The sequence below is a fragment of the Aulostomus chinensis genome, chromosome 24, assembly GCF_037954235.1.
Source record: "Aulostomus chinensis isolate RoL2024-O1b breed Wild chromosome 24, RoL_Achi_v1.0, whole genome shotgun sequence".
In the NCBI taxonomy this organism is placed as follows: Eukaryota; Metazoa; Chordata; class Actinopteri; order Syngnathiformes; family Aulostomidae; genus Aulostomus; species Aulostomus chinensis.
The window spans coordinates 15,794,767-15,897,262 of record NC_141343.1 but is presented as its reverse complement, the minus strand read 5'-3'; the positions used below and the strand labels follow the sequence as shown (position 1 = coordinate 15,897,262).

At 43.6% G+C, this 102,496-nt stretch overlaps 6 protein-coding genes and 2 long non-coding RNA genes across 13 annotated transcripts; 6 read left to right on the top strand and 2 right to left on the bottom strand.

The window, feature by feature from the left end:
* The first annotated feature begins 9,015 nt into the window (after window positions 1-9,015).
* Window positions 9,016-41,084, top strand: ndrg2 (NDRG family member 2). The gene is made up of 16 exons (XM_086196787.1): window positions 9,016-9,396; window positions 25,550-25,635; window positions 33,152-33,193; window positions 33,712-33,817; window positions 34,275-34,395; window positions 34,850-34,912; window positions 35,480-35,540; window positions 35,614-35,700; window positions 36,393-36,449; window positions 36,699-36,802; window positions 36,884-36,922; window positions 37,030-37,081; window positions 37,161-37,208; window positions 37,287-37,322; window positions 37,510-37,561; window positions 37,685-41,084. Exons 2-16 carry the CDS (start codon window positions 25,561-25,563, stop codon window positions 37,846-37,848), a joined length of 1,107 nt encoding a protein of 368 aa, XP_086052913.1. The 5' UTR covers window positions 9,016-9,396; window positions 25,550-25,560; the 3' UTR covers window positions 37,849-41,084.
* Window positions 33,013-39,934, bottom strand: LOC147238906 (uncharacterized). The gene is made up of 4 exons (XR_015111722.1): window positions 37,659-39,934; window positions 36,093-36,471; window positions 35,432-35,957; window positions 33,013-34,932 (listed from the first exon to the last, which is right to left on the bottom strand). It is a non-coding gene; the product is annotated as an uncharacterized LOC147238906 (long non-coding RNA).
* A 1,638-nt stretch (window positions 41,085-42,722) lies between the features above and the next one.
* LOC147238904 (uncharacterized) lies at window positions 42,723-47,918 on the bottom strand. Its single transcript, XM_086197322.1, has 2 exons — window positions 47,862-47,918; window positions 42,723-46,734 (listed from the first exon to the last, which is right to left on the bottom strand). The coding sequence occupies exon 2, from the start codon at window positions 46,673-46,675 to the stop codon at window positions 43,154-43,156; it is 3,522 nt and encodes a 1,173-aa protein (XP_086053448.1). The 5' UTR covers window positions 46,676-46,734; window positions 47,862-47,918; the 3' UTR covers window positions 42,723-43,153.
* Window positions 47,919-50,640: 2,722 nt separating this feature from the next.
* LOC147238903 (uncharacterized) lies at window positions 50,641-65,693 on the top strand. Of its 3 annotated transcripts, none has more exons than XM_086197294.1 (34): window positions 50,641-50,812; window positions 50,889-50,948; window positions 51,504-51,569; window positions 51,683-51,745; window positions 52,055-52,129; window positions 52,228-52,266; window positions 52,895-52,948; window positions 53,035-54,135; window positions 54,242-54,325; window positions 54,432-54,518; window positions 54,652-54,714; window positions 55,324-55,383; window positions 55,474-55,509; window positions 55,592-55,645; window positions 55,730-55,780; window positions 55,866-55,934; window positions 56,324-56,389; window positions 56,469-56,567; window positions 57,047-57,109; window positions 57,217-57,288; window positions 57,509-57,976; window positions 58,128-58,187; window positions 58,608-58,667; window positions 60,114-60,212; window positions 60,357-60,452; window positions 60,584-60,643; window positions 60,733-60,834; window positions 60,911-60,958; window positions 61,060-61,125; window positions 62,669-62,737; window positions 62,832-62,871; window positions 62,958-63,015; window positions 63,674-64,019; window positions 64,304-65,693. In XM_086197294.1, the coding sequence occupies exons 1-34, from the start codon at window positions 50,792-50,794 to the stop codon at window positions 64,706-64,708; spliced, it is 4,260 nt and encodes a 1,419-aa protein (XP_086053420.1). In that variant the 5' UTR covers window positions 50,641-50,791; the 3' UTR covers window positions 64,709-65,693. The 3 variants fall into 3 exon arrangements, with proteins under 3 accessions (XP_086053420.1, XP_086053418.1, XP_086053419.1); XM_086197292.1 differs by having other exon boundaries at window positions 50,642-50,812; window positions 60,536-60,643; XM_086197293.1 differs by having other exon boundaries at window positions 50,643-50,812; window positions 60,536-60,643; window positions 60,914-60,958.
* A 3,694-nt stretch (window positions 65,694-69,387) lies between these two features.
* On the top strand, window positions 69,388-69,890 carry LOC147238902 (uncharacterized). The gene is made up of 4 exons (XR_015111760.1): window positions 69,388-69,475; window positions 69,558-69,593; window positions 69,676-69,729; window positions 69,814-69,890. It is a non-coding gene; the product is annotated as an uncharacterized LOC147238902 (long non-coding RNA).
* A 182-nt stretch (window positions 69,891-70,072) lies between these two features.
* Window positions 70,073-75,512, top strand: LOC147238901 (uncharacterized). Its single transcript, XM_086196573.1, has 8 exons — window positions 70,073-70,158; window positions 70,383-70,443; window positions 70,530-70,604; window positions 72,925-72,996; window positions 73,075-73,114; window positions 73,203-73,260; window positions 73,920-74,244; window positions 74,516-75,512. The coding sequence occupies exons 1-8, from the start codon at window positions 70,073-70,075 to the stop codon at window positions 74,894-74,896; spliced, it is 1,098 nt and encodes a 365-aa protein (XP_086052699.1). The 3' UTR covers window positions 74,897-75,512.
* Window positions 75,513-75,639: 127 nt separating this feature from the next.
* apold1b (apolipoprotein L domain containing 1b) lies at window positions 75,640-84,979 on the top strand. 4 transcript variants are annotated; one of them, XM_086197118.1, is made up of 23 exons: window positions 75,640-75,824; window positions 76,528-76,607; window positions 76,677-76,736; window positions 76,801-76,833; window positions 76,915-76,971; window positions 77,057-77,113; window positions 77,567-77,626; window positions 77,700-77,765; window positions 78,604-78,663; window positions 78,811-78,882; window positions 79,007-79,069; window positions 79,202-79,279; window positions 80,187-80,246; window positions 80,332-80,385; window positions 80,475-80,546; window positions 80,728-80,805; window positions 80,896-80,949; window positions 81,047-81,079; window positions 82,695-82,772; window positions 82,864-82,903; window positions 82,991-83,036; window positions 83,301-83,715; window positions 84,300-84,979. In XM_086197118.1, exons 1-23 carry the CDS (start codon window positions 75,680-75,682, stop codon window positions 84,777-84,779), a joined length of 2,241 nt encoding a protein of 746 aa, XP_086053244.1. In that variant the 5' UTR covers window positions 75,640-75,679; the 3' UTR covers window positions 84,780-84,979. The 4 variants fall into 4 exon arrangements, with proteins under 4 accessions (XP_086053244.1, XP_086053243.1, XP_086053245.1 ...); XM_086197117.1 differs by having other exon boundaries at window positions 80,329-80,385; XM_086197119.1 differs by having other exon boundaries at window positions 75,683-75,945; window positions 80,329-80,385.
* A 6,888-nt stretch (window positions 84,980-91,867) lies between these two features.
* On the top strand, window positions 91,868-95,995 carry LOC147238899 (uncharacterized). The gene is made up of 7 exons (XM_086197256.1): window positions 91,868-91,994; window positions 92,774-93,294; window positions 93,382-93,573; window positions 93,660-93,755; window positions 94,129-94,273; window positions 94,387-94,512; window positions 94,637-95,995. Exons 2-7 carry the CDS (start codon window positions 92,776-92,778, stop codon window positions 94,678-94,680), a joined length of 1,122 nt encoding a protein of 373 aa, XP_086053382.1. The 5' UTR covers window positions 91,868-91,994; window positions 92,774-92,775; the 3' UTR covers window positions 94,681-95,995.
* The last annotated feature ends 6,501 nt before the right edge of the window (window positions 95,996-102,496 follow it).

The following is a 102,496-nucleotide window of genomic DNA, read 5'->3' as shown; positions in this document are numbered from 1 at the left end:
AGAGAGAGAGGGAAACAATAACGTGATTAAAAGGTTTCTGAAAAAGCAGCTGAAGATTTTATGAGCTTGAGTGAGTGAGAGAGAGAATGTTAAGAAAACAGAATCAAATGAGAGTCAAACATCAGTCTGTGGCCGGAGGGTGTAGCTACGTTAGCAGTTGGCTAACTATTGTTGAGCGAACTTATTTTCCTGTTTAACCCTAAACCAACAAAATGTGTAACTTTTGTCCATCAGAGCGCTGATTTTCTGCATTAAATCAAAATCCAATTGAAAAATCTGGAACTTCCAGTTGAACTACGAAAGTGCATTCTTCCTTTTCTTGTTGGACTACAAAAATACCTCATTCCAGCCATGCTAACAACCTGTTGGACTACAAAATTATGTCTGGCGGTGGTGGAGGTGGTAAAGTCCAGAAACAAAACAACACCAGTAGCTTGACACAAACAAAAGAACACGTTTGTGATGCTGGGTCTTGTTGCGGCCGCACTTCACTGACCTCGCTTTAGTCGTGCAAAGAAAAAGCCGAGTCGCACTCGTGTGTTTGTGTGCGAGCGAGTGTGAGCTTGGAGGAGTATTGTGCTCTGGGTGCCCTGTGACTAGCCCCATCGCTGGTGTGAATATTAATGAGACGGGACCCGGGACCAAGGGAACAGAGGAGGAGGAGGAGCTGTTGCTGCGGGCCTGGTTTCCTCTGCTCAGCCTTCCCCACCAGAAGGGAAGCTCTCGCTCTCCTATCTGCTAATCAAACACCAGTCTGGCACTTCCCGTCCGTCGTCTTGCTCCACGCAGTTTAGAGCCAGACACGGCGGGTGCCTCCCTCCCTCCGCCGTGCGTTTGTTGACAGGCTGTAGTTGGAGATTAGAGTCGACCTGCAGCTGTTATCAGCCCTCAGCATCCCTGCTCCTCACAGATAATCTGCTTGTGTTCATCAGCACAAAAATCCGTCAATACATCTGTTTTTCACCGCAATGCTTTTAAACATGTACGGGGAAAATACTGCTGTCCTGGGATCAGTGGTGTTTAGGCTTTCAAACAACCTCTTCTTTTACCCTGTAGCCATGAGGCCCAAACTGGGGTGCGAGCCCCCTGGGTTACATACCGTTACGTCAGGGGTAATAAATCTGTAGCATCCTCTCAAAATCCTCCATCACCACCGAGCGCATACTTTTAAGACCTGATCCTTCTCTTCCTCTGATTGGCGCCACATGCTTGAACAAGGACCAGCCAATCGGAGGCAGAACCGGCCGAGGGCAGGTCCTCCAGGGGCCATTATGGCTGGTTCTCCTGGGTTGGAAAAAAAATAGGCCTCGAATTTGAACGTGTATGAAGGGACGTTGCCCCACTTCTGCCCAGTGGACGTTAGCCACTGGTGGTGCTCGCGCCATCTTCGGTGGTGTTACACCTGGCCTCTTCCCCACTGGCCAAACAACCCTCTAACACCTGCTAGCGTCAAATCATGCAGCAGTAGACGAAGGTATTGAAGGATTTTGGGGCAAACTGCAGAGGTTTCAGGACTGTGGAGGCAACGAAAGCTTGTGGGCCTCCGCGACTCTCTTTCATGCCAAATCAATCCGTGTGCGTTCAGGCAGCACTTGTGATGGCAGTGAGTTTGGAACGACTAAAGATACAAAATCGCCAAACCACATTTAGCGCCCTGTTGTCCGCAACGCGGGGACGAATGCTGGGAAAACCCTTTTGTGACCTCCAGCTGTCCTTCACCAACTTTTAAATACCTAAATGTAAGAAAAATGCATCAGCCTGTTAAGATCCAACAGAAAATGACGGAAACTGTGCGAAGTCCCACTCACTGACATGGAGGGGGCAGGACTTCTAGCAACCACCAGGGGGCCGGTCACGATATTCTGCCCTCTGCTTTCAAAGCTGTCATGTCATCCATTCTGTACCTGCTCTCATCACTATGAAATTACAGTATCGATATCTCAGTCTTGTGTTCTCGTACCACCATTTCTTTTCACGCTTACTTGTACAACCGTCACAAACGTGACTCAATAAACGTAGAAAAACGCCGGCGATCAGCACCAAATCTGCTCTTTCCTCCCAGAGAGCCTCTCCGTCCATATGGCAGGAGCTTGTCTCCTCGTTTTGTCCTGTCACTGGTCCCGGCACTGCTTTCCAAGACATTAATATTCATTAGCCTGGCTTTAATCTTTGGAAATTGGGTTATGCCTCATTCTCCTATTCCTCTGATGGGGGAAGAGAAGGAGAGGGAAAAGAAAAAGAAAGAAAAAGCGGGTTGGAATGACTGAGACATGAAGAGGTTGTATAAGAGAGGGATAGAATGAAAGGAACAGATGTGACGTCATGGCCACTTTAAGTAGGTCAGGCATGAAGTTGTGATGTCACTTACACTGGAATCAGCCTGCCGGCCAATTCTGTGCAGAGTGAACCCCCCCCCCCCCCCCCCCAACCATCGCCACCTCAGGAAAATAACCCCCACCCCCTTTTTCTGCAGCTGTTTCAGTCTCACACATGCACACACCCAGTCACGAATGCAGCTAAGAGTAACAGTCTACCGTCCAGGAGGAGACGCGGTAACTTTTATTTTAACTCCTCGCCACCAAAGCCTCTGTAGCCGCTGAAGTGGAGCCGTTACTGCTGCTCGTCTGATTCGCAGCATCAAACAGATCCACTTGTCCTTCATCAGGACTTGATAGCGGCGCGTCTGAGTGTCTGAGCAGTGATGGGCTCAGGCGAGGCGACAACATGAGAGGAGAAGCAGGAAAACTCATCAACGTTAAAGCTCCACATGATCCGTGGGGACTGAAACGCTCCGTGAATTTGTTCTGTTGGATCCAGAGAGCTGGACTTCTCAATTAAGACTGTCTTTGGTATTCTCAGATGAAATATGCAATAATTACACCCTGACTGGGGTTACGGATGATCACATTTATACCTCACATGCAAAAAACATGGATTAATTGGGCCAGAGCACTGCAGGGATGAGGTATTTTTGTAGGCTAACAGGAAGTTAGCATCTCCATGGTTCCCTCCACCATAAACCAATAGAATCGTTACATTAGATTTTGGATTATGACAGGAAATCAGCTCTGTTGTGAGCGTTTTTATTCTGCACCACCATCTTCACGAATGACCACCACTTTAATGATTCTTAAATGCAATGGTTAGCAGTACCAAGCTGATGTTGTGCTAACGAACTTCACCATGACCTCAAGGTCACCAACACAAAACTTCCAGCTTATTGTGTTTCCCCAAAAGTATCGCCATTGGACAAGAAAATAGAAATCCTTCTCTGAGGGGCAGAAACCTAGGCTGGTTAGCTTAGCACAATGAGTGGTCGTGGGTAGGAAGTGTTGGCATCAGCGAGCTCAGGTCCAGGATGTTGTGTGCCTGGCAGTAGTCCTTATCATCCTCATGCATGCTAGTTAGCTTAGCACAATGGCTGGTAGTGGGTGGGAAGTGTTAGTATCAGCTTGCTCAGGTCCAGGCTAGTTAGCTTAGCCCAATGGCTGGTAGTGGGTGGGAAGTGTTAGCATCAGCTAGCTCAGGTCCAGGCTGGTTAGCTTAGCCCAATGGCTGGTAGTGGGTGGAAGTCTTAGCATCAGCTAGCTCAGGTCCAGGCTAGTTAGCTTAGCCCAATGGCTGGTAGTGGGTGTGAAGTGTTAGCTTCAGCTAGCTCAGGTCCAGGATGCTGGTGTGTCCAGCAGGAACCCTCCCCCTCATCATCATCAGTAGCAGCAGTCGCTCTTCTAGTCCTCAACAAACCTTTGGTTCTGTTGACCCAAGTTCCAATGGAGCTTTGGAGGTGCTGCGTCAAATCACTGCGCCCAGTCAGGAAAGTAGTTCCAGCTACGTGTCTGATTCTACCACTACAACGTCTCCTCATGTTAAACTGGTATTCATCACCAAGGTGACACACAACCCTCCTGATATTAATGCAGGCAGAGATGGAGCTACGCTAACACTTCCCACCCACTACCACTCATTGTGCTAAGCTAACACTGCATAGACAGAGAGAGAAGGCCGTCCATCTTTGTTTCACTACACAGGACGGTTAATTGAACCTCTTCTTCCAGCAACTCTCTGGCGATCCCCAGACATCAGTAGTCAAAGATCAATGATCATCTGGCATCAGTGAGAGTAATTAATGATTTAATTTAATGAATTTGTTGCGTTCAAGTGCAAGTCTTCACACTGCAGTTATGAGGCCTTGACTCCCCCACAGCGGCAGTATTGTTACTACATCTACTCTCCAGAGTGTAATCTCAGCAACGTAACGGCAGTTCGGCGTCTCCTAAATGTGGCTCTGTGAACGTGGAGGCTCAGCCACTCTGGATAAGAGAGTGGGCTCAACGCCTGATAATGCAAATGTCATTCTGGAGTGACGTGTGTGTGCACGCGTGCGCGTGTGTGTGTGTGTGTGTATTAGTGGGTTGTGCAGTGCAAGGGTTATTTTAGGATGGAGACCAGACCAAAGAGCACCAAATATCACTCCGCTGCATGAGCCTAACTCATTAATTGTACTCTATGGGATTTTAGGTGTATATTTTATTGATTATAAATGGTTCTTTATTAAGAAAACGGCTCTTACTTGCTGACATGTTAGAGAGCTTCGTTCGGGATTAAACGACTTTTGTCCCAGTTTGCTGATCTCTTGTTAAATGATGTTAAAAATCCTGGCGTGTAGATGTGTCTCCCTGACGGAGCACACGGCCTGCACACGCGTGGGCGACTGTGTGGAAACCAACGGGAAGCCAGACTGGTTTTGGACCATTAGCATGCAGCTATGTTCCACTCTGGTTTACCTCTCAGTCCATCAGAATCCAGATGGACCAGGAGAAATGGATTGAGATAATAAAAACAATTACAGATAACACAATTTAATTCAATTATTTCATATGTAATGTGTGTGTGTGTGTGTGTGTATGTGTGTGTGTGTGTGTGAATGGGAGAGAGATCAAGACGAGGTCACTGGGATCAATCATGGAGAAACAGACAAGTTTGGACTAAACAAGGAACGAAACTGACGTGGATTCGTCCAAAATCCTGAAGATCAAAGCCCCTGTAGCTTTGAAGTCTCTTATCTCTAAAATCTTACGATGATGATGATTGACATGGTGAACTTTAATGCTACTCCTCTCCTCCAAATGTACCTGCCACTCCGTCTCTGCCCTCAGTTTTTATCAGAAAACAAACATGAAATCATTTCCAGACCGGGAGAAACTGATTGTCTTGTGTGGGTCATGTGACTGGTTGTGTTGCGTTCAAGTAGCGTGTGACGCTCTCGCTAACAGTACAAAACACACTCCTGTGCTGGACTAAATGACATGTTTACACTGGGAGGTGTTCCGTCTGGTTGTTTGAGTGCTGGCTGCCTTGAGGAGTGCCAAAATTCCCCTCAGTTCACACACACACACACACACACACACACACACACACACACACACACACACACACACACAGAGTTCTCTGGTGACTGGTGTAACAGTTTGAGGACAGTTTCAACCTCTCCACGTCTTTCACAGGTGCTCCATCACAGATTGGAGTGGTGTCATGTTGGAGGTTGTTTCAGGTCCCGTGTCTCGCCGTACGTCCCTCCACGGTCCCGCGATGCGAGTCCCAAACTGTCTCCTATGTTCTGGAAAAGGCTGGAATTCAACATATGACAGAACAGAATGGAGCGGGAGATGAATTAGCATTATTGAATGTGCGAATGACTCTTGAAGCGTTAATGTATCTCGTAAAATACAGGAAGTTAGCTTGGTAGCCTGCCTGGCTGGCGAGATTCCTCCCCCCTCAAGCCAGGCCAGGCCAGGCCAGGCCAAGCCAGGCCAGGCCAGGCCAGCGACAGACAGCGCAGATAAAACAAAGGTCTCAGTTCTATCGAGGCCGTTCCTTCAATCAATCTGCTCAGTCGGTGCTGCTGCTTCAGTCTCCTGTTTGAGTCGCGCGAGTCAGCGACACGAGAGAGCTGCACTCACTTGGCTCGTTCGCATGATCGCCCCCTCCTGAAATATGTGGAAGGGTTGTGTGTGAAAGGGGTGGGTTCAGTGTGTGAGTGGGGGGGCACTGTCTGAACTGTGACGTCACACGTCAGCCAAAAACGCATCGGTCCATTTTCCCGGGGCGATTCAAAAAAGGGGAGCTACTTCAAACAGAGGTGATGACACTGCCTCACACTTGGTGTGTCTCCCCCACAACTGGGGGACGTTGAAGAAACACCAAGAACACCAACACGATGATTTTCATTCTAGGGGACCTTTAAAGACAGTCATTGATTTAGAAGCAAAGACACAATGCTAACCCTTTCCAGGTTTTAGGACTGGTTCCAGTGCTACAGGCTAAGGCTAATCCTAGCAAGTCCCACTGCACTACCTTTCTCACATTCGCTGCTTCATGAATTGTAACACGTATGTGGATTATTACTTTCCACCACGCTGCCCAGCTTCAGAGGGAGTTACTCTGTTCTTTTCATGAATATATATGGAAGTATGTCAGTGATGGAAGTTTATGTGGGACACCGGGGATCAGAACTGGGCTTCATGATGCTTGATGAGGCTGATCACATCCCAAGATTCACGCCTGGCAGATTCCTGTACGTTGACAGTGCGTAGCTACGAGGTGCTGACATGAAGGCGTTCACCAGGAGAGCGCTACATCCCTGAATGCTCATTAATCCGTCCGCGCCGGACAGCTGGCGCCCGTTTCAGCAACGGCCGCACCGATTCAGCAGCAGTTGCTGTGCATCCATGTTTTCGTTCTTGGATGTCAGCGGCTCTCAACGTCCCTCCGACTCGTCCTGCTGAGTTTATCAATCCCACGTTGGAGGCGGCTGATGGAGACGGTTGAATCTTGATAAAATAAAGGTCAGCAGGACAGAATCCGCCAGCTTGTGATGGCTTACTTCCCCCCACGTATTCATTCAGCTTGGTTACACGCCACTTTTCCCCCTGGTCATCCACACCCTTGGGTACTCGCCATGTTCGCTTGAATTAATTCAAGGTGACGCACTTCTGTGTTCTCGGTGGAACAAACTCAGCCAGACAGGAGGACCCTTACAGGACGGTTCCGTGTTCTACATTGTTCCGTATCTGGACTGAAGTGAGTCCAGCTGCTCCTACTGGGCCAGGCTGATCCACGGAGACGAGAAACAAAAGGCGTGTTGCTGACTTGGAGTCACAAGGTCACGTGACTTTGAAATGCTAATGAAGTAAATCACTGCGTTGCATGAAAATATTCATGTATAAAATAATCAGCCATTAAAGCTCGTCAGTCTGCTTGGGAGTGAGTTGGAGTCCTGAGGTCATGTGACGTGGAAGCCATTGACAACCAAACAATGATTTTTATGGTATATGGAGAGTGTATTTTGCTCTGAAATACTCCTTTGATACACAGCAGCCATTGAAGTACTGCTCAAGTTCTGTCCGATATCTTCTGATCAGTGGTGCTGAGGTCACATGACATAGAAGCTGCTGAAAAAACAGTAATTTTTGCACTAAATTATTTGTATAAAATACAGAGTAGAATAAACTTTTCCTCTCAGGGCCTCCAAAATAGAGACACCCTCATCCCAGGAGGCGGTTTACCCCCCCCCCCCCCCCCCCGCCAACACCTTGGGATGCAGGAAAAATAAAAAAATGAGGTCAATACAATCAGCACATGAGAAGGAAGGAATATTTCAGTCACGTCTCGTTCCTCTCCCCTGGAAGTGGAAAGAGCAGAAGGAGCTTAAGTGTGTCACTCGGGGAAACGATGGCGTTGTTACGTAACGCTGCAGCTGACGAGTGATGTTCTGGTTCTCAGCAGCTCTGCTCCCGGTCCGGAGAACAGTACAGTAGAGTTCTAGCCCGGATTAAAACGCGTCACGTTTGTTTTTCCTCCCGCCTCGGCATGAAAGAGCTTGTTTTATACTCCTCTGACAACTGGGTGATACAAATACACCAGCAAAGTGGAAGAATACAGTTTTAAAGCCGGAGGAGTGTGAGGATGAAGTATTTATACCTGAACACATAGTATTTGTATACATGTATATAAACTGTTTGATTGAGCTTGATTTGATAACTTTAACCACTGCTAATCAAGTGTACCTGCATTAGAAAAGCAAATAAGTTTAAATTTAAAAATTACCAGTAAAATACATAGCCTACAGAATTTGTATTAGCATCTTTTTAGCATGTTTTGTAGCTACATGGCAGCGTCTTGTTGCTAACCCACAGAAAATAAACGATCCAGTCAGACTATTGTCATGAGTCCGTTTCTCACATAATGAAAGATTGTGTTTTTTCATCTGACAGACCCGTCACATTTTATGTGAAACATTTCACATCATAAAATTGTTAGCTACTGTTGCCGTAGAACTGAGCGCCCTCTTGTCGTGCTTTCAGGTTGAAGCTATGATTTGGGAAAGGATATTTATTTTTATTAAAGAACGAGAATCTAAAATGGAAAGTAGATATTTACAACATATAAAGTTTACTTCAAACATTGAAATAATAATGACAGTACTTTTAATCCTCGAACTTGAATTTGAGTGGGACTGACAAGCCAACGCTAACGTTAGGCTATCGTGTAGATTTGTTTGTAGATTTGGGATCTCCTGTGTTATTAATGGGCAGTGACATGTTGTATTGTGAACCACTGGTCTGGAATCAGCTGTGGACCAACTTTTGGCCTCATTCATGAATGATTCACGTTCTTACACCCAAATGAGTTCCTAGCCACTCCAGGATTGTTGCAACCCTCAAGGTAGCCTCATGGACAAACAGAAGCCCAAGGAGAAGGGAGAGGAGGTACGAATGACCTTCAGACTTCCTGTCTGGAAGACTAAGGGTTCGAATCATCCTGGCGAGAGTAAGAAACTAATTTGTGGATAAGAAGGTTTCATGACTGAGGCCCAGGTGTGATCACACCTGCAGCCTCCAGCTCAGGCGGGAGAACTCGCAGCTCCACGAGTAGAACCAAGCTGGACCGTACCACTGAGAGCACCGGGAGGGGGGTCCAGACGAGACAAATGTCCTCCTCCGCCCTTAATGTATCACCTCAGCTCACACCGGAGATGCCATAACAAGTGTTTACTCGTTACTTACTCGTCGTGGTTTGAGTAAACAACTCGCACCTTCATTTATTGTGAGTAGCTCACAGCCCCCCCCCCCCATAACTCCAGCGCGCTCCTCCATCGAGCCCCCCGCATCAGAATCTTCCTCCTGCTGGAGAAACGGAGGAAAACCAACAGCAGAGGAACGTCAGGAAGAAGAAGAAGAAAATAAAAAAAGGAGGTGGAGGAAAAGTGAAAGAACAGATCCGCGGGAAGCTTGGAGGACAAAGAGAGGGAGAGCGCGAGAGGAAAGCACTCGTCCAGCTGCGCGTGAGAGACTCGGGAGGGAATTTTCGGCTTTTGTTCATCTGCAGATTTAAAAGGTGAGTTTGTGTTTGCTGCTCTGTGTCGCGTGCGTCGGTTTAATTAAAAATGAATTCCAGCTGCAGACAATTGAAGGAGGTTCAAACCTCTGAAGATGCGAGGAAGCCTTTGCACGACTGCATGATGCCCCACCATGTTTACCTCGTGCAAGACATGAAATAGCAATTTGCCTAATTAAGATAAAATGTTTGTTTACCGTATACAGCCTCATACGTGGGGGTGTGTGTGGGTGGGGGTTGTTTATTGAGGCGCACGTGTGGCATCGCCAGCGGGTCTTTGTCCTCCCCCCACCATGACAGCTCATTGTAATCCAGTATTGGCATTCACGTGGCGCATGAACCTGAATCATTAAGAACCCCCCCCCCCCCCCACACACACACACACACACACAAACCCTGAAGTGTCTCCTCTGTCAGCATCTTCCTGTATACCTGCTGCACTTTTACACTTTAAAACTTTGATTTTGAAAGGTTTGTTTGTGCCTCCTGTCTCTGAGTTGGTGGTGTGTGTGTGTGTGTGTGTGGGGGGGGGGGGGGGGGTCTCGTGGCGCCCAAGCAGCCCTGTGCCTCAATGTCAAATGGAGGTGTGTCCCCTCTGTCCCTGCAGCTGCTGCTGTCCTGCTGGATCCGGTGAAAACACAGAAAAACCCATAACAAAAAAGTGTTTGCTGTGTGTGTGTGTGTGTTGTGTGGAATAGCTTAATGTTTTGCCTGGTGTCACACACACACACACACACACACACACACACACATACATGCAGGGAACACACGTATTCTGTGAGTCATGCCGCATTTGGAGTCTCGCGGCCTTTTGAGTGAAGTGCTGTTGATAACGTGCTGGTGTGTGCGCATGTGGCGTGGTGCACGCGCGTCTGTGGTCTGCAGACTTTGTCGCCTCATCAGAAACGATAGTGAGGAAATTCGGTACCGCAGCTACACGCACACATACACACTGAGTCCTTCTTGGTTAGAAATGTGTGTATTGGTAGTTATTTGTGTAGTATTTTGGTAGTTTATTGTATCAGAAGGAGAGAAAATGAGCCTGCAGGAGTATTTCAGCTGGTTCGGGGAGGACAAAAGGTTCCCTTCACCCAAACCCTTCAAACCCTTGTTCTCACACTGCATCTGATGTGGTTTGGATGTTTCTGTCTCTGACATATTTACCTTCAAACCCACAATAACAGACTTGAAATGTAAATTTCACAAACTCAGCCACAGTGTGACTTCTCCAGAAATGTTTCGTTAATCTGCCAGCATGGACATTTTCTATGGGAGGGTTTCTTTGAAAGACTCGGTCCTGCTGTCTGCTTCATTTCAACTTCTTTCTCATCTCAACCAAGCACAGATGTAGGCATCTTAGGTGTCTCAGGAGAACCTTCATGGAAAACGCCATCTCTTAATGTTAATGTCAGAGCAAGGAGACGACCTAACCTCGGCCTGGGCGACCCAACCTCGGCCTGGGCCACCCAACCTCGGCCTGGGCGACCCAACCTCGGCCTGGGCCACCCAACCTCAACCTGGGCGACCCAACCTCGGCTTAGGCGACCCAACCTCGGCTTAGGCGACCCAACCTCGGCTTAGGCGACCCAACCTCGGTCTGGGCGACCCAACCTCAACCTGGGCGACCCAACCTCAACCTGGGCGACCCATCCTCGACTTAGGCGACCCAACCTCGGCCTTGGCGACCCAACCTCGACCTGGGCGACCCAACCTCGGCCTTGGCGACCCAACCTCGACCTGGGCAACCCAACATCAGCTTAGGCGACCCAACCTCGGCTTAGGCGACCCAACCTCGGCCTTGGCCACCCAACCTCGGCCTGGGCGACCCAACCTCGGCCTGGGCCACCCAACCTTGGCCTGGGCCACCCAACCTCGGCCTGGGCGTCCCAACCTCGACTTGGGCGATATTTCGCCTAAAATGTTACTTATTGATCAAGTACTTGCACCAGGATTTTGTCCTGCTTGACTTCTTTGTGAATGCAGAAGTCAGAAAATGCAAAATTCATATATGTTACTGGAAGCTCGAGGAGGCCGACAACCAACAACTGCAAAACTGCCCAAAATATCAGTTTATATACCCTCAAACGCATCATCCAGTGGAATCCAAGTCTTCCTTATCCAGTCGCGTGCTTGGTAATCATGTATTGGTAGAACCGCTAGTATTCAGGTAGAATTTAGCTCTCAACAAGGTGTTTGTGGAGTATTGAGTGTACGACTGGGTGACGGCAGTATTACTGTGAATGAGCATAGCCGCTGATGAGTCACAACAGTGATTTGTTGTGGGGGTTCTGGAACCATATCGTATTCATCTGCCGGGGCCAAAAATACACTCTTCTGCTGGAACAGTCGCCCTTCGGTCTTATACTACATCCCTGAGTTCTTGCGCTCTGGCCAGACTTATAATCCCAGGAGATCAACAAGTTGGCGGACAGGAGCCAACGGAGTTCAAGTCCTGGGGTGGGGGGGCATTTCTGAACCTTACAAGACGAAGCATCATTAAGTGATAGATGTGGAACGTGGTTTCTGACTTGTGTTTTTGTCATTGAATCGGTTTCTGAGGGTTCTATTGACCAAGCTGACCTCATTCCAGACCAGTTGCAGCATCATTGGACATCGCCTGTGTTCGCTCGGATTGTCTGTGACAGTTTGACCTTTTCCACTCCAGACAGAGCCAACCCAACATCAACTGGGACACATTTATTTCCTCTGATACTCCATGGCCACTTTTTCTCTTAAATTCAGTTTGTGTTTTCCTACGTTTTCCAGCTCCTGCCATCAGCTTTCAGCTTTTATGTCGTCTTTAAAAAGAACAGAGGAGACTTTTGAGTAAGAAATATTTTCAGCTTCTTTTTTCAACCATCTTCAAGCACAGTCACAGCTTGACGAAGTACCATATTAACTGTAATAGCTCTGCAGGTATTATGTAATAACAAATGTCCAGTAAATGCAGTAAGCGCATGGACTGACAGCTATTTAATACAACGATCAACCTGAATAAATCTTTGTCACACTATGCAACAGTTTAAATGTTTATTGAGTCCACAAACAGCATCGCAGGAATGAGTTCTTAAGCTAGGACGTACAGTAAGTCATCATTGTTAAATGCCTGGTTCCGTCTCCAAGTCCGTGGGTTTTTGTTGAGGTACTTGATACAAGGTCTGCGGTTGACATGAGCTGAAGATATTTTGTTCTACAGCTTGAAAAACATCTACAACACTTGTCCGTGGCTAACAAGCGCCTAAAGGAGACCACAGAGGTTGTTGAGAAAGTTGAACGGTGTTAAGACAAGAAGCACGGAGCTTAAATCTGGTGATGCCAAGTAACAGTGTAGTTTGTTAGCATAACGTTAGCTTTTTGCTGCTAATCATTTCATTTATGCTTCAGACATTTGTTTGTTAGTCGGATAACTTAAATGTTGTGGATAGATTTTGAATAAAACTGAAGAACAATTAATTACCGGTAGATGTTTTGAATTGATTTGTGATTGATCAGGTGATGGCAAATCTCTAGTGTGCGTTCTCCGTGTGACTTGGCGCTAAAAAATTTTGTAAACTCTTGACAAACACGTTTATGGCCGTCTTTATCAACCAAACATTATCAATCAGTATGTGTTTGTCACATTGGAAACCATATAAAGGGAGCATTTGGCGCTAAATATCATTTATATAATATGTTCAATAAAGTTACTGTATTTAATCAACAGTTCGATTCTGAATATGAATCAGCAAGCTCTGTTTCCAGATTAGCAAACATGCAGATTTTTGCTTTTCATTGGAAATTTTGTGTTCTATATGCACAAAAAACAATTTGTTGTAGTTTTAGCACCATCTTACTTACCTGACATTATCTCTTTTAAACATTTTCCTCATTTGCGCCATTTGTCAAAGTACAAATGCATTTCCGCAGGTATTGGGTGGCGGGGAGGTAGGAACTTACTCAAGCGCAGTCAGAGTGTCACCTTGCCTGTTGACTCGACCAATATTAACATTTACTCCCGCCGTGTTTGCTAATCCATCAGTGTTGACTGCAGGGAAATGCTTGACCTGTTAATCAGAAGCGAGGGATTATTCCCAAAATTCACACTGTTTCTTGATATTCATTCACCTGGGTTAGAGTAAAGCCTCTCGGCTAGTTTTGACAGTAAAATAGTTGGTATTGAATGTTAATTGTGTGGTACTTGGAGCTGAGAGCAGCCATGAAAGCAAACGCCGGTAACAGTGATGAAAGGTAGATGTGGATACGCAGCAAACTAGGCCAGTAAACAGCTATAATTGACTACTGCAGAGGTGAATGCAGGTCCCAGAAGCAGCGCTGCTCCTGCTCTCATCTCATCGGCCCAGAAATAGTCTTTTTTGTGTTATGTTGAGGTGTTGACGGCGCTGAAGTGATCCCACCAGCTGCTGGGCTAGCTGACCATGCCAATGTGAAGTATTGTGGTTGTAAATGGTGGTGTTGATGGTACAGACTTTGGGAACAGTTCTCTGAAGGCCTTGCGCTGTTGAGGATGAGATGTGTTGGAGGGAAAGGTGCCCAGTTGGATATTTTAGAACAAATAGCAGAAAAAAAACATAATAGGGTGAAGTAACTTCAGGCTCAGGCCCTAATAAATGATAGAAGCTGCATTAATGCTGACTTTTATGTCAATAGTGAACGACCCAACGACCAAAGGTACCTTTCCTTCACCTGGTACAAATAGAAACGAGAGAGAACCAAAGAAGCATCTTGCAAACACAAATGTACATAAATGGTCTTCCCAACTGTTAAACACAAACTCCTCTGGATCAGTTTTTCAGCCATATTGAGAGTTCTTAAGGGTTCAAATTATGATCAAGATAATTTCAGGAACCTGAATTGTTCTTCTGTCAACCACTTCATACGGGCTCAACGGAGCGAGGCTTCTACGCCACATCCAGAAAAATGTCGCCAATCTCTATCCTACTAATGACCTAGACCAGTCTCCTGGATCCAGGATCTACAATCCTGGATTGTGCCCAAAAGTTAATCACTTATTTTTTTCCCTTTTGTGTAGCCAGTATCTGATATGTCAAACTCGTTTGCCTAATAGCTGATACTGACTATGTCGTTTGCATTAACTTGTTGATAGGTAATTATCGTGTTGTACTATCGAAGAAACCTGTTAACATCGTGAAACGAAGCAAAGATGGAGAGACTTCATAAACAAGGAAGATTATTTGTTTTCGGGTCTTTGGACTGATGCGATACATGATATTCTTGTGCTCTCTTACATTTATTTAGCTTCATCTCAGGTTGACTCCTTTGTTGATGAAAGAGATTAAAGCTGCGGTGGACTTACTGTTTTGCAAGTGTGTCAAACAGTTCGTAATTGTGTTAATATTTGGCTCAAGAAGTCTGATATGAATAAAATGTGGAATTATCATAGTCGACCAGAGAGCTATTGAGAAGCGTGATGCCTTTTAATATCAATAAAATGTACTGGTGTGCAGTAACAAACTATCTTCCTGTCCTTTATTGACTCGCTCCAGTTGTGTCCTTGATGGCTCGGCGGCCGAGTGCTTTGACTAATGTTGCACGTCTGTTGGCACCGTATTGATTCCTCTCTGGTGACATGAGATTAAACTCGCGGTGTTAAAACCTGGATGACATGACACAAGACACTGTCAGAAATACAAAGCAAACACAGAAATTCACGCTCGCCGAGGTACAGACCAACGAGTGAAATCGTTGCAGATCACCATCTGCTGGTGAGGATCTTTTTTCAGATTGCCTTGTGGGTACTACGTCTATTTTTAAATTTCCTGACGTTTATATTCTGCAGTTTTATTTATTTATTTTTGTATTTTTTGAAACACCTTGTCCTTGGGCCATATCTTCACAAATTGATTGCGAGTGCAGAGACGTTTAAATACCAGCGATTGCTTTGGTTTGTACAGTGAACAACTTGATTTTCTGGATCACTTTACTTCCCAGAAACATACACAGAAATGTACTTCTTAAAACCCTGTAAGTGGAGATAGGTCAGCTATTTGGATACGATGCCTGCTGCCTCTGGTTGGTGTACTTGAGAATAGTTTTTTCGGGTAACATGATCTCAGATGTATTTTTACTTGGTGTACAGTGAAAAAGACGCCGTGCCACGCTGCGTAGGTACTTGACATCCGTCTGGTCTGCTGACCATGTGCGTAAGATTCTTGGTTGTATTTTTGTGTATATTAGTATTTATTGTATTGTGTGTGGGTGTTGGAGTGCAGCCTCAGTATCTGGGTCAGTGGATTTATCCTGTGTAGGTGTCCGAGGTTACATCAGTCTTAGAATCCAGTCCAGTGTGTTTGTTTTACAGGGAGACTGCATAGTCCTTCGCTGGATGGCTGGAGGCCAGATACAGATAGGCGAAGAAGCACAATGCCCCCGTCTGTTCCCACGAGTCCAAACAGCGCTTCACAACACCCTATTTATAGGCAGCGTTCCTGCTCAAGCTCCATTCATATTTGTCAGGTTGTATGTGTGGAGCAGAGTGCAAAGCCTCATCTCTTTTTCTAAAATAACGTCCAGCGTGGTGCACTAAAGTAGAGTCCTGAATGGTCTAAATATGCACGCGTTCTGGTGCCGTTAGAGGCGATGGTTTAGGAATTTTGTCATGAAAACGTCTTTGTGGAGGACAAATCAGTCCCCCTGCTGGGACGAACAATCCATCAGCAGTGTGTTTACAGGACGCAGATTACCTGCTATTGTGTCATACTTCTCCGAGCAACAGGGGCCGGTGCCGTCGTGGAGGTCAAAAGCCCGCAGGCTAGTAATGGATAAATATGTAACAGCAGGCTACCCGGTACTTAGCTCATTGGTTTTGTTTCTGTTTTTCCTATCGACCACTTAGTCTTAAAGATTCGTGCATCATAATTTAATTGAAGCGTTCACCAAACAGAATTCTCACAATGCTCATGGATCTGATCGCTGCAGGTTCACAGCCTGCTGCCAAGTTGAATGTGGATGGCACAGCACTTACAGTCTTCCCTAATGTTATCAGACCAAAGGGTTGAAGTGAGAGTGGAAAAACTCATTTTGCAGGCGCTGATTGATGCCCACCACAGTGTATCCAGTGTTTTCCAGCCGTAATGGTAACAGTATGACATCATCTTCCAGACAAGAGCTTTTAAACAATGGAAAGGAATATGGATCGGGAAAAAAACAGATTTTTCAATGTACCACCTCAGGGGGGTTCATTCTGAAGAGTCAGTGCCTCCAAGCAGGACGCCATGGTCGCTGGCTTTGGGCAGAGACCCAAAGAATGAGATCGGAGGTTCAAGTGCCCCTTCTGACGGACAGAAAATGGTCTCAAGTGCACTGAAGTGCACAATAGTCTTTCATATGGGTGCACCCCCCCGTGCACAGGCATTTGTACTCTTTTGGGTACATACCGGTACCTTTTTATTGCATTTGCATTTCTAAAGACAGAAGCCTGTTGATGATGCGCGCCAGAGATAGACCCGGTGTATTTAAGGTATTACCTTGCTCGGTCGGTTGCGACTGCGACCTGGATTAATACAACTGCTCTCCAGTAAATCCTCCCTTAAGGAGGATGATAATGTGCAGTTAGTGGTCATTTCAGAGGCTGTAATTTGTGGTGTTGATGAGCAGTACTGAGAGGTACTTCTAATGTACTTATTGTCGATCTTAAATCATATAAATGGGTTGTGTTACATTTGCTTTTGGAGGCCATACGTTGAAGAAGTTGCTGAAAAGCTGCAGCAGCAACCAGCACACTGTCGCCAGGACATTTATCTCTCTCAGCTTCGACATATCAGTTTACTCTGTTGCTGGAAGGTCAATTAGTTTGTGCGTACAATTGCGTGGGGTCATTGTCCGTCTCAGATTGCCTTTTCCCTTAAAATTCAATTCAGTCTGAGTCTCTTTCGTGGTCCTGTCACTAAAACGTGTCTGAATAAGAGCAGACCTGAACAAGAGGAAGCGCTTCTGTTTGTACATTCACGTAATTCCTGAAAGTCCATGACAGCTTCCTCTCATGTGTCACTTCATAACGTTTGAACAGCTATTTGGTGAGTCGGCCTGTGGGCCTTCAATCAGAGGCAGACGTCGGTGAAAACCAGATTTTGAATTTCATAGATACACAGATGATGTTCGAAATCATCCAAGTCCTTTGCTCCTCAGGACATCTTGGCTGCTCATGTAGTAACTACAAGTGTTGTCCTCTGTGAGTGCGATGGACTTATGAAGAATGGACCAGAGGTGAAGCTTGTGGAGATAGATCGCCCCCTGGTGGCTGGTTGCTCGAGAGGTCATAAATGTATCCATTTGTGACAAGACAAAAAAATAAAATCAAAACACACAACTGTGGCTTTCATTAGAATCTGATGTTATGCAATTGGACTTACAAATCCTCATGGATAGAACCTGTAATGGCATTTTCAGACTTCCCTCTAGGAATTGAAAGAGTAAAAATGTTGCATCGTGTTAAAGAAATCTTAAAATCTCATAAGTTGAATGACAGACTGTGTTGGACCAGCAGGTTTTGCATTTGTGTTTGTCAAGCTCATTCTGAAATGTTCCAGAAAAAGCAAACGTGAATTAGAAACATTTCCTTCTCTGATTTTCTTGAGCAGGTTCCATTGATGTGACCGTTACTACAATTACACACGCAAGTGCAACTAATCAAATTCTTCATGTTTGAAAAGCTGACAACAGAAAATGTGCAGTTGTCCTAACAAATGAAACAATAACCAACAATAAGGGTTGCTGGGGGACTCCTTTTGGAGTGGAGCCAAATGTGTTTGTCCATCAGAAACGTCTGTCCAAGGATATCTGCTCTTCCAGAGAATAAGCTTTTTCAGAGAGTGTTCTCGGCCTTCCTAGAGCCTGGATGTCTGAGTGGAGGTGATGAGGTCATGATGGAGAATGAAGGCTGGACCGCAGCGGACCGGCCGACACAAGGGGACAAAGTGATTTGCTGGGAGCCAGAGAGGGAGCTCTTGTCTGCCTCCATTCTTTGGTGGTTTGTGTGTCGTTTGGAGAGCCGAGATGATCTACGTATGCCCCATCCAAGATCTGATACTGTGGGAGGCAGCGGGAGGGAATACAGAGGGGAGCTTTGGCTCCTCTCTGGGTCTCCATGGTGGCTCCTTTCTTCCTTGCACACATTTAATCGCTCATTTTTTCCCTCTCATTTTCTGCTCTGTGCTTTGTCCTGCTGACACACCAACCCTGACCTCCACATTTGCAGGACTGTAGAGGTGCTTTGAAAGGTTCTGTAGCTGCTGCTGTTGTGAGCTTCAGTGTTTCTGATGGGCTGGGATTACCTGAGAGATAAACACTTGACACTTGAGGCAGGATTACAGTATGAGTACTTGTATCTTCATCACACTGAGACGTTAAAGATAAGTGGATAGGATAAATCCCTCTTGAGCTCCAAGAAGAAATAAAGTTGGCCCCATGCTACAGGATAGTCCAGTTGATTCAGGGTTTTATCCGGCAAAATGATCCTCTAGAGGGAGGGGTTTACTGATATAATCTTAATGTTTCTGAAGGGATTGGAGTCTTCCTGACTTTGAAATCCTGTGGTGTGAGAGGAACAGTTGTGGAAGGTCGGAAGAAACCCTGAATAGCCAGAGACGGCGAGAAGTCCAGGAGGTGTCACCAACCGGATGTTGCCTTTAGCTTATAGCAGTAACTAGCACCACCCCCACTGAGTGCTGCACGGATGACATGGCTTTGTTGTCCAAGAGGAAGTAAGCATTTCCATGGTTTCCCTCAACCGAAATCTAATGGGGGCATTTAATTTGTTTAATTATTGCTGAAAATAAACTCCAGCCATTGTGATTTCTGGGTTTCCATGTATGCGTTCCATTTTTTTCACTAAGCTCTTATCTCTGTTCAACCAAGTTTGAAGAAGGAGTTCCAAAGTTTCACTAAAGAACTGAAAACATGCTGGAGATCAAAGGGCAAGGTCACTCTTGCCTCACATGTATGTAATACTCTACCCGCTGTTTACCTGCGGAACACCTTGAAGTAATTTCTGCAAATTTGCCACAAACTTCCCGGGGACTTACGGTTGAATTAGAAAGATCCTGGTGGTCAAAGGTCACTGTGACAGGCAGACATCGCAAAGGCCTACAGCAAGAGATGTTGTTCTGCTTTTAGGTCAAACGTTTACGACTAAATGAAACAAACATGGAAGATGTTTCTGGTGTCGCGTTTGATCACGCAGGTTTGGTGGCGTGAAAAGCGAATGATGAGCTCTGTCTTGATAGTCTGATAGTAGTACAAGTTTTACAATATTTCCTACATTCAAAAAAAGCATAAATAGGCCCAGTGAGCAGCTGTGAGGCTTCCCACACAGGCTGCTTTTTATATCACCGATTAATCTTTGTTTTCCATCGTGGCTGTCCTGGATAATGCTTTTGACTAATGAGGTTTTGTCAATTTGTCTTATTTTTTTTCTTAAGGCAAACAAGTGTGGGTGCAAGCTTTTAACTCTTTTTTTTTTTTTTTTCTCCATGTGAGGCCTGCAAGGGGCTGGAAGGACAGCTCCATTTTATTAACTATCTACATCCTCCACCCTCGAAAGGGTCCAGCAGTTTTTAATGCTGCTTTACTATGATGCAATAGCAGTGCTGAACTTGAGGAGGTAAGGAAAAGTGTTGCTGTTAACGGCAAACATGAGGGATGAAATGTGAGTCGGTGGACGCTCCTCTTTGGATCTCTGCATTGTTTTGTTCCTAACCATCATGGACACACTCAACATTGCTGAAATGTGAAATATAATTCAGCCTCAGCAGTCTTTGTGTGGAGCTGCAGACTAAAAGGATTTCCTTCAGTTGAGAGCACAGATATGATCCAGAGAGAGTTTCTGTCCTCCCCACCTGGGTCTCTTCACTGTCGAAGGTGGGAGAACAACACTTCTGTTGTCAAATGAAAACTCTGGAGATTTCGTTTTGAAGTTTTGAACTGTACAAGACTTTCTTCCCTTTTAGAGTGAGAGAGAATCAGGTGGACGTTTGCATCATAAGCGGTTAAAAAAAGAACTCCTTGTTAGTTGCCTTTTATGATGACTTCAGAAAGTTGGAGCAGGAATGAGTCCTAACACCCGGATGTAGGTTAGCATGGATCAAGGCGCCGCAGCAGCAGGAGTCAGCTCCTGATTCCGCCTCACCAGTGATGAGTGTTGGCGTCCCATTTCTGTCAAAACAACCGTTTTGAACTGTAATCTCGCCCTCAGCCTAAACAAGTGTGTCTGTGCCTAAACCCAACCAGGCCGGGCTGAAACTGTTCCAAGTCAGAACTTGGACGCACTTGGCTCCTGTAAGTTCAGATGTAAAGAGTTGGCTCATCTGCAAACATGCATTTCTCCAGACCACTGCTGAGCTCATCTCACTTCCTTTGACAAACTGAAAGCATCGTTGCAAATCTTGAGTTTGACTCAGCGGCCACTGCAGCCCTCAGATTCTAGCCACAGGAAACACTGGGAATAATAATAATAAAGTGGATGTTTTCTCTGGTACCATTGTTAATACAAATATATGTTACTGAAATTCTTTTTTTTTTTTTTTTTTTTCAAACCTGTCCTGTTCAGCAGGTGGGGCAAGCAGTATCGATGTTCCTGGTGCCTTGCTGTACTGACGCAGTTTTACTCTGCAAAGGATGAATCTGATAAAGTCCTCCTATTGCCATTTGTGTTTCACTTTATTTGGAATGGTATTGGTTCATGGATAAAGCTACTGGACTGACTGACATTACTGAAATTCTGTTGGCAATGTCTTTTATTACTGCACCAGAGCTAAAGAAGCTAATATTGCAGGGTGAGATTTGTTGAAAAAATCCAGTTTCCTGTCTTAGATGATGATGATCTGCTTGGAATCCATCATTACAAAATATGATTCCAGTCTTGTAATCAGATACAGCACAAGCGGATGAATGTTACTGACCTGTTTCAGGTTTGAATCTGTGACATTTTAAAAAAAACACAAAAAAAACCAAGCAGAAATGAGTTCTGAAGACCTCCCACCTCCCGGTCTGCAACACTGAACACCTCAACATGGACGTCTAGGCGAGCGCCTCAGGTTTAACCTTTCAGCATTTCTGCCGCCAGACGACATTCTCAGTATAGGGGACCATAAACTCAGAGCACGACTTCAGGTTACCGTTCACGTGTCTTCAAATACAGCAGGAGAGAGTAAGAGACGGACTGAAAAAGGACAACGACCTGAAGGAGGAGCGGCCAGTGGAAGAGAACTCGAGAGAATGAAAAAAGTCAGCAGCGTGACAAAAGATAGATTAGAGAGAGAGAGATGGGGACGAGTGCCGAGCTGTGAGAAAGAGATTAAAGTAAAGAGAAGGAGGGCAGATGGAGATGGAGGGAGTTTTCTTGTGTGGCAGCAGCTTGTTACATCACGAGTTCCACTGTCCTTGTGTGGAGGGCCATGGCAACATAACAGTAGCAGGAAAATGGGCTTATTTTTATGACTGCTGCAGTGCTTTGAAGAGATCATTTCTAAGCTCTGCAACAACGTGGCAAGACAAGACGGGTGGTCTTGTCTTATAACGTGTCACTTCTACAAGCGCACTCCCCAAGTCTGAAAAATGTCATATCATACACAGTTTGAAGCCCCCACCTCCACCTCAGAGGCTAATTGGGTCAGCTTTGCTTGTCAGTTAGCAAGAAAATCTAACGGATTGATTTGAGTGAAATTGTTGGGATTACAGGACACTATTGATCGACTTTTGGAGGCAGTCTGGATCCAATTGTTGACCGTCCCAGGTCCTGGCAGGATGTCGCTGTTCTGGACGTGTCATGGATGAATTTCCATCAGATTCCTTGAGTCAGCCTGAAACAGTCGTAAGAAGAACGTTTTGTGTTGAATCTATGATCCCAGAGAAGAAAAGGCGTGAACACATTTTGACGGAACTCTATTCATGCTTTGTTTCCATGTAGCGTCCAAGATGGAAGTCTGGACTTTCTCATTTAGGGTGTCAGGTGATTTATGGTCATGTGACCCAACAAACTCTCCTCTCCTGTTACTGACGGACAAGTTGCCATAGTTACCTCTTGTGTCATTTATCTGTCAGCAGGATTACACCAAAACCTTTGGGACCAATTTTCACCGAACTTTGCGGTCAAATGAGTCATAGCGCCACCTCGTGGTTACAGGAAGTGATATTTGCATCTCAGCTGCTCCTTTATGTGAAATCCAAATACTCTCAGGTCTCACATCCCTCTCACTCTACAGAAGTTTAATCAGGGCCTGAAAGTGCCAGAGGCCAAGAAGTTTGTCTCCGCCCTCCAAGTGCCTTCGCATTAACAATTTATCACATTTGAATCACTCTCGCTGAAAAAATCCACCTTCACCGTATAATCACAACCTTTCTATGTTCATCAGCATGAAATCATCAGCTTAATCACATCCGAGCATCATCGTCATCATCCAGCAGCAGCCAATCCCCGCTCAGCCTTCTCAGCGAAACACCACCAGACCTGCAGACCTCTGGAGAGCCGACAGCAGCCGGGATCCAGAGGGAACGAGTGGTGACATTGCCCTGCATGAAAGGACAAAGAGATGGAGTCAGAGCAGCAGGGGGAGGAGAGAGAGAAAGAGGGTGAATAAATGGCAAGGAGGAGTGATGGAAACAGGGCCTGACACGTCACTAAGGGCCCAGATTGATTAAACCCCAAATGTTTTGCTGCATTAAACAAACTTGGATTCATTTATCAGCTCTCAGAGACAGTCGGTGCAACAGATGACATCCCTCTTTTTCTCAGCTTTTTCCCTCCTCTCCTGCTCTGTCTTTTTCTCCCATGTTTCTCTCCCCGTGGTGACAGACGGCGCCTCCTGTGCAGTTTGGCAGTTGTTACACTTGGCCGGATCAGAGCGGCCAAGGCAGAGATGATGGGAGATGGATGATGGAGGGAGTTAGGCCGATTAACCATGTTACAGCACAGGGGAAAGTGTGTGTGTGTGTGTGTGTGTGCGCGCGCATGCGAGCAAGCAAGCGTGAGCAGATTAAATATAATGATGGTGATACACAAGACCAGTATCAATTCTACTTTATACACAAAGGGGTCATGTGACTGTCTTTGCCATCACCTCGTTGGAGCGGATACAGACCGTTGATGCAGGCCCACAAAATGTTAAGGTCGCACCAGAAACCGTAATGCCGTGTGGGGGATACACGCCTCAGCGTGGCCGTCAAGTTGATTTCCAGAGAAGCTACACAACTAGATATCGAAGAGCTAATGAAGCGCAAGCCAGGATGCTTACAGCAGCCGAGCGGCAACGGCTGAGCAAGCCCAGGATTCGTTGCAGTTTTTGGGGCGATCCATTTTGGTTTATTCATCATGGTGAAGACAAACATGCCATCATGAGCTGAAATGATCACAGAACATAAAAGAAAAAAGAGGCCAGTGCCTGTACTGCAGAACCCCAAAAAAGCTGTGTTGCAAGGCTGGGTTGTGGATTTGTCAGAACTCAAGTCACTTTAGCTGGACAAACGTGGCTTGTTAACAAATCCCTGCCCTTAAATATCAGGCCAGACTTGTGTTACTAGGGAAGTCCTTCATGCAGGATCTCTGGTGTCACGCGTGTTACTTTCTCTGGAAGCTGGAACCCGAGGAGGGGGATCAGTAGACCAAACCAAGTTGCTACAGAGGCACCAAAATAACATAGTATTAGTGGAGATTTCTGCCTGATACGATGGGAGAGAAGCTGACGAATGAAATACATGTAAGACTAATGTGACAGTGTGTGGACGAGCAGAATGATAGACAATAGCAGCCATGAGGTGGGAGGAGCAAGTCAATCTATAGTTGGACTGGGGATGGGGGCTCAGTCTTTGCATTCAACATTGAGTTCAACAGGTTAAGAGGAACAGTTACTGTAAACCTCAGAGTATTTGACTAGCTTACTATGAACCATTTGATTAGCTAACCATTAACCATTTGACCAGCTTACTATGAACTGTTTGATTAGTGAACTATGAACCATTTGATTAGCTAACCATTAACCATTTGACCAGCTTACTATGAACTGTTTGATTAGTGAACTATTAACCATTTGATTAGCTAACTGTTACCCATTTGACCAGCTTACTATGAACCGTTTGATTAGCGAACTATTAACCATTTGATTAGCTAACTGTTACCCATTTGACCAGCTTACTATGAACTGTTTGATTAGTGAACTATTAACCATTTGATTAGCTAACTGTTACCCATTTGACCAGCTTACTATGAACCGTTTGATTAGCGAACTATTAACCATTTGATTAGCTAACTGTTACCCATTTGACCAGCTTACTATGAACTGTTTGATTAGTGAACTATTAACCATTTGATTAGCTAACTGTTACCCATTTGACCAGCTTACTATGAACTGTTTGATTCGGGAACTATTAACCATTTGATTAGCTAACTGTTACCCATTTGACCAGCTTACTATGAACCGTTTGATTAGCGAACTATTAACCATTTGATTAGCTAACTGTTACCCATTTGACCAGCTTACTATGAACCGTTTGATTAGCGAACTATTAACCATTTGATTAGCTTACTTCTAACCATTTGACTTGCTTGCTTTTAGCTCAAAAGAAAAATACAAATAAAATACAAAATACATAAAGATGTACTGTCTTTAAACTGTCTAGTAGAAATACTTTCTTCCTGCTTCTTTGAGTGGAATTCCTTCTGTAGATACACAGATACCACAATGTACTCTGGAGGAATTGTCTTGCAGTATATTGTTGATGGCAACCCCATCATGACACCGTGGTGATCCTTTGCTACCACCATGGTGTCAGTGACAGGTGCCTAGCATGGATTTCTCTGTGATACTCATTCCTGTTAGATATTGTATGGGGAAGGAAGTATTGCAGTATTGATTTTTCCTCCTGTTGTGTCCCAGCCCGTCTCGAGCTGAGCAGCCTTGCTATGTTTTGTCTTTATTTTGGTGTCCAGGCCATCTTGTCCTCTCTGTTCTGCCGTTCTTCCTGGCTCCTTCCAACTGCCACTAATAGCTAATTAACTTCCACAGGGTCCCGCTGGAAAACCACTACATGCACTCCTTTAATCACTTCCTCAGTGTGTGTGTGTGTGTGTGTGTGTGTGTGTGTGTGTGTGTGTCTACATCACATTAGAAGGTCTGAGATTGTTGCGTCTCTTCTACCTGTACAGGACGTGACACCATGACAACGGAAATGCAGGAGATCGCCATCACAGAGGACAAGCCTTTACTGACGGGTCAGGCCGACTCCAGCAAGGTCAGCGATGATGCCCCACACACACATACACACACACACACACACACACACACACACACACACACACACACACACACACAGTTTACCCATGATAATTGTATCACAGGCTGCGTGTAATTGAATTTAATCACAGAAACAGAAAACAGCACACTTGTGTCAACAAACTGTCATCAGTGTGTGTTACTCGTCTTTCATCACACATAAAGATAAGAGGCAAGTGTGTGTGGTGGCTGAGTCCTTTCTGTGTGTGTGTGTGTGTGTGTGTGTGTGTGTGTGTGTGTGTGTGTGTGTGACCAAAACCCATGTGTGACAGCGTGTGTTCCATTTGTGCATGAGTGTGAGAGTGTGTCAAGCGTGTGTGTGGTATGTGTGTTTGAGCACAGCTGCAGCAGAGCCGACTCAGATTTGCCAGCGTTGACGTCAAAGCCCCCCAGGAAAGTGTGTGTGTGTGTGTGTGTGTGTGTGTGTGTGTGTGTGAGAGAGAGAGTGGGGGGGTCTGCCATTCTGTTGTACCCTGCAGATGCAATACTGCAGAGCAGTTGGTCGCTCACTGCTGACACCTGGTGAAGAAAGAAGGAACTGGAGCTCTTGATTTAGACTGAATGAGTGCAGCGACCCTTAATGGGACCAGTTTAACTTGTTGAGAGGTGTTGATGGTTTCCCAGCCCCTCAGCCCATGCAGGCGGTGCTGGAACAGGGATTAGTGTTGACTTAGTGTTGACCTCATAGACTAAATGGAGGGGACAGGCTACATGTTGTGAGCACTGATTATTCAAATGAAGGGAACAAGTCCTTCCTTGTGGCCTCAAAATCTATTGCCCTGTGGCTGGTGCAGGGCTCGCACACTAGAACCAGGCCGCCCCTCCAGCCCGCGGCCCACCCATCCATCAGGTCCCTCCAGCTTGTCATTCATTAGAGGTAAATACATCTCCCATTACCCCCACACAGGCATCCTCCAGACAATTTGCAGCATCACGGGGGACTTAAGCTCCATAAATGACTACAACACCTGAGTGTAACGTGTGTGTGTGTGTGTGTGTGTGTGTGGGTGGGAGAGAGAAAGCAAAGCCGGCTGCAGACTTCTGCCTTCATATACACGTTCATATACACGTTCATGTACACGCTCGTATATGAGCTGATATACATGTATAAGAGCATGTACATGAACGTGTATATGAACACATATGAATATGTATGAGCACGTATATGAAAATGTTCATATACGTGCTCATAAACGTGTTCATATGCATGCTCACACGTTAATATACATGCACATATACATGCTCATATACATGTACATATACATGCTCATATACTTGTAAATATACATGCTCATATACATGTACATATACATGCTCATATACATATACATGCTCATATACATGTACATATACATGCTCATGTACTTGTTCATATGCATGCTCATATACATATACATGCTCATATACATGTACATATACATGCTCATATACTTGTTCATATGCATGCTCATACATATACATGCTCATATACATGTACATATACATGCTCATATAAATGTACATGCTCATATACTTGTCCTTATGCATGCTCGTAACATAAACATGCTCATATACGTGTACATATACATGCTCATATACATATACATGCTCATATACATGTACATATACATGCTCATATACATGCTCATATACATATACACGCTCATATACATGTACATATATATGCTCATGTACATGTACATATACATGCTCATATACATAAACATGCTCATATACTTGTTCATATGCATGCTCATATACATGTACATGCTCATATACATGTAAATATACATGCTCATGTACATATACATGCTCATATACATAAACATGCTCATATACATGCTCATATACTTGTTCATATGCATGCTCATATACATGTACATGCTCATATACATGTAAATATACATGCTCATATACATGTACATATACATGCTCATATACATGTACATGCTCATATACTTGTCCTTATGCATGCTCGTAACATAAACATGCTCATATACGTGTACATATACATGCTCATATACATATACATGCTCATATACATGTACATAAACATGCTCATGTACATGTACATATAAATGCTCATATACATAAACATGCTCATATACATGCTCATATACTTGTTCATATGCATGCTCATATACATGTACATGCTCATATACATGTAAATATACATGCTCATATACATGTACATATACATGCTCATATACATGTACATGTTCATATACATGTAAGTGTACATGCTCATATACATGTCCATGTACATGCTCATATACATGCTCATATACATATACATGCTCATATACATGTACATATACATGCTCATATACTTGTTCATATGCATGCTCATATACGTATACATGCTCATATACATATACATGCTCATATACATATACATGTACATATACATGATCATATACTTGTTCATATGCATGCTCATATACATGTACATGCTCATATACATGTAAATATACATGCTCATATACATGTACATATACATGCTCATATACATGTACATGCTCATATACGTGTACATATACATGCTCATATACATATACATGCTCATATACATGTACATATACATGCTCATATACATGCTCATATACATACACATGCTCATATACATGTACATATACATGCTCATGTACATGTACATATACATGCTCATGTACATGTACATATACATGCTCATATACATAAACATGCTCATATACATGCTCATATACTTGTTCATATGCATGCTCATATACATGTACATGCTCATATACATGTAAATATACATGCCCATATACATGTACATATACATGCTCATATACATGTACATGTTCATATACATGTAAGTGTACATGCTCATATACATGTCCATGTACATGCTCATATACATGCTCATATACATATACATGCTCATATACATGTACATATACATGCTCATATACTTGTTCATATGCATGCTCATATACATATACGTGCTCATATACATATACATGCTCATATACATATACATGTACATATACATGATCATATACTTGTTCATATGCATGCTCATATACATGTACATATACATGCTCATATGCATGTATATATACATGCTCATATGCTTGTATATATACATGCTCATATACATGTACATGCTCATATACATGCTCATATACATGTACATATACATGCTCATATACATGCTCATGTACTTTTTCATATACATGTACATATACATGCTCATATACATGTTCATATACATGCTCATATACATGTACATATACATACTCATATACTTGTTCATATACATGCTCATATACATATACATGCTCATATACATTCTCATATACATGTACATGCTCATATACATGTACATGCTCATATACATGCTCATATAAATGTACATATACATGCTCATATACATGTACATATACATGCTCATATACATATACATGCTCATATACTTGTTCATATACATGCTCATATACATATACATGCTCATATACATGCTCATATACATTCTCATATACATGTACATGCTCATATACATGCTCATATAAATGTAATATACATGCTCATACATGTACATATACATGCTCATATACATGTACATGCTCATATACTTGTCCTTATGCATGCTCGTAACATAAACATATGCTCATATACGTGTACATATACTTGCTCATATACATGCTCATATACATGTACATATACATGCTCATATACATGCTCATATACATATACATGCTCATATACATGTACATATACATGCTCATGTACATGTACATATACATGCTCATATACATATAGATGCTCATATACATGCTCATATACTTGTTCATATGCATGCTCATATACATGTACATGCTCATATACATTTACATATACATGCTCATATACATGTACATGTTCATATACATGTAAGTGTACATGCTCATATACATGTCCATGTACATGCTCATATACATGCTCATATACATGTACATATACATGCTCATATACTTGTTCATATGCATGCTCATATACATGTACATGCTCATATACATATACATGCTCATATACATATACATGCTCATATACATATACATGTACATATACATGCTCATATACTTGTTCATATACATGCTCAAATACATATACATGCTCATATACATGTACATATACATGCTCATATATATATACATGCTCATATACTTGTTCATATACATGCTCATATACATGTACATATACATGCTCATATGCATGTATATATACATGCTTATATACATGTACATGCTCATATACATGTACATTTACATGCTCATATACTTTTTCATATACATGTACATGCTCATATACATGTACATATACATGCTCATATACATATACATGCTCATATACTTGTTCATATGCATGCTCATATGCATGAACATATACATGCTCATATGCATGAACATATACATGCTCATATACATGTACATATACATGCTCATATACATGTACATATACATGCTCATATACTTGTTCATATGCATGCTCATGTACATATACATGCATATATACATGTACATATACATGCTCATATACATGTACATATACATGCTCATATACTTGTTCATATGCATGCTCATGTACATATACATGCATATATACATGTACATATACATGCTCACATACTTGTTCATATGCATGCTCATGTACATGTTCATATACATGCTCATATACATGTACATATGAATGCTCATATACATGTTCATGTGCTTGCTCATGTACATGTTCATATACATGCTCATATACATGTACATATGCATGCTCATATACATGTACATATACATGCTCATATACTTGTTCATATACAGGCTCATATACATATACATGCTCATATACTTTTACATATACATGCTCATATACTTGTTCATATTCATGCTCATGTACATATACATCCTCATATACTTGTTCATATGCATGCTCATGTACATATACATGCACATATACTTGTTCATATGCATATACATGTTCATATACATGCTCATATACTTGTTCATATACATGCTCATATGCATGCTCATATGCATTTTCATATATGTGCTCATTTACACGTTTAAATACATGCTCATATACATGTTCAAATACATGCTCACATATACATTTTCATATACATGGTTGATATAACTGTTCTTATACATGCTCAGACATGTTCATATTCCCACACACACTCATACATACTCTTATTCATATACATGTACTGGTGCAAGTTCATATAAACACTCATACACGATCATATAGACACTTTCACGATTATACACAGGTTCATATATTATATTATATTCATGTTCATGTAAAATTTAAGACACATACACATTCTTATATACGTTTATATGAACTCTCTTATATAAGTCAATATCCATACTCACACAAGTTCATGCACATGATCATATAAAAGTTCATATACACTAACATATGAGTTTGTCAACATTCATATAAGAGCTCCTCTTTTATACATGTTCATACACACCGTCATAAATATTCATATACTCACTCTATATATCTTCAAAAATGCACTCATATATCAGGTCATATACATGCCTATACACATCTTCATATACCTGTTCATGTACACTTTCATGTAGGCTCATATACACACATGTATAGGTTCATGTACATGCTCTTATACATATACAAAATCATATATGCATTCATATTCACACTCTTATTATGCTCATAAATGTTCATGTATAAGTTCATATACATGCTCATATATATATATATATATATATATATATATATATATATATATATATATATGATGTGCAGATATGCACACTCTTATACATGTTCATATACACACACTTATATATGTTTTATATACATGCTCATATAAGCAGATATACATTCCTATATAAGTCCACAAACATGGTCATATCCATTTTTATATACGTTTATGTATAAGTTCATGTAAACATATCTATACATGTTCATGTACATGCTTATATACATGTTCATTTACACACTCATGTCGACGTTCATAAACAAGCTCATATAAGTAGATATACATTCATACGTTCATATACACACTTATACATGTTTACATGCATGCTCATGTAAAAGTTCATATACACGTTCATATTCATTTCATATGTACAAGTTCATATTCACACACTTATGTATATGTTCATATAAATGCTAATAGAAAAGTTAATACACACTCAGAAATGTTCAAACTCATGTGTTCATACTTGTTGATACACACTTTCTTGTATATGTTCGTGTACATGTTCATATGCACCCTCATTTCATGCTCTGAGTTCAGAAACAAACTAATAAGTTAATGAAAGACACTCTTATACATACTCATACATATTTATACACACGCTCATATACATGTACTCGTGCAAGTGCATATACACACTCATACACATGATCATATTAAATGTGTACATATGTGTATAGATACATATATATATATATATATATATACATGTATAGATACATGTGTGTATATATGAAGTTCATATAAAGATACATGTGTGTATATATGAAGTTCATATACATGATGTACATTCTCATATACATGTACATACTCATACATGTACATGCTTATATACATGCGCATATACATGTACATATACATGCACATATAAATGTACATACATGTATATGCTTATATACATGCTCATATACGTGTACATATACATGCTCATAAACATATACATGTACATGCTCATATACATGTACATACTCATACATGTACATGCTTGTACACACGCTCATATACATGTACTCATGCAAGTGCATATACACACTCATATACATGATCATATTAAATTAAAATTTATTTACATGCTCATATCTTTTTACATATATACATGTGTATAGATACATATATACATATATGTGTATAGATACATATATGTATATGCCTAGATATATGTGTGTATATATGAAGTTCATATACATGCTCATATATATGATGTACATGCTCATGTACAAGTACATACTCATACATGTACATGCTTATATACATGCTCATATACATGTACATATACATGCTCATATACATGTACATATACATGCTCATAAACATATACATGTACATACCATACATGTACATGCTTATATACATGCTCATATACATGTACATATACATGCTCATAAACATATACATGTACATACTCATACATGTACATGCTTATATACATGTACATATACATGCTCATAAACATATACATGTACATGCTCATATACATGTTCATACTCATACATGTACATGCTTATATACATGCTCATATACATGTACATATACATGCTCATATTCATATACATATACATGTTCATAAACATATACATGTACATGCTTATGTACATGTATATGCTCATGTACATGTACATGTCCATGCTCACACAGATTCTTGGAGATGAAGTAAATGGCCCAGTGAAGTGAACCCATGTGTCTACCTGAGGACTTGTCTACAGGTGTGTGTAACTGTTGCCTCTCATCACGTAACTGTCATTCTTAGCTTTATTGTCGTTGTTTGTGACAGGATGCTGAACTGGCCGCCAGGATACTGCTGGACCAAGGACAGGTGAGACCTCCACTCAAGAATCAGCAGCAGGATCAGACAGACTCGCAGTTTCAACACACACACACACACACACACACTTCACGATGTTGCTGTCTTTTCAACTGCTGTCCATCACCACTATATATATACTATATAAATACAGTTGAAAGTAATTGAGTTCACTCATTGCCATCTAAATGGAGAGTGGACTGTACTATGCTGCAGGAGAGATAGAAGTGGACATTTTGATTGTTCTCTTTCACGTGAAGACAAACCTGTAGTTGGATCTAATCTAGCATACATGAAAATTAATGTCATGAATCCTTTGTAGGAACCAAATGTAAACCTCAGCAGTGACATTTCAGTTCGTTGTGACGCTAAATCAATGAAATACAGACAGTTTTATCAGTTGATGGTAGGAGAGGCCATCATAAGCATCAAAGAAAATGGAGGATCTCTTTAGCTGAGAAACCTGAGGAACCACAAACATATCGACTCCAAATACACCCTACTGGAAGTGTATCTCTTGCTCTCTCCAGGAGCACAGTATCGAGACCCCCCATGGCGTTCTGCATGTGACCCTCCATGGCACACGTACCACCCGCCGGCCCGCCATCCTCACCTTCCATGACGTGGGTCTGGACAGTAAGTATCTCTCTCTCTGGTTCCGAGTCATATTTCTGTTTAGGATCACATAAGAAAAGGTTGATGTAGACAGGAAAGTTAGAAATTAAAATAAAGTTCCGCTAGCTTGAGGTGTTTTTTGTTCTTTTCTAAGCAAAAAAAACATCGACAGCAGCTTCTCAAAATCATCCAAAAATAAGACTCTTCCTGGTCGGCTCGAACTCCAAATGGCTGGAAAGGTCTTGCTCACGGGAGCAGCAGAGTCTCAGCGGTTGAATCCTTCTACTCTGGTCCTGAGCTAGCAGTGCTGTTAGCTCGATAGCGTAGCCACTAGCGTTGCTAGCTGTGGAGGTCGAGGGGTGAATGTTTCATGAGCTGCAGGACTTTCAAAGTTAGTGAACTGACTGCAGAATCCGCTGGGCCTTGGTTCTGGTGACGTTTGCAGCAGTCTTTAATCCCTCCTCTGTGTCGTTGGCAGGCAAGAGCTGCTTCTCTCCTCTGTTCAGGTTTGAGGAGATGCAGGAGATCGTCAAGAACTTCACGCTGATCCACATCGATGCTCCGGGTCAAGAGGAGGGGGCTGCTGCCTACCCCACAGGGTATTTGTTCCTTCCCCCTCGTTATCCAACAGAAACTTGATTTTGCCTTCATTCTTTTTGGAATAAACTTCTCAGAATTGGAAACAATCTTCTGGCTTACAGCTAATCCCAGCCAAAAATACCTCCATCTCTCTCCCCCACCAGAGGTTTTAAGAAAATCCCACTTTTTTTCCTCTCTTTTCTTCTTATTCTCTCCGTCAACTCGTCTTTCTTGTGATTACTTTAATGACTCGGGAGGATTTTCCTGGGTGCGTTGTCGCGCCATCATCAGTGTGGCCTTTAACCCCAGACGCTGACTCTAGAACTGGGAGCTTTTTCGTTTCTCTTGAAATCCTTGTGGGTAAAAGCGTCTGACGCCAGAAGTGCTTGAGATGGATGATCTGTCAGATATTTGCTGAGGGGGAAGCTGGTCTTACTGCAGGGTGACTGAGCTGCTTCCTGTCTGCTGTTGCAGTTACCAGTATCCCACCATGGACACCATCGCAGAGATGATTCCTGCCGTCCTGCAGTTTTTCAAGTGAGTTCACTGACTTCATCCTGATGTGAACGCAAACAGAATTTGATTGGGATCGAACCTCAGAGGGTCACTCGGTTATCTCATGCAGAACTCAGTGAAAGCCCGTTTCTACCTGCGACACCAAAGTAGAAACAACGTCGAGAGAATAATTCTTATTCTTGAAATAAGAATTCAAAATTAAGAGTGGAAATATAATTGAGATTTTTCAAAAGTCTTAACGGTTAAATAGAAACTCAAATGTATGATGTGAAGTCAAAGTCATGACATAAAACTTAAAAATTAAGATGTAAAATGTCAGACTTGTGATGAAAAGATTAAAGAAAAAATGCAAAGAGAGAATTATGGCGTAAAAGTGACGAGCTAATATAAGAAAGTGATTCCTCTTTTTTTAATCTTTCCTTTTCGATCACAATCCAATCAAATCCAGACCAGGAATTGGAATTGGACTATAAACAAGTTGTTGTTTTGTCTTTATTGATTTATACAAGAATTCCAGTCCATTTGTGAGACTGTCTTTACCTGTCAGGAATGTGTGTCCAGTTCAAACTGCACGTGTGTGTCTCCCAGCTTCCGTACTGTGATTGGCGTGGGCGTTGGCGCCGGGGCGTACATCCTCTCCAAGTTCACGGTGAGCATGGTAACAGAAGGCCAAAGACATTTCAAGTTCTGACATCTAATGATCCGCCTCTTCGTTGCTTCAGCTGGCAAACCCAGATTCTGTGGAAGGTCTGGTTCTGGTCAACATAGACACCAACGCTCGAGGATGGATCGACTGGGCTGCTCAGAAGGTACAACTCGGGCGCCATCTTGGTTCCAGTGAAGGCTGTTGAAGAACAGTTGATACGCTGACAGATTTTTCCTTTCCAGGATTCTGTGAGGTGGTTTGTTTACTACGGAGTTTATCTCTATCAGAAAAGAAAACAAATTTCATGGCCAATCCTGGTGCAGATGTTGAAACCTCAGACATTTCTTCCAATTCCAACAGTTTTCCTTGCTGTTGAGCTCCTCAATCGCCCCCCACGGGGAAAAATGGAGTTTTCTGAATCTGAAAAAGAATGTGTGGTTTGTTAGCATAACGTTAGCTTCATGGCGCTCAGCACTGTAAAAACGCTTCAAACATCATTAAAGTGATGTTCGTTAGGTGAAGATGATCAAGTTTCATAAACATCGTCAGTCTTACTTTTGACCATCATCCAAAATCCATGGCGTTTGGTGAAGGGAACCATGGAGATGCTAACTTCCTGTTGGTCTACAGAAGTGCCTCATCCCTCCAGCGCTCTATAAAGATAGCAAAGTAACTCCATAGTTTATGGCATTTCCTTGTTGCTCGGCATTGTAATCTCATTAAGCCTAATGGCAGATCTTCGTCAAGTCCGTTTCAAACATGGAGTTCATCCAGTCTGTCTCAGTCGCATCGATCGCGACCTTGTCTGCCTGTCAGATCATGAAGGAAAACTCCTCAGTCTCTTTGTCTCTGCAGCTGAGCTCGGTGACATCATCCCTCACGGAGCAGATCCTGTCACACCTCTTCAGTCAGGTACCAGTCCTTATTGAACGCTCTAGGAAAACAAAAAGACATCAGGAAATGTTTCATGGCAACACTTCTCTCGCTGGGCACTCAATACGCGCCATGTTGTACGTCAGGCTGAGACCTTATGATACAAAAACTTAGCACAAATGGGATTTTATCACAACATAAAGAGGAGGCGTGAAGAGAAAAGCAATGCCATATACAGCACAGATATGAACACATTTAGCAAATAAAACCTTTGTGTTGACGTTGCAGGAGGAGCTGTCAGCAAACACAGATCTAGTGCAGTCTCATCGAGAGCGCATTGCCAAAGCGTCTAATCTGGTTAACATAGAGCTCCTCTGGAAGACCTACAACAGGTACACACACACACACACTTTCTAAACACAAATGTGCATCAGAATGTACCCAAACCAACAAAATCTGTTTTCCTCCTGCAGTCGCAGAGATTTGAACATTGACCGCAACAGCACCTTCAAGTAACGCCCTTTAAATTTGACACTCGCATACAAGAATTGGAAGCAGTGTTGCTCGTTGAGCTCCGTCCTCTGAGGTCTCTGCTCACCAGTCTGTCTTGTCCCCTCAGATGCCCTGTAATGTTGGTGGTGGGGGACCAAGCGCCGTACGAGGACGCCGCCGTAAGTTTGACACCTCAGAATTCCTCACAGCGTCTGTCTGATGGCAGAGGTTTACTGTTGTTCCCTGTGTGACCACCAGGTGGAGTGCAACAGCAAACTGGACCCAACGACAACCTCATTCCTAAAGGTACCCCCCCCCCCCAGGTCTGACGGTTTGGAAGTTCTCTCTGTAGTTCTTGTTACTGAGCCGTGTTTCTCCACACAGATGGCTGATGCCGGTGGTCTCCCTCAGCTGACTCAGGTAAACAAGGGGGGGGGGCTCAACCAGCGTAGTCGCAGGTGAAATGAGTAGAAACTCACTCACTCCCAATTTGTCTCAAATACTTTTAACTTCTTGGCCCTCAGGGTCAGATGGGTCAACCAAAACCAGATGACACACGGGTCTGATGTGGTTCTGACAGACTCTGATTGCATTTCTGTATTTGCAGCCTGCTAAACTGACGGAGGCGTTCAAGTACTTCATCCAGGGCATGGGCTACAGTAAGTTCCCTCACTGACCCTTTCAGTTTGGGGAGGAAAAGAGGTGAAAGGGGAACAGAGCAGTCCTCACGGGCTCATTTTATGAATGTAATCTTACTTGTCCTTCTCTCTGTCTCCCCCTAGTGGCATCGTCTTGCATGACCCGTCTGTCCCGTTCCCGCACCACCTCGCTGTCCTCCTCATACTCCATGGATGGGTCCCGCTCTCGCTCGCGTACTCTGTCCCAGGGCTCGCAGGGAGGCCAGATGCCACCCAGCCCCTCCCAAACCATGGAAGTATCATGTTGAAGAAAAGGGGCAAGAGAGAGGAGAGAGAGGGAGAGGAAAGGAAAAAGGGAAACAGAAAGGCAGATGAATGGGTTATGTATTTAAACAACTCCCGTCATTCCCCAAACGAGCAGAGTAGAAATAGAGGCAGGAGGAATGAGGGAAGCTGGGATTCTTCTCCTAAATTTTGCACCACATATAAATCCATCGATCTCCTCGTGTCCCCCTTCTCGCTGTCACTGTCCTGCAGAGAAAAAGCTTTAGAAAGCAAGAAGAGATTAATAAAACAGGAGGTGGGGAAAGAATAGCAAGCCCCCCTCCTACCGGAGCCTGGTCGGCCGACAGAGCCCTTTAACTTAGACGGCGGTCTGGAGCGACCGCTGCTAACAGTAATAACCCTGAGAACAGGACTGTTGTTGCCACTGACGACTGTGTAGGTGATCGTTAACGATGACAGTAGAAAAACCAACTGTTTTCTCTCTATGATTTCAAAATAGATTAAAACAACATTCTATGGCAGAAATACTTGTGTGTGAGCATTAAGCTCGTTTTTAGTGTTAACTTTGATTTCAGTTTAATCGTAAGCGGCGCCGGCTGGGAGCTCAAGCTTCTGATTGGTTTGTCCTTCACATGCCAACCAATGAGGGCCATGACAGAAACCACTGCCTCCTCGATGTTACCAGGTTGTTTATGTCTTCCATTTGCCCCGTGACACGGTTTGTGTTGGCACTGGTTTTGAGGAGGTGGGCTGGAAGCTTTTCTTCTTTTCTTTTTTTCCCCCACCACCACCAAGGAGGTCATGTGATCGCCGGCGTGTCTGTTTGTTCACAGATCTCAAAAGTGAACGGATGGATTTTGATTGAATGTCTAGGAAAGATGGGTAACAGTGCTGTTAAGGATGAGGGATTTTTGTAGTCCAACCAGAAGCCATTATCTCGAGCAAAATGAAGCTAAATGGCACAAAGCTAACGTTATGCTAACGGAGTACATCATGATTTCAGCTTCATGCTTCTTCGGTCTTTGACCTGATGACCTTCAATGACCTTCACGACCTGTGTCGTCTCCTTTAGACTCCTGTTAGCAGCCCACGTCTCTAAGACAGAAAAATTAATATTTTTGCAGAAAAACAAAATGTCAAACTGTCTTCAACTCCTGCCGACTGCAGGCATTTCATGAAAATCTGTTGACTGGATGAAAGGGTTGAGGGAAGAATTCATCTTGAGTGATGTCTCCCAAAGGTTTGAGGGTGGGTGGAGTTGAGGTGAAGCTCTTCTGTAGATGGTCTGGGTGGTGGTCTGGATCAGTGACCCAGCACCGGCTTGGATTTATGCTGACGACGCTCCGTTCATATCCACGTGGCCTCCTTGGTGGAAGGGTTTCTAGTTTTTCCTGGACTGTTTGGAAGTTGCATGCCTGATATCAGCCCATGTGATAGTGATTTTCTTTTATGTCCATGTGTATTTGTGTGTGTGTGTGTGTGTGTGTGTGTGTGTGTGGACGTCAATGTGACGCGCTTCTATTCTGTAAGCACAATTAATGCAGCTGAGAAGGAGAAAGGCCAGGTCTGTTTTTTCAAGAAGTTCAGTGCGAATCACTTTGGAGACAAAAACCCCCGTGGCTCAGCAGGGACAAGGAACCAGCGCGTTCACTGCCACCACACTCCGGAAACTCTGTGAAAACCAGCAGAGTTCTATTTCCTGGCAGAAAAAACTTTTATCTTTTGTTATGAAGAATATGTGGATACAAAAATAATCCGATGTGGAATCGCGGCCAATCAGCATTATGCTGCCAACGACGTTACAAGTCTGCCTCGGGAATGTTAGCCTAGCATCTTGGTGAATGTCAGATGTTAGGGTCAAGCTCACCACTGCCCTCGCTCATGTAGCCATTTACTGTTTATGGACCCCATCTTTTCTCGGGTGCATTTTTAACCGTTACACCTGCTTGCACTCATTTGTGTCTTGATGTATCTGCTCTTCAGTTTGGGTTTTGTCCTTTAAAAAAAACAAACGCTCCAGACATGTGATGATGTGTGGTGAGAAGAAGGATTTGTATTCCCCACAAATGCATTTGCTGTCGTTTCTTTCAAAATGTAGACGGTGACAAAGAGCTGGAGTCGAGCTGAAGGAACGGCTGTGTGGGGGAGGGGCTTTAAAAGGCTGTGGCATATTCAGTTCAACATCGGTTCCTGCCTTAGTTCATTTTATTTTGAAGAATTTAACAGGTTTAAAAGAATTAACTTTTTTCTTTGCTTTTCTAACTTTTTGTTCAATTTTTGATGTTGTCGTGTGGCGCCGTCACAGTACGGAGGCTGACAAAGGCCTGACGTGCTTCCTCTGTTGATGGCGTGATCCAGTGAGCTCATCATCCTCATTAGAACCAGGTCGTGAGGAAGGGGTTGTTTTTGGTTTCCTTTGTTAGTCAAAAAAAGAAGTAGAAGTACAGCCCTTCTCTTCTTCTGTGTACATGTTTGAAATACAAAGTAGTTTTTTGCAGCGCGTTCTATCCTACAGGACCTGACTCTGTTTCTGACATCACTAATCAGTCACGCTGTCATCATCAGGGACGCACGCGGTTTTCTTGTGGTCCAAATCTGCTAAGTAAAGTAGTGATGGAGGGAAGTCTTTGGCTGAAGGGGAACTGGGGTGGAGGAGCTGGACCTCCGCGGTTCCACCGTGGAACCACGGAGGTGGAGGAACCTCCGCGGTTCCACGGTGGGAACCACTGAGGCGCCGTGCGTGATATTCAGATGCTTTACTTTCACAAACTGCCGTCACGCTGAAATGCTGCCACGTCGCCAGGGCACGGAGCTCGTTTGACTCCTTCCAGAGTGAAACTACAATGGTGGGAACCTTGACCAGGTTAGGGGTCATGGGTGGAGCTTGGGGAAAAACATGCTTGCCAAATAAGGAAATGGAGAGGTACAAACTTTGTGAAGCGTTGTGCGCGGGGCAGTGTGACTGTAAATGCTCGTCCATGTCGTCTGTCCTCACATTTTCTTTGCCCTCTGTATGATTTGGTTTGTTTCATCTGTGACGTGTTAGTTTACCGTCCCGATAAGATGCTCACGTTAGTTAATCCTGTGATAGTCCATGTGTAACTTTTTTAGCATTAGCACTGATAAGGGAGAATAATATAATTAACATTTAAAAAGATAAAAGGTGAAGAAAATACAATCAAGTTCACTTGTGTGGCTAATTTCTGTGTAACAAAATGAACATCCTTCATATTAATAAAAGATGAAGAGAAACATGGTGTCCTGTCGTGGTTGATGTGAAGTTCAGGGACGTGTTTGCTGTGTACTCTTGCAGTATTTCTACATGTTTAGATAAACAAGATGGAATGATACACAAGGAACCAACTCCTCTATCACTTTGAAGTACTTCAACTAAAATAATAGCAGGAACCACAAATTCCAGGGGAGGTATGAAGAGGGGAAATAAGCCAAAGTTAGAAAAAAAAAAAGTTCAGCGAGCAGCCTTCAGGTGAGAGGCGGGGTTCCCCCTGGACAGGTCACCAGTCCATGGCAGGGCCAGCACATAGAGACAGACAACCATTGGCTCTCCCAGCCACGCCTACGGTCAATTTAGAGTCTGGATTAACCTGGTCCCCTCTTGATGTCTTTGGACTGTGGAGGAAGCTGGAGTACCAGAGAGAACCCAGCAGGAACAGGGAGAACATGCAGACTCACACAGAAAGACCCCGTGCTGCAGCCGGGGCTCCACCCACAACCTTCTTGATGGGGGGCCACGGTGAGGACCACTGCTCCACCCTCAACCTTCTTGATGGGGGCCACAGGGAGGACCACTGCTCCACCCTCAACCTTCTTGCTGGGGGGCCACAGGGAGGACCACTGCTCCACCCTCAACCTTCTTGCTGGGGGGCCACAGGGAGGACCACTGCTCCACCCTCAACCTTCTTGCTGGGGGGCCACAGGGAGGACCACTGCTCCACCGGGCTGCCAATTGTACAACTCACCCTGCCAAAATAACTTCCTCATCCAAACTGTTTCCAGTGATTTGTACTAGTTGTACTACATCCTGGTATTCCTGCACATTTTAGTGCTGTTTTACTCTGCTGTTCTCTTGACAGTCAAGTGATATCAAACTGCAGTACTGCCGTTACACCACGCAGTGGCAGCATTGAGGTGATTCTACACCTCAGTACAGCAAAGATGAGATTCCACTTTGTAAACATGACATTGAGAAAGTTGCTGTTTCTCTTCATGCCTTATTCAATAGAATGGCCACAATACGATTTGAAAAAATATAATTTTACAAAATCAGCTTAAAAAATGATGAAAACTGAGTTCTTAACATGATTTTATATTCCACATTACAGATGGATAAACGTGTTAGTATTGTCATTGTCATGTGAACGGCTAAAAGATTGATTTGAAAAATGTCCAGTAAATATTTCAACATAGGCTCACAATAGACTGCATATAAAGTTTGTGGAAAAAATACAAGAGCACCAAAGAATAAATTGACAGTGTACACACACACACACACATACATATATATATATATATGTGTGTATATATAAATATATATATATGTATATTTGTATAGATGTATGTGTATATATATATATGTATGTATGTATAGATGTATGTGTATATATATGTATATTTGTATAGATGTATGTGTATATATATGTATGTATGTATAGATGTATGTGTATATATATGTATGTATGTATGTATAGATGTATGTGTATATATATGTATATTTGTATAGATGTATGTGTATATATATGTATGTATGTATAGATGTATGTGTATATATATGTATGTATGTATAGATGTATGTGTATATATATATGTATGTATGTATAGATGTATGTGTATATATGTATATTTGTATAGATGTATGTGTATATATATGTATGTATGTATAGATGTATGTGTATATATATATGTATGTATGTATAGATGTATGTGTATATATATGTATATTTGTATAGATGTATGTGTGTATATATATGTATGTATGTATAGATGTATGTGTATATATATATGTATATTTGTATAGATGTATGTGTATATATATGTATGTATGTATAGATGTATGTGTATATATATGTATATACATATCTATAAAATGTTATAATTTGAATTGACAAAACTTCAAATTCAAACAGTTTTGCTTGAATTTTTTCTTTTGTGTTTTTGTCATGTTCCTAAAAACGAGGATGTTCACTGCTCTGTGCTATGGGGGATGATGGGCAGCTCAATCGAAAGACTTAACAAAAATACCCATGACAGTAAATTCAGTTTACTGGATTTGACCACAGACATGGCAAGTAGTTTTGATCAAGTGCTGATTTAGTCACAAAGGTTAAATATCTTCCTGAAAAAGCCACCTAGCGAGAACTGTGTGTCTACGGTGTAAACATGAGTCAATCCCAGAGATTCCAGACAACGGAGTTCATTGTGAATATCAAAGATCGGGGAATGGACGAGCTGGAGCAGCACCAGCGGGTCCGTTGAGCGGGACTGTCGGGACGATCTGCTGAGAGGGTCTGCTGAGGGGATCGCGGTCAGTAACAGAGCCAAAAGAACTGGGAGATGAAGCTCCACTGGAATCAGGAAATGGATCAGCTTCTCTTCCACCTTCACATTGCTGCCCATGGCTCTGGCCTGGTTGACCTTCTGTAGGGCCTCAGCAATATTTGCCTTGAAGAGGTGCATCACACTGGCCCTGGCAGTAGCGTGCCCATCAAATCTGGTGATTGCAGCACTGCAGGGCTCACTGATTTGTTGTCTGGCGTATTTTTGAGTGACTTCCGTCTGTTCACAGTAGAAGTTGAGGGACTTGAGGGCATTTTGCAAGTCCTCCCCAGCCTGATTGATACAGGTTCGCGACTGACACCTGCCTTCCTGAGCTAAAGCTGCAAACGCACGGTTGTAATATGCAATGGCTGCCCAACAGCGGTCTTCTTCTATGGCTTTAGTGTACAGCTTGATGCTCTCCGCAACAGTGCCCTTTTTACGCTGCTCAATGGCAAAGGCAGTGTAGTGGTGCAGGTTTGAAAAGGGTGACTCCCTTTTCCTGAGTTTGTTCATGGCTGTCTGCAGGTCTGCACCAAGTCGGCTTTTGAGGTCGTCGATGGAGTCGTTCTCATGGAAGTTGGTGAGAAGCCACATTCCCCAGAATTCATTCAGTACAGACACATCTGCTTCTGCTGGCTTGTTTTTGCTGCTTCTGTACAGAGATTCCCGTGTGTCCAGATACTGAGTGAAGAGCTCCGCCTTCTTCTTTATCTCTCTGATGCTAGTCTCAGTGTAGCTTGCAAGGCCTTGAGCTACTTGTTTATCTCTTAGTTCTTTAGCTCTCTCAATCTCTGACTGAGAGTTCTCGGCCAAGAGATGTGACAAAGCAAAAGACAAAATGTGATCATCTCCATCTGCTCTTTCATACAAACTCAAATGCCTTACAAAAGCATTTTGATCAAATTCGGTGATATTCACCATAATGTCCAATAAAGATCTGAGACTGTGTAGTAAAACCCGGGACTGGATCCATTCTGGCAGGTGACTGGAGCACACGATGAGCTGAGCAGACCCAGGGGATCCTTGTCTGGCGGTGCGTCCAAACGCCTGGGCCTCCACACGAGCATTCTTGGGCAGAAAGGTCTGTATAACAAACAAACCTCCAGCAGCATTTACAGTATCAGAAACCTTTAGGTCTGTTCCACGTCCCGCAAGGTTTGTTGCTATGACAACAGCTCCAACACTAAGTTCCTTGTCAAAAATCGCAGTGTTGTCCATGTTGTTGCTTATGTAAAGCATCGGCTTCAAGTCTCTCAGGGCACAGTCGAGATTATTGGCTCGATTGATGGTCTCACATATGATCAGCACAGCTCTTGCACCCCTATATAGAGTAGCCGTGGTTTGTTCCACAACAACGTCACAGATTGTCTTGATCCATTCTCCTTCATCATCTAGGATCATGCCCTCAACCTCAAACAGCTTCCTGCGTTTAAAGGTTGGTATCTGGCAGGTCTTGATGCCTCCATAGATCTTCTGCAAAGTCTCGGTTTCTGCTTGTTGGCCAAGAGTTCCAGAGACACCGTAAATCTGATTCCCATACTTCTGAAGTAAACCCATGTTGGACATGTAGTTTGTGATGGCTGTCATGTTGCTTAGCTTGGCCCCGTGTTTCATTTCAAGAAACTGCTGTAGTCCATCCGTCCATTGCATGTAGTTCTCCACAACACCCGTGCAGCTGTAGTCCACAGGTACAAGGCCGTGTTTCTCAATGATGTATTCATGACCCAAAGTCATCGTTCGTGCATGGAAAGCATTTTCAATCCAAACCTTCAGCTTAGAGTCCACCAGCTTAGAGAGGAAGCTCGGCACATAGATGCGACATTTGTCTGGGCTCGGTTCACACGGTGTAAGAAGAATGGCTCGTTTTATTTCTGCTTCAGTGGCTTTCAGCACACTTTCATGATCCGAATACAGGTACTGGCAGAATCCTCCATCGCTCAACAGAACCCTCTGCCTTTCCTCTGTTTCGTCTTGTGGGTTCAGTTCCTTTACTGCTCCGTGGTCATTTAAGCAGTACAGAGCCAACTTGCAAGATGGGAACCTTGCCTCTACCAACTTGTAGAACTTTGCTAACTGGTTGGTGGTGACATTCTCAGGGTTTTCAGAGTAAAGGTTCCGTCTCTGGTCTTTGATCGACCCTTTTGCCAGTAAACCCACGTCTTCAGCTATTTTGAAGATGGTACACTCATCTGCTCCTTTGCCTTCAGCAATGTTTTCAAGCACAACTTTAGTGAAGGGTTGCTTTGGACCAACGGTAGCCTCTGTGCCAGTCTTATTGTACTGATTGGCAGTGGCCCATACCAGTGCCAAGAGTGGATTGAGGTGGTGCAAGGCAGGCATATCACTGCCAAGATAAACCACATGATGACCCTTATCCAGCATCAAGGAATCCACCTCATCCACAATTGCACATTGGAACTTTCTTGGTCCAAAAATGTCCATCCGATGAAAGTGCTGCTTTAGCCAGTCGCCAGTGAACTGCTCCACAGTGCCATACACAACCTGAGACTCGTAACATTTCTTTAAATCTGTCTCTGCTTTGTTAGTATTGCAGCTGGCACTGATTTTTAAATGGCAATAAAATTTTTGCCATTCAAGTAGATCCCTCTCTGCCAGAACAGACGAGCTGGACATGATGTCAACCTTGTCTCCCTTCAAAGCTCGAAAAGCTGCAAACATGGCCACTGTGCAGGACTTTCCCTCTTCGGTGCCAACTTGAATTAACCGCCCAGTTTCAGAAAGTGCCATCAGACTCCAGCTCACCATCTGCGTCAGTCGCGGTTGGAAATAATCTTTTTGTACAGCCTGGCAGAGTCTCAAGAAGTCCTTTTTCAAGCCACTCAGCTGTGGCGCATCATTTTGTGATTGAAGCGCTTCACTGACAGATGACACGACATCTTTCACCTCATCTAGAAGTTTCTCTTCAACTTGGTTCAGTTTTTGTTGGCGGATTTCATCAAGAATTTCATCCAATGTCTTATCAGGGTCAGATGACAATCGTTGCTTCAGTTCCTCCTCCGTTATGGTCTTATCTCTGATTAGTTCTAGAACCGTCTTTCCCGAATCACATCTCCACCCGGGTGTTATGTAATTAATCTCGATGCTGTGCAGCATCTCCATCACGAATGAGTCCAGGCTGTCGTGTTGTTGTCTTGACTTAAATCGCTCAAGGAGAGCATCAAACAACTCTTGGGCATCCTCTCTGCCCCACTTGAGGTTTCTGACCAGCCCCCACAGCTTGTTGAGGAGGAGCACTTCATTACTGTGGGGGGTCAAATTGTCACCCATGGGCATCGTTAACTAATTCTTTGGTACAAGAATCTGTGTCAGTTTCATCTGTGTTGAGAAGCTCTCTAGAAAAAAACAGAGTTACATGAGACATGATTTTGAAACACCTCTAACTGCTAGGGGTGTGCGCTATGACAGTGACAGATCAGGAAACGCACACAGGCATCAATGATGTCGTGCTCCAGCGCAGGTTCTATCTGTTGCAGTTCAATGCTCAGACACAAGATGCTTCCTGTTGCTGAAAGACTCACAGCCACCAGGTCTCACATTTGTTGTAGCGCATGTAGAAGCAAGCGTGCGATCAAGAGACCTTGAAGAAGACATTAGCCGTGTCGTCATTCTTGCGGTGCAGCTTGCGTGCAGAGTAATGTTGTAAAGCAGTGGACGCTTCTACTACCGTAGCTCAACTACATTTCTCAGTATCTCTGTAGCATCGCTGCTTCCTGAATATCAAAGATAGCTCCTCAGAAACGTTAGCAAAGTGTTTCAAACTTTTTAGGCAAGCAAATACTACATTTCCCCTCACATATCTGAAGCTCCGGTGCTGCTGGCCTTTCCGTTGCCCTCTGAAGTCAAACGCCGGCCCCATAAACTGACCTGTATGTGTGCGCTGTGGGTGTGAGTTCATGCGTGAACTCAACAGAGACTCTAGCAGCAGCTTTACGAACTCGCTCACTTTAACGTGGACCGTTTAAGATTTTCACCGGCCAAAAAAAGTGAAGGAATTTTCAAACTCATAAGTAAATGCTGATTAAAAGCTCACCACAATACGACAATTAAAGACCAGTAATAAATGGAACTATGGCCTCGATGATCTTTTTTTTCTTATCTTTTTTTCCCTTTTCATAAAAAGGCAAATGAGCTCAGTTGTAGCGTTCACTAACTTGCAGGTCCCGGTAACATGTCGTCATAGGCAGCTGGACTCGTGTCATTTTATTTGACACATTTCATTCCTCATCCTTCTAACAAACAGAAGCAGCAGACTTGAAACCATGCAAGGGTGTGAACTCTAACGGAGGACAGACTGCTTCAAACCCTAACGGGTCCTGGCACGGCACTGGAAGTTGTAGAACCGTCCTAAATCAACAGGTTAACCACCGACCCTGCCGTAACAGAAACGGTCTCTTCTTCTGTCATAACGCCACCCCCCCCCCCAAACACTCTGCACTGGTGGATCGTCATAGTTACTCACCTCTGTAAATGATGACAGGACAGAGACCAGAGGTGATGTGTGTCTTGGAGACAGAAGATGATGATTGATCTGGAAGTTCCACCTGCGTTTCTGTAGTATTTGTTTTGTTTCACTTTCGCCGCCTTGACCAAGCCCTTAGGGGATTTCTTCCATTGTTATGATTTTGCTTTCGACTTCTTGGAAATCATGTTTTTTAATGTAAGATCATCTGCATGCACCAACACATGTCCTGGGATTCCCCAACTGGAGGTAAAACCATGTACTTGTACCAAGATCTTTGCTGTATTCCTGCATGTACGGTGGGATGAGCCTTAATGTTCCTTATCCCAGAACGTTTGCCTTCAGCCGGCTGCTTGCCTAACAGAGAGCTACGCACAGCAACGCCTGCTCTTAAAGCTGCATTCAAATCCCTTTTAAATCTATGAAAGATGCATCAATTGTGAAAGTCTGCGCCAGCGCCCATGTGACTTCAACAATGATTCAGCTGGCAGCTGACAAGTATGGACTTTAGTTCACACTATTAGTTGACCTTTATTCCTTCTTCTCATCTCGGTTGCAGAAACATCTTTATACAAACAAGTCTTAGCCTCCTTTCACATCGACACATAAACATCAGCTGCTGCTGTCTTACTTGCTGACGAGTCACAGCGACACCTGCTGGCAGCAGGAAATTACTTGATGACGTCGTCCTAGCAGGTGGACCCGATAATGTCAGATGATGTCAGAACCTCCTCCAGAACCTGGCGATGGGTCACTGTGAAGGAAATCAGAAATTCCAAACATAACAAGGTCTTCGCCTGAAGTACCTTCAGGCTCAGGCCCTAATAACCAAAATATCACCCAATTAATTTTTTTTACTTTTTTTGTATAAAGACAAACTACCGGCTTTTGATGGCTTAAATGAAGATCAAACCCTTGTTACAAAGATTGAAATTGAAGGGCAACACCCACTATCCTCTCAGGAAACATAAAGAAGTCTCTGACAGTGTCAGCATTTACAAAGTGATACTTTTACTGCAGTGGAATTCGTGGTCGGCTGTTATTGGTGTGTATCAGATCGCCCAGCGTCTCATTAGGAGGTCAGTAAGTGTGTGTCTGTAGGTGAGAGGCAGGCGGACACACGGTGTCAGAAACGTGCCTTCACATTTCCTTTCCTCCATGAAGTTAAAACTTCAACCAGAAACATTTTTTTCTCCTTAACGCTACAAGTGAAAAACACAAATGCAGCCCACAGCGACTAAGCGCCATCCTAGTTTGCAGGGGTCTAAACTAGTCTGGTAGCATGAGTGAGCGTAACATTACTCTGACGTACTGTAACGTCACCGTGACATCATTCATGGGCCGTGACTGACTCGGTTAACTATTTTAGCAAGGTAGCTAGTAATTAAGCTAGGTTATCCAGACTTTCTTTAGCTCGCTAACACATCGTGTCACGGTGAACCGTGACGGACACAACACAGCTCGTCATGGAAATGGGAAACTTGTGAAGTTATTTTTTTATTTCACAAAGGAGTTGTTATATATATAGCCTTGAGGCAAACTGTTCAGTTTTAGTCGAGTATGCGCTGTCGGCTCTTCGGCACCGTACACTACTTCACTCTCACACTGAGGGGTTGCTGTGGAGGAAAAATGCTAACGAGATGTATGCAGAGGTTCTCCAGCATATCAAACCTCTTCAGACTGAAAATAAAAGAAGTGTGCAGGTTACTTGTGCAGTAGTTCCTGCCTCTGTGTTGGAATTCATTCTTAGCATCATGTCAGCTTCTCGTGATTCCCTTTAAGCTTCAAAAATCCGACAGTTGGTGTTCATTTATGAGTTTGCTGAACAAAAACTGCGTGTCTCATAACACTTGGTTACCACAAATTTGATTTTCTTTAATATTCCAAATGCAAAAGTCCTATTGGCTTTTGTCTGAAGAAACCCACGGAGACGCTAACTTTCATGTTAGCTCATAAAATACTGCACCGGTACTGTGCGTCTTTCTCTATCCACGCACCTCCTCTAACCAGCTGCCATGTTTGCGCAGACGTCAAAGCCTTCGTAGGACGACGCTGAATGTGGTCTGAAAGGTGTTTTTAGGTTGGGTTTTTTTCTGGGTGTTTTTTTTTTTTAAAGATAAGATTGTAATTGTGTACTTTCAGATGCTAACAGGTTTCCTCAGCAGTGGACCACACCATCCGGTTGGGCTGGGCGAGGACAACCGGTTGGTTTGCATTGAGATGAAGAGAGTAAGGGAAAGGGAAAGGTTTCTCTCAAGCCTGCCAAGGAGAAAAGAGGCAGGAAGTAAACACGTTTTACTTTCAAAATAATTGTGTAAAATGTTTAATTTTGAATCAATGACAAAAATGACTATTTTGTTGAGGAGAAATCAACTATGGCCAAAAATCTGGCAGACATAAAAATACTAGCAGGCTATACTAGAAACGCATCAGTGATTTATTAACAGGAGGGCCACATGGGAACATTTTATTAGGAAAATTTTAAAAAAAGAAAAGAAAAAGCTTCATTTTGTTGAGATAATGTAATCATGACACACACACAGAAGGCCTTTTCCAGACTCTAAAGTCAGTAATTAACAATAATTCACACTAAATTTGTATTGAACTCCTAACAATGCAGTTTTAACAGAGTAAAACTCCCCTGGGAAATTCAGACAAAGGAATGTGTCACACCAACTCCATGTAATTTCACCCTAGCTGCGCACAGAAGCCCGTCTTGTTTTGAAAATCCCGACTGCAGAAGTTCAGGTATCCCTTCACAGGTGACTTGACACAGGTGAGTCAAAGTGGCTGTTAATGAGACTCCCAGCGTGGAGCCTGTCAATCACAGCCACACTGCGATGCCTTTGACGCTGAAGGACATTTAATACCCACTCGATCACCAGCGAGGGAACCACTTGACGAAAATCACTTCAATAAACCTTTGAACGATGCGAGGAGAACCCACGGCGGTAAGGAGGAGAACTCTTGGTGAGAACTGATAGCTGCGTCACTGGTGTGAAACGTGTTGGTATCCATGTCCATCAGGAGGCTGCTGGTCATGGAGGGAGTGAAGGAGAAGCACACGAACCTGGGAACAGACGTCCTGTGAGTCCATGTCGACAGAAATGCTTGTGAATTCATGTTGTCCTCAATCCCACCATCTCAGCGGGCCTGATTCCTCTGCTGGTACAGTGTGTGTAGACCTGACAGATAAACAAACAAACAAACAAACAAACAAACAAGTGAGTGATTTTGTCAACAGTTGTGACCGGGTTTGTCAGGTCTGACTGATGGATGTTGTGACTACAGTTGAATTACTTAGTTCGACTCATTGCCTGATTATTAGCTTGATAAAACAATAGCCAGACACTTACCTGAGCTCACAGTGTAGAAAACTGGCCATGTTCAGCAATCTTTCTGTCGGCTAAAGGGGAGCTTAGCACCACTGTGGGTGCCCTCAACTGAGACTTTAGATTATTCCCCCAAAACACAGCTCTGTAGCTGAGTTAGCAGCACTGACAAGTTTAGTTTCACAACATAATCTTCATTAACGAACACCCAGTTTTAGGATTTCCAGATCAATGAAACAAGCTAACATTGGCTTAAGTGTGTTTACACCTAGAGAAACCGGGCAACTCCTGATTCTCTGTGTCTTTTCAGAGTATCGAATCGCTACAAAACATGCTAAAGAAGGTCTCCCAAAGCCCTTTCCACAAGCAGTACAAGGTGAGGGGTCTGACAAACACATACTGGACCTCTGGACCAGTGCGAATTCATTTTTTTCCCATCCTAAAATAAAATGCTAATAATGAATGTTTTTCTGTATTTCTCTTCCTCAGACTCCTGTTCCATCACCTTCAGACTCCATTGCAGCATCTGTGAACGATTTGGGAAACAAACAGGTTAGAAGCCAAAAGCAGATAAATCTGAGTGAAAATTAATTATGGGATAAAAGCAAGACATCATCATTATACACTGTACACCAAATTTTTGAGGACACTTGGACATGTTTTTTGTTTTGTTTACAGCCAGTACTAACAGAAAAACTGAAACACGAGTAAAAAGCTGTTGGCTATCTTTATCCATGTCTTTGTTTACATTTCCAATGTTCATACCACATCAGTTTGGAAAGTATGAAAAGAATGATGTGTTTCTTCTCACGCTGTGAATACATTGTTGTTGTTGTTTGGTGTCATATCATGTGGTGACAGGATGCTACGTTCATCAGTGATCGCTCAGCTGCTGCTAGGGATACGACACATAACCAGCAGCAGCCCTCTGGGCAGGTGCGACCAAACGTTTCCACAACATCATTTTAAATATGCATCAAATCCCTCTGAAAATGAGTGTTTTTTCTCATCAATTCAAACCTTTGTCTTCTCAGAATGGCTGCACAATTGAGGATGGTCATGTCATGACACAGGTGAAAGCCAAACCCTCTGTCTTTGTTCTTCGAACTTCAGAGCGACTGACGTCTGTTTGACGTCTTGATGTGTTTGTCTGGATTGTGTGTTGCTATTCTATGGATAAGTCTGCTCTGTGTGAGTGCATTGTCAGCATGAATAGTGTTACGTGTTGAGAGCTTAACTTTAAAAAGTGGCTGAGTTAAAGCCAGCTTGTATGTTGTTTTATTTCCTGGAACGTTAGTGTGCAGACAAGTTACTTCACCGAAGCGTTTCTCGTGCTTCATGTAAACTGGCTGTTCTTCAGTCATCTGATTGTTAGCCAGACCAGTTTATCGAGTTAAGCACTATGCCAAGAATAAACAAGCTGATCTGCAGCCTTAACCACAGACTTTATATCAACATGTAACCAAACACCCACTAACTTTAAGACGCAGGACTGATTTCCATGTTTTAGGACTCTTTCCTGTGCCACTCGATATTTTTATTCAACACAGCCTACACAAGTCTCCCAAACACTGAGAGGTGTCCTTTGTTTTTCTGTTTCTAAGCTCTCAGGTATATTTTTAGATGCACCTTTGTCTGAGTTACAGGAATGTATCAACAGTCCCAGTGAGCATGAGTAACTCTTCATTATCTCTTTCTCAGAATGGAGTCAACGGCCACTTGAACAAACTGAGCCCTTTGTATAAATATTATTTGGTATGTAAAAAGATTATTTTGTTTGCAGAACCTGATCACACCACTATTTTGTTTTGCTTAATGATTTTCTGCAATTTTGCCATCAGGAATCGAATAGTCAGCCAAATGGCATGGAGGGCACGGGGAGGAAAACTTCAGAAGAATTAAGCCTTGGTACGATATTTGGGCGTCTACCTGAACATGAGAGGTCACCTCTAGATCTTCAACAAGACATTGAGGCTGTAGAGAATGGAACCACATTTTCAGAACCTCAAAAGGATCTTTTCCAGACCTTTAACCAGAATGATGTGGAAGACCTGTTCCAGACATCATTGACCCCAAATGTGTCTGCTCCTGATCATTACAGCAACGTAACTCTGAACTCGCCAGGCTTATTTTCTGCTAATCCTCCTCAGACACAGAACCTCTCCGGTACCTTGGAGTCAAAATGCTTTGACGTGTTTAATAGAGCAGAGGATCTATTTGTGGTAGCTGAAGGAAAGAATTCTCACCATTCTACAAAGGAGGAGAATGTCTTTGAGAAACTGCCCAGTATTCTTGTTGACTCTTTCCAATTCTCTTCAAATAAGGAAGAGGATCTTTTCCAGTCCCCAAAGGTTACAGCAGGAAATTCATTTTATTCTACCATGTCAAGGGAAACAGATTTGTTCCAAGCTAATAGAGAGGCACTCTTCTATGATGACAAACAGGACCCCCCTGTAAAAGAAAAGGCGCTTTTTGGCACACCACTTGAGGAAAAGCTGGATATATTTTCACCTTCATTCACCAATCCGCTCGATCCATTCCCAAGCCCAATTTTATCCCAAGATCTCAGCAGTTTGAATGACCCATTTGGAGTTAATGGCTCTAAAGAATATGACCCATTCCAAGATGTATCAACTCCAGACATCTTCCAACCACAAATTCCCGCAAAGGCCCTCAACACTAGTGATTCATTTGAGCTTACCCCCAGCAACGATGGCTCCAGGGTGACATATTCCTCACCACTCAGTAGTCTAAGAGGAGACCAGGGGGACCAACAGATGTCGCCAGATATTTTCGAGGCAGCACCATCAGGCGCCCCAGCAAAGCCTGCTGACAGACTACGGGAGTTCGTGCTGACAACTCCTGGGGGAACCAACCATGGAATCCTTCAACCGACTCCTTTCAGTCAGGCCAAGAATATGTCACCTGACCACTCGCCAGATGTATGTAGCATGTGATGTTGAATACATAAAGTGATCTCATACTATTATTGACTAGTTATTGTTGAGGACAAGCCCTTTAAACCCTCTTTCAATGACAAACTTCCAGGTGTACACCTTCAAACGTCCACCAAAGGCACTACCTCGAACAAGACCACCAAGACCAGAAAGGCCTCCCACACCAGCAACGCCTGTACACAAATAAGCCATTTTAGTATGATACAATTTACTTGCTCCTTCAGTTGGCAGCTACTTAACTTGCTGGGCTTTGATCTTTTTTCTCTTTGAACTATGTTTAGATTAAACCTCAACCACCAAAACCTCTTCCCAAACCAGTCTTTAAACCACTCCCATTACCAACTGTTGGACGCAAACCAAGCACACAGGTAGGCGCAATGTTTTTGTCTTAGTAAGCTTATCTAATTAGCTTTGCTAGTACAAAATGTAGCATATAATCCTTGTATCTAATATGGAGGCAAAGTACACTGCAAATTACAAGGAATTGTATCTTTATTACAGGAAAATAAATTGATCAACCCAGAGAACTATGTTGTATTCGAGGACATCCTACTGACTGGTCAGGTGTGTTTGTGGGGGATGAAAAATGGATCTTTGACAACATTACAACCAGTATTGAGGAGTATAGGCTGCTAAATATTGCTAAAATTTCCACCTTGTTTCGCTTGTGGCATTTATATTAATTATGTTCAATGTGAAATAATTATGAAGTTATTTAAAAATTCAATGGTTGCGAGATGAGACAAGACTTGCAAAGTAAAACAAATCTTTTTGGGGAGCATGGCCTGTAGAGGTTTGGCCCCTAGACCTGGTTTCTAGGACATGAGTCTGAATGTCCAATAAGACAAGTTGCTCAACTTTTTTTTTTTTTTAATGCTGTAAAACTGCTTTTAGCAGAAAAAAGTTTAATATGCTGAGGAGTTGAGAAAGACATAAAGTAAAGCCACACTTTACACTTTTGGTAGATTGGTTTATATTTTCATGTTATGAAACAGTTTCCAATGTGGGTAAATGTGAAAGAGCTTAGCTAAGCAAATGTTGGATGTGATTTTCACTTGGTTGAAATGCATTGTAGACGGTCCTGCGCAGCCAAAATGTGTGTATTTTTAGGTTGAATAATTAAGATCATCTTCTTATTAGATGTATAAATGTGCTTCTAAAATCCTGACACAGGAAAGATGTGTAGAGGACTGGCCAGACGACAGCCCTGAGCTCAACCCAGACTTCAAACCAGTAAGGAAATATTTTTTAAAAAATATCAAATTTTAAAAACATAATTAGAATTCTTCATAACTTACATCTTCTTTTTTCTTTTTCTTTAAGTCTGGAACATTACGACTGCGGAGAGAATCACTGAAGGTAGAACAGAGTTGATTCATGTGGTTTGTAATTAAACAGAAAAATAGAAGTTACGAGAGCAAGAACTTTCTCTTGGCTTAAGGTGGACCCTGATGGAGGAAGTGGAGAAGATCAGGACTCAGGAGTTCACAGCAAGGTACGATCTCATGATCGGAACTCATCTTAGCCTCTAGTGCCTTGACCGTAGGAGCTTCACCTCCCGTGTAAATACTCATTACAGAGAAAAGACAAGAAATTCAGACTCTCCCTTCTTTCCAGAAGGGGCTCAAAGGTAAATGACACCATCTAAAATGCCAGTTTCACTGCTTTGAATATTTGTACTTATCAAGATAACAATGATTATTTCAATGTCATAGGATAAATATTCTGATGACATGAAGGAGAACAGGAGTAGGACATTACCTACCCCACAAAAATCATCCAAGGTAACGTTCAGGGTATCTGGAATCAAACATAAATTTGTTAATGCTAGTTTGACATTAATTGTGTGCCTATGTGATATATTGTAAAAGAGTATTTGGAGGGAGTACAAATACAACTAGAGGGCACTTTGATCGCTGATTTTTCAGCCAAAGCAAACCAAAGACAAAAATTACTTCTGTTCCCTGGAGAAACCTCATCATATTTGGACTTGGTATGAAGGGGCAGACTAATGCTGCACTATGGTACAAATGTCCCTTTCTGCATCCACTATGTGGCGCTAGAGGGCGCACACTTACTGTTTATCACATGATGACAAAACAGTGTCATTTTGATGTTTGGGGCTTACCAAGTTTGGTGAAAATCTAAGGAATCCATCTGTTGCTGTTTCCAGGACTATTTTTCAGAAGTGACAGCAGGAGAGAATGGTGATGGAGAGCATAGTGGACCAGACAACAAAGTACGTGGGAACAAAATGAATGAACCGGTGATGGGTGTCAGCATGTCCTCAGTTCACAAATGTCCTCTCTTGTTAACAGAAGAATCCTCTCAAGACCAAAGTCAATGAGCTGCTTAGAAGAGGATCTTCTGCTTTTTACGTTCTTGATAGGAAGCACATTAGCAAGCAAGAATCAAAGGTATGGACTATCAATGGCCAGGGTCATGTGATCACTGGGTTGATTTGCCTTAAGGAGCAGCCAGTTACATTTTGGAAGTGATCCAGATCTGTTGTTGCCCTCCGTGCTCTATGAGGGAGTTAAGAGACCAGTTGACCACTGGTTAGCTTAGTACAATGAGTTGTAGTTGATAGAAAAAGTTCTGTCCAAAGTCCTGAGAAATTCTTTCCTCTAAAACAGTTTTTATTTGTATTAATATTATGAGAGTTGTGTTTGATGTTCACTACATAATAACAATAATTTAAATAATGAGGCATTGTAATTTCAGAGAGACAATGGACGATACATGCCTTTCCTAAATATGTTGGCATGTTCCTTCAAAGTTTGCGTTACATAATGTACATTTATCTGGCCGGACAAACATGCATGTAAACCATGTTTTTGTGTGTGTGTGTGTGTGTGTGTGTGTTGGGGGGGGGGGGTTGGTAATGCTGGAATAGGTTGAAGACATCAATAAGAAATCTGTCAGCATGAAAGACCCTGACAACATGCAATGGTCAGAGGTAAAATGAACGCACCGACCTCCTCAAATTCAATTAAAAGCACGTAAATGAACCGTTAATGCATTAAAAAGAAATGTTGATGAAGACATTTTAATATAAATTTGTAGGGGGCAGCGATGGATGACAGCACTGGTGAGGAAGAGGAGGGGAAACGAGCCAACCACAGAGAGGCTAACAATGTTAGTATGCTATTTGTATCCTTGATGAGTTCTCTTCAACTGTTAAACATAGACGGCAATTTATCACATCAGACTGACGTAGTCCAGATAACAGTTGATTTTAAGATTTCTCTCAAAGACAAACATGAATAAACCTCTAAGAGATGTTTTGCCATTCAGGTAGTTCTGTGACTCTTCTATTATGTATTTATTTGGGCAATCCAAATGTTCATCTCTCCAGAAGAGGAAAAAGAAGGTGAAGATCAGGTTTGTCCCACACAGAGGCTTTACCATTGCTCTGGAAAAAGAACCAAAGGGGGCATATGGATATACACCTCCCAAAGACTCCAGGGAAAAGGGACCAAAGGGGGCATATGGATATACACCTCCTAAAGACTCCAGGGAAAAGGAACCAAAGGGGGCGTACGGATATACACCTCCCAAAGACTCCAGGGAAAAGGAACCAAAGGGGGCGTACGGATATACACCTCCCAAAGACTCCAGGGAAAAGGAACCAAAGGGGGCGTACGGATATACACCTCCCAAAGACTCCAGGGAAAAGGAACCAAAGGGGGCATACGGATATACACCTCCCAAAGACTCCAGGGAAAAGGAACCAAAGGGGGCGTACGGATATACACCTCCCAAAGACTCCAGGGAAAAGGAACCAAAGGGGGCGTACGGATATACACCTCCCAAAGACTCCAAGGTATTTCCATATAACACAAATTCTGAATGTACCCTTAACAGGATAAGAAAATGGATGGATGGATAAATTCTAAGTGAGACTGAAGAGAGATATTGGGGTGTACATTGTATTTTTGGTATTTTTTAGTAATTTACAGTCCTTTTTCACTCAGGAGGGAATTGAAGATGAAGTTTTTGGTGTAAATGCTAATACACCTCGCACAAAGTGGCAGGTAAGAAACTCTTTAAAAGGCAAATCACTGATGTTTATGCCAGGTTTTTGGTTCCAACCATCACATTCTCTTTAACTTGATATCTCAGGAATGCCTTTACAGAATTCCTTCAAACTTGGCAAAAAATGTCTACTGTGACTCAGAGACGAACTGACAAGGTTTTGACGTTCCAAGGTCAAGGTCACTGTCACCTCAGATATACGAGCTATAGCTCACATTCTCATTAATGCGATATTTTAACAACATCTTAAGGGAGAACCTTGGAATGAGGCACAAACATCCATTGAGATTCAAAGATGAACTCCAAAGGCTGCAGTGGTCAAATGTGCCAGGCTCACATCATCAGTTATTCAACCATTTCTAGTTTTAGATGTAAATGTGAAATTGTGTCAGATAACAAAATTCTGCATTGACTTTTAGGATGATACATTTGAGGAAGTAGAAGAGATGAACAGTCAAGCTCTTCAGTCAACAAGCAAGGTATTATTTTAAAGTCTTGAATCATCTAATTACATAATATTGATGTGCACTTGTAGCTTGGTCCTTTTAACCTACATACAAATTACACAACTCTGAAATTGTGTACAGGACAATTTAAGCTTTTGAGTAAATCACTGCGCATATCAACTTAAAGCAGCTGACCTTTTGAAAGAGGGGCTTTACATCCATCAACCTAACTAGCATTGTCTCAACTACCTGATTCAGCACAGAGGACAGAAGAGTCTGTTTTCTCTCTGGCTCCGGAGCTGATGGACAATAAGATTTCCCAATATTTGGTTTTCACCTTTAACTGTTGCATTGATAAATTAAAGCTGCAAGCGGCATTGAACGGGCCTTCACAACCTTGCGCGTGTCGGGTGTGGTGTAGTCCAAGGGCTTAAGTCACCGGCACTTAGATGTTGTCAGACCTGGGCTGACAGCTCTGACTCCCCCCCCCCCCCTTTGCCCTGTCATGAGGATTTTAGAGTATTCTTTTTGTGAAATGTCCTCACAAGACTTCCCATGTCCTCCCATGACTTAGGCGAAATCTTACATTAGAATTCACGTTTTCGTAGGAAAATCAGTCCCAAATCCAGTGATAGAGGTGGAAAGTGGTCAGACTTCTAGTTTAGACATCAGAAGCCTCAGTTTGACACAAAGTATATGTGCAGAGACGGCCTCCCCATTGGTTTACATTGCAAGGTGCAATGTGGCACAGCAACTTTTGGGGCTTACAGAATCCAAACTGTTTGAGTTTTACCAACTTTTGTTCAGCATATTGTCATAAGTCATGTATTTAAGTTTGAAGGCGATACCATTTACGCCCTAGGAGGAGATAGCATTTGGTTGGGGTCCAAAATTGGCGCAAAGTTGTACTTTCATGTGCTTATTTTGGACTTCCTGTTGGATTTAGATCAGGGATGTCAGCGTATGATTTGTAGGTCTTGATGATACAAGTAATTGAGTTTTGGTCTCTCTACGGCATTCCTACAGGCTGTGGCGCCCCTTGTTAGATACCTAGGTGGCTCTGTGGAGCACATTTTGGCACTTTAGGGGGTTAATTTTTACACTTTATCAAATTATTCACCAGACCTGATGAATGTGCCAAATTTGGTTTGTTTTTGAGCGTGTTTAGGGGTCAAATTGAGGTCTAAAGCGGCAGCATAAAAAAGAAAGAAAGAAACAGAACAGATACAATAGGGTTTTCACCCGCTTTGGGGCTCAGGGCCTAAATACGTGAGCATTCTTTGCCTACCATGAGATTACGAATGGTCCTGACCACTGAAGGTCATGCATATTTGCATGCATCTGGCACAAAAAGTTGGACTTTAATGTACACAATCTGAAGTTGTTTTTTTGCCACATGCCATATTGAGACCAGAGTTACTGCAGGTGTTGGATTATGTTTTAAATGTTTCCATGTGAAGCTCTTCATGTGTTCCCTAGGCTGCTTTCATGGATGATGAGGATTTTCAGAAGCTCCACCACAGGTCTCCTGGATTACAAGGCGGTGAAGACACTTGTGGAATGGAAGACTGCAAACCTGTAACTGTCCTTTCTGTGAATTCTTAATTCTTTGTTGACTGTTTTGTTGTAGGTAAAATTTCCTCTGTGGTTTAAAGACATCAGACGTCATGAAAAGCTGAAAGAAAACCTCGTCATTTCATTGTCTCAAAATGTTTGAATTAGGAGGGCATGCTAGATGACGTCAATCCTAAAAACTCTTGGATCTCAGCAGAGGAGCTGGACGATGATGAATTAAATGGAATGGAGGACTGCAAACCGGTAAAATCTACCTTTATTTATTCTTTAAAACTGCTATCTAATCATTATATCATAAATAACAGCATTATTGTGTCTTCACTTAGAAAAAAGTCAAAAACAAAGGTCTTGCTTCTTTCCCACGCAAATTTAAGACGACCCCAGAGACGCCTGGAAAACTGATCAGCCACTGCCCTCCTCAGCAGACATCTTGTGTATGTTAGCTTAGTGCTGTTAGCATGGGAAAGCTCTCACTGCAAGGATTTCGGCTCGATTTCAATTCCACCTATTTTGTTTCTGCCAGGGTGAATTTCCTGAGGATGAAATGACTCAAACAGGAAAAGATTTCATGAGTCCAGCAGAAATGTATGACAGCGAACAAGATGATGTGGAGACCTGCAAACCGGTACATTCCTCAGTCTGCTGGTTCACTGTTGCTGCTTCTGTCAGGGTCATTTAATTCTTAAGCACCTCTTTCTTAGCAGAAGAAGACATCGAAACTCAAAGGCTTCAAAAAGTACAAACTCAAGGTGAGTCATTGGTTTCAGATCCTTAAAATGTGAAAAACCCACTCGATTCAATTTTTACGTCTATTTTTTTACTTTTCTTCTTTTTGTTTCTTCTTTGTTAGAAAAAAGCTTGTTGTGAGGACCCTCCAGGAGCCGCGTGTAGTGATTACCTGTCAGAGGCTGCACAGGTAAGTTCATACACTGGAGCCTCCTTGGTGGCTAGCGTTCTGAGTTCTTTCTATTGCATCTATTTGGTATGTTGTTAAGTGTAAAAAAAAAACCTCTTTCTCTTTGGCTCAAACTTACCAGCAACAGCAAAAATAATAAAAGAATGAATGGCAAAATTCTGGAGGGATTTTTTTAACCATTCTTGAAGGTAAAATGACCTTTTGATCAACTGTTTCTCTAACAAAACACTGATTATAGCATTCGGCCTCCTTCTAGCTAACGTTGCCAGTAGCTGTGATCGATGGACAAGTTAATGTTCAATGACGTATTTCTGGGTGATGCACATTCTTATGTGTTACTCTCTTCAGTGATTATGCTTCATATGTGGCTAATTATTGTTTTTTATTCTATTTGCAATTTTGGGACTGTGTCTGTCTGTCTGTGTCTCTCTCTCTCTCTCTCTCTCTCTCTCTCTCTCTCTCTCTCTCTCTCTCTCTCTCTCTCTCTCTCTCTATATATATATATATATATATATATATATATATATATATATATATATATATATATATATATATATAGATATATATGAATATATATATATGAATATATATAAATATATATATATGAATATATATGTGTGTGTGTGTGTGTATGTATATATATATATATGTATGTATATATATATATATATATATATATATATATATATATATATATATATATATATATATATATATATATATATATATATATATGAATGAGTCCTTAAAATATAAATAAAATATAAAAATTTAACCTTGCAGGAAGGGGCTTGTTGTGCAGTCAGTTTTCCCTAAATAAACAGTAGTTATAATTAAAGATTACATCTATATTGTTTTTGGTACACTTAAGCAGGGAGTGTCTTCCAGCTGTTTCTGTTGACTACAAACACTTGTGTAGGTGACCATTACACACAAATATGCCCCACTGAGTTATGTCACATAATAATGAACTCTTTCGTATTACAACCAATGGGTGGTTCAGCTTCAAGTTGGTTGAACGTTAGCTATTGGCTAAAGGTAGCTAACGAATGATTAAATGCTGATTTGTGCCTGGATATCCCTCCAAATTTTTTCTGTCCATTGTTTTTTTTCCAGATGTTGGTCTCTGGGAAGGGAAGAAATAACAAAAATTAAGATTCTCTACGTTCGTAACAACGTAGCATTACTCAGCATTGTGGCGTCTCACCCTAAGTGTGAAGGAATCATGTCACTTACACGTGCCTACTGTTCATGGAGGGCCTTGCTATATGATTAATTGGTCATGTCTGTTTCAGCTGAGCTGGTATTATCAAGGGCTGTTTTTTTCCACTGTTAGCATTGTTTTCTCTCTGATGGGACACATTCCTTTGACATGTGAGTCGACCGCCCCGGCAGCATAGTGTTCATACCAGCTGCCACACCAGCTGGATGGTAGAAGAGGCCTTTGTACAAAATACAAGCTTGATTTGATGAATAACATTTAGATATCGTAGCGAAGTCTTCATGATACATCAGCTGCTTTTGTCACGCCACCCTTATCCAGGCAGAGTGGCTGGCTGCTCAGATGGACGAGCGCGCCATGACGGACCTGAAGGACGCAGAGGGGGATGGGGTCAGTTTCTCAAAACTTTCTCTGACCCGTTTATTGATGTGATGTTCCAGGGTGTTTTTTTTTCCACCACTATCTTATTTTATTTTAATCACAGGACACGGACAGTTTGATGGAGTGGTGGTACACCGTGGAAAGTGAGTTGTGTCAGTATTATTGAGTCAGTCACTGACAACTAAGCAAGAACCCTCCTTCAATCTTATCAACATCTGATTGTGTTCAGAATGGGATGAGGTGCCATCAGATGAAGAGGATAAAGTCCTGCAAGAGGACGAGTCCAAGTATGTCTTTTCTTTTCAAACCAAATCCATGATAAATAAAAGTGTCCTGTCACTACACCTCCTACAGGATTTGTGTCCACACGGTCAACATTCCCACTGGGAAAAGAAACCTCTGTAAATTCTCAAATGAAAATGTTTCAACAGACTGCATGTTTTAAAGGACTAATGTGGAGGGTATAGTGCCATCTAGTGGTAAAGTTGCAGACTGCTGTTGTAGCCTGACTGTTCATTTGTGTGTCTCACAATTTGGCCTCTCAAACGTCTCAGGCACAAAACTATTAGCAAGCACCAGCAACTCCTTTTTCAGAAAAACTATTTGAAGAAATACCTCAAAAAAGTAGCCGTTCATGGTGCGAAGCTCTGTAAACCTGCTTCAGTCCTGCAATTAGGATTGGAATACCAACTTTGTTCTCACTGAAGTTTCTTCTCACTGAAACAATAATCAAAATCCACTTGCAACCAGCTTTATAACCAAAATGCATGACTCTTTGTTAATTTACTTGACACATTTGCACCCCCCCTTCAAATTTTATCTCCATGTTATTAATGACTTCCTAGAGTAGCGGTAATGTATCTGGAAACATATTTTAACCAACAGATTCCATTTTCTGTTGCAGCAAAGAGTAATTTTACCTCTGGTCCCCCTCCAAAATCCCAGGTCCTTCACCATCTTGGCTGACAAGGTCCATCGAGGCCTGCGCGTCTTCCACAAGGTCTTCACGGAGCATGCAGAAGTCCTCTGGCAGTACATCATCAGACTCCACGGCATTGCGGATGACATCAGTGAATTCCATCAGAAGGCCAAAATTGCTGGCATCACTGGTGGAACCACCACAGCTGTAGGTGGAGTGACAGCCATCACCGGTCTGGCTCTGGCTCCTTTCACGATGGGGATCTCTCTCATAGTCACAGCTGTTGGTCTGGGCGTGGCAACAGCTGGAGGAATTACTTCTGCCTCTGCAACCATCTCTGATAATGTGAACAACATGCATGACCGGAAGAAGGTAAGACGGAATGAGGCTCATGGCAATCCTGACACATTAGTGGGTGTTGAAACTAAAGGCTAGCAGTTCTGCTAAGTTAAGCATTCAAAATGCTAACTTGCAGTAGCTAACATGACCCAGGATCTCCACCTTGAGCTGATGGAAAGTGTGACACAGCACTTTCTGATTAAATGTTTCAGTGCATGGAAAACCCCAAGAGGGAGATATTCAGTTAGAACGACATCAGAGAAGTGAAGTTCATGGAGGAAAAGTGGTTTAACCTAATATTTAATTCCCTGTCCCAGGTGGAAGTGGTCCTGCTGGAGTACGAGGATCACTTACTGGATATCGGGAAGATCCTTCACTTCATCAATCAAGGCTTGTACAAACTCCGCGGCCATCCTTTCCTCAGGTCAGGTACCCAGCACTACTCTGAGGACTGGGAGATCCGCAGGGCCGTCCAGATGATCAGCTTGGTGGACTCCCCTGTCCTTCGAGCGACCGAGATAACAGACGACTCTGTGACCTCGGTCCAAGCACTTTTCCAGGGCATGGACAAGTTTTTCATCAAAGAAACGCGTGAGCTGAAGAAAGGCTGTAAGAAGGAATTGGTGTGCCAGATTAGGGAGGTGGCCAACCTGCTGAATGACTGCATCGTGGAGCTGAACACCATCAGAGAGGAGCTACAGGATGCGACTGGCAGCATGTGAGCGGTACCGCACTATCGGACGTCTGAAAGAAGACCCCCATCTGCTGGCTGACATGGGTATCTGACTGAATAGAAGGGTTGAGACTCAGGACATTTTAAGATATATACTGAAAAGTACAATCTGTAAGCTTATCATGGATACTTTTGGCTGTAATTTGTCGTATTTCCTTGTAAGGCATGAACATGCGGGAATTTCTCAGAACTGGAACAAGAACATGGCTATTTTTGCACTGTTTGGGGGTAAAATTGGTGTATTTATACACTTATCAGGAGAATGTAGTTTTGTTAACACAGTGGATTTACTTTATCTTGAATGACTTTCAGTTCTATTTGTCATTTCACTGGGATCACTTTGGTAGCACCCTACAAAAGAATGTAATAAAAAAAATCTATAATTCAACATTTAATAATGACTAAAATAAGGGACATATTTTCTGTACTGTTAAAATCCTGGATGCTTTTGTTTTTTTTTTCTTATTGGATGCAAAAATATACTTCTGATCATTTTTAAATAAACTTTTTTAGCCGTAGTGCATCCATGAGACTACCTTATGGACTTTGTAAATATTTCAGTGAATGTTGACAATTGGTTCAATTGTAGTTGGTATAGCGCCATTTTAATAGTAACGATTGAGGAGGCGAACAAAATAACATCAAAACTGTCAAAGTATCTTATTTTTGATGAATGACGTTTTTCATCACATTGAGATGAGCCGGGGCGCAAGCTGACGTACCAAACCTGTGGTTTCTTGTGCAACATCATCAAACTCTTTCTCCTGCAGGTTTTAGTTGCAGCATACTGATGTTTCTCATTTTAAGCCCAGTAAATATCAATTTAAAATTACTGATATGTTCTATAGGCCTACTATCAGGTTATGCATATACAGGACAGCGTGTGTGTACCAGTATTTCTAACCCGATCATGTTGTAGATTATTGTCTTGATATATTTTGAATCAATTTTGCGAATAAACACTGCTTGACAAAACTGACTTAACTTTGCTGCTCCTCCCTTTTTGTCATTTCAAATGAATTATTTGACTCAATAAAATTGTCAAATGGAAGAAAAGGTACACAAATAATTGAAGAAAATGTAACAGTAGCAGGTAAAAATGAAACTAACTCATGAAATAATTGCAGTTTGAGCAGACTGCAGTTACAGGGAAACGACTGCACTGAGCTCATGTCATTCTTCAAAAACTTTTAGTGAGTATATTTTGGGTTTATTCTTGTATCATGAGATGATGTGAGTCTCTTCCATTTTCTTCCGCTTATTCCTATTAAGAGTTGCGGGGGGTGGAGCCTATCCCAGCAGCCTTCACCCTGGACAGGTCACCAGTCCATGGCAGGGCCAACACATAGAGACAGACAACCATTGGCTCTCCCAGCCACGCCTACGGTCAATTTAGAGTCTGGATTAACCTGGTCCCCTCTTGATGTCTTTGGACTGTGGGAGGAAGCTGGAGTACCAGAGAGAACCCACACAGGAACAGGGAGAACATGCAGACTCACCCAGAAAGATCCTGTGCTGCAGCCGGGGCTCCACCCACAACCTTCTTGTTGGGGGCCACACTGAGGACCACTGCTCCAACGTGCCGCCTGATGTGAGTATCATGACTGGTTAACCTACCTCCTTATGAGACTTTCACAATTTGCATAAGATAAAAGCTCTGACAAGCAGCTTCTGGAAAACGTGTGGAACGTGGAACTCCAGAGAAACTGTGTCAGCCCTGCTGGGAGGGGGTTAACACATGAGTTGCATGAGATTACTTTTAAAATTCACACTCTGTATGTTCAGGTATCCTTCACACGTGACGTGACACAGGTGTGTCAAGCTGGCTGATAATGAGACTCCCAATATGCGCATGTCAATCACAGCCACACCACGATATGTTAAATGCAAAGAGTAATCTCTTTCACTCTTGAGTTTTAAAGCTGTTTGAGGGACAATACGGACTGTCGCGTGACATAAATGTTACTCTTTCTGGAAGAAGTTCATCTCCAGACTAAAATCCAAAGTCAGTTTTGCAACAGTTTCCAGCATTCAACCTGAGGAGATTCTAAGGACTTTCCCCGGCAACAAGAGCATCAACAGAAGACGGCTGAATCTGTACGGACTGGAGTCGATCACCAGCGCTCACGAAAGGGCCAGCATCAAGTGCACAGGTGTGACCGCTTCTCTCTTAAGGATTTAATCTCTATTCTAGTTATGTGGTAAATCAACTTATAAACCAGCTAACAAACCAAGCCAGAGTTTGCTTGATCAAACACCTTCTTCAAGCAGGTCTCTGTCTGGTTGTTTTGATCCGCATTTGAGATTCGTAATCACATCTGCATAAAAGAATCGCACCCAGAGAGAAAACAGACCAGAGATCAATTAAAATGGACTAAACGAGATTGATGTGAAAAGGTCCTCGACTGAATTCTGGACCCCTTAAATGGAGAGCTGGTCCAGTACCTCCCATACTAGGGTAGACCAGGATGTAACGAGTCCCTCAACATTTGACTGACATACAAGAGTCTGTCAACAGATTGATTTCCAACTTCTCTTCTTTTGTCTGTCTATCAGGTTGGACCAGATGTGCATATACATATCATTTAGTTCGTAAAAAGCTCTCCTGTTATACCTCATCACACCACTGCCTTTGTAATATTTTTTGCCTTGAATTCCAGTAATGCTAATGTGTTTTGCCATCAGAATCTGGTTGTAAACCTACAAGCATGGAGGATACAGCGAGGAAAACTTCAGATCAGTTCCTCATTGGTGAGATCCTTCTCCCTCCGCCTGAATGTCGGAATTCACCTCTACATCTTCAAGAGGACGCTCAGATTTTTGAGAATGGAACCATGTTCTCGGAAGCTCTACAGGACCTTTGTCATGTCCTTAACCAGGACCACGTGCATAACCTGTTTCATACATTGCTCACCCAAAATGCATGTGCTCCTCATTACAGCAATGCAGCTCTGAACTCACGAGACACATCCAGGGCTCCTCAGACACAGAACCTCTCCAAGACCTTTCAGTCAAAAAGACTTGATGCGTTTAATGGTGACGTGGAGGATCTTTTTGGTAAAGGAAAGAATTCCTACCATGCTACTAGGGAGGAGATTATCTTTGAGAATCCGCTCGATCCATTCCCAAGCCCAATTTTATCCCAAGATCTCAGCAGTTTGAATGACCCATTTGGAGTTAATGGCTCTAAAGAATATGAGCCATTCCAAAACGTGCCAACTCCAGACATCTTCCAACCACAAATTCCCGCAAAGGCCCTCAACACTAGTGATTCATTTGAGCTTACCCCCAGCAACGATGGCTCCACGGTGACATATTCCTCACCACTCAGTAGTCTAAGAGGAGACCAGGGGGACCAACAGATGTCGCCAGATATTTTCGAGGCAGCACCATCAGGCGCCCCAGCAAAGCCTGCTGACAGACTACGGGAGTTCGTGCTGACAACTCCTGGGGGAACCAACCATGGAATCCTTCAACCGACTCCTTTCAGTCAGGCCAAGAATATGTCACCTGACCACTCGCCAGATGTATGTAGCATGTGATGTTGAATACATAAAGTGATCTCATACTATTATTGACTAGTTATTGTTGAGGACAAGCCCTTTAAACCCTCCTTCAATGACAAACTTCCAGGTGTACACCTTCAAACGTCTACCAAAGGCACTACCTCGAACAAGACCACCAAGACCAGAAAGGCCTCCCACACCAGCAACGCCTGTACACAAATAAGCCATTTTAGTATGATACAATTTACTTGCTCCTTCAGTTGTCAGCTACTTAACATGTTTGGCTGTGTTTTTTTTCTCTTTGGACAATGTTAAGATTGTACCTGGACCACCAAACCCCCCTCCACAACCTGCCAGCAGCAGACCAAACACTTGGGTAAGCATCAACCTGCTCTTATTATCTCTGCTACAACGTAAAGTTCCAGGTAATCCTTCATTCTAACGGTGTGATATACTGTGAGGTAAACACAACTGTATCTGTATTACAGGAAAGCACACCAGTCAACCCACAGGATGTTGTTCATGAGGAAATCCTGCTCAGTGGACAGGTGTGTTTTGTGGAACGAAAATTATGATTAAATTTAGTAATGTTAAATGTTTAATTAACTGCTAACTCTTGAATATTGCTAAAATATCAGATTTAGTTTGAGGGATTGGCAATGTAGTCATTGATCTCCTATGGTTTTATCCCAGTGGGAGATTGCATTTAAGGAGATTTCCTGGTGATAAATAATTGAATTATGTAAAAATAGAGAAGGCGCCAAGTAGAAAACAAATAACCACTAGGGGCATGAGTGCTCCTCATAAATGTATGTCCATTGGTTTTCTATGGAGACCTTTGTTACCCTGATGTCTGTGTGAAGCTTTCTCTTCTCTGTCTGTTGTAGGGCCAGTGTTAGCCCTGAGCCCATTGGGAAAAAAAAGAACTTTTGCTGGGGATTTTGGTTGTGGAAAGTATGCTAGCAGAAGAAGCTAATAGGCTTGTGCTGTCACTTGTGGAAATTCAATGCCTACTTGAGGAAAAATCTGAAAAAAGGCCTCTTACGTTGAATGATTCCCAGCTAGGCCAAACTCACCAATGACCCTATACCTTACCTGCTAGTGCAGCAGAAATGTGCACATTTTAGGTCTGATAATTAGGATCATCTTCTTATTAGATGCATAAATGTGCTTCTAAAATCCAAAAAAAGGAAATGTGTGTAGAGGACTGGCCAGACGACAGCCCTGAGCTCAACCCAGACTTCAAACCAGTAAGGAAATATTTAAAAAATATCAAATTTTAATAACATAATTAGAATTCTTGATGACTGACATCCTCTTTTTTTCTTTAAGTCTGGAACATTACGACTGCGGAGAGAATCACTGAAGGTAGAACAGAGTTGATTCATGTGGTTTGTAATTAAACAGAAAAATAGAAGTTACGAGAGCAAGAACTTTCTCTTGGCTTAAGGTGGACCCTGATGGAGGAAGTGGAGAAGATCAGGACTCAGGAGTTCACAGCAAGGTACGATCTCATGATCGGAACTCATCTTAGCCTCTAGTGCCTTGACCGTAGGAGCTTCACCTCCCGTGTAAATACTCATTACAGAGAAAAGACAAGAAATTCAGACTCTCCCTTCTTTCCAGAAGGGGCTCAAAGGTAAATGACACCATCTAAAATGCCAGTTTCACTGCTTTGAATATTTGTACTTATCAAGATAACAATGATTATTTCAATGTCATAGGATAAATCTTCTGATGAAACAGGGGGGAGCAGGACATTACCTACAAAACCATTCAAGGTAACCAGGGCGTCTGGAATCACACATAAATTTGCTGCCAGTTCAGACAGAGAACATAAGCTTACTATGATTGATGTTGCTGTACTGACGTCTGTCCCATCAGTCTTACTTCCTGTAACCACTAGGTGGCGCTACGACTCGAATTACCTCAGGTTAGCTTCGTACCGTTGTGTTCACAAGCGAAGATCATCATGATGAATGAAATGTTGGAGTCCCATCCAATTCTGTTCACCACAGAGTTGATTTTCTGTTTCAATCCAAAATCACATGTAAAAATGTCACTGGCTCTTTGTGGAGGGAACAAGGAAACGCTGATCTCCAGATTAGCTCACTGAAAGAGACCTACACCAAACTGCACTCTGGTACTACTCTCAAGCGTATGTCTGTCTCAACAGAAGAAATTCAAATGCAAAGGCTTCAAAAAGCCCCAAGCTGAGGTGAGTCAGCGCTGCCAAATCCTTAAAATATGAAAAGCTGATTTAAAAACATAAAGCTCTATTTTTAATGTCTCATTTTCTGTTAGAGCAACGTGAACGAAGAAACCGATGTGGTGGCACCAGAAGCTACATACAGCGACTATGTGTCAGCGGCAGCGAAGGTTAGGTCCCCCCTTTCTGAGTAGAAATACTGTGGGATATAAACACCATCAGTTCATTTTGGGTTTCTATAGGTACAGTAGGAGTAACAAAGAATAAAGTTATTACCTCTGCCAAGGAAGTAATAAATGAATGCAGAACAGTTACATCAGAGATGTTTTATTTCAGAGTTGGTCTGAATCTACTGGTAGATTCTGGACCGTGAAGCCTATTCTGGCCCAGAGGCAGAAAGTACTTGTTACAGATGAACTCCAGTTGAACTGCTAGAGTTCATGGGAAATCTTGATTCAGTGGTGTTGTAGCTTCATTTTCTGGGTCTGCGATCGGGAGGACAGGTATGTTTTGTGTCTTTGAACAGGGCTGAAGTCTTATTGGAGCACAATTTGTTGAGGAAAAGCATTTTAATAGGAGCGAAGAATCAAACCACTGAAGCTTGTGTGGATTCTGTTATCGGTGAACCAGACGACCTACTTTTGGCTGCTAGGAAGGAATGATGATTCTGTGTTTTTGCCCAAGTCATTAAATACTGACTGAGGTGACAGTGACTTCCATCAGAATGGTATGTTGTAAACTGAATAAACTTCCTCCTCTCTGACTCAAACCGGTTTGTCAGAACGTCAGTAGTGACCCAGTTTTAGCTGTCATACTGACAACTTAACTTACTTCACCTACACTTCCACATTAGCTGGGTTTACATGGAGCCTAATATTCCCATTAGAATTGGATTAGAAGCCCAAACCGAATAGAAATGTTCCATATGAACACCTCAATCCAAATAAAGAGGCCTAAACCGACTAAAATTCCATTCGGTTTCACAGGGGTAGAATATTCCTTTTCCCAAACCGATCAGATGTAAAATCTTATCACGTAAACGGTGAAACGGAATGTCGTCAGGCTGTTCTCCCTGCACGTGCTCTGTCTTGACGTAAATGCGCAGTGACGTTTCCTCACTTGATAAAAATGGCGGCTTCCAAGCAGCAGTGCACGCAGAACTGGTCCGTGGCGGAGAGTTCATTTTTAATACAAACTCTCAAAGACCTGAAGATTATCGCACGCTTAGACGGCAGGAAAACAAGAAATTCTGAACCGTTCAAAAAAGTCCACGAAAAACTCAACGAAGCCGGCACGTACACCGTCTCCTCGGCCTTGCTTCCAGTAGAAGCTTTTGCTTGAATAAATGTGTCAACACAATCGCAACGACTGTGCTGATCACACGACGGACCGCCATCACTGATGAGTCACGTGATGTTTACATCGCTCTGCACGTGACACACAGCCGTAAAACAGCGCTTCCGATTAAATAAAGTGGCACATGTAAACACCAGATCGGAACAGATCACGTCACATGGAAACAGTTGACCCCAACTCTTCAATCGGAATGAAGAAAAGTCTGCATGTAAACGTGGCTACTGTGGCTGCCTTGTGTGATATCATAATATTATCGTAGGCTAGCTTTTCAAAGGGGGGTTACAAAATTAGTCACACACTTGTGACCAAGTTTATCTTGCTGCTCTTGAGCTAAAGTCTTTGAGGATGATCCATGTTATGGATAAAGGCTAACAACTGTATCATAAATCTGGCAATGACTTTTAAGAATCAAATAAGTTGATCCCTGGAGGCCATCACAATGGCATCAGCTAATTTACATGATTAAGTTTGACATAAATGTTTAGAATCTGAAAAATTATTCTAGTTTCACCTCTTCACAGTTGAACTGACACTGGAAAATGATGGTTGGTAAAAGTCTGGAGGGACACTGGGCCATATTTCAAGGCGGAAGATAAGCGATGATCCATTAGCTGCATTTAGCCAAAAGCTAACGTTTGCATTCAACCATTGCCAGTTGTTGCATGACATGACATGTGTGAAATGTTCATACAGACAAGTACTTTTGTCTCCCAGCTGTTTGTGTGGCCTATAACCACTTGTTATTTTACTCCTTTATATTTTTTTTAATCGTGTAACAAAACACACAACGATTTTTAGCGAGTAAGTGGCTGCATGCTAAAATTAGCTGTTGGTTCAAAGAAGCTAACGGACTATCAAATATGTTGACAAATGAAAATGGCAGATACGATTTTTATCCTCCTGCCCCCACCGTCTGGGCTCCCTTTCCCCCTACGGGACGCATTCCTTTGACATGTGAGTCAACCGGCCTGGCAACATCGTGTTTATACTGGCTGACACCAGCTGGAGGGAAACGAGCCTGATATACAAAGGTCCACATCAAAATAATAGCACGCACTGTAGAGATGGATGAAGTTGTAAAAACATCATGACGCACAGGTTGTTTTGGTCACCTCACCCTCACCCCTTTTCCAGGTGGAGCAGCGTGCAGCTCAGGTGGATGATGAGCGGCCTGTGACGGAGCAGGAGGACGCCAGCGAGGACGGGGTCAGTTTCTCAAACTTCCTCACGCCTGTTTCAACACAGCGATATTCCAGTGTGAACCCATACTTCTCTGAATCACAGGACACTGACAGTTTGATGGAGTGGTGGTACACCGTGGAAAGTGAGTTGTAGCGGTTTTACTGAGTCAGTCACTGACATCAACTCAGCAAAAACTTCTTACTTATTTACTTCTGTTAATGATCTTTCAGGATGGGATGAGGTGCCACCTGATGAGGAGGGAAGGGCCTTGGAAGAGAACGAGTCCAGGTACAGCCAACTTCCAGATTTGTGATCAGTGACAGTGGCCCGGCACTAGAATTCTTTTAGTATTCTGAGAGGGATGTTGCATCTTGTTTCTCTGGAACCTGTGAGTTCAGTCGGGAAAGAACCTGATTCATCATATGCAAATAAATAGACAGGCTACATCTTTAAAAGGGTGACAGTGCGGGACTAAAGACACCTAGTGGTGAAGTTACAGATTCCTGCGGTTGGGTTTACATTCGTCGTAGTTTGGCTTCTAAATCCCAAGACCCTGGTAGTCAGAGTCCCACTCAGCCTGGTAAATCAAGACCAGGATGACACCCAAACTTCAAAAGATGAGCCCTTTAGCTGTAAACTGACTTGATCTTTTGGATTTCCCTATCAAGAGAGGCCTTTCACAGTAAAATGTACTCGTCTTACTCTATTGGCTGTTTTTAGGTTGAGTGTTTTTGCCCCTGTCAACCCAAACCTGAATGGTTTCCGCTCATTGAAACAAGTCAAAATACACCTGCTGCTGTTCTCGTGTGGTTATGCATCATTTTTTAAATCTTTATGTCACATTCCCTTCTGACAGTTCTATCGTAACAGAACCCTAATGAATGAAGAGTGTTGCGCAAATGTTGGTAGGGATATAAAATTTCCTCTGGTCCCCAAATGAATCCCAGGTCCTTCACCATGATGGCGGACAAGGTTTTTCGTGGCCTGCGCCTCTTCCACAGGGTCTTCACGGAGCGTGCAGAGCTCCTCTGGCAGTTCATCATCATCCTCAACGCCATCGCTGATGACATTTCTGAATTCCAAAAGAAGGCCAACACCTGTGGCACCACCATCACCCTGGGCAGTGTGCTGGCTGTCAGCGGTCTGCTTCTGGTTCCTTTTACTCTCGGCCTCTCCCTCGTTGTGACAGCTGTTGGCATGGGTGCGGTGACAGCTGGAGGAATTACCGCTGTTATCTCCGATTCTGTCGGCACAAAACACGGGCGGAAAAGGGTAAGATGGAATTTTGCATTTCAGCAGGATCTTAACAGTTGTGTCTCCCGGTAAAGAGCATCGTAGGTGAGTGAGAATGTTGTTTGTTTTTTGATAAATGCGTTAAAGTGAGAAAAGTGAAACATTATCGGACAAAAAAAAAAAGAAAGCAATCCTGAATTAAAAAAAAAAAATGTCTACAAAAGATAAAACAAAGAAAACCCCTTCTACCACAAAGCTGATCGCAGAACAACGACCGCTTCTGAATTGTGCGGATCTTTCGCTGTCCTAGGGAGAAACTGCGCGTCTGGAGTACGAGGATCACCTGCTGGAGTTGAGACGGATCCTTCACTTCATCAATCAGGGTTTGACCAAACTCCGCAACCATCCTGTCCTCAGGTCGGGCACTCAGGACTGGGAGATCCGCACGGCCGTCCAGACGATCAGCTTAGTCGAAGCGCCTGTGCTCCGAGCGACCCAGGCAGTAGACATAGCCGTGGCCTCTGTCCAAGCACTTTTCCAAGACATGAGCAGGGTTTTCTCCAAAAGAAAACGGGAGCTGAAGGGGTTTCTTGAGGCTGAAATAAGGAGCGTGGCCTTTTTGCTCCATCAAAAAATCGTGGAGCTGAACGCCATCAATGGGGAGCTGCTGGAGGCCACTGGGAGGTTGTGAGCCACATTGGAACGTTGAAGAACATCTGGAAGAACACCACACTCTGCTGGCCAAAAGTAGACCTGCAGGTTTACATGAGCCCATCGCCAGAGGGAACCCCAATTAGCATTAAGAGTTTATGATGGTCGCCGACTCGGGGAAACAAATCTGTACACAGGACAAATTGGGCCGGGGGTCAGCAACCTCAAACATTCAAAGAGCCATTTGGACCTGATTACCATAGAAAAGGCATCTGAGACATCTTTTGACATCCAGAATGAAGATAACACGGCATACATCGATTTAACATTATGAAATCAATGGACTGCTCTGGAGAAAAGGACATTTTATTCCTACATGCAGTAAAAACATATATTCAGAAACTTCTCGTCATAATGCAATCAACACAAAATAATTGTGTATATATTCATGATTAAGATTGGAAACACCTCTTACACTTTAGACTATTTTTTCCATTATTATTTTACTTTTTGAAATTTTTTTGTAGTAGTTATTCTTGCCTGAGAGCCAAAAGGTGGTCACACCTGGTTGAAATGTATTTGGCACAGCAACAGGATTATTAATTTGAACAGTAAAATTTTGAGTCAGAATTGAAGAACGAGGTTTTTGTTATAATTTTGTGTCATTAAAGTTGAATCTTTCTTTACTATGTCTGTCTGTGTATTCCCTGTTTCATTGACTTGAAATAAACGTATTTGAATGGCTTATATAGTCAACGTCTCCTGGCAGACGGCGTTCGGGGCAAACTTCACCCACACAACCCACATCAACACAGGTGCTATCATGACGGTGGAGTCCGGCGCGTCTCTCATTACTGTTGGCAGCTTTCATGGAGGTCACGTTGAGCGAGTGACCTGTCACACTGTGCCGGCTTTTCAGACCGAAACTCCCCTGAAATCAGAGCAGGCAGCTCGAGAACTCCTCTCAGGTCCGCCTTTGCTAAACCGGTTCGACGAATCTAGGAAGGGGAATTGAAGGGTCGGAAGTTTGGAAACTTGTTAACCTTCCTGTTCGAGGAGAAAAGCAGTATTTTTCATCGAATGAGCGAGGTAGGAAGGTGTTCTGGTGCCGTTAAGAGCCGAGCAGGCTTCATGCTGCCGTCCGAACGTTCCCGTGTGGTGGCGAACAACACGGAGCTCAGGATGTAGTTTCAGACGAGGTCAACCAAACTCCTCTGAGGTTTCTGTCACTCAAACAACTTTCGGTTTTTCTGCTCTTCGGAGTGAGGGTTAGCATCCAGGTTTTAGGCTTTCTAGCACCAAGTTGGACTTCTTTTCAATTCGGCGATATCTTTTTTTCCAGTTGTCGACGTCTCTTAAAAGTTGTATCATAACTTCTCTAACCTTGCTCTGATTTCTGTCCCTTCGTTGCCTCCTGCAGGCAGGTGATGTAACCTCCCGTGGAAAAAAGTACTTCATGGAATAGAATTTTCAGTAAACCAAAAACAATATTTATAAGGTTATTTAGCCTAAATGTGCCAAATATTTCAATGGAATTTGGTATGTAGGAATGTAATGAAAAGATCAGGAATGACCTCGGAAAACATGCATGATGTGCCGTTTTCTCCCTGTACACGCGTGCTGTACCTGTAAATATTAATACTGCAGTTTCCTGATTAGTATCAAAACTAGGTTTCAGAATGAACATGTTCAGAAGAGACAAGAGCTCCACAGCCACGACCCCTACGGTCCCCCCTCGACCCAGCAAAGAGGTACCAACAAGACATCAGGCCACTTTTCTGAGTTTGCTCCCAATGACTGTGACTCTCGTTCAACACCAGGACATGGACAAGCCCATCACGCACAGCCTGAACAGACAGGATGCAGGGATGACATCACCGGTACGTGTTTGCATACAACACCCAAGGTAGTACCGCTGCTGTTTAACTGTAAATATTTCTTTAGGAAAGCAGCAGCGAGGTGGTCCCTCAGACTAAGGTAGGCGCGTTCACACCTGTTTACATTCTGTTGGACCAGAAGGAAAACATGACCCACATTTGAATGTTTTTGGGTGATCAGAGGACCGGCGTGATGGGAGTCATGCAGAAAGTCAACCCATTCAAGTCTACGTCGCAGGTAAAACACTACATAGCACTTTTTAAAATGTCACGTGTGTCACATCAGGAAAGAGGAAAAAAACTCATAGATTTCTTTTGTTCAGGCGCCCTCCACTGTCAGCAAAACTCCCTCGTCAGAGTCTGTTACAGACGCCACACAGGTGAGAACGGCAGCGTGCATTTTCGCCTTTGTTGATGATCTTCTGCTCTGAACAAGAAAGCAACAATTGCATTCAAATATCAATATTGTGTTTCGCCTCCTTATCTGTTATTTAAAGGAGGGGGGGGGCAACACCTTTCTGGGTGAGGGTTGTCCTCCTGTTGTGCGTTGGCCCTTAAGCCAGTAAAGTAGATGAATATGCAGACACAACGGATGAGTAGCAGGTGGGTTCGTTAGCACAAAGCAGCTCAGGTTCAGGGTGTTGCTGTGTGTCCAGCAGTCACCCCGGCTCAGTTGCGTCCATGTTGGTGACATGGCTGTAGAGACCATCGTCAACAAGGGTGTGTCTTCCAGGAATTTGGTGTCCTCCTAAAAAGCAGAACAACGTGGATGGTTTCACCATTGCTGCTTTACTGCAGTGTAAAAAAATTTGAATACGAAATCTGTATTTCAGAACCCAGGTATGCTGAAAGGGGTCATGCAGAAGGTCAACCCATTCAAGTCCACCTCTCAGGTAACAGCAACCCGATTGTCCGTATGTGGCGGCGGTTATTATAAAGTGAGAGTGACGCATCCCATCCTTTCAGACGCAGCTGTCTGAAGCTGTGTCCACAGAGTCTCTCGAGAAGGTCAAAGTTTCAGACACCAGTCAGGTGGGTGGAAGATTGTTTATGTACGATGTTGAATCTTTTTTTTAATCCGATTTTACTTCCTCAATACAAGGTCTAGTTTGATATTTGTGCTGACTCAAGTGACTGCCTCGGCCAACCATGGACAAATGTGAGCGCTAACAGGGGAAGGTCTACCAGGAGATGTTCCCAAAGAGGCCTGGGGCGGGGAAGCTCAGTGGTTGTTTGTGGCTCATGTTGCGTCAAAGGGGTGAAGTATATCCAGGATACAAGGGGGAGTGACAGGGCATACAAGAGGTTACTTTGTTGGTATGGAGTCCAGTACTCTAAGATAAATGTTTTCGCGCACTTGTTGCTGGGAAGTTATTGAGACCAAAGATTAGCACCTAGAAAACTATGCTACTAGTCAGTTTACCGGCTTCAAGAGCCTCGCCTGGTGTACCCGACTAAGCTCTGACTTTGGCTTGAAGTAAAAAAAAAAGAAGAAGAACCAAACCAAAACAGTCGTGATTGCTTGTTCATCAGTCAGATGGTGCTACTGGGAGTTAACGTGGTGTGCTGCGGAACCTCCATGTAACAAAGTCCTGGACCAAGAAGACTTGGACTACACTGGACGACGTCAGAGTTTGTAAACTGACGCGCTGGTAGTCGGCGTCCCTCAAAGACGAGGGTGGTGCTTTCTGAATTCTGAAGTCACCAGTGGTGTTGGGGGGGGGGGGGGGGGGGCTTCATTAACTCAAATCATCTAAAGCGGGACTGTTGTTGGGTGAAGTATCACTTTAAGGGAAAAAGTAGGAACTGCCCTTGCGACAGCACACTCATGTTGTTAACTTGATGGTTCAATTCTTTGGCCGCGTTTCAGAATCCGGGCGGGTTCAAAGGTGCGATGCGGAAAGTGAACCCTTTCAAGTCCTCCACACAGGTATTGCCTTCCGGGCCCCGTGCTCAGCCCTTTTGAAGCAAAGTGGTTCAAGTTGCACCAGAAATAGTTCAAGCTGTTAGTAATTTCAAGATCAAAGCAATTCAGAATGACAGAAAAGTGACGTGTTCTGTCGACGTTGGTTTTTAGGTGCCAAAGACCGATCCTCAAAATGATTCTGAACATCTTCAAGACCCCGAGAAAGAACTTCCAGCCAAACGGGTACGTGTCCTGTCGCGCGTAAAACTTTCAAATAAAAGTTATGGTTAAAGCAAACCGTAGTTCCATCATGAATGGGCTCTCAGGGTGTGACCCAGGACTGTCTCCCATGCTTGGTCTTATTCAGAACCCCGGGGTGATTGCAGGGGTGATGCAGAAGGTCAATCCGTTCAAGTCGTCACAGCCAAAGGTAACAGTGGTGATGTCAGCCAGGACGAACCCAACCAGCTGCATTACTGATCAAAGATGTTTTGGAATCAACTGCTACGTCAGTCTTGAAAAGGAAGTGAAGCTGGCGTGATGTACTAAGTTGTCTTTCTAGGACACCCGTCCTCTGGGTGGTGACCTTTCGTCCAGCGATGGAAGTTTAGCCAACAATAACAACTTGCCACTGAAACAAGTACGTTTGAGCAGTTACAAGCTTTTTTTCAAGCAGCGGGCCAGAACCGGCCTTTTGGCCTCAATGCAGGATGATAACAAAATGTACTACGCAGCTTTAATCATAATCCTATCATCTAATCATACCCACCCTTTGCAAAAAGTTAGAAAAGAAGCAGGGGCCTGTTCTAAGGAGCAGGATTAGAGGGTTAGTGAGGTTACTGCAGGGTTTTCTGTAAAGGTGGTCCACCCTTAGTACATCACCACCGCAACTTAAGCTTTGGCCCTAACATACCAGGCCGAGCTGGAGGACGAGAGGACAAAATGAATGATGGTCATGGTCATTAAGTCCTTGAAGGTGTCACTGACGTTGATGTGCAGGCTGCGGGGAGGTCTCAGGAGTTCCAGGGTTTTTAAAGACAAACTCCCCTGACAAGTACCTTCAATGACGGATTGTCCGTATTGATGATTGGTGACGTAGTGCTGACGCGGCCTCTTTCATGTGAACGAACAGGGTTGACTATGGCGTCAACACCCATCATAGCAGCACCGCGTCTCCCGATTGCGATGGTCACGGCTTCTTGACTTTGGTAAATCGAAGATACAGAAGTTGCCTCACTAACCCTCTAACCCTGCTTCCTGGTTCACCTCCGTGGTGCCACGTCAGCCACTGGTATCGTCCTCAGATCGAGCCTCCTTCAAACACTTGTTGAAGGCCAACTTTACCACCAGATGGCACCGAACGTGCAGATTCGACGACAGCTTTACTTTCCATTTGCTGTTTAGCGTCCAGTTTCTGAATCTGATCTCAACATTCGGGTGGTGTTTCCTCCTGCACCTTCTGATCTGTTATAGCTGACAGCATGTGACTCCGTTGCTGCCTTTTCTGCTAGCATGACATGTTTTTGTTTTTTTTATATATAATTTAGAACCCTGGGATGTTTAAGGGGATGATGCAGAAAGTGAACCCTTTCAAGCCTTCCTCACAGGTAATGTGCCACAGATCCCTTTCATGTCAGTGCGTGGTAGTGTAATTTACACTGATGGTATATTTTCACCCCCGCGCTGAAGCAGAAACCAGAAGAGGAAAGCCAGACGGACTCTGCGGTTTCCTCATTAAAGAATCAGGTAATCACAGGTACAGTGGTTGAGGACAAAAGAGGGTTAGGGGCAGAATCCCAATTACTGATGTATCTGACTGACCTTGCTCTTACCAGGAAGACCAGGGGATTCACAGCGAGGACTCGTCCAGCTCTGACAGTTTGGATGACGTAACTATAGAGAGACACGTGAGACACGAACCCCATTTTTGGGACATTAATTATGGATTTGCTTCTTCTCAAGATGTTTGATTTGCCTCAGGGTCAAGTTGCTAAAATGCTTGATGAAATTTTTCTTTCCAATACCTGATTGTCTGCGCGCCTTCTTCATGTTGGAGTGTAGTAAAGGCTCCACCCCCCTTCTCCACAGTCTATTTGGTATACCGAAGCCGGCGCTGGTATTGACATGAAGACCCAACCAAAGGAGGAGCCGAAGAAAACGAAAAGGGTACGAGAAACCGTAGTTTAGCCACGTTGGAAAGCACTCAACTGTGGACACAACTGGCAGTCTCACGTCTGTTCATTGTTTCTGTTCCAGACCTTTCGAATGAAAAGGTATCTTCCGAGTGTCTTATTTGGCTCTCAGACAAAGGTACTCAAGAGTTAGCGCTTGTTTTTCTTCCTGTATATGAAACGACCTTTTTGGTTTACTCTTTTCTAATTTTACCATGTTTTTTTTAACCATTCAGGACGGAGCAGTTGATGCGTCATCTGACACACAGGTTGGTGGGAACAACGGCATCGAGCCTCACGATAACAAACTTGCTTAAATTAAAAAAAAAGAAAGAAATTGATAAAGATTTATAGACTGAAGTTACAATTTGGAACATTTTGGTTGTAGTAAGATGTGACCTGACATCCATCGTACTCCTCTTAAGATGCAGTGGAGGTGTTTCCTCTCCACACAAAGCACACAAAGCCTGTCGAGCTCATACGTTGTGATAAGTTACGTTGTTGTCAGGACTCCATGTGAACAAAGCAGCACAGAGACGAACACACACCTACGTTATGGTAAACCAGTCAGGCTTTTATTATACAGCATGGGCGGTCAATGGAAAGCCTCTATATTTGCCCTCTAGTTTCTCTTCCAGCAGCAGGTGATGTTTGTTTTCCATTGTGTTTTAATTTTCTTTCAGCTCATGCGTGTAGCGTCACTCTGAGCTTGAATGCCCTTGTTTGTAAAGCCCAACAATGACATTGAAGCGAGGCCAAACCGACATCCATATGCGGGATTGTGTTGGACAGAACTACAGTCCAAGAATTGAGGTTGGATGGAGCAGTGAGAGCAGTTTTGTGTTCGCAACACTGATAGAAACAGAGCTGGGCGAAAAGGCAAAGCTCTCAAACTATTGGGAAGTCATTGGTTCAACGCCTCACACTCATGAAATATGGGTCATGACTAAAAGAACAAGTTGGCAGATACAAGAGGCCCAAAAGGGTTTCCCCAGGAGGGTGGCAAGAGTCTCCCTTAGGGACAAGGGGAGAAGTCAGGTCATCCCAGAGGGACAAGGCGCTGCTGCTGCTGCTTTGTGTCTTTAGGAGCCAGTTGTTAGTTCAGGCATCTGGTCAGGATGCCACCTGGGTACCTCCCTAGGGAGAGGTGTTCCAGGCACGTCCAGCTGGCAGAAGGCAGATGGAGGAGCTACACCTCTGTGCTGGCCTGCGAATGCCTTGGGATCCACCAGTCAGAGCCTGTGGATGTAGCCAGGGCAAAGGAAGCTTGGGGTTCCATGGCAGACCTGCTCCTTTTATGACCCAACCTGGGATGAGCAGTTGAAGGAGGATTGATGATAGACTAAAATCACATTAAGAGTTAAGGAAAGTTAAGGTCACACATTCCTCAATTAGGGTGCAGAGCCACAAGACACTGGAACCAGTGAGTCATTGAATTTTTTGGACTACGCCATAGTACGCAATAATAGCTGCACAATAAGAGTAAACCCACATGAATAACAGCTCTTGAAAAGATGATTGAAATCCATCACCACCCCTCTAACAACAGCAGATACTGAACAGCAGCAGGTGGCGTCTAATGAGCTGGCCATTGTGCGTCATGAATGTGAAAGAGAAACTGATCCTCCACCAGTGAGGCTACACGGAACACCATGTCATCAAAAAACCACTTCTTCACCATCAAAAAAAAAAGTCCTGCACGCCAACGATCCTGAATATGAGCCATTACCCCCCAGGAGCTGAATAACTGTCCCCCCAGTAAACGCAGCGCCTCAGTGAGCTCAAGAGCACAGCTACGCTTTTGCTGGCACACAAACCGATGTTCCAGTACCAAGATTGTTGGATCTAGATAGGCTGACTTCTTGACTGTGGAACACGTTCTAGGAGGCAGTGGAAGTACAAACACTCCAGATGGCGGAAATACCTGTACCTGGGGAAGGAAGCCCCCTGGACCCTCTAGAGGTACAGGATCCTCACTCTGACTCTGTTACTTGTTGTTTCTTCATGTAGTTGAAGTGAACAATCACACCAATGCGTCTGCTATTACTTGCAGGATGAAGATGGTCTACTTGCGTGGTGGAGGACCGTAGAGGGTGCGCTTGATCTTACAAATGTGTTGTCATTGAACTTTGTTGGCTGAATTCTGTTTCTTCGCAGTTTCAACTTTGTTTTTTGTTCAGGCTGGGACGAATGGAACGAAGTGAACCAGGATGATGAGGCTGAAGAGTGAGTGAAGTTGAAAAGTGAAATGTTGTTTGTGCCAAAGTTGAAGCGCTTCCCTCAGCCCTGTAATACCAAATAAGACAGACAAGTTGATAAATGCGCCTCAGCTGCAGCGAGCGCTGGGACATAAAAATTGTTCTTGAAAGGATTTGTAGTTTTACTCGATATTAAGAACAAACTATGCCTATAAAACCCAGTTTTATCAGAATATTGCGCTGATTAAAATCCCGGAGGGTCAAGTTGAAGGTTTGTCCTTGTTTCATTTAGAGTTGTGGAACAAGCAGCCGATCGAGTCTTCATGGCGGCTCGCCTCTTCGTTCGCTTCTTCAACCAGCGTGGCGCCTCGCTCCAGCAGCGCATACTCGAGCTCCTGGCCTTGGCTGATTCAGCTGACAATTTCCACAAGAAAACGGTCACGGCTAGCGTCGGTGGAGGCGTGGCCAGTGTCGCAGGCTCCGTCACTACCATCACCGGTCTTGTTCTGGCGCCGTTCACCGCTGGCACGTCTCTCATTGTCACAGCCGTGGGCATCGGAATAGCGACGGCAGGCGGGGTGGCATCTGCTTCCGCCAACATTACGGACACGGTGCATTCAAAGACAGACCGCAAGAAGGTGGAGAAGATGATTCAAGACTACGAGGAGGAGATGAAGGACATTAAGGAGTGTTTAGAGTTTCTACAGGTGAGAACCTGAGGGGAACCTGTCCTTCCTTGTAGTGTCTTCATCTCAGCTTGAAGGTCATACACAATTAATGTTGAACCTAGTGACTGTGCAACGACCACCGCAAACTGTCGGTCTAAAGTCTACGTTGAAAATCGTCTCTCATGACTACACAAACAAGTTTTGAGCCTCGTGAAACACGAGCGAATGCCTTTTTACACTACAGAAACTATTAAGACATGAAGTCAGATTTTTATTCCTCTACGTCATTTTTTTCAACTCAAGAATCAGTTTCAGAATTCGTGGTCACCGAATGGAACTACAAAATGGCATTTTTCAGACCTGAATTTTGTTGAGTCTTAAACTCCTGATGACTGAAAGTGTCAGAGAAGTCATGTTCAAGTCGTTTGCTTGACAAATACTTGAGCATTCGAGTGAAAAAGGTTCATCCTTCTGTCGCATGTGGGCGTAGATGAATAGTTGTAATGAACACTGTACACTTTGATTAGGAAGTCTAGAAAACCTCATTGAAAATCCTAGAAATGTATTGGTTGTAGCTTGTATGGGTTGATAAACTTACTTCCTGCCCTTTGGTCACCTGACAGGAAGGAATGGAGACGCTGGAAGAGTGGAACTTTGAGCAGTACGCTGAGAGCATCTCAAAGAAACACCTCAACCAGAATGTCAAACATGTGATGAAAGAAGGCGGCCGCGCAGGCAAAGCTTTGGTGATCAACACGGAGAGCCTGATCAACACCATCCAGGTGATGGGTGTGGCAGGCAGCGCGGCGAAAGCTGCTCAAGTGATGAGCGTCACCACCGGAGTGATGTCAGGCCTCTTCCTGGCGCTCGACGTCTTCTTCCTGGCTAAAGACTCAGTGGAACTGAAAAAAGGCGCCAAAACGGAGTTCGCATCTAAGATCCGAGAAGTTTGTAAGGACCTGCAGGACGGGCTGCTGGAGCTGAACCGCATCAAGGAAGAGCTGCAGAAGACGATGGATGGCATCGAGGTGGAGGTGGAGGAGGAGGAGGATGAAGAGCAGCTGAAGTCGGATCTGAAGAAGCTGATTGACCTGGAAGAGTAAAGGAACAGATCCCCAGAACAGCTTTGAGTCCTCCGTCTCCTGCCGAAACAAAGACGAGTAGTGGTGTTAGTGCTTTCATAGTACTGGGAAGTATTTTTACAGCTTTTGTAGTAATACATGTTAATATTTATATAAATTTTAATTCAACTGTGAATGTATCAATTGTCACTTTGTTAGTTTCTTTCAATAAAATGGTTTCCTGCTCATCTGCCTGCTCTCCTTGTGCATCATAAACGAATTGTAGAGTGTAGGAACAAACCGGGCCAGCAGAGGGAGACAAACATCAGCCTGCTGGAGGTGTGACGCGGCTGTGAGAGAAGTGAGCTGACTACGGCCTCGTCTGCCTCCTGAAGCAGCGTCGCTGACTGATCACTACTTCACGAGAACTACATGTAGCTAATGCACCACCTCAGTCTGCCGGCCAATGATCACATGGTGCGTTCATGTGATGGTGCTGAAGGACTCATTGGGGACCAACATGGTTCCACACTGGAGCAGACGGAGCCCTGGAGTGAGCACAGAGACAGGAGAGGGACATATTACTGATCAGACTTAGTATTCACTCGATGAAGTCAAGGTATTTTGAGGCCACAAGATATTCTAACTTCCTTCAGTGTTCTAAGGCACAAATTTAAAAAAGACGTTGTTTTGTCAAGTGAGTTCTATTGAAACTACAAAAAACAGCCTGATTAAGTTCCGTGATGGCCATGAAATATGTAAGGTTCCATCCATTTAGTTCTTCTGAGGCCTCAAATTAAATTAAACATAACCTGCTCCCACAGTTCAGTTATGTAAAGGCCAGGAAATCTACAACACATTCTCACACCCTCCAATTATTATTTTTGGAGCTACAAGATACAACCTGTTCCCACAAGTTAATCAAAGCAGAGACGTTAATATTCTTCCTGGCCAGGAATATTGACTAGAATGAATTTGTCACTGAAACCATAGTTTCTGCAAACGGGTTTGTGTAAATGAAATATTCATGTTCATCCAAGGTGAGATCAGAATGATCCCTTGGTCCTAACATCAGGTGGATGTTTGCTGGTGTGCAGCAGGAAGGGAGCAAACAGCAGCTCGACGTCCACCGGCCAGAGCGATGCTAGGCTATGAAGGGTTGAGTACATGAGAGAAGGGCTGGCAGAGGAACTACACAGAGAAGATCAAGGCCCTTGGTTCCCCTGCATCAGGGAGCAGAGATCCACGCTAGTTAGCTTAGCACAATGAATGAATGAGAGTTTCCTCTGTCTTACTATCCATATAATGCAGCCTGGAGCCCCTGAGAAGCTACAATGGGTGGAGGCGTCAGAACTGGACCAGCAAGGGCAGGAGGTGACCTGGTCTGGCGAATCACATGCTGCAGACGCCGTGTGCATCATAGAGCCAGGAGACACAGGACTGGTGAGCCAGCAGAGGAGGCGTGATGTTCTGGGCTATGTTCTACCAGTAAAGCGGGGTTCTCTGCATTGATGGCAACATTAAGTAAACACAAGCAGACGATTATGTCAGGATAGCAGATGAAGCTAACCTGTCGCGGCCGTGTTCCTGAATCTGCTGCTAACGAATGGTTCTTGGAAGCTGACACCGAGGAAGCAGGAAATAGGAAACAATGAGAGCGCTTTGAAGGATGCCGGCACGTGCTGCTCACCTCACGCCTCGTGAAACTCATGACTGTGTCTAATTGTGACACTCATTAACAACATGACTCAGGAGACCGCCTGATGATGGAAAATGCTTTGTACTGACATACAAATGTCGCAATGTATGATGGAAAAGTACAATTATATTATAATTATACAATGCTTCAGGGGCTGAAAAGGCCAGCTGGTAGTTTTTCCTTTCAATGACATAATGAGTCCATGTAATATTTACAACAAAAGTTTCTTCAACATTGAGTCGAGGTAAACACCTCGTTTTTGAGCATGTTTGTAGTATTTCTATCAAGTGTGGCCCATAGAGACCAGTGTACTTCATTTAGGCCAGAGCATCGCCAAGAGAACTGCTTCAAGTTTGGCACAAATGCCCACTGGAAAGATTTTGGTGGTCAAAGGTCAAGGTGGCCTCACGTCAACACAATATCTCACAAACGTCATGAGGTAATTTCATCTCATCCACTCGTAGGTTTTGTACATTTTCCCTCTTCAAGGAAAAAAGCTGGTGTCATTTTCCACTGTGTATTTGTAGCTAAATTCCAAACAGCCCGCATGATGACGCTGAAGGAAGAATGTTGGACTGGAAGAGAATGCAGAAACAAGGAAATTTTGCTCTGTCTCATGTAAACCTTGATATTATCTAATATGCAGCCCAAGACCAGTACTCCCATTAAGTGCTTGCTATCGCTGCTAATCGTAGTGAGATGAGAAGAGAAGCTCTGCATACAAAAGTTTAACCACAAAAAAAAGACCCAGAGTGAAGACTCTTTCTCATCCGGGGTGGGTTTTCTACCGGTTCTTATGCAAGCCAGAAAGAATCTGAACCAGCGTGTTTATCGCACTGACATATTAGGACGTTTACTTCCGCTTGACTAGAAGTTAACTAAACAGAAGTCAATCAAAACGGGAAACCTGAAACGACTCAACGCATTTTCTGTTTTTAGATTTTTGTTCCGTTGTTTCATTCGTTAAGAGTGGTTTTTACAGTGCTAGGAGAAGCTCATGGAGGGCTACCGTTTCATGGTATATTTCTTTTTATTTGTGATACTGGGAGCAGCCATTAAACTGATAACCCAGAACGCATTCCCTCTCATCTTATCATGAGTATATGGCATTGACACCAAGTTACTGGGTCACTCACTACTCGCTCACTACTCAGGATAAATTTGAGATTATATCAACGTTTCCAGAAAACGGCAAAAATGTCCTTGTGACTGAATTCTCCTCCCACTGCCTAAAGCCTGGCCATAAACACACACCGTGGAAAATTAGACAAACGGGTTCCTTCCAGAAGAAGAAGGAAATTGTACGAAGCAAGAACCTTTTAAAATGATTCCACAGCAGAGACATCATTTTGGTGGTCAAAGAGCAGGGCTGTGGTGACATAAAAGCACAAAGCAGAAACCAGAAGATCTCATTCGTGCTTGTACGGCCCAGTAGTAACACTCTATTTGTCTGTGTGAATGTCATCGTGCCGCTCTGAGGTTCTGACTTCAGCTGAGATCAGTCCGTCAGACCATGACAGGCTGTCAAGACAGGTAGTTTATGAAGCTCGATGAGGAATGAGTGAGAGCCAAAGAGGAACAAGTCAGCTGCCGGTTTACTGAATCCAGTCTACTTCCATTCCTTCTCATGACAAAGTTCAAGCCAGCGTGACGCACGTGAACAAGTGGAACAGGATTATTGTGGTTCAGTTCTTGAAACAAACATTACGCTCGTCATGCACTGAAGAATTCATCTAAAAGGTTCTGTTACAGATCAGCATCGGGATGCCATCCGTACTGACGTGAGAGCGATCAGCATTCAATTCAATTCAAGGAGGAGCGAGTCCTGCTGTCATGTGACGTGTCATAGAACATCCCCGCCATCATGTTCAGACGGGACTCTTGACGTTCGTGGCTTGATGCCAGGGGCACTCTTGCATATTTCTGGTCAGATGATGATGATGATGATGACAAGTTGTATGACCTGTCTGACATCCCAACACAGCCGGAGAACTTTAAGACGTGGCCATCACACTTGGAGTCACACCTTGAATTCACCTGCACTGCTCCTAATTCCAGTCGTCTACCCAGATCGAGACCGTCAGAAACGAAAGTGGCACCGAGTCTGACAATGAGGAACAAGTCTCTGGAGGCAGTATCGCCTCTGCACACATTCATGGACACATCCATACATAATTAGGTGTGACAGGTAGGAATGAGGATCAGGCTGTTCTCAGAAGTCAGCAGGTGGGCATGTAAATCACATCAAAGACTTGTTTGTATGACAATGATGTCGTTCTGCCGCCTTCTTGAGATGTAACATTTGCTCATAGGGCAGCCTTCAGGTGACGGAGAGCTGAGGTGAAAGTCCCGCCCACCCATCACACACACACACACACACACACACACACGTTGTGGTAAGCTGACAGGCAAGCACGATGACGAGCACAGGGACTTTGATTTGAAAGGCCAGTGGCAGAGAACCGCATGAGAATGGTGGGTTACCAGCAGTCCCCCAACAAACAAACGGTCGTAGTGTACCAGATTATCAGCCTACATGGGCGTGCAGTGTGAGGGCTTAACAGACATGATCTTGATGCTCCAGCACCACGTCAGAGTCGACCTGATCTGGAGTCCTGCACCGTGAAAGGACCAACAATGGACTGTTGAGCGAAGACCCGCAGACGTCATTGACAGCTAGTAGACCGTTAGCTTGTAACATCAGCTAGTGCTAGCCCCATGTGAGATAGCAATTAAAATTTACTTCCAAGTATTAATTAGCACTACATTACCACCAGTTGGAGTTTCTGTGAGATCTGCAGAAGCACAACATGGAATCACCACACCAAGTGTGTTCATGAGCCTCGACTGAACCATGTGAGCATTTTTACACTCAAGTGTTAAGAAAATTGGTTTAAATATGTCATTATGTCTGTGACGTATTCAGTCAGAAACGATACAACAAGAGGAAGACGAGCAGGTACCAGCAGAGCAGAGGAAAGATGCGTTACGGTCAACGAGACAGTGGAAGAGCTTTATACACATATCTAACACGCTAAACATTTAAGCATGATCAGACGTTCTCCAACTGGACAGATCCCAGTTCTTTGTGCTGTGTAGAGTCTCGCCAGTTATCAGATGCCATGTAGTATAAAAGCATGCCTTTGCATAATGTGGGGAATATTACAATCTAGTGTCACCTAAATCCATCCATCCATCATCCATCTTCCCCCTCCTGTTCAGGGTGGTGGGGGTGGAGCCTATCCCAGCAGCCTTCCCCCTGGACAGGTCACCAGTCCATGGCAGGGCCAACACATAGAGACAGACAACCATTGGCTCTCCCAGCCACGCCTACGGTCAATTTAGAGTCTGGATTAACCTGGTCCCTCTTGATGTCTTTGGACTGTGGAGGAAGCTGGAGTACCAGAGAGAACCCAGCAGGAACAGGGAGAACATGGAGACTCACCCAGAAAGACCCCGTGCTCCAGCCGGGGCTCCACCCACAACCTTCTTGTTGGGGGGCCACGGTGAGGACCACTGCTCCATGGAGCCGGCCAACACCAAAGTTTATTCTGCAATTTTCTTCTTATTTATGTCTGTTTTTTTTAAAAAAACTAACTTCAGGAGTGTACACTGAATTGTAAGAAGACCAGTTTAATATGGAAAGAACCCCCTGCTACCATGCCAACCAAACTGGTTTTACAGCGTCACTGAATGACTCGGCCACACCACCAGTCATCCCTGTGGAGTTGCCATAGCAGTCTCTAGATCACTCGATGCACCCCTGCATATTCACAACCACCGGCCATTCTTTCTGTCATCAACACTCACATTTATTGTGTCGTCAATAGAATGCTGCGGGGATGACGCGTCCAACAGGAAGTGGTCATCTCCTGGTTCCTCCACCAACAGGAAGTGGTCATCTCATGTCATCTCTCACCAGCAGCCAATAGGATTGTTCCATGTGATTGAATCAGTAAATCAGCTCTGGCGAACAAAAGTTGATGATCTTCCAGGTTTAGTTCATCAGGATCATCTTCACTAATGAACCCTCTGATGATGCTGGAAGCCTGGATGCTGCTGTTAGCAGTGCTAAGCTAACGGTAGTCTATGAAGAAACTACACCAGGGTCACATGACTTCAAGGTCACTGTGACCCAGCGTTCATCATATTTCTCATCATATTTGGATAAGCACTTTCAGTCCTCCACTTTGGAAATGTCCTCTTTTTCTTTTTGGAGATTGGCTATATTTGCTAAAACGTCCCATCTTGTCTCTGCTGACTGAAGAGACAGCTGCCAAACTGGCTGGACTTGAAACTGGAGACCACACAACACAATAGATATTCAGAAACCAACACAGCATTTTGAGTTGACATTGACAAACCAGTTCTTGCTATTGTGTCAACAGTCTTGTAACTGGTTTCACTTCCACCCAGCACCACGCTAACTAGTCGTGTAAACGCCATCAGGGGCTTTTCTTGGCTCTGTTGTATATATATTTTGTTGCATTTTGGATGTTTACTTCGCCAAGTCCTCTGAACGTCCATACTTGATGGTACTTTAATATTCGACAGTGACAACATTTCCCCCTTAAGCAGTCATTTTCGAACGTGAGACCCTCCAGACCTCATATTAGTATGTAGATCTTGAATAGAGGGGCTCTTAATTTTGACCTGGATGTGCTGCTGATGGAGAATTGTTGGTGTAGGTTCATTGAAGGAGCGTGGTTCTAGACCCGCTCTACCTGTAAAGTGTCATGAGATAACTTTTGTTGTGATTTGGCGCTATAGAAATAAAACTGACTTGAGTTGACTTGACCTCGATGAGCTTCTTTTGGGACAACAAAGATGCATCATCCATGCGGCGCCCTATTCGTGCCAAATGACTTAGACCTCCTGGACTAGGTCTGTCCCTCCATGAGGCTCCAGCTGGATCTAACATCAGGTTTTTTTCTGTTTGTTTACAACAAATTTAACCATCAGAACTAAAATGTTCTAAAAAAAAATAACCATGGCTGAATCTGCATCCCTGGTTTAGAGTCCCACCAGTTTATCATGAGGATCCGCTCGCTGCCCCCCCACAACCCATTCACAACAATGACCAGTGTAGCTCCAGCTCGAAAGTGTACAAAGTGTGGAGGAACATCCTCAGACCCATGAAGCTATTTTCAAAAGTCCATCAAATTCCTGTCAGACGGAGTGTCAGTCAGGTGACAAGCATCCAGGATGCAAGTCAACAGTTAACAATTACTGCTGGCCCTCCAGGAAATAAAACTCACTGCAACACAATCCCAGACAAAGCAGTTCGGCTGCACAATGACTTGGCAAACAAGTCATGTGTCACATGACCCAAAGCACCTTCTCTCCATCTCATCCCATTCAAGCATCATCCATGATGTAAGAGGAGGTTTGAATGGTCCCACCCCCATTTTACAAACTTAAATTCAGAAGCAGAGAGAGCAGGTAGCACATCTCTCCCTGGGAGCCTTGAGAGCCACACCTGAGGACAAGCTGATCGTCACTTTCAGAGCCACGTCGGGTTTTTTTGCTGCATTTTCCATTTCAAAGGAGATCTAAAGGTAGGCTCACACAATTATACAGCTGTTCTTTCCATACTTCTTGGAGAATGGCATAAGTCTTATTAATGAAATCAATCGGTTTTTTATATTTTGATGCAGATTTTCTGTTTTTAATTTATGTTTTCTATTCTTCAATTTAAAATATTTAAAAAAAATATATGCACATACTTTTAATCCCATTATTCTGGAAGAGAAAGAACCAAATCAATGGTGAAACAATACTTATGTGTATAATAAGCAATTGATAACTAAGCGCATGATTTATGAAAGATAATCATTTAAATATAAATATAATTTGTTTTCATTTTGCCATGTAAGTAAGCAGGATTCCTAAAATGCACCATGTAAAATAAATTGCATTTTCCTTTAAGATTAAAGTTTTCCTGCTCCTGTTGTGCTTACATGGTTGATGAGGATCTTACTCATCGTATTAAATTGTTATAATACTCATAACGCCATATTGTTAATATATATTGTTTTCAATCCTTATATCCTGCTAACATTGATTTATAAACGTGCTATGATTGAATGTAGCTGACACTGAAGTAACACCCTCGTTTTCCTTCACGACTCACAAGTTCATCCCCCCAGCAAATGCCATGAGTGCAGAGGTGTGAGAAACCTCCGGCTCCTGGCTGTGGCTGTTGGCTTTTATACAGCCGCAAAATAGTCAGCAAATATTTAACTTTTCTCAGATCTCATTCAGAAATGTTCTGAGGATCTAGCAGAAATCCCCCGTCACATTATTTGATTGAGTAATGGTTCTCTTGCTATTCTAGGCATGGACAACAAACGGCCCCTTGCTGTGTTCTTTCTGACACTTGTCTGGATGTTTCTGGGCCCCGCTTCTAAAGCAGCAACCAGCGGCATGACAACACACACAGTGACAGAAGCTGGCATGACACACGCCATGACAGAAACTGGCATGACACACGCCATGACAGAAACTGGCATGACACACGCCATGACAGAAACTGGCATGACACACGCCATGACAGAAACTGGCATGACACACGCTATGACAGAAACTGGCATGACACAAGCCATGACAGAAGCTACGGTAGAAGCTGGCATGACACAAGCCATGACAGAAGCTACGGTAGAAGCTGGCATGACAGAAGCCATGACACAAGCCATGACACAAGCCCCGGTAGAAGCTGGCATGACAGAAGCCATGACACAAGCCATGACAGAAGCCCCGGTAGAAGCTGGCATGACAGAAGCCATGACACAAGCCATGACAGAAGCCGTGACAGAAGCACCCCCACTGACACCCAACACCACGGTAGAAAACCTGGAGGTGAGTCATGCTAGTAGGGAACAACAGAGTTGAACAGAAGAGTTCCCTTTCGTGGGTGATTAAGCGGTGTTTCTCCTCGCCTTGCAGACAGAGATCAACAGGACGGGCTGTGGGTCGGAGCGGCTCTGCATAGCTGAGCCAGCTGAGTGCGACCCTTCAGAAGGAGACACATGTTTCTTTGCTGCCACAAGACAGACAAATGGCCAGAACTTTGAATTTGAGCTCTCAGGAGAGTCTGACGGCTACATTGCAGTCTCCCTGTCAGAGGACACCACTGTGGTAGGTCAAGCACGGATCAAAGCATGATGGTAAATGGACTCACATTGAATCACAGTTCATGTTAACCGTCTGGTTTTCCACTGCAGGGAGGCAATGACACCACCTATATCTGCGCCAACGACGATGGTGTTGTGAGATTCTTTGGTGCCCTCCTCGACAATGATGAGCTGTCTGAGGTCACGGTCAGTTCGAAGTTCTAAGTCACTTTTATTGTGAAGAAAGTAGACCAAAAAAACCCAAAACAAAACACTGACAGCAAAACAATCAAAAGTAGATTTTGTTGCAGCCCTCAAATGGCACCTCGGGGGCAGCACCGATGTTCTAGGGTCCTACATTCCTATGGTTCTGCTCCTACTCCTAACCCATGTGTTGGGGAACACAAACACACACCCTGGGAACATAAGCTGCCACATATTTTGAACTGGCTGCTCATCCAAAGAAATAAGTTTTGGCAAACATTAATTTCACGCCATCACCATCTTCATCACCACCTGCATCGACTGTTTAAAGTCCATCGTCTTCTTTGTCATCAGTTTACGTGGTTTTGCTTTGCAGCTCAATGCCAACTCCGTGAGAGGCAGGTTGCAAGAAGGGACGATCCAGTGTACGTTCGCCGCCACCGTGACGGATGCAGCTAGATTTAGAGCTGCCAGGGCTACGTCACGCTCTTTGTCTGTCTTAACTGGGGACTTCGACAATGGTAAGATTACATTTCATAAGATTCGCACATGATGAGAAATTCCACAATCCATCTTGTCCAGTATACTGAGTTCTCTCAGTGAGGGTCTTATGTTTTGCTTGGATCCTTCTCAGGCCGTTTCGGCGCCCCTGAAACTCAGGTACAGACCTCTGTTATCAACTTGGGAGACCCTAATGCCAATGCCACCAATATTGAGTCCTCGGCCCACACGGTTATCCTCCAGCAGTCATTGACGCAAGGTAAGCAAGGGGATATTTTATGATTTCTTAGAATAGATGCTAGGGAACAACTCTGCACACAAATAGCCTGCGACAACATTATTGGTATAATGTATAATTGTTCGTTTCCTTTCTTTCCCTGTAGCTCTCCTGATCGCTTTGGCGCTACTGGGTCTGCTAGTAGTTTGAGGAAATGGAATCCACCATCAACCAAAACAAGAAGTCCTTCCCACTCTGGAAGATGCACACTTGAATGTTATATGTTATAATGTTATAATGTAATTGAATGTTAAACATCTTATGATGTTTAATGTTAATCGTGAATAACTTTCGCCTCCCCCCTCTGAATATGTCCACCAATTAGTGTTGTGCTTGGAATGTCTTATTTTGAATTTTTTTCAGCCACAGCAAGTTGGTGTAGAGACATAACCATTCCCTCCACAAAGGTTCTGTTAAACTGCGAGCTCGCTAACTAGCTCTCTAGCTAGCTTCCAAATGTTACACTCTCACAGCCCTGGAAAGTTCTCTGGCTCACGTTCAGAAAAAGTTACAAGACGCAGGTCTCGTAACCCTCCCTTTGTCTCCTAGCATAGCAGGCCTGTGTTTTTTTCCCACTCATTCATGATATAAACCAAAGTTAGTTCCCTGTTGTCGAGAACGTTCATTCCATTAGCATTTCTTGGAGACATCTGCTGAGGTTGTTCCAGCATTTTCACGGTTGTTGCGTCCTGATTCACACCTGGCCGACCCACGACACTTGACTACAGATGTGCTAGCAAGGGAATGGATATGGCACGACTCAATTTAGCACGGCCTGGTTTGGTGTGGACACAGAAACATGAGGTTACATTTAGGACAAGGTCAGGCCCGTGTTGAACAGGATGTTTCCTCACGTAAAGTTATGCTCCGTAGCTTAGCCTACACATGGTACAAGTAAAAAAACAAACAGGCTCTTAAAAAGTTAAGCTTTCATTTTGAAATTTTCTTTGATTGAATGTGATGTGTAATATATTTGTGTTATCCTCTAACCATGGGACGACTCGCTCTCTGTCCTATGAGGTTCTTTATATTCAAGAAAACACATTTTGTCTGTATTTGAGTAATGAACGAACAATATTTTGTCATAAATTGAAGGACTTTATTTATTTTGTTCGTGCGAGGCACTGCACATTTAAGCTTCTGTGACACACAAACAAAGAATAACACTTCCATCTATCCAAAGTGATGCTGTTTCACATTTTCACCTTTGTGGTGCGAAAATGAGAACAAAGGAGAATGTAGCTGACAACTCAACGATGTACTTACAATGAAGCCTTCACTGGCCGAGAGTGTGTGTGTGTGTGTGTGTGTGTTTCTGTGTGTACATGCAAATGAGCAGTCACTCACGTAAATACAAAGACACCAAACGTTGATGACATTGTTTTCTTCCTTTTCTTCTGCTCATTGGATTTAAGGAACAAATTCGGTTTGGTGAACGTTCATTGAAATAAATATTTGATGCACATTCATGGTCTGGGTGCCTCTGTTGATGCTCCACTCGCGCCAACAAGTTATTTAACTGATCTGAGTTTTAATTCGATGCGTTTGTGGGAGTTGTCGCCATGGCGACAACACATCAAAACACCTTCAGATTGATCCTGGCATGTGTTCACGTCAAGTCAGGGGCTTCTGAAAAGGTTAGTCGACTAAGATCTAAAAAAAACCAAAACGAGTTGAGATGATGGTGTCTGAAAGAGGGTGGTTGAATAGTTGTGGTCTACTTTCAGTTGACAAAATCCATGGCGTCAGGTAGCTGTCAAAATCATGAGAGCGCAAATACAAACTAAACGAGCGCAGGATCAGGAATTGAGGGCATCAGAAACACAACATGGAGAGGTCCAAAATAATCTTGTGGCATTAAAGTTTTGTCTCAGCGTGTAAATCGTGACAGAGAGCAGTTGTGAGGCGGTGGCGCTGCTCGTTCTCTCTTCTAACTCACACGCTCGCTCGCTTTGGATGTTTCCTCGCTCTCGATATTTTTTCCTACCTGAAATACGTCAGGGGGGTAAGGCTCGACAAGACAACAATCGGTGGAAAGCGCCTGTGAATGGTCAGCTGCTTGAATCAATTTTCTCGTGTGACTCCATTCCTTCCTGAGATAGTGGCTGTGTTCAGACTGTTTGCTACCAACTGTTGATCCAAACAGGACTTCACAATAACACTTAAAATAAGACTCAAATCATGGAGCTGGCTAGTTTTGGCGCTGCTGACCATTAACAGGTGGACTTCAGCGGACTTCTTCTTCTACTCCTTCTTCTTCTATGTGGTTTAATGGCATGTTCGGAGCATGACCGCCACCTACCGCCTAAGAAAAATTGATTCACGATTCAAGATTATTTTGGACCTCTCCATGTTGTGTTTCTGATGCCCTCAATTCCTGATCCTGCGCTCGTGTAGTTTGTATTTGCGCTCTCATGATTTTGACAGCTACCTGAAGCCATAAAAATATAAAGAAGAAGGTGGCTGGCAAACCTTTTAGTCTCACTTTCACAGAAGAGTATTGGGGTAACCCTTGAGAAAAAAATGAGAAGAGGATTTTTTTCATCATGCTCTTTGAGAAGAATTTAAAATGTCGAGAAAAAAGTCCATCCATCCTTCATCCATCCCTCCATCCTTCATCCATCCATCCATCATCCATCCATCCATCCTTCATCCATCCATCCATCACCCATCCATCCTTCATCCATCCCTCCATCCTTCATCCATCCATCCATCATCCATCCCTCCATCCTTCATCCATCCATCCATCACCCATCCATCCATCATCCATCCCTCCATCATCCATCCCTCCATCTTCTCCCTCTTCTCCTGTTGAGGGTGGTGGGGGTGGAGCCTATCCCAGCAGCCTTCCCCCTGGACAGGTCACCAGTCCATGGCAGGGCCAACACATACAGACAGACAACCATTGGCTCTCCCAGCCACGCCTACGGTCAATTTAGAGTCTGGATTAACCTGGTCCCTCTTGATGTCTTTGGACTGTGGAGGAAGCTGGAGTACCAGAGAGAACCCAGCAGGAACAGGGAGAACATGGAGACTCACCCAGAAAGACCCCGTGCTGCAGCCGGGGCTCCACCCACAACCTTCTTGCTGGGGGCCACAGTGAGGACCACTGCTCCACCGGCCGCCTCTCCCTCTCCCTCTCTCTCTCCCTCTCTCTCTCTCTCTCTTTATTTTAGTTGTTACCGATGAAGTCTCCAGAAGGTTTACACCTGTTTTGAGTCTGACTGTTTTTTGGCTTTCGTCAGTTTAAGCTGACGACTGAGAATGGCCAGCTGGCAATGGAGCGGTCGTGCCAGTCCGGTCATGACATTGGTTCTGATGCTGCAGTTTTCTTCAGCCTTACAGGGACCACTCCCAGTCTGCCAGAGGCCAGCGCCACAGGATGAGTACCACTGCAGCCAGAGCCAGTTGAGCCGAATATGAACGCATCCTGAACGGTGCTGAACCTCAGTCCACATCTACGTCTGCCATGGTGACATAATTGGACCTTTTTGTTTGGACTTCCTCTGTTTAATTCTCCATTTTCACTCCCAGAGTTGAGCGCTCGTTTCTCTCAGATGCCAGATGTGTGACATAATCGCTGTTTCAGCCAATTTGGACCACAGGCTTCTATAATAAATGTCCCCTGCCACCCTGGATTCCTGTTCAGCGGCTGGATAATGAGACGGTGCTGCCATTAGGCTGCTTCATGCTTCTGGCTGACGTCATCCTCCGGAGCCCGGCTCGTTGGCTGTTCTGTGCCTCCACGCCGGCAGCGGTCGTGTACCGGAGGCTTCAAGTCGTCAGGATGTACGTTTGTCCATCTCATTCTTATCAAGGTAATGTCAGAGGAGAGCCAAGGGCCATGGCCAGAATGTCTTCAAATTTGGCACTAATCTCCACCAGAAATTTTTGGATGAACTGCAACTGTTTTGGTGGTCGAAGGTCACCGATCCATGTCCAACTTGGATTTAGCTGTTTGTTTTTGGGTTATCTGTCACATTCGCGGTAATGCAACATCTCAGGAACACCGTGCGGACATTCCTTCCAATTCACCACTTGAGTCCACCGGGACACAAGGATGAACTGAAAATATTCTGGTGTCCACAGGTCAAAGGTCAAGGTCACTTTCCCCTCATTTGCACACGATAGCTGTCCCATTCTTCATACATCTCTGGGAATTTCTTCAAATTGGCAAAAAATGTCCACTGGGACTCCAGGAGGTCAGACGCTGTGCTGCCCAGCAGCCGTTGTGTGAGTGACGTTTGCTTTTGTGGCGTTGATGTCAGCTTCCACAGAAGCCGCAGCAGCTGGAGGCCCATTTGTCAGTACAGTCTCAAGGAGCTGTGTTTGTGACAACTGCACCTGCCTTGTCCAGGCTTGTCACCCTTTTATTTTTTTCTGTCACCATTTCTGTCGGGTTGCTTGACTAAACAGGTTCAACTATTGTCAGTCCGGGCAAGACCTGACCCATCTGAGTCCTGAAGTACGAGGGTGGAGATTCAGGGGGTTGGACCAGAATGCAGAACCTGTCAGATGGATTATTTTCTGTGATTACCCTCGAAATACATTCTTAAATGTGAAGTTTCTGATTATTCAGGACAACAACAATGTGTGTTGTTATGCACACCACTCCCTACAAGGATACTCACTCACGTTTGGGACAAACCGTAACAACCAAAGTCCAGTTCACCCAGTAAAAATGTCAAACTTGCTCCAAAAATTCAAACATGCTGATTTATGACCAATGACTTGAAAAAAGTCTGACGCTTATCAATTTGCCATGAGATGAAAAGTAAGTGTTTACTGACGCGTGACGCAGGAGTTTCAGGCATGCCAAGCAGTGGCAGCGCGGCTGGAGGTTAAACGGTAATTCTCAACAGTGGCAACACCGCCTTTGTGAGTCCAAATGAGAGTTGAGTTGTGATTATTATCGCTTGAGCTGTGGCTGAGAAGTTTAATGAGTTTTTGAGCAGCTGCAAGTCGTCGAATGCGTTCAGGTATTTTAGACTTTTGCAGGAAACCCAAATCTTCCTGGGAAATGCCCTTGATAGAGAAATTTGGTCTCTGATGAGAGCAATACTCCGAAACAAATTTCCTAAAAATTCCCCCCCCCCCCCCCCCAAAAAGGCGTGGAAGTTTGTGCGAGTTCGCAGTTGTGCCTGAGGCCTGTTGCGGCAGGGCTTGGCCATCTTCACCTGGTCTGTCCTCTCTATCAATTTTGGCATCAACATGTTGATAACCGGTTCTTCGCGTGTTGCACGCGGAGCTGTTAGCACCTGAGGCCAATAGAAACTAATTCTTTAGTTCTAAACGACGCTCTGCCTTCCTCCACTGTGGCAGGAATGTGGCGGGGGCGACGTCCATAGTTGCAATCAGTGCAATGCGCACACTTCAGTGTGAGGCTGAGCAAAAGCAGGTGGGGCAGCTGCTCAGCCTCAGGACTTCCCCTCACACACACTCACACTCATCACCCGCATGGCCGCCACCACACACATGCACCACCACAGTAAAATTCCAGACTCTGTCACAAAAAATTCATATAAGAATTAAAATGCATCTAAAAACTGTGTACTTACAATAGTATTAATATTGTATAGTATAAATCTTGATGGCCGATCACCAAATATCAATATTCTTACGGCTGCAGCTGGGGTTAGCTAACCTCTTCCCCCCCGGTGACACCAGACGAATGTCTCTGGGTTCACCACGTTGTTCATTCGTGTGATTTTCCTGCATCACCTTTCTGAAAAGTCTCCAAATTGGCCTCAAACATCCACTGGGACTTGAGGATGAACAAAACATTCCAGCGGTAAAAGGCCACTGTCAAAAGTCCTCGCTGCAGAGGTGAACAACAACGATGCAGTGGTTTTAGCTGTTTACTACTCATCTGGATGCATCTGGCGTCATGAGCAGAGCGACTGGATGGTATCACGAGTTTTCTGAGATGCTTCCCTCTGATCTGCAGAAGTTCTTGAAAACATTTCAAGGAAACTCTTGTGAAGGTAAAGTGGCACATGTTCATGTCAGCGAGTGTTCATGTGTCACAGCGTAGAAGGATGGAAACCAGCCGGGGTCTTCAGGGTTCACGTTCACTACGAAGCTTCATCACGAGCATAAATGGTTCATAATGCTGAAGTCATCGGTACCTGGTGACATGGAACCAATCGAATTTGCTAAATCTGTGTTCCCTACGTAGCCGTTGACACACACGAGGCCTGGGCTCTCCTGGATCAGGTCGGGATCAGACCCTCTTGTGTTCCGGCTACACCTCCCATTTCTATTCATCTACAGGATTTCTAGAGGTTTTGAGCCTGGAATAAAACCTGTTCCTGTCCCTCGGGCTCAGACCGCCACTGCAGCCCTACACTGACTCCACCTGCCGAGGTTTGAGGGGGAGCAGCAGAGCTGTGACACAATCCCAGCCTCGTTGGCCGATGGTGCATCACAGAATGCTAAAATAAGAAAATGAGTCAGATTATAAGCCGTTGAAACTCAACGGTCTTTCCGTCAACTGTGGCAATGAGTCATCAATCACAAAGGCGCCGCTACATAAACATTAGTCGCGGCATGGTGAAGGTGAGCTTCCCGCCCCTTCCGCTATGACACTCATCTCAGCTATGCGGCGCTGTGGTGAGGGTGTGGCTCAGTGCGGTCTGTTAGGGAGCTTGATGACCGCCATCCCTACAAGCTCAATGCTTTTGTTACATTAAATGTTGCAGGTGCACCGACCACCGTCATGGACGCGCGCTGGGGGGTACCTGGTTGCTGTCGTTCTCTGGCCAGGTGTAGGAGGTGGGAGAGGGTGGATGACTCCGGCTCTACCACAGGGGGCAGAGGTGGATGTGTTTGACCGTATAAACACAGTAAAAGCAGACCAGAAGTATTTAGATGAGGCGACATGATTGGCAGCTGGTTAGACCCTCCCTCAATTCCCCTCTGATCAGCTACACAATCAGGAAAAACAATTTTAAACAAGAATATCAGCTCTTCCTGCAGTAGACTCATCATTCTTACATTTCACTGGAAAACATTAAATGCAGCTGTGGGTCATGACCTGCCTCTCCTGCAGTTCTCTTATTGTAATAACTCATGATGGACACAGAGTGGCGCCGTTGAACCAAAGTCTCATAAACCGTCTCAACCTGGTCTCTTGAAAACTGCTCTGAAAGTAGGAGTTGGTACTAAAGCAGTAAAAGAACTACACTTGTACTTTTAGAGTAAACCTGTGTGACCAACTAGAAGCATGTGTACAAACATGCTGTATTGGGTTTGGTCTAAAAAGAGAGCACTTGAACACCTCCTACATCTGCAGACAGCGTTTTATTCCTATCTGCATTCTGAAGGGCAGGTATATCATTCAAAGCTTGATGGACATAAACTTTTACACCCACGACAGGTAAACTTTTATATGTGTTGGCAGTATTTTGTGATTAATGGAGTGATGAAAAGAGATATCACCCTTAACACCTGCAGCGTCTCAAAGTTCATCTTCTGGACTCCATCTGACAGTAAAGGATTCGTCCTGAAAACTGGAAGCTGCTGTTAGTGGAAAGGTTACAGGTGGACTTTCAAAAACTCAACAAGAATAGAACATCTCTGCAGGGTAACAGGAACCATCATATTGTGGTCTTTTATTGATGAAACAGCAACAGTTGTATTCCGATTCCCTCATACTGGATCATCACGTCTGTTGGAACTTTTTATTTAGTTGCTTCATGATTATCATAATCATACGGAGTTCGCCTGAAGGGAGATGTTCCCTCCATGATCTCCAGACCCAGGCATGAAGATCAAGAACTTTTTCTCCCCTGTGTTACAATAGGGAGCTGAGACCCTCGCTGGTTAGCTTAGCACAATGAATGGTAGCGGATGGGAAGTGTTAGCATACAACCATAAATAGTCAAAAATGACTTTTCTTCATATCTTTCTTTGCCTGCATTCATACAAGGAGGATTATCATTCACATGAAACAACAATCAGACAC

What these genes read in the sequence shown, in the direction of transcription:
- LOC147238901 (XM_086196573.1), top strand. Translation starts at nt 70,073, where the DNA reads ATGATTGATGTTGCTGTACTGACGTCTGTCCCATCAGTCTTACTTCCT. An exon ending in AGGACGCCAGCGAGGACGGG is followed by an intron (nt 72,997 to 73,074) that starts GTCAGTTTCTCA and finishes TCTGAATCACAG; the next exon opens with GACACTGACAGTTTGATGGA. An exon ending in GTGGTGGTACACCGTGGAAA is followed by an intron (nt 73,115 to 73,202) that starts GTGAGTTGTAGC and finishes ATGATCTTTCAG; the next exon opens with GATGGGATGAGGTGCCACCT.
- LOC147238903 (XM_086197292.1), top strand. Translation starts at nt 50,792, where the DNA reads ATGCGAGGAGAACCCACGGCG. An exon ending in GACGCAAACCAAGCACACAG is followed by an intron (nt 54,519 to 54,651) that starts GTAGGCGCAATG and finishes TCTTTATTACAG; the next exon opens with GAAAATAAATTGATCAACCC. An exon ending in GAATGGAAGACTGCAAACCT is followed by an intron (nt 60,213 to 60,356) that starts GTAACTGTCCTT and finishes TGTTTGAATTAG; the next exon opens with GAGGGCATGCTAGATGACGT.
- LOC147238899 (XM_086197256.1), top strand. Translation starts at nt 92,776, where the DNA reads ATGGACAACAAACGGCCCCTTGCTGTGTTCTTTCTGACACTTGTCTGG. An exon ending in CCACGGTAGAAAACCTGGAG is followed by an intron (nt 93,295 to 93,381) that starts GTGAGTCATGCT and finishes CTCGCCTTGCAG; the next exon opens with ACAGAGATCAACAGGACGGG. An exon ending in TGTCAGAGGACACCACTGTG is followed by an intron (nt 93,574 to 93,659) that starts GTAGGTCAAGCA and finishes TTTCCACTGCAG; the next exon opens with GGAGGCAATGACACCACCTA.
- LOC147238904 (XM_086197322.1), bottom strand. Translation starts at nt 46,675, where the DNA reads ATGCCCATGGGTGACAATTTGACCCCCCACAGTAATGAAGTGCTCCTC.
- ndrg2 (XM_086196787.1), top strand. Translation starts at nt 25,561, where the DNA reads ATGACAACGGAAATGCAGGAGATCGCCATCACAGAGGACAAGCCTTTA. An exon ending in TCGACTGGGCTGCTCAGAAG is followed by an intron (nt 35,701 to 36,392) that starts GTACAACTCGGG and finishes TTGTCTCTGCAG; the next exon opens with CTGAGCTCGGTGACATCATC. An exon ending in CGACAACCTCATTCCTAAAG is followed by an intron (nt 37,209 to 37,286) that starts GTACCCCCCCCC and finishes TTCTCCACACAG; the next exon opens with ATGGCTGATGCCGGTGGTCT.
- apold1b (XM_086197117.1), top strand. Translation starts at nt 75,680, where the DNA reads ATGACGGTGGAGTCCGGCGCGTCTCTCATTACTGTTGGCAGCTTTCAT. An exon ending in CTTTCAAGCCTTCCTCACAG is followed by an intron (nt 80,247 to 80,328) that starts GTAATGTGCCAC and finishes CCCGCGCTGAAG; the next exon opens with CAGAAACCAGAAGAGGAAAG. An exon ending in GCCCCCTGGACCCTCTAGAG is followed by an intron (nt 82,773 to 82,863) that starts GTACAGGATCCT and finishes TATTACTTGCAG; the next exon opens with GATGAAGATGGTCTACTTGC.